The sequence below is a fragment of the Gossypium arboreum genome, chromosome 4 (assembly GCF_025698485.1).
Source record: "Gossypium arboreum isolate Shixiya-1 chromosome 4, ASM2569848v2, whole genome shotgun sequence".
Classification (NCBI taxonomy): Eukaryota; Viridiplantae; Streptophyta; class Magnoliopsida; order Malvales; family Malvaceae; genus Gossypium; species Gossypium arboreum.
The window spans coordinates 3790504-3899945 of record NC_069073.1 but is presented as its reverse complement, the minus strand read 5'-3'; the positions used below and the strand labels follow the sequence as shown (position 1 = coordinate 3899945).

Here is a 109442-nt window from a genome sequence, read left to right as displayed (position 1 = left end):
GTTCTAGACATTATGTCCAAAAGAGTAAATATAATCGATTTTAACTCGAGAAATAATATCTCGTATCTATTTTTTGTATAAAAATTGGTTTTTGTATTAACTATGTTTCTCATATTTTTAAATTTGTAAAATAAATAATATAAAATAAAATAATTTCAATTCTAATTCTAATTATTTTATTTATAATGTTTTCATTATCAACTAAAATTATTATCATTTAAAAATTATTATCATTTAATTAGACTTTGGATCTATATTAAAATAAACTTATTATTTTAAATTAATTATCACTTAATTAGTGTTACAGCTTTTATACCAATTAAAACTAATATTTAGCACTATAAATATATGTATTAGTAAGACATTTTCATTCAAAATAATAAATAAAAATTAATGTAAAAATCACATTTTGCATTATTTTATAGTCTTTTTTTTGTTTCCATCACATTATTTTTTTAATAATATTTACAAAATTGTGAATATTTTTACTATTATGTCGTGAAACATTATATCAAAGGTAATAAAGTATTAAAATAATGGTTCTTTGTAGGTGACATTTTATTTATATTCAAATGACAACTTATTTTATCTAAGAACTTAATATTTTATTATCGGTTGATTCCACTCTTTTATTTCCATTACTTTAAAATGTTATTTTATCCTCTCAATTAATTTTCAAAATTAACAGCCTTTAATTATAAATTCAAGGTCATTTCTCATTTAAGTAGCAAATAATTTTTCTTAAAAATATGAAATTATATATCTTTTTTAATAAGTAGGTGAAGTTTGTAACACCCCTTACCCGGATTAATTCGGTAACTCAAGTAAGTGATTCTACATTTAGACTTCAAATCAATTTAATTCACATTTCATTTTTACACTTTATAATTTATCATTTTAAACTCTATTAAGGTATCTCGGGTCATTTCCGGGCATTCCTTACAATTTGATTGCGATTGAAGGTCGTTCAAGCTCTTTTAAGTCAAATTGAGCAAAAATAGGGTAAAACATGACCCTTTCTAATTAGTTGTTGTTTGTTTGATTTTTAGTTCAAGAGCTCTTCAAGCAACACGATTCTTCTTAAATATTCATCAAGAACGCATAGATTTGATTAGATCTTCATTTTTTCTTCAAGCCGGTTGCTTCAATTGTTTTTGTTGCTTTGTTTTGCTTCATTCTTGAATATTAACCAATCTACTTTCATTGTTTTGTTTTAGCTAATAGGTTCGACCACCCTTGCTGTTCAGGAAGGTTTGTTTGCTTCAAGAAACCCTAGTTCGAGTTGAATCTTCTATCCTCTCTTAAATTGAACCATTCTTCTCTGTTTCTCTTTATTTTTGCTTTTATTTTCCTTATTTTCTAATTCTATTTTGTTTCTTAGTTCTAGGTTATGTTTAAATCCCTTCGTTCTAAACAACTTGAATTCGATCTTGGTCCACTACCCTATTAGTCATAAGGACGGAAACCAATTGGTGGGTTGGGTCTGAGAATGATATTATGGAAGGAATGAATCCAAATATCTTTTAGGTGGGGATGAAATTTAATTTTAAGAAGTTAAAATGTAATTTTGTCCTATATTAATATATGATCTCATCATTTTTAAATGGACTGAATTGAATTATTTTCATTTTAGGGGCCAAAATTAAAAATTACCATACAATAATTTATAATATCATCATTTCTAGAAAGACTAAATAATTTTTTTTCATTTTTATGGGGCCAAAGCTTATGGTTGCCCTTTCTGCAGGTTTGCCCCTGATTATGAACCTAGACTTTAAATGAGAGCAAATAAAATCAACATTTTGGAGCCAGTGGAGGAGAAGATTGTGGATGAGAAGATAGGACCAATCATGAGATGATTGTAATCACATACTTGTTTTATCTTATTTGTTAATATAAGACATTGTCATTGTTATTTCAGTTTCAAATAAATTGGTTAATAATGAAGTCCTGAGAATAATATGATTATTCTTAAAAGGTCTTTAGTCAAATATTATTATGAGCTTGAACAATGATAATGCATTGAGACTAATGTGTAGTTGATTGATAACAATGTGTTGTCATTGACATAGAGATGTCAAAATCGATACATAAGTATGTGTTAGAGAACAACATACTGGACTGACTCGCTATGGGTATGTTTCTTGGATTATTATGTAATAGTCACAACTTTACTTATAGTGATAACTATGTATATGATCCTAAGACTTGAGATCATCATTGTGCCAACATAGTGAATTGTATATTTTGACACAGTCAAATGTTTACCATAACAAGTTATACTATAAAGACTGATATTGGGTATGTCGCAATCTATGTAGAGGGATATTGTTGATTAAGATAAGATTTGTTCCTCCTACATAATGAGAGTAATATCTTAGGCCTATTAATTGAATGATACTAGAAATACATGGTTATGCTCGAATAAGTTGATATGAGATATCACACTTATTTGTTTATATAGTCTACTTAGAATATTAAGAAATATGAGATTGAACTAGACAAGTGTGACTATTCCATAACTTGTGTCCAATCTAGATATTAAGAATAAACAGATATAATACATGAAAAAGATTATCATAGAAAGATTATGTCGAATCACGATTTATTGTAACTTGGGTAGCAATAATGCATCACTAGATACCACTCATCGCTTGTAATATTAGAAATGTTCTAATATTACTACTAATGTTACAAGAGCTTACAGGGTCACACCCTATAGTTGAAGCGAGCAGAATCCAAATACAATTGGTACTGTATTTAGTTGTCACATGAATAAAATTAATTATTGAATTAATTTAATTTGACAGTTAAATATTGAACACATTATATGTACAAGCTTGTTGTACAAAAATAGATAACATAGATAAAATAAATATATGAATTTAACTTGTACAAAATATTAATTGAATATAGTTTATCGAAATTATTAATATAAATAATTATAATAATTTCGGTCAAAATATAAAAGACATGGAAATTTGTATTCTTTTGGAAATAATATAATTTTATTCGACTTTCCATTTGTTTCTCTAAAAATAAGGAAATAATCTCGTTTATTTCTTGATATGTGATATCAAAGAAAAAATAAAAGGACTATGAATCTCGGTTACCAAGAAAAAAAAAATAAAACAAAAGGTCTAACAATCATTTTTACCATACTTTCTAAAAAAGTTCAAGAGTTTGTTACTGTTCATTCTTTGACTAGGTGAATTACTTAGAGGTCGAGATGTTTTTGTTGCGACTTGGATTCAACATCTCCGAAAGGAACCCTATCAACAATGATGTTTATCGCTTATTCAATTTTGAAAAGGTATATTTTCGACCATTATTTCAACTCAATTCGTTCATCGTATATGAATCCATGGTTGATGATCATTGGAATATTTTTTTGCTGCACCATGGAGCGTGCCGATGATCCAACACCTAAAAGGTTTGTTTTAAAATTTTTTATAAACATATTTTTTAATTTATAATATATATAAAAGCATGAGTTTGAAAAAAATTGAACCGATGAAAATGTCCTTCATTTTCTACCATATTACTAAATTAACATTTAAAAATATTTATAATTTAATTTAAAATTATTAGTTATAACTTTATTTAAAAATAAGTTGTGATAATTTTATTGACTCTAATTGAGTTATAACTTGAATAAAAATCTAAGCATACTCACTACATATAAGTCAAAATAATTAATAGTTAAGGTTAAAATATTATTTTAAAAATTCTGAATTATTTTATTTTTATAAGTAAACTTTTTATTTTCATATTTATTTACGTAATAAAATAAAGGTAAGTATTTGGTACATCGACAATTGTATTTTTTTTATTCCACACGTAGTCTTAAAAATTGATATGAGTATTTTTAAAATATTTTACTATATCTTTATAGGACACTTGTCAACTCCCAACCTTACTTGTGGAGTCTAAAACCCCGTGTGTACCAAATAATTTCTCATAAAATAAAATTATAACTTGAATCGAACTCTAAGTATATAAATAGAGTTTGATTTTATCTTTAATTATCACTTAATTAGTGTTAGAGTATATATCAATTAAAATTTAAGTTTAAATGTATAAATGGCACCCATTAATAATATTTAAGAAAAAATTAATAAAAAGAATGAAAATTTTAGGAATAATAAATTAAAAGTATCTAAAAAGAAATATTAGAACCACAATGACACCCAAAATCAGTAAAGAGATATGTAAAATCATTATAAATGATGTTGACATTATATAATATTATGTTGTTTTTAAAAGATTGTAAATTGTTTATTCGATGCAAAACAATTACTCTTTTATGCTTTTTTACATCATTATCATTATTATTATATGAAGTTGTGAATCGATGATAGAGATCGTATTTTGAAATTTTAAAATATTAAATGTAAAAATATGAATTTTTAATAAAAATTATTTTAAAGGATAAAAGAGCTTACTAGTTATTCAAATTTCAAAATTAAATTCAATTTGAACTCAAAATTTGAAAATAAATTGAGTTAATTTAATTCAAATAAAATTTTCTAAAATTGAATTGAATTTTATTTACCCGTATATGACAGGTGAGAAAATAATCTGGTTTTACTTAAAAGGAAAGTTGGGTTTTAGAATTTCTATAATAGATTTTTATGTATCTTTTATTTGATTTTTAAATATTGAACAAAATTTTCTTTATGGTTGTTAGAATTAAAATTAAATAACTTGATATATTGGTAATTCGTTGAGATTAAATTCGATAGTATGACAATATTTGAACTATTTCCCCTTACAAAGAAATTATTAGTCAATTAACCATTTTGCAATCCGATCAAATTAAGCGTGGTTTGACATTGTTTTCTTTTGGGGAGGCAGTAAACTCAATCATTTTGAGAAATCTGAAACAGAAAGTGAAAAATGGCGAGAGAGAAAACAAGCCCTGGTTTGAAGATCCTCTGGGTCTGGACCATCGGCAACGCTGCCAGTTATTTCTCTCTCTCTTTCTCTTAAAATTACTATCTTTATCTCTTCAAATATTTGTAAACTTTGCACGAATGTAACCCCTTTTGTCTTGCAGTTTTGGTTACAAATGTAACGAGGACTAGACTGAGAGACATGGAGAAAGTAATGAGCGATTAAATAATAATTATTTAATTATTTAATTAAATAATAATTCAAAAAATTATAAATTCTTTTTTCAGGTCATTTCCATTTAAAAAAAAACTATATTCATTTTCAAATATTTCTCATTTTTCTAACTTTACCATATTTATCCAAATTTGTTCATTTGATTTAACATGCAATACATTTTTGGTTTCAGCGAGCTAGTCGATTGGAAATATGTGATTAAGGCTCAAATGATTTATAATTAAATTCTAGCTTTTCACTTATTAATTATAAACTCATTTACTCATAAAGTTATTCTACTATAGTATTGTGACTGAGTTCGCCAATGACCTTATTATAAATGTGTTACTCTCATAGAATATCCTTAATCTCTTTGAGATTAATCTCTTTGAGATTAATCTCTTTGAGATAATATTCCTTCTCCAAATATGATCCTATTTTATATCATGGTAATCATTACGTCTTCCTTCATGAAAAGTCAATTACTTTAAAATAGTAATTAAGTCATTCATCACAAAGATGAATGGCTTGTGGTTACGTTTACTTTTGATCAACTATGTAATGTCAATGAGAGGATATCATTTACCCCTGTCTCGGGTTATGAATTCCACTGTTGTGAATGACGCTACATACTACAGAAGTCGTATATTCAACTCATCAGCTTTCTATTCCTTATCTATTTGAACTCAGACTTTTTTTTACATTAAAATATACAAGTTACACATACATAGTCTGTCATCCATTTAGGATTTAGGTATGACATACTATAAATGTCACAAGTGAATAAATCCATAAATGGATTCAAGATCTATTCTGCTTAGGTTTAGTGCTATGTATTGTCAGGCCAGTCAGTCACATCTATGTCTCTATCTTTTGGGAGTCATCCACTCCGATGCTCAAGACAAAGCATCTTCACAATTGGACTTGATAAGCGGCATATTAGTTTTTCAATCAATTTGCTAATTTCTGATTAAAGTAATGACATGTTTAGGTTCGCCTACTAATATAAGTTGTCTTCCCGTATTATGATGCAATGACTTAATACTGTTTAGTATTAGTTTAAACATTAGATAACCATTGAGCTAATATTTGCTTTTATCCTGCTTTACTTGCAAAAACCACATGAGGATATTATACAAAAAATATTAATGTAATTTATGAATTATTTTATTAACTAATCTATTTAGAAAAAAATTACAAGTTCATAAACGAATATACTACACTTAGAGCACCAGATCCAACATCTAAGTACATGTCATATAACTAAAACACATATTATAACATCCAACTCTCGATTCAATCGTCGGATCTAAGATATGGGACATCATATTCACTGCAAAAGCAACTACAAGTTTATTTCAATATCCAATGGGACAATTCATACAAGTTAATCGAGTTTTAATACTTTTAAAAACGTTTATTCAAATCCAGATCATAAGTAGGCATGTGAAAGCTCTCATGGTACTTCAGTAACAATTGAAGGACTAAAAATGTATAAACTATCAAACATAAGGGAGTTGTTGTGACATCAAAGGGTAAGTGTTGTGACATTGTGGGCAATAGCTCTATATTGTGACTTTAATATAGTTGTGTCGCGACCCTAAAAACAATAATTCCATGTCATAACTTCAAAAGGGAAACATCGAGACATTGATGGTAAAGAGTTTAGTGTTGTGACTTCAGCAAGAACAAGTTGCGACATTAAAGGCAGTGGGTTAAGGGTCACAAACGGAGGAATGTTGCGACTATAAAATCAGAGGCTTAATGTCACGACACCAATAGGAGAGTATTGTGATTATGAGGACGAACTCTTTAATTTTTTTTCATATTTATCCTTAAATTGCCAAATACCAACTCAAATGGTCTATGTAACCCAACAACTTTGTAGAGATTATTTCAAATGCCAAATTACCATCTATTCAACTTGTCACCTTATATCAACTTCAAACCATATCAATTAAACCTATGCACAAGAGGATCGTAAGACTTATAATAACAAAAGGACTTGATCAACAATATCTGACAAGGAACTAATCAATTTCTAATTGCCTCATAACAAATTAAACTTAACATTTCTATACATGAGTTTGAGCATTACTTATGAAGGACATCCTATATACATGCCACCACATTTGAATTAAAAATAAGTATACTCTTATTCTCATATGGGTAGTGTGGTATTCGCACAAAACAAGTTTCAAAAATTCGATAGCTGAGGATCTACACATAAGGAAACAATGATAGGTAAGCATTCAATGCTTAGTAAATTCAAAATAGAATTTACTATTTACTATACTTAACTTGGTCTTAGGTGAGCATATTAAATGTCAAGAGAAATAAACACAAGTCTAGTTAAACAATGTGCATAACATCACAAGGCAAGGTGAGTATAGATAAACATATGTATATATATATATATATATATAGGTTCAAGTGTCAAATATCATAGCTACAACCAAAATCATTGAGGGACCATGTCATTTGTTATGTGATTATATAACTCTCAATTCCTTCTAATGTGCTACTCATCCATACCATGACAATTATATTTAAAAGAGATTCATAACATATCATATAAGGTTCATTTTTCACATATTCAATTTGACATTTCACCCAATGCAACCTAAGTAAAAATGGACTTGGACACACAGGTGAACTACATCACACCAAGATAGCTCTAATGAGCATGAACTACACCACACAAAGCACATAAGTTCAAAGCTTGTAATCAACAATTGCATATACATATGCAAATGCATCTTTCCATCGCAGTAAGGTTTCCATAGAAACAATGCATACTCGATGATCCGCAACAATGTTTGATCTCGTAATGACATAACATAGTCTCCACCCTATTATCAATCTAAAAAAGAAATGTGAATACAACATTATTGGCATGTTAACTGTGTCCTAGTTTTTTTGCCAAATTTACATAGTCATATACCACTTGTGAATGTTGTAGGCCAATTTTGGGCCTGTTTACATTACATAAGCCCATTTACAACCTTTAACCCAAAAACAAAATAAAACCTAAACCACCAGCCCAAACTAAACATAACCCATCTAAATTAAACCCACTAACCCAAAACTAAACCTACCCAACAGCCCTTAAACCCAATACCCATTAGCCCAACTAACCCATCAGCCCAATAACCTAAATACCAATTACCCAAACCCAAGTAACCCAATACCAAACCCCAAAACAGAAAAAAATAAAAAAACCCTAGCTCCTAGCTTGCGCCACTTGCTTCTGACACCGGCCAACTACCCACTGACCGCCTGCACCACCGGTCACCTCCACCACCCGTGTCAACACTATAACAGCCTAATTTTCAGTAGTGTCGGAACAGTGATTCAAGATTACTAAATCAGACAAATGAGTAGGAAATATTATTAATTTAGTGAGTATAAGTTAAATGTGAAGTTAGGAAAAATTTTGAAGTAGTGAATAGTGTACTAAAAATAAATATTAAAATAATTAGAATCGAAAACGAGGTATTGAGACCTCGAGAATTTTAAATCGAGCCATAAATATTTTTATAAATATTTATGGAGTGCTAATAAGTCAGTATTAAAGTTTCGTCAAGAAATTTTAAAGTTCTGATAGTTAATTGAACAAAAAGGACTAAATTGTATTAAATGCAAAATTGTGGAAAATGATTAAATAGCTTAAATGATAAAAGAAAGAGGGTTTAAAAGGAAAATAGACCCAAGGTCTCTTTGGGCTGGACGGCAATGGCATGAAATCAACAAGAAAATAAGGAGAATTAAGGGAAAAATTGTAAAATTACAAAATTTACTTAATAAAGCTAGGACTAAAGTGGAATTATCTAGATTTCTCTTTATTTTTCTGCATTCTCATCAGCAAAAACACCATGGAAGAGTTCCCTTAAGCTGGTTTTTCATATTTTTAAGAGTTCCCTTAAGCTGGTTTTTCATATTTTTACTTCAGGTAAGTTCAATTCTTGATTATTTCTTGAATTTTTTGTGTTTTTGTGACTTTTACAGCTAGGTCCACTTGTTAAATTCATTAGTTTTTGATTTTATGAAAGAAATTGAAAGTTGCTATAAATATGTGCTGGAAGTATATGATGATTTGGCATGGAATTAGAGCTTTAAATTGTTTATATACTGATTTTATTGAAAGAATTGAATAGAAAGTGAATGTTTGGGACCTAATTGTAAAAGAGTTTGAATTTAGAGTTTTATGTAGAAATTCTGAATTTCAATAGTTATGAAACAACTTATAATGTCTAGGAAAAGTATTAATTGAAAAAATTATCTTAATTGAGGGGTTAATTGAGCAAGGACTGAATTGTATGAATTGTGAACTTTGGGGCAAAATGGAAATCAACATTTTGCACTAAAACTGTTTTGGACAGCAGCAGTAATCTAACTTTGAAAAATCACCAAAAATTGTAGAAATGGAATTAGAGGATGAATAAAATATGAAATTAAAACTTATTGAGTCTAGTTTCTTATAGAAGAAATGATGTAAGCAATGGAATTGTAAATCATGAGATATGATAAATTTTTTTTGAGACAAGGTCAGAATGATTTCGGGTTCACCTATTGTGACTTTGTAAAATCATCAAAAATTAGATAAAAATAATTATAGGCTTAAATTTATATGTTTAGAATCCTGAATGAGTCTATTTTTAAGAGAAACAAACGGAAACATCATTTGAATCCTGTACGATGAGATAATTAATTTTTAGTGAAGAAGGGTCGGAACTGTCAGACAGCAGAACAGGGGAGACTTCGATGAATAAAGTGTATTAATTGGCCCAACCAAAAATTATGAAATTTTTATTGTAAGAATATATATGAGTCTAGTTTCATGGAAAATTAGCGGATCTTAATTTTGAGTTCCGTAGCTCCAGATATAAATAATTTAGTGACTACGACACGGGTGGATAGTGTGAATATTCACATAAGTAATTAGTGAAAATTATGGATAATGTTACTTACAAGTGTGTTATTTATACCAAGGATGTGGATGGAGAGGAGGAGGAGGAAAAATATATGAATGACTCGTGTATAAATTAAACACATGCCCTATTATAATCGATAAGTGTTGGATTAGAAATGATATAATGTTTTATGTGGAATATTTATTATGAAATTATGATTATCGTTATAATACAAAATTTGTACTTGTGAGTTTATATAGCTAAATTTTAGTGATTATTTGTTAATTTTATGAATTTCATGATGTGTTATTTCATATGTATTGATGATAAAATCGTGAATAATGTAAAAGCATGAAAATTGAATAAATGATCAAATTGAGCATTTCAGTTCAGTGACAAGATGAATTGAAGGATAAGACCATAGTAGGACCATGGCAACAAGTGATAAGTAATAGCTTCGGCTACCCTTATCTGATCAAGGATAAGTGAAAGTGATAAGTAATAGCTTCGGCTACACTTATCTGATCAAGGACAAATGACAAGTGAAAAGTGGTAGCTTCTGCTACCGATCGATGAAAAGTGGTAGTTTCGCCACCGATCGGTGAAAAGTGGTAGCTTCGCTACTTGATCGATGAAAATGGTAGCTCTGACTACCGATCGAGGAAAATGGTAGCTCCACTACCGATCGATGAATAGTGGTAGCTTCACTACAAGTGACAAGTGATTTCAGTATAAGACCATATCCGGGATATGGCATCGATTCGATATATGCTATCAGATAAGACCATATCCGGATATGGCATCGAAGATATGTGATTCGTAAGACCATAGTGGGCTATGGCATCGATATGTGATATGTGATTACGTGTAAGACCATAGCGGGCTATGACATCGATATATGAAGATGTGTAAAACCATAGTTGAACTATGACATCGAGTAAACGAAGTACTCAATTCCGTAAGACGTTCACTAATTTGGCAAAGTTTGGTAAGTGTTACATGGAATTATGTGATACTGAGAAGTACGAGTTGATAAGATATGAGTATAGAACTTGGTTGATAAATGAATTCATTTGTGATTATATAATTGTTCATCTTGAATGTACTTGTCCATATGTATTGATAATTCAAACGTATTAATGAATAAAGTTCCGACATGGAATAAATTGAACACGAGACAAATAATTATGAAATTGAACTCGAATTCATGAAAATGATGTTATTGATATATGGAGACATGAGACATTGGTATATGAATATGGAAAATATTTGATAAATGTGTTTATTCATAATTATGGAAGTATATACCTCATGTGTACTATTTACATAAAGATGATATTTCAAATACTTTGGTTATTTAAGCTTAAATATGAAACAAGATGAAATCAAGATAAGTTGTTATAAAATATATTTAGATTACGAGATACTGGTGATATATGTTGTATGATTACATAACGTGAAATTGTGTATATATATGAGAAGTTTAATGAGAAATGAGCCCATACATGTTTCTTGTTATTTATATGAAGGGTACGACTGACAAGGGTGATGAAGTTATAAATAGAGAGTTACCCGGGTTGAAAACACGGGCGTGTGACTCTCTAAAGTGTGAAAATTTTCTAAGTGTTGCAAAAGTTTCATATGTTTACGGTTTGGTCCCGAACCACACTGAATGTATGTTTTGGGCCCCATAGGTCCATATAAGGGACGTTAAACATATGTATGAAAGTTTTTAATTTAGAAGAAATTTTATGGCTGATTTTTACATGATTGATCATATTAAGTTCGGTAATGCCTCGTACCCTATTCTAGGCTCAGAATACTAGTAGGGGGTGTTACAAACACCCACTCGCCTGCAAAGATCAAAAGAGAGAGGACAGTTAATGATAAAAAAATAATGTACATGGCTATAAAAGCCAAATCGAAAATCAGTGTAACGGGGGCACTTTTTCTTAAATACAAACACGAAATATTCGAAACAAAGATTAAAAAATCAAAAACATAGAGATCCCATACCAAAGAATCAAATCGAAGCACTAAAAGAGGTGACTTTATCATTTATTTTCTCATTTTCAATTTTTTTTATTTTTCTCTTTTCTTTTTCTTCCAAATCTATTATACATATATAATAAATAAAAAGGAAAATAAAAATGAAAATAAAAAAATAAAAAAAAATACCTTTTTTCAATTTTTCGGCCACCGTGTACAGTGGTCGGTGGTGGCCATGCGACGACAGTCGTGACGTTCAATGGATCGACGGTGGATCGACCTTGTGGCGTAAATCACCCACCCTTTCTCTCTCTCTCCTTTTTTTTTTTCTTTTCAAATGCAAGAATGAATTTTTTTTTAAGAAAAAGGGCCTTTTATAGCCCCCAAAACGATGTCATTTTGACTTGGACCGGATCGACCCGACCCGACCCGCCTAGAATCCGCGTGTTTTTTAATGGAAGGGCTAATTGCGCTTTTAGCCCTTCCGCTTTTTTATTACTTTGCAATCAAGTACTTTTTCAGTTTTTAATTTGGCCCCGAAGTTTTAGCGCTTTTCAATTTAGTCCCCACTGATGTGCTGTGTTTTGATGGGAATGAATATTTGCTATTTTGGTCCTCCTAGGTTACGCGCGTGTGGCATTTTGATCCTTTTTCTTTTTTTCTTTTTAAAATTGCGCCAAAACTTTGTTTTTGTTTAAAATTTAGTCATTTTTTTTAGATTTTAGTTTATTTTCGTATTATCTTCGCTATTTTATTTTATTTTAAATATTATTTGATTATCATTATTATTATATATTAATCTATATTTTTATTTACATACGTATATGTATTTATATCTATACATAGTATTATTTTTTAATTACATTATTTTAATATTATTATATTATATTTACTTTTTGTATTTCTATATTATTATTATTATTATTGTTGTTATTATTATTACTATTATTATATAGTAGTGTATATTTTTACTATCCATGTATATGTATATGCATTTATATATAGTATTATTTTAATTACTTTATCATTTTATTATATTATATTGTTCTTTTTTTTTTTTTTGTATTTTGATATTATTACTATTATTATTATCATTGTTGATATAGTAAATGTTTTTGTTATATATGTATACATATATATATTTATATAGTAATATTTTTAATTACCTTATTTTAATATTATTATTATTATACACTTTCCTTTTACGTTTATTATTTACCACTTTATTGTTAATTAATTTAACTTATCGATTATTATTATCATTATCATAATTGTTATTACTTTACTATCGTAATATAATGTATTATGAATATTACTTTTATTTTCATTATTATTATTTTACATAATACTTATATATATATATTATATAGTATTATTAATAGTTTTTAATATTATTGTTTTTGTTAATATATTCGTATGTCATATATGTATTCTTTTAATATACATATATATTATACTTCATATTACATAAATATATATTAACATTATATTATGTATATATTTTTAAAAATATTATGTTTTTATATATTATGTATATATTTTACACCATATTAGTTACGTTTTGTACTATCTTATATGTACATCTTGAATACTATATTATGTATGTATTTTAAACACCATATTTTTATATATATCATATACAAATTTTAATACTTTATTACATATATATTCTTATATATTATGTGTATATATTTTAGTACTATATTTTATATATCTTATGTATATATTTTAAATACCGTATTGTGTATAGATTTTAATGCCATTATGCATATTTCAACACTATTATTATTATTTTAATACTGTTGTTATTATCTACATACATATATATAGATATATTTTAAGTACTTATATTAAACATATTATTTCCTTATTATATTATTATGTATTTTGCTTTCCTTCTTTCTTTTATTTGTAAATATTTTTATTCTCTTTTATTGTAAATATCATCGCTATCATTATTCTAATATTTTATTTAAATATTCTTCGTTATCACATCATTACTTGCATTTTTATTACAATAAATCTTTTCATTTTTTCGTGTTTCCTAGTTAATTTCAATAAATAAGGCAATGTCCTGATTTCAAAATCAAGTCCGTGATTTCATCGCTATGTTGGGTGAATCACGTTGGCTCTTATAATAAACGGGACATCCTTCTAAAAAAAAACCCAAAAAAACTTGAAACTTTTCGTTTTCTTCAATCGGTTCACGATTAAATTTTAGATTGAACTTGTATTTTTAAAAATTAAGACAACACATGTTTAATAAGATGCCAATTTTGGGCGTCACGAGGGTGCTAATACCTTCCTCGTGCATAACTGACTCCCGGACTCTATTTTTCTCTGGATTTTAACGTAGACCTAAATTTGGCCTTCTTTTCATCAAAAATAAAATTTTCTTTTAAAAAAGAGGATTTATTAGGTGTCCGATCACACTTAGGAAAAAGGATCGGTGGCGACCCCCTTTTTTTAATAAAACCGAAAGTCGGTTTTCAAATTTCTAATAAGTCACCTCCATTAGCGACCGAAAAGCAAAATTTTTTACGTCACTACAGTGAACATATTCAAGTTTCGACAGATACATGTTTTACTTAATGATTCATAAATGTAATTCATAAGTAAATCACTAGCCATTTGTTTTGGCTCTTTTTAACAAGGACATCACTTTGCACATAGATATATTTTCTATTTCAACAAATAGATGAGATCATATCACCATTTCATCAACTTACTTCCATCATTAGTATCTCCTTGCCAAGAATATTAAGTTCAATAAATATTAAACATGTTTTATAACTAGTAACATTATAAACTTGATGACACATAAAAGCACACATTAACTAACAAGAAAAGATAGCAAGTTCAATGAGAACTTACCTTTCAAAACATTAAATGAGTCAATCTCTTTCAAAGCTTATTCAACAACTTTATCCTTTCCTTTGCTTACTCCAACACTTTCCAATTCTTTCTCTAAAAATTCATACAAATCCATAATTAAAACTATGAATTTAAAAACAAATGGTCCCATAATGGCAATTCAATACTAATGATAAATGTCTTTGTCAAAAAAAAAAAAACTAATGATAATGTCATGGAATACAAATTCTCTTGATACTCCTTCAGACCCTATTATAATTTTTTTTTGCATCTTTCAATTTTTCTAACAAAATTGAAATCCTACTTCGAATTTTTTTTCTAGGGACCTCACATTATCATTTTTTTACAATGAAATCCCGAAGTTCACTTTTATTACCAATGGGTCTCTAAGAATTCAATAATGGTTATAAAGTTCTAATTCAGTTCAATATACTCCAAGCCAACACATTTCATTAACAACATGATTTTATATGAACTAAACTTAACAACTTCTTTCTTTATATCTCTCATATGCTCAACTATGGAAATCTAAGTCATGCTTTAATAATTCAATATTCTAAGGAATAGATCATGACTATCTAATGTAAAATATTAAGAATCAACAAAAAATTAAAGGAAAATGACCTTCATACCTTGAAATGGTGGACGGTAATGGAGGAATAGTTCTTCCTCTCTTTGCTTTTCCTTAGACAATGGTGAAGAAGAAGATGGGATGAACATCTTTTCTTCTCTCCCACAAATATGCTTATAATTATATGCATTTACCTTAATTTAACTAATTAGAAAATAAACTTAATGGTCATAATTTAATAATACCTAAGTTGGAGATGATTAAGGGTTAAGATTGAATCATGACACTAATAAGTTTTAGCTATAGTCTATTTGCATTTGGGTCCTTGACCTAATTTCACACTAAGAACCTAGTTAAATATTCAACTCAATTTCACTCGGTTTTGGTCATTTACAACTTAGTTCTTGTACTATACTAAGTAATGTATTTAATTAATTGCTAACTACTTATATTCCCTAATTTTTACATGCATATCATAATTTCTCAAATTAGATATTTTCGAAGTAGCTCAACTTGGATTATTTAGCCTTGAAACTAAATTTTCTAACTTAACCGAAAAACAGGCCGTTACAAATATATACATACAAAAGAGGTTTTAATTTGATGATTTTAATAGAATTAAAATTAAGTTGATGAAATAATTTAATTAGGAAATTAAGTAAATTTATTTTCAATAAATAATATTTTGGGAATAGAAAAATAGTTATTGAGTTGATTCAATTACATGAATTGATTTAAAGACCAAATAATATATATAATTAATATCCAATAAGGGAGAGAAGCCTAGGACCTATCTAAGTAGCAACGGGCGACAACTTAGCTCCTATAAGGGATTGTCATTGCCCCATATGTCCCCTAACGGGAATATTTGTATTTTTTCTATTAAAATAATATTATTTATTTAACAATTATTCAACAGAGACTCTTGCATTCTTCTCTATATAGAGAGACTATTAGCTATGTCAAATACACGCCACTTTAAGCAAGGATTTCCCTGTTAAAATCTCGTGTGATTTATTTCCAATAAAATTTCTATAATTTTAGAGAGTTTGTCCTTTTAGTTTCTAGCTTTTGAGATAAATTAATATTCCACAAAATATTAATAAAATTTTTACTTTGTGTAATAAATTCTTAAAATTCGAGCGTACACTCTAAATAGATTAACGTTTGGGATTAATGAAGAAGATCGTTTTGATCAAAAGCTAAGAAACGTTTTAAACTACCCAACTCAAAACATAGGTACTAATTTAGTTAGGATTTATTGTTGTAAATAACACAATTGCTCGATTTAAAAAAAAATATTGTGCAACAAAATCAATTTCTAAAGAGAAATTTTCTAATAGAAAACCCCAAAATCTTATAAATTAGAAAATTAAAAATTCATAATTAATTTTTAATTATAAAAACATTTTAAAACCATAAGTATGCAAATCTTCAAAATATTTAAAATTCTTCATAAAATTAAAAAGAAGAAGTTTGTTTGGAATTTTAAGTTTTCTAAAAAATAGTAGAATTTTATGAAAATTTTAATAAATTTATGGAATTTTTACTAAAAAACTCAAAACCTCTTAGAAAATATAAAAATTTCATAAAATTCTAAGATTTTCTAAAAAACTAAAATTCAAGCTAACCATTTTTAAAATTTTATGAAAATTTTAACTTTTTGAAGTTTCATATACTTAATAATTAATAATTAATATTAGAATATACAAAATTAATGAAAAAGCCCACATGATATAAGAATGAATGATATTTGTTTATTTATTTATTTACTTACGACTATAAAATCTAGACATAAAAACTATCAGAGCGCAGTGCAGCAGTGCACTCCTCTCTCTTTAGTTTCTGTCAGATTTCTTTCTTCTCTCTCAAAAATCTCTCAAATCCAATAGACTCTCCGCTCCTCTGATCTTTTCTTCGATTTGGTTTATGAGGTACTCTCATTCTCGATCCTCACTTTTCCTTCTTCTTTAACTTAGATCTATTCTTTTCTTTCGCCAAAAATCAACCCCATTAGCTATTTCCTGATCCATGTTTCATTATCTAGGGATTTCTTTAAAGTTTTTTTTTTACTTTTTTTTCCTATTTGTTTGGTTTGAAAATTTCTTGATTTGATTCCCGATGATATTTAAATAGGTTAATTAAGTAGGGAAAAAAACATAAATTCTTGGGGTTTCTTTTTTCCTTTTTAGGCTTTTCTTCTTGTGAAGGCAAAAAGGTTATTTTGTAATAATTTTCTTGCCTTGAGCCATACTTTATAATAATTTGTGCTTTCCGGGAAGGTTTTTTTTTTTTTTTAGCCCGCTTCTGCGTGATTGTTTATATAGTTTTTTCTTTGGTTTTTATTTATTTATTTATCTTTATTTCCTTACATTGGGTTTCCTTCAAAAACTGTTTATATTTTTTTTTCCTTTGAGATTTCACCTGTGTAAACTAATATAGAAAAAAAAATAAATTTGGGCTTAAGAAGGCATTTACCTTTTGTGCAATTTTTTATTTATAAGAAACTTCAATTGTTATATATGATTACTGACTAATTGATTTTAATGCTTGCGTCTTTGATCTTGGTCTTGCATATCTGCAGCTCGAAGGAGAAACTCACTCTTGGGTAAGTTAATTTTTTTATCCTGATTTCTTAGTGGAATTGGTGCTGACGTTATAAAAGATAATAAACTGGGCTGTCTCTGATTCTTAGTATTATGAAGCACGCGATGCAAATTACATGCTAGGTTCAATGAACTTTTTAAGTAATAGGCCAAAGTTAATTTTTTCTAGCTGCAAAGTTTTTTCGATCTCCTTGTCTCTGAAACTTTTATGCTTTTTTTTTACATCATTATCATTATTATTATATGAAGTTGTGAACCGATGATAGAGATTGTATTTTGAAATTTTAAAAATATTAAATGTAAAAATATGAATTTTTTAATAAAAGTTATTTTAAAGATAAAATGTGAAATTGATATAAACATAAAATTTTAACATATATATTTTATGGTATCATTAATAATTTAATTTTAACAGAAATTGGTAAAGATTTAACATGATTAAACAATTCAATAATGGGAAAACAGAAGAAATTTTTTTTATGGAGTTTGAAGAAATAAAAGTTTTGAGAAAAAAGTAAAAAGAAAAAAAATATTTGAGAGGAAATAAAAGTTTTGAAGGAGAATGAAAGAAAAAATAAAATTCGGAGCGAGGGGGATAAAAAGGATTTGAGGGGTTGGAGAAAGAGAAATAAAAGAGTTTAATAGTTATTCAAATTTCAAAATTAAATTCAATTTGAACTCAAAATTTGAAAATAAATTGAGTTAATTTAATTCAAATAAAATTTTCTAAAATTGAATTGAATTTTATTTACCCGTATATGACAGGTGAGAAAATAATCTGGTTTTTCTTAGAAGGAAAGATGGGTTTTAGAATTTTATAATAGATTTTTATGTATCTTTTATTTAATTTTTAAATATTGAACAAAATTTTTTTATGGTTGTTAGAATTAAAATGAAATAACGTGATATATTGGTAATTCGTTGAGATTAAATTTGATAGTATGACAATATTTGAACTATTTCCCCTTGCAAAGAAATTATTAGTCAATTAACCATTTTGCAATCCGATCAAATTAAGCGTGGTTTGACATTGTTTTCTTTTGGGGAGGCAGTGAACTCAAGCATTTTGAGAAATCAGAAACAGAAAGTGAAAAATGGCGAGAGAGAAAACAAGCCCTGGTTTAAAGATCCTCTGGGTCTGGACCATCGGCACCGCTGCCAGTTATTTCTCTCTCTTTCTCTTAAAATTACTATCCTTATCTCTTCAAATATTTGTAAACTTTGCATGAATGTAACCCCTTTTGTCTTGCAGTTTTGGTTACAAATGTAATGAGGACTAGACTGAGAGACATGGAGAAAGTAATGAGCGCTCAACAACAGCAACAAGAAGGTGTTACTCCTGATTCAGTCATACTTGACACCTCACCAGAGTCTAATGAGGGAATTGTTAGAGAAGTTAAATGATAGGTTTGATTTTCATTTTCATTTCTATTTCTTCTGTTTTGAATTGATTTTGCGATATAAGTTCTGAGTTGGGAGTGGATTCGTGGGTTCTTTTTTTCTCTTTTAAATTCTGCATTGTTGAACTTTGTGAGGGTGTGCCATGTGTTTGCTGAAATGTCTAACCGAATTATTTTGTTTATTAATTGAGTTACCAGCTACCTATCGGTTTTCCTAGTTTCAAGTTGCTTTGTGGAGATTTTAGGAAATAAATCAACCTAAATTTCGGTGGTATTAGATATTTCTATCACCGAAATGTTTAGTTCAAAATCTCAATATTTGTTAATAAATGACATTGAAGAAATTTATATATGAAATATCATGCTTCACAGATGTTAGAGTATCTGAAATCTACTACAGAAATAAAATTAGCAGTTATGAGGTTACCTGCAATTCCTTGCAACTTTACTCCTTTCTATAGCTTTGTATTTTGTATCATCATTTTTGTATGAGCTTGTAAAATATTAGGAGATAAACAAGAAAAATAAAAACAGACAATATAAGGTAATCATTTGTATCAAATAATCCAAGCTCTATTGATAATTTGGCCACAATATATTGATCGGTCAAAGGCTTATCTTATTGTTCCAAAACAGGTTGATATATGTTTAGGGTAAAAAAAAGTTGATTCTTCTGTTTCATAGAAATGGGTTACTAAGGACTCAAGGAACTTGATTATGGTGCATTCTTATGCTTTTAAGGTCTTAGTGTCAGATGTCAATTAGTATCTTGGCATTGAAGACGTTAATTATTATTTTTTGAATTAAAAGAGCGTTTATTTATCTTATCTTTACAGCAAGATTCATATTATGGAAGATCAATTTTCTTAAGCAAACTTTAAAGTGTCATCTTTCACAAGTTTAGTGATTCTTTCTTAATTAATATGATTAAGTCTCAAACATCAAAGGTAGACATCATTAGAATAAGAAGTTTTAAGTCTTTTATTCAAAATTTTAATTTCAAGCAATGTGTAGATATTTGATTTGATAAAATAGAGATTATTTGACATTTATCCATTATAGATAAGTTTACGATTTTAAATATTGCAATAATATTATTTAAAGTCATGGTTAAGCCGTCTTTAAATAAACATGCAACAGAAATTAAATTTTTTTTAAAAAACTTAGTACATAAAAAAAGGTCTTTTGAAATAATCTTCTTAAAATTACCAAAATAAAGATGTACATATCTCACTGCTTCAGTTGTCACGTTTGTCCCATTTTTTGTTCGTAACAATAGACTTTTACCTCTAAGATCTTTCGTTTTCTCAAACCCCTATAGAGAAAAACACACATTATTAGTGGTTCCAAAATTAATGACCTAATGGTTTATTGAATCTTTCACTAAATAAGTTTTTATCATAAAGAGTACCATACATTTGCCTTTAGTGGTCATTTAATCCTTTCACTCTTTATGACAAAAACTTATTTTCCTTTAGCGGTTTATTGAATCTTTCACTAAATAAGTTTTTTTCTTTTACTTTTTCTCAAAACTTTTATTTCTTCAAACTCCTAAAAATTTTCCTTTTGTTTTCCCCTAAATTTTTACTTTCCTACAATCTTTTTTTTTTTTAATTTATGTTTGTTATTTATTTTATTGAATTGTTTAATCATGTTAAATCTTTACCAATTTCTGTTAAAATTAAATTATTGATGATGCCATAAAATATATATGTTAAAATTTTATATTTATATCAATTTCACATTTTATCTTTAAAATAATTTTTATTAAAAATTCATATTTTTACATTTAATATTTTTAAAATTTCAAAATACAATCTCTATCATCGGTTCACAACTTCATATAATAATAATGATAATGATGTAAAAAAAGCATAAAAGATTAATTGTTTTGCATCGAATAAAAGCACACATTAACTAACAAGAAAAGATAGCAAGTTCAATGAGAACTTACCTTTCAAAACATAAAATGAGTCAATCTCTTTCAAAGCTTATTCAACAACTTTATCCTTTCCTTTGCTTACTCCAACACTTTCCAATTCTTTCTCTAAAAATTCATACAAATCCATAATTAAAATTATGAATTTAGAAACAAATGGTCCCCTAATGGCAATTCAATACTAATGATAAATATCTGTCAAAAAAAAAAAATACTAATGATAAATGTCATGGAATACAAAGTCTCTTGATACTGCTTCGATTTTTTTAGGGACCTCACATTATCATTTTTTTTTACAATGAAATCCCGAAGTTCACTTTTATTACAAATGGGTCTCTAAGAATTCAATAATGGTTATAAAGTTCTAATTCAATTCATTCTACTCCAAGTCAACACATTTCATTAACAACATGATTTTATATGAACTAAACTTAGCAACTTCTTTCTTTATATCTCTCGTATGCTCAACTATGGAAATCTAAGTCATGCTTTAATAATTCAATATTCTAAGGAATAGATCATGACTATCTAATGTAAAATATTAAGAATCAACAAAAAATTAAAGGAAAATGACCTTCATACCTTGAAATGGTGAACGGTAATGGAGGAATAGTTCTTCCTCTCTTTGGTTTTCCTTAGACAATGGTGAAGAAGAAGATGGGATGAACATCTTTTCTTCTCTCCCACAAATATGCTTATAATTATATACATTTACCTTAATTTAACTAATTAGAAAATAAACTTAATGGTCATAATTTAATAATACCTAAGTTGGAGATGATTAAGGGTTAAGATTGAATCATGCTACTAATAAGTTTTAGCTATAGTCTATTTGAATTTGGGTCCTTGACCTAATTTCACACTAAGAACCTAGTTAAATATTCAACTCAATTTCACTCGGTTTTGGTCATTTACAACTTAGTTCTTGTACTATACTAAGTAATGTATTTAATTAATTGCTAACTACTTATATTCCCTAATTTTACATGCATATCATAATTTCTCAAATTAGATATTTTCAAAGTAGCTCAACTTGGATTATTTAGTCTTGAAACCAAATTTTCTAACTTAACCAAAAAACAGGCCATTACAAATATATACATACAAAAGAGATTTTAAGTTGATGATTTTAATAGAATTAAAATTAAGTTGATGAAATAATTTAATTAGGAAATTAAGTAAATTTATTTTAAATAAATAATAATTTTGGGAATAGAAAAATAGTTATTGGGTTGATTCAACTATATGAATTGATTTAAAGACCAAAAACATATATATAATTAATATCCAATATGGGAGAGAAGCTAGCAATGGGCGACAACCTAGCTCCTATAAGGGATTGTCATTGCCCCATATTTTTCCTCTAAAGGGAATATTTGTATTTTCTATTAAAATAATATTATCTATTTAACTATTATTCAATTGAGACTCTTGTATTATTCTGTATATAGAGAGACTGTTAGGTATGTCAAATACACCACTTAAGCAAGGATTTCCCTGTTAAAATCTAGAGTGATTTTTTTCCAATAAAATTTCTATAATTTTAGAGAGTTTGTCCTTTCAGTTTCTAGCTTTTGAGATAAATTAATATTCCACAAAATATTAATAAAGTTTTCACTTTGTGCAATAAATTCTTGAAATTCGAGTGTATAATTTAAATAGATCAACGTTTGATATTAATGAAGAAGATCGTTTTGATCAAAAGTTGAGAAACGTTTTAAACTACCCAACTCAAAATATAAGTACTAATTTAGTTAGGATTTATTATTGTAAATAAATCAAAAGTTGAGAAATGTTTTAAACTATCCGACTCAAAATATATGTACTAATTTAGTTAAGATTTATTGTTGTAAATAACACAATTGCTCGATTTAAAAAAATATATTGTGCAACAAAATCAATTTCTAAAGAGAAATTTTCTAATAGAAAACCCCAAAAATCTTATAAATTAAAAAATTAAAAATTCATAATTAATTTTTAATTATAAAAACATTTTAAAAACACAGGTATGCAAATCTTCAAAATATTTAAAATTTTTAAAAATTAAAAAAAGAAGTTTGTTTGGAATTTTAAGTTTTCTAAAACAAATAGCAGAATTGTATGAAAATTTTAATAAATTTATGGCATTTTTACTAAAAAATCTCAAAACCTCTTAGAAAATATAAAAAATCATAAAAGCATAAAAAATCCTTGAAATCTTCAAAATACCTAAAATTCTTTAAAAATTTCATAAAATTCCAAGATTTTCTAAAAAACCTAAAATTCCAAGCTAACCATTTTTAAAAATTTTATGAAAATTTTTAACTTTTTGAAGTTTCATATACTTATAATTAATTTTTATATAAATTTCAAAAATAGATTAACTTTAGAATTTCTAATTTTAAGACTTTTTGAGGTTTTATGATTTTTTTAATTTTCTAATATATTTAAAATATTTTAAGTATTTCTTTTTTTTTTGTATGCGATAGTGCTATTCGTTACCTTAATTATTTTTAAAAGAAATTTCAGTTTGGGCTATGAGCGTTGTAGAGTGGAAAGGCCAAATTGTGAAAAAATAGTTCGTGCACCAAAGTGATAATTTAGTTATAGTACAAAAACAGAAAGAGGTATTAAGCCGAACATATAATAATGAATAGGCGTAATAATACATTTAGCTCTTAATGATTATATCTTTTGTTAAATTTGATCATTATTTGTTTTTAGTTAAATTTGATCATCGAATTTTTAAAAATAGTAAAATTTGACATCAATCTTTCAAAATGAAACGTCTTATTGTTTTTTAATGGAAATATTGATTAAAACGTTAAATCTTTAAACATGATAACCTATATGACAATTCATGTAACATTCATGCTATTTTTAAATTTTTATGAACTTTTTATAATTTTTAAATCTTGAATTTTTTATAATTATAATTTATTTATTGATGTAGTTTATACAAATGAAGTAGACGTGGACTCCATGAGGTCGCCATTAGAATATTATTATAAAGTTAATATTTTAGTTAGCAATTCTGTTAACAAAATTTAGGATAAAGTCATTTTTTATTTATCTCAGGTTACATTTTGTCATTTATGTTTGAAATTTTATGTTTTAGATATTTATTAACGCTTTGTAACATTTTAGTCACTGAGCCGTTAATTGCCATTAACGGTGTAACGGTAAACTGATATGACACGTTAAATCATCATTTCAAACAAAAATTTTAGGTTAATTTATACAATAGATCCTTATATTTTTTTCGTTTTGAACAATTTATTTATTTATTTTTTCTTTATTTTCCATTCTCTCCTACTTTTCTCTCTGTTTTCCTCCTCCTCCATTTCTTTTAATTTTTTTATATTTTTCATTTGTTAAAACTAGTTCTTATACTTTAATTTTTTTAAACAATTTAATTTTTTCGAGTGAGGTGAGCTTGTGGACAAAAGTAGAAGCAGAAGAGAATCGAAAAAAAATGAAAGTTAAAAGAACATAAAAATTAAATTGTTCAATATGAAAAAATATAGGGACCAATTGTAGAATTTAACCTAAAAATTTTGTTTGAAATGATGATTTAATGTGCCACGTCAGCTTACCATTACACCGTTAGCGAAAATCAACGGCTCAGTGACTAAAATGTTACAATACGATAACGTAAGTGACTGAAACATAACATTTTAAATATAAACGACTAAAATATAACATGAGATAAACCAAAGAGACTACTTTGATACATCTATCCAAAAATTTATTTAAAAAAACTAAATTTAACTTAAAAATAATATTGATAAAATTAGTATATTGAGAATTAAATTTAAATTAATGAAAAAAGCCCACATGATATATGGATGAATGATATTTGTAATGCTTAGGTGATAAAGTACCCGATATATGATATTTTATTTATTTATTTATTTACGACTATAAAATCTTTGTCTAAAAATTATCAGAGCGCAGTGCACTCCTCTCTCTTTATTTTCTGTCAGATTTCTTTCTTCTCTCTCAAAAATCTCTCAAATCCAATAGACTCTCCGCTCCTCTGATCTTTTCTTCGACTTGGTTTATGAGGTACTCTCATTCTCGATCCTCACTTTTCCTTCTTCTTTAACTTAGATCTATTCTTTTCTTTCGCCAAAAATCAACCCCATTAGCTATTTCCTGATCCATGTTTCATTATCTAGGGATTTCTTTAAAGTTTTCTTTTTTTACTTTTTTTTTTTCTATTTGTTTGGTTTGAAAATTTCTTGATTTGATTCCCGATGATGTTTAAATAGGTTAATTAAATAGGGAAAAAGAACATAAATTCTTGGGGTTTCTTTTTACCTTTTTAGGCTTTTCTTCTTGTGAAGGCAAAAAGGTTATTTTGTAATAATTTTCTTGCCTTGAGCCATACTTTATAATAATTTGTGCTTTCCGGGAAGGTTTTGTTTTTTTTTAGCCCGCTTCTGCGTGATTGTTTATATAGTTTTTTCTTTGGTTTTTATTTATTTATTTATCTTTATTTCCTTACATTGGGTTTCCTTCAAAAACTGTTTATATTTTTTTTCCCTTTGAGATTTCACCTTTGTAAACTAATATAGAAAAAAAAAAATTGGGGCTTAAGAAGGCATTTACCTTTTGTGCAATTTTTTATTTATAAGAAACTTCAATTGTTATATATGATTACTGACTAATTGATTTTAATGCTTGCGTCTTTGATCTTGGTCTTGCATATCTGCAGCTCGAAGGAGAAACCCACTCTTGGGTAAGTTAATTTTTTTATCCTGATTTCTTAGTGGAATTGGTGCTGACGTTATAAAAGATAGTAAACTGGGCTGTCTCTAATTCTTAGTATTATGAAGCACGCGATGCTAATTACATGCTAGGTTCAATGAACTTTTTAAGTAATAGGCCAAAGTTAATTTTTTCTAGCTGCAAAGTTTTTTCTATCTCCTTGTCTCTGAAACTTTTATGCTTTAACTTCAAAAAATGGACAATTCTTTGAATTTTATTCTGAAATTAATTATGGTATGACATCCTTGCAGTTTCTCATTTTTTAGAGCTCTTACTTGATTTAAAAGTTGGGAAAGTTTGGACTTTTCTGCTAGACATCTCCATGTATGTTTGATATATATGTATATATATATAAACTGCACCTTTTATTTTTTTCCCTTAATAATTTTGATTTCTTTAGGGTTTTGTTTTATTTATTTTGATAACTACGGAATGTTTATCGAACCTGTAAAATATAAACTTTTTAAATCATTTATTTTTTATTTTGGGTTTGATGCTGAAAATTTTCCGATTTGATTTCTCAGAAATCAAACCATGTGCTAGCTTGTCTTTAGAAAAGTAATATTCTAACATGTGGAAGAACTTTAATAGTGTTCCTGTCTGATTTTTTAGATGCTATTTCTAATCTGTGCATAAGTATCATTTATCTGTTGTGCAGCGGTACGCGGATTAAGACCCGCAAACGGAATATTGCTGCACCCCTGGACCCTTCAGCATTTGCTGATGCAGTAGTCCAGATCTATTTGGATAATGCTGGTGACCTGGTAAATATCACGAAGCACAATATACGTTTTTTTACACTAGGACTTAAGCATAATTCTGGACTTCTTGTGTCTTGCAGGAACTTGTTGCCAGGAGCATTGAATCTTCAGATCTTAACTTCTCAAGATACGGTGACACCTTCTTTGAGGTACACTTCTGTTCATATGGAAATTCATTGTTTTGATATTTTCCATTAAAGGACTGCATTTGGTTATTCTCTGTTATTTCCATTGGATCTTTAGATCATGCAATATGAATGTTGATTTACCGGACAAATAGATATGGGATTTCTCTCACCATTCTGGTGTTATGGATGTTAGGTGGTTACTAGGTAGATATGTTGGGGCTAACACTTGATCTACCTACTATGCTTACCTCATGGTTTGACACCAGCATCAAGTTTCTAAGTAAAACCTGATACTGTTAAAGACCATGTTAAGAATACTTGACAAGTCACTTCTCCCCTGAACTTGATTATGGTGTTCCTCCAAACTTTTAGCTTACATATCTGCTGGAATGTTAGAGATGTCCTTTTTATAGTTTTTGTTTGTTTTCATGCAAATTTAATTTCGTCAGGGTAACAAGTAGGTTTCTTATAGGGTTACTTGTCCTATCTACAATAAGCTTCTCTCTTTTTTTCATGCTTGGAATTAACTAATTTTGTTCAAGGTCGGTCCAAATTTCTTTCAATGAAAATATTAAAACTAGGTATTCCCGATTTTGATTTGGGCTTTGTTAGGGTAACAAGTAATTTTCTTATAGGGTTACTTGGCCTATCTAAAGTAACTTCTCTCTTTCTTTCATGCTTGGAATTAACTAATTTTGCACAAGAAAGGCCCAAAATTCTTTCAATGAAAATATTAAAACGAGATATTCCTGATTTTGATTTAATTTTGAAGTTCTGTAAATCAGTGGAGTTCTAATTGCTTGCTCCCTCCCTTCTCCCATGGTGGATTTTGGTTATACTGCTTTGGAGTGATTTGGATATGGCAATTGCAGGTTGTTTTTGCTGGAGGCCGCACACAACCTGGCACACTTAAACCTGATGAAGGGGAGCGCCACCCTTACTCTATCATAGAGTGTGAGGCTAAACGTGATGCCATTTTACCATCTGTGATTTACATTCAGAAAATCTTGCGCCGAAGACCTTTTCTGATAAAGAATCTTGAAAATGTTATGCGAAGGCTCTTGCAGTCCTTGGAGCTTTTCGAGGAAAATGAGAGGAAGAAGCTTGCAATTTTCACAGCACTTGCTTTCTCCCAGAAATTATCAGGGTTGCCACCTGAGACTGTGTTCCAGCCATTGCTCAAGGATAACCTTGTGGCAAAAGGGCTAGTTCTTTCATTCATAACAGACTTCTTCAAGGACTATCTGGTGGATAATAGCCTTGATGATTTAATTTCTCTTCTGAAGCGAGGGAAAATTGAGGACGATCTCCTGCAGTTTTTCCCCTCCACAAAGCGATCTGCTGAAGGTTTCTCTGAGCATTTTACGTAAGCTTTCTGGTTAGAGAGAGGAATTGTTGTTTATAATTTCCCTGCATATCCTTTTTTCTGATATATTTTTTGTAGGCATCGTCTGGAAATGGAGAACTTTTCAGTCTAGTTAGAACCAAACTAATATGCATTCCTAATTTATGTTGGAGTTAGAGATTGAAGTTTTGGTTAAAAAGAATTACACCTTTATTGGTTTGACATTTCGGTAAATTGTATACTTGACTTTGGTCCTTGTAGTGGAATTAGGGAAAGAATCTAGAGATATAAGAGCAAGATTGCTAATATATAATTAAACCTGGGGCATGGTTTTTATTGGTCAAAACAAGTATCTGCTTGTTTCTGACATTATTAGTGATAAGCAGTACTAATGTTAAATGTGCTATTAACTTAAGATTTATACATAATCGTGATTTAATTGAATCTTTCTTCAGAGTGGGTTTCATGTGATTAAGTATATATGTCGATGTCTAATGCCAAAATTTGATTTGTCTGTTCGAAAATATTGAACTAGGGTGTGTTGTTGTCCAGAAAAATGGCCAGGATGGATAATAATCAAAGTATGAAATAGATCTATAAAAAGGGAGATAGATCAGTGAATAGGATTAAATGATATTATCTTATCCCATGTTTTGTGTATGCGCAAGATTAAGACTAGGATGGTTTTTTATCTATACAAGATAAGGGTAGGATTGGATTTCTTTTCATTGGTCAAAATTACCCTTTCTTAATTTAAATATAAGTAAATATCTTATTTCTGATATGAATATAATATAAATGTGAAGTTTTATGGTTTTAAAAGCTTGAACATATACTTTTCACCGTTAAGAGCTAGATAATTTGTCAGTGGAGAATAAAATCAGGATTAGTTTTAGCTGCAAATACCAATCACCCTATCCTCTGAATCCTCCCGCTTACAACTGATTTTATCCTAAGCTGAAAGGATGATCCATTTTATTTGCAATCCCGTCATTTGAATTGCACTCAGAACCAGGCATAGGATGTTTTTCTCACATCTGTTAATCATCCAGCTCTCTGAATGCACCCTTAGTTTGTTAAATATGATCGGCAATGTTACAGTATGTGGTTTTATTGTATCTTTGTATTTGTAAGCGAACCATGCTCTGTCTTTCTGTATATATTATGTTTCTTGACTCTGTCAAATTTAGTTGTGCTTAATTCTGTTGATTTCAGCAAGGCAGGGCTGGTACCCTTGGTTGAATACAATGAGAAAAAAATATTTGAGGTAAAATTGAAGGAAATGAAGTCTGCTTTGACAACACAGATAGTAGAGGAATCTGATATGTCTGAAGTCATTGAAACTGTCAAACAACGTGTTAAAGATGCTAAATTACCTGATATTGAGGTTATAAGGATTCTGTGGGATGTAATAATGGATGCTGTTCAGTGGTCTGGAAAGAACCAGCAGCAGAATGCCAATTCAGCTTTGCGACAGGTACTACAGTTTACCTCTCGACATTTATTTCTCTTTTAGCCTTCTTGATGGAAGCTCAATGCATTATAGGAGATTATGCCCTTTAGACACACCATGATCTAGTGGCCCAACTCAAACCCCAACAGCAGATGCATGTGTGGTACTTAATGAAAAATCTACCTCTATCAAGCATTACTGGAAATAGGTTCATAATCTCTGGTATCATGCATAAAGGGAAATTTTTATTCCCCATGGAAAATATGGAGGAAAAATTATTAGAAAAAGTTCCATAAAGGAGGTGGTAATTGAAACCTATGTGCAGATGACAGTAAAATGGATTGAATCTTTTGCAACTAATAAAGATTTCATAATATTATGCTACCTACTGATGGTTCAGGAACCTTGGAGGGCTCATACTTCTGATCTTTCTTCTGTTGCTTTGTCCTTCTTCTTTTCCTTGTTTTAACATCTATGTGCATGTGTGGATATGTAGATGTAGCTAGCTTTCTTGTGAGTGGTGCTTATTTTATTCTGTCCTTTTCTTGATTTCACTTATATGGGTTTGGAAGGGTTAATGTAGTCGGTATCAAAAATGGTGGGGAAAGAAAGATATGTTTACAACAAAATAAGGTTTTCTTCACAGGCTTCAGCTTAGAGGCCTGGATGTTGACTTCCTCAGAATCCAGCCTGTTATGGGTGAATCTACGTTTAGGAAGGGCCATTAATTTTTATTCTCTAGTTAAGCTTAGATTGTGATTTTATTTCTTTCCTTCGGTTTCCTATTATGATTTTATTTCAGTTAATTTATTTCCTTTCTAGAACAGGCTTCCTATCTATGCAATAAGACTAGCCCTTATTTAAAGGACTCATGGAATAATAAACCTGAAGCAGAATTTCTATCAAAAACCATTAAAAGTTTTGGGTCTCTCACTACCAAGTCCTACGGTTTTTGTCTCCTTTTGATGAGCTGGAAGGTTTCAGTCTCCCTTTGATGAGCTGAACCATCAGCCACAATAGGCCATAACACAATACTAGGAACAAGGTTTGGGGAAAATTGATGCTTATATTCATGATTTGATCAATTGATTGTGGATGAGATTGTTGAGTATGAATTTTTATTACATGCTAGGTTGGTTGTTACTTGAATAATAGTATGTTTAGTTATATTTTCCAACATCTCATTCTGAAGTTGAGTACTTCAGGTTTGATATATGTTATTGCCTTACGTTATATTCACCACTTTTGTGGTTCATTGCATTTTGCGTTCTGCTATTGTTGGTTATCTCACTTCAGACTAGTCCTTTGGTTATTTGGGATGATGGTGAACAATTGCATGGTTTAGTCCCTTTATTAGGGTGTGTTTCGAACAGGAATTTTAAAATTTTGGATATCTTGAAAATACATTGTTTCTAAATGTTGATATTTGTGATTATTTTGTTTGGATAAATTTTTTTTGGAAAAATTTAGGCTATTGGAATTTCATGAGTTAAAAATAATTAAAAAGAAAAATAGTGATATTGAAAATAAATAATATAAAAATATGCAATACTGAATATCATTAGATTTGTAAAATTATATCAATATTTTTAATAATATAAAATATTTATTAGAATTGGATAAAAAGATATTTTGAAGTTTAAATTTTTATTTTATTGTGGGACCATATTTATTATACGAAATAAGATTAACCTCCTCTTTTTGTGGAATTTGAGTTATTGAAACCCATTCTGGAATTCCGTACAAAATTTGAAATTCTCTATTATTTTTGCTTAAATAAGTAAAATCTAGTTTTGGAATTTTGAAAACTTTGATAGAAATGAAATTCCTATGGCAAATCCCTCATTTAAACACTCTTTAACGTTATCTTGGAAGTATTTGGAAGTTGGATGGCTACCTGGTTTCAAATTGATCAGTGAAATGTAGAAGTAATCATTTTGCAGAGTTTTATGCAGTGCATGTGTTTGCAGTTGTGTAAAGTCTCTAAAGTGAACTTTTCTTTTTGAAATGCATTCTAAAGTAAAATGATGGCTCAAATTGGTTCTTGGACACCTGCCCATACCATGATTATACTTCTTAGTGCTTAAGTATCTGACGTGAGCTTAAGTTTAACAGTTACCATTTCCCACATGTCAAAATTTTTATATGGTACCTTGTCATTGAATTCTCATGTTTGCTTCTACTTTTTTTAAATGCCTGCATGATTTTTATTATGTTCTACATGAATGCATTTGTCTGACTGGAGCATCCAGCTGCTGCCCATTCCCACATCAGTTAATTTTCCACCCTGATCCCATTAATTCTAGTACTTTCCCTGTAGTGGTGCATAAATAAAATTGATGTAATTCTGATAATAATGTCAATTTTATCCTCAATTATTAGTTATCATTTTGAGAATAAACATAGGACCTCTTCTTGTGATAAAGGTCAAAACATGGGCAAAGCTGTTAAATTCTTTCTGCACCAGTGGAAACATTGAGCTGGAACTTATATATAAAGTTCAGATGCAATGCTATGAGGATGCAAAATTGATGAAGCTGTTTCCCGAGATTGTGAGATCTCTCTATGATCAGGATGTCCTTGCAGAAGATACCATTCTTCATTGGTTCCGCAAAGGAACCAACCCGAAGGGCAGGTATGCATTCATTTCATATGTGCTCTAATATCTTTGAGAAGTATGATGTTTCACTAGTAGCTATGTTACTTGAACTAAGTGGTGAGTGTCAAAGAGGGGAATGTATTTGACATGGGTATGCTCAATTATCTTTTATGTTTTCATATGTTGGAAGGATTGTATCCCATATTGGTGTCCTAATGTGTGTCAGATACTTCAAGGGAAATGAAGAATTAGGGTAACATAGATCAGTGGTTCTGCCTAGCACTGGAGTTGTGTTGTTACGGCATGCACTTAGTTGTTGCACCTTAGCACCTTAGCACCAAACAATTAAAGTGCCTGAGATCTTTTCAGTGAAGCTCACACTTGGTATGTCGAGGCATAGGTTTTTTATTTTAGGCAGTTGGTGCAAAAACCGACATCATTGAAATTCTCCTAAAAAATGACAACGCAAAACTCCAGTTTTAAATATTTGAGTATTGACTAACAAAGGAAAAAGAACAATTTGCTTGTGTAGAAAAAGCTTTACCTTTTTGGATTTATTATCAAAATTATTATCTTTTATTTTATATACAAACACAAACACACATACAAAAATGCACACTTTCATGTTGTGCTTTTATTTGGATAAACGTTTTTGCACCTTACACCTTGTGCAATGATCAATGCAAGTCCTTGACAACACTCTGCACAAGTGATTGCCGGAACATAATAATAATAAATCAGAATACTGAATTATCACCGTGTAAGGCAAAGGTTCAGTTTTCTTGTTATGTCATTAGTTTTTATGTGAAAATGAAGGATGGACCAATTTCTATATCATCCAACCCCATTGTTGAGGTCATAAATATTGCTTAGGAGTCTGCTGCATGTGCTTATATCTGTGTGAGTAACCTGCCAAATAACCATTTTTCTTACTGCCTTTTGCTCATTCTTATTCTCTAGTCCAAGCTTTATTGTTGTTTCTTATTCCTGTTGAATTTTATTTTCCTCGTCCATATTATTCCAGTTATTTATATATATTATCTTTTAAAATATACCGTAAATGATGGCAGGCAAACCTTTGTGAAGGCCCTGGAGCCATTTGTGAATTGGCTGGAAGAAGCAGAAGAAGAGGAATAAGCTGGCCAATAATAATAGTATGGTCAGCAATCTATAGAAATGGTGATAAACCTTGTACTTGTTCCTTGTTTTTATTAGCTATCTGGTGGTGAGACAATCAACTCATAGTTACCAGATCCTTAAGACTCATGGTGTGGCTGTTAAAATATGAGATGCTGAAATTGATGGATTAATTAATATTAAAATATGATGGTTCAATAAACAAAAATCTTGCTTTGTACCCTCTCTCTCTGTCTATGTATGTATGGGGTAGATGCATGTGGTTGTGGTTGGATTCAGTTTATTTGTCCTTTGATTTGGGTGGTGATTTTAGAATTTGGATTTTGGTAATGCATGTTTTATGGTTTCAATCTTGTATTATTTCTGATTTCAATTGCTGAATTTGTTAGTTAAGGAAATGGAATGGCCGATTTCGTACTGGGATGATGGTTATTGATTTTTTTCTATTATATGAATGGGAAACGTTCAATTTTGTAAGGAAGATGGTAAGAATTATTAAGTTTAGGAATTTAATTTTCATCGATATTCATGTCTGTCACCAAAAACAGTGGGGGGTTTTCGTTCACAAAGCCTGTGAGGAACGATGAAGTAAGTTGGGTTTACTACTTCACTAAGAAAAAAAAAAGATGTGGATAAGGAATGATGGTCTCTAGAAAGAAAGGAGCAAAAAATAGCTTAATTCAATAAGGTGAAAACCAAGCGACCAAGATGAAATTAACTCAAATCTAAAGGGAAAAAAAAGTATATATCGTCTTTCAGCTTGGTACTTACCGGTGAAAGGCAAAACTATTTTCTATCTAATCTATCTGACCAGTCTTCCAAATGTTTTGCTTTTGAGCTTCAATAAAAGTCTGCGAGTCTATGGATAAAGCCATGCGTAATTGCTGGGGGAAGCATGACATTTCTCTACACGGTATAAGCTTTGTGCTCCTAAATTTGAAGGCGGCCTGGGCTTTCAAGCAATTCAACTAAGCTCTCCTTGCTAGGCAAGCTTCGAGAATTCGCTTCCTTGTTAAATGATACGTTGGTCAAAAAATACTGCAGACAATCGAATTTCCTCGCAGTCAAAAGCAAAGGCTCTGACACACGGGAGGACCTCCGGATTAAAGGGCTGGACTGGTGCTTAGGAAATGGGGAAAAGCTTTCTGATAGTGGATGGTGAGATTTATCATGATCTAGTAAGGATTCTAAAGCAGATTTGGAATGTTGATGGTATGGAGTCTCACTTCTATGAGGATTCTAGAGTGAAGTTACTTAAAGATTTTCTTTTCAGGAGAAATATGACCGTTTAGTTTGGTGGGCAAATGCTTTAGGTATTTACTCTGTTAAACCAGGTTAATCTTATTGCTCACACTCAAAGGATGGGACATAACTTAAGGATGGAGCGAAGATAAATGGCAACAATTATGGAAGTGTTTAAACAGGTCTTATTTCTTTGGAAGATTTGTTCAAATTGTTTACCTTGTAAGGTAGAACTAGTAAAGAGACTGTTGCACTCTTTGGACGTCTTTTTCCCTTGTTGCTATTCCAGCATAGAGGACATTGATCATCTTTTCATCCAATGCAACTTTGCACGTGAGTTGGGTTTACATACGAGTGAAGTGAGCTTTAGAAACCTGAAGGAGCTTATTCTCAAACTAGTGATTGATCCAACCATGGATGCTAACTCCTACTGTTACAGAGTAATAGTAGCACGTTTATGGAGCATTTGGTTGCAGATAAACAATGTTATCTTTGAAAACAAGAGAACTGATCCATTGCAAGCACTATGGTTAGTAAAAGACTGAACAAACAAATCATTGTTCTAGTTTTCTGCAGAAATCAGGCTCTGCACGCAAATTAGGAAGCACAACAGATTCCCCTTAATCTCTCAATAGTGCGGCTAGCTTTGGTCATGGGGGGTTTGTCGCTTGGAAGAAGGGTACTGCCGGATTCAGAGTCTCTTTTGTGATCATCGACAGGTCTTGACGATACTTAGAGCAAATGTATAATACATTTGTTGAAATGGATGGTGTTAATGCAAAGTTGCATATTATCCAAGAAATTCTTCTTGCTGAAAAGAAGAAACTCAATATAAGACTTTGGATGCACATCAAATAAGACAAGTACTTGGTAGTTGAGGTACTCATCATGAGTTAGAGACATTTGCAAACTTCAAGCCTGTTTCAATGATATATTACCATGTGATGGGGTAAATTCTGTTCTAACTTTAGATTTTACCTTCCTTTGTCTTAATATGAAATCGTTGCATGATGTATTACCAAAAAATAAAAAAAAAATAAATAAGATTTGGTACTGTGGAGTGTTTTCGTGAGTCTCTCTTCATGGAGGACATTTTCTCCATTTATAAGGCACGGTTCCTCGATGTGACATACTGAGATTAGATGAGTTCTCATGCATGTCAACATGTATCCTACTCTAAGGCCAACACATGTCTCCTGAGTATGTGTTCACGTGCATGGTGGTACGAACCCATAAGGCTGTATGAGGGGGCGTTCTTAAGGTTCATATGATTCCTTACAATTCTTCAAGCCAATCACCTTTGGCATCATTTACCTTTTTTTTCAAAGTTGCCAAGATTTTCTTGTTCATTGCTCCAATTTGACCATTTGGGGGGTTTCACAAAATTAGAAAGTAAACTGATCTTGTTAGATAACTTTGTAATATTAGGGACTAAATTGAATAAATTGAAATTTTTCATGAAATTATGCTATAAATAAAAAATAAAGGTAATGAAAGTGTGAAATTGGATTTTGATTCGATGTTAGATATTAAAGAATATGTGTATCCCGAGTATAGGGACTAAATTGAATAAATATAAAAAATATTGGCCATGTATTTGGATGAGAATTGGATGTAATATATTTTATTTTCTTGAGAACTTGTTTTTGGTTTAAGTCCATTGAAAGATATTGACATTCAGTGAGAATATCAATTAAAATTTTAATTGTATTCATCAGTTTTTGAGTAGAGCCCACACTCTAGCAAGCCGAGGTCAAGAATAGTGGAGAAACTTGAGTGGTTGAAAACCGAGATTTAGATTAGAAGCCTATTCAAATATCAGATGTATGAATTTGATAAAGAAGTTTATTTCTATAAATATCACAATGTTCGGGTTTTAAAAAAATATTTTTTTTATCGTTTTAAAAAAATATTTTTTTTATCGTGGAACAAAACTATTTTCTAAACTGAATTTTTCAGGCAACTTGACCACTACCTCTGTGTATAATCACCACGGTCTACTTTTGATTTGTTTTCTTAGTTTTAGTTAGATTTGCTAGATTGATAAAATTCCTCTTTTATTTATCATAGTTAATCTTAGATTACTTTATTTAATTTTTAAGTTCCATTAATTATTTAATTATTCAATTTAATACCAACCTTTCTATGAGTTCGATTATTGGAATACTTCTATTCAATAGACTTATTTCGTTGTAATTATTATTTAGTAACGATCTCGTATACTTGCAAGTAAGTGAGAAAGTGATAACAACTCGATCCTTTTTTTGTTTAAAATATCACAAAAAATAATGTTTAAATTCACAAAATCTTAACATTTTCACTATTAACAAAATTAGACAACATGGTAAGCTATTAGTTCTTCTTAAAACCTTAAAGATACAATTTTTTTTTTGTGAAAAGAAGTATAAAATTTGGGGTTTGTTTTTAGAGCGTTAAAGTTTAAAAGTTTAAGAGGATTTTCGATAAAAACAAAAAAAAATGATGTTTGGTATTTATAAGAGAAGAACTCGACATTAGTGTGAATTCCTCATATTAAATGAGCTGATTGGGCCAACAAATATTAAATATATCAGTTAAAATTGATTAGCTTGAACTTGATAATTACATGTGTTGAGATTTATGCTTTATACTTCACAATATTTTTCCCTTAATAATCAAGACACGAGTCAATTTGATAATTTTATATTATATTCAAATAAAAACCAATTAAGCAATATTAGTTAAATTAAAAATATTTAAAATTTTAAATAATAGAATAAAATTAGGATTGTTGAAATGGTAATTAATTTTAGTAGATTTAATTTTTTAAATTAGAAACAAATTCAATTAACTCAAAGAAGGATTATGAGATGATAATATTATTATAAATTTATATTTATGCTTATATTTAAGTTTTAGACTGAATTGATATCAAGAGTCAATCGATATTAATATAATTGAGAAATTATAAAATATCTTATACATACAAATTAAGTTATCTAATTTTTACACTTATATTAAATTTTTGACTGAGTTAATTTTATGAATCAATCGGTATGCTAAATTATTTCAAATATAAAATCTTCAACCTTTCATATGAAATTTAAATAAATATATTTATTACATAATATTTTTACCCACTGTCATAGGTATATCGTAAATCTAATTATATGTTAAAAGGGGTTAATAAAGATGGGCCTCTCATTAATTGAGTACAAACTCAATTATGAATTTACCAAAATACCAATATTTTTATAAAACAATTAAATATTATTTTGAGAATATTTTATTTATTTTTATTTTAAATAAAATCTAGAATAATATAATTTCAACCTAAAATATCCAAATTTGCCATTTTAATCAAATTGGTTTTTTATATTATTTTCTAATTACCTAAATTGTTTTTACAAAGTGTGTCATTATTTCAAAATCTTGCTATAAATAAAAACCACCCATTTCCCATAAGGAGAAAAAATGGCCAGAATATCTAAAAATCTTAGCTCTCCCTGACAAAAAAAAAAAAAAAATGAAGGCGGCGAGTTTGTAGTTGGTGGTTGCGGTTATTTCTCGCTGAGTTGTACATGGTGTTTTCCCCGTTCCGAACTATTTTTCCTCTTTTTCTCTCTCTCTAGAATCTTTCCTTCTTCCTTCACTCTCTCCTTAATCCTCTGTCTACCCATGTTCACTATCCCCTTGTTCTCCCTGAAACTGGCCCTTTCTTTTTCGTTCCCTTTCAGATTCAACAGTTTCCAATTCTCGGCCTAGTTGATCTTGATTGACCTCTGGACTGGCTTTGATCGGCTTTTCTGTTGATCTGCTGAAAAGAAAAATTGCTCTCTTTTGGATAGTTTCCGGTGAGGAATATAATACTCTTGATTGTCTTCAATTTTTTGGATTCCAATTGTTGGCCTTTGTTTATTAAAAAGGGTGTTACCTTTTTAGTGTTATTATTGAATGTACAACTAAAGATTCGATATTTTCTGCTTTCCCTTAGATTTATATATCCATAGATCTCCTTTTTCGATACTTATGCCTTTTGATCTTCCTTTTTTCTTGTTTGCTTTGGGATTAAGAAGAATGGAGTTAAGATTCTTTTTACCATTTGGTTATAAAAATAAAAAAGTTCACTGTTCTTTTCTATCTTAGGAAGCTTTAGAAACCAAAATTTCTTTTTGGCCTTTTTGGTTGATTCTGAGATTTTTTGTTTTTGTTGTAAGCAGCTTATGGGATTGAATTTGTGGATTGATCTGATCAACGGATTGAAAGTGGAGCTATTTTAATACAGATTCATTATTCCAGTGATTTGAAGGGAAACTCAGAGTAGTATATATTTTTGGGTGAGATACCAAAACGGTTGCTTTAAGAGAATATTAGAATTTTAAGGGATTGAAGGAAAAAAAAAATCAAGATATTATCAATCATTGAATAGGATTTTGGCTCTGAGTTCAGAAAGAAATATTGAGATTTGGTGAAAAGAATTGTAAAATTGAAGGTTATTTGGTGGAATAATCTGCACATTAGCTGGAAAGTCTGAACAGGTTTCTTTAAGGATTTTTCCCAACAAGTTCTGACGGATCCGTCTACTGAAAATAGGGGTTGCAACTGTCTGGCTGGTCTGGAGTGCATATTAAGCATCATCAGGGCCCTTAGAATGGGGTCCTGCTTATCTGCTGAAAGCAGGAGCCCTCGCCCTGGTTCACCTTCGTCCCCTCATCTGCCGAATATGAAGAGGAGGAACTCAAGGAAGGTATTAGGGTCTCGGATTTCTTCCTTTGACTACTGGAAGGAAGAACCATTGCATAGAACAGGGCAGTTGTTCTTGAATGGGTCCAATGATGTTGCTTCACTCTTTACTCAACAAGGCAAGAAAGGTACCAACCAGGATGCCATGATTATTTGGGAGGTTAGCTCCTTTTATACCTTTACACGTGTTTGTTTAATTTTTTCATTTATGTATTTGGCTTTATGTGTGATGTTTTCTTGAATAGCTTTGAAAACAAGCAATTTATCTTATAATAGGGGTATAATATTTCTTGGATGAAGGACCTTGCCTTTTTTCTGGTTGCTTGCATTCCCATAGTGTTTAGAATTATTTGTTGGTATCTTTTATTATCTACAATGTTTAATTGATTTAATGTTAATTTCTAATTCTTTCTTTTATTTGTTTATGTATCTTATATGCAAGTTCCTTGCATACATATCTTCATAGCTGTCTAATTAGAGGAAAATCAACACTTTTTATATTAATTGGCTGCACTTTCTCATGTTTCTTTAGGATATTATCCAATCATTTAGTGGCAATATGAAATAACGTTTCCATGGTGGCAAATTAAACTCTTCTTCTTTTTTTCTACTTTGTATTTGCTAAATGTGTCTGTATTTGGGGACTATGTGTTTGGCACACCTTGGAGCTCATTGTTTTAGGATATTATCTTTCTTTCTTGATGGATGAGAATATATGGTGGATTCCAATGTCAAGAGAAGTAGAGGAAGACCTAAAAGGTTATGGTTGGAAACTGTTTAATAAGACATTAAAGTTACTCTGCTTATCTACAATATGGTCACAAATACAGGTGGCAATATAATCCATGTAGCTCCCTAGTAGTGTAAGCAAACATATTTTTTCTTATTTAGAAGCTGCCATAAACATCGATGATGGTAACTTGTATAGATGGAATGATGAAAAAACGTTTCTAACTCTTTTCTACGGTTGACCATTTGTTAGTTAAGAAGGCCAAGGCATTAACCTTTTTATCTTTGGAGTGTATATCCTTGTTTTTGAATCCGTCATGCTAATATATTCTCTATCATCACCAATTTCTCCTTGTTTTAAATGTTTTTAGTAACATTATAAATTTTGTTATTCTGCAACATCATGTTCCACTTCTCACTGTCTGTGGCTGTTGTTCTCAGAATTTTGGTTCAAGAACAGATACTGTTTTCTGTGGTGTTTTTGATGGTCATGGTCCCTATGGTCATATGGTAGCTAAGAGAGTGAGAGACCATCTTCCGTTAAAACTGAATGCTCATTGGGAAGTTAGTAAATCTGGTGAGGATGCTCTCAGAGAGATCAATTTGAACACTGCAGGAAGCATGAACAGTGAGACCTCATTTTTAACAGCTGATGAGGAATCTAGGGCATCTGTAGATCTCGAGGAAACAGAAAAGTTCCCAGAGATCTTTCAGACACTTAAAGAGTCTTTTCTGAAGGCTTTCAAAGTAATGGATAGGGATCTTAGAACGCATGCCAGTATTGATTGCTTCTGCAGTGGGACGACAGCTGTAACTTTGGTGAAGCAGGTATACAGCTGCAAAATTTAAAAGCTCTGAAAACCTATGTTATGATTTTAAACATAATTCCTTTGGCTTTTTTTATAGGGTCCACATATTGTCATTGGAAATGTTGGGGACTCCAGAGCTGTTTTAGGTACAAGGGACAAAGACAATTCACTTATTGCAGTTCAGTTGACTGTTGATCTTAAACCAAATCTTCCAGGTCTGTGTGTCTGTTTTAATCAACCCAAGTTCATTCATATGTGAAAGTCATTCATGCTTTGTATTTAATTGCAGAGTTTCAGGCAAAAAACTGTCTCAGTTAAATAAAAAATACTTCAGTTTTAGGAACTTTGATGTTTTGGACTTTTTATGCCAAGTTTTGTCTTCTCTATCGTTCATTGTCTATTGTATATGCTGCACCGAGTGTACCACCCACTTGGTTTTTTCTTTAAATTCATTGTTTATTGTTGATATAGGAGATAACAAGGTATAATTAAAGGGAATATAAAATGCTATTTGAAATGTTCCTTTTGTGTGTATCAGCTCTTCTAATAAGATTCTTTTTAGCTCTCCATACCATTTCTCATGCCCATTGCATCCATTGTATGCTGATTGGCCCCTAAATTTTGTGTCCTTTTATTTTAAAGCTATAGGCATGCAAAAAAACCCATATGATTCAAGTTCTTTTTAATTTACTTTATTTGATTTTTTTTCATTAGATATAGAGTAGTAAGAAGAGGATAGTATCAAATTCTCTACTTCACAATATTTAAGTAGTCAACAACGGACATCAACCATAAGGAAAGTATGCATATTAGCCAACAAAAAATTTGATAGTTTTGTAGATAAACTAGACCACTCTGTAGACTTTGTTAGATGCCTTAAGCTTATTATTTGCGAACACAAATACATACATAAACACACGTGTATACATATTACGCTTGACTCATTTTAGTTAACATTTTCACATTGTGTACTTGTATGAGCCTCAAACAATTTGGTTCAATTGGTTGGCAATGTGAGGCTGAAATATCTTAAAACTTGGAAGGATATGTTCGATGATTGGTGAGGCAGCTTAAAAGTTAGTTGTATTTGAGGATTTTGTAAATGTTGTTTGAAGTGTTTTTTTAAGGACTAGAATAATGGGGGACAAGAATAGAATGTGGTTAATAAGATGAAATGATTGAGGAAGTATGAGACGCTGGTCGCAATGGTAAGAAGATAGTTGAAAGTTCAAGTGTATATAGAATAGGTGCATTCACTCAAAACTGATTGATTTGTGTATGAGCATCACAGGTTTGATGAAATTATTAAGTCTACAAAATGTTGAAAGGTTTTGTAATTATGATAACCATGTTTGTTCTGAGCAATGTAGTAATTTATGTAAAACCATATGGAAACAATTTCCCAATCGATGGGAAATTATATTGAAATCCAGATTAATGTGGAAACACAAAATTGATTGCAAAAACAGAACCTCTGCAGATTGAAAAACATAAAGGAGTCTCGGGAAGATAAACTGCTGAACTAGGCATTATTGGCATTATTGATTCAAATTGCTTGGTTATATGGCATGCGCTTCCAAAATAGAATGCACTAGAAAATAAATTCTTGTTCTATTTGATTGCTTAATTCTCGTATTCTATCATTATACTTTCAACATCAAACTTATTCTAAATAATCCTTTTTCTTTACAGCGGAGGCAGAGAGAATTCGAAAATATAAAGGTCGTGTCTTTGCTCTTAAAGATGAACCTGAGGTTGCCCGAGTTTGGCTACCAAACAGTAATGCACCTGGCCTTGCCATGGCAAGGGCTTTTGGAGATTTTTGCCTCAAGGATTTTGGTCTCATCTCTGTGCCTGAAATATCTTATTGGCACGTGTCAGAGAAGGATGAATTTATCGTCTTGGCCACTGATGGGGTAATGAAGCCAACATGTTTAATTCTTATTCAAAATCAAAACAAAAATGACATTTGAGCCCTTTTCTCTAGTTGTAATAAGGTTTGCTCCAAAATTTTGCAGATTTGGGATGTGCTTTCAAACAAAGAAGTGGTAGATATTGTAGCATCTTGTCGAGCTCGCACATCTGCCGCACGAGCTTTGGTTGAGACAGCTGTTAGAGCTTGGAGATACAAGTACCCAACTTCAAAAGTTGATGATTGTGCTGTTGTTTGCCTATTCTTTGATTCAATCTCAAACAACCTATCTACTGTTTCCAATGCTAATGCCAAAGTGCAGCCAGTTTCAGTGGACCAAGTTGAGAATGAGAATGAGAAAGACAATAATATCAATGTCTTAACCAATGTGGACCGGTCTGGGACTGTTGGAAGTGTCAAAGTTGTTCCAGGAGGGAATGAAGATTTAGATTTAGATGTAGATGTAGATGTAGACTGCTCTAAGGAGGACGAAATGAATTCAGAAATAGGAACAGATTGGTCAGCCCTTGAAGGAGTATCTCGTGTCAATACCCTTTTGAATCTCCCAAGGTTCGATCCTGGAAAGTAATGTTCTGATGTAGGAGGTTCAAAGCCAGGCTTCGACATGAGAAAGGTTCGGTTACTACTACTATTACTTTGAGATTTGCTGAGATAAATTATTGTAATATTTATATTCATTTTTCTACAGAGTGGAAAAGAGGGGCATTGATTTGGTTTGGTTTGGTTTGATGTTAAAAAATGGAGCAAGCAGACCCGGCTGTATTAGTGTGTCTGGGAAATTGTCCTTTCTATCTATAGCCTGTTGGGTAGAATTGGAATTTTTGTAAATCCAGCTCTCCATCTCATTATTATTGTTATTGTTAATTTGTGTTCCACCTTCAACTGTTCATGTGTGAATTGTTGGCAAGTCATTGTATTATGTTGTTAAATGTTTACTTTGTGACAATGAAATGAAGCCTCATTATCCTTAATAGATTTCAAAGTTGAAGAGCATGCATGCATTCATAACTTGTTTCTTCTTTTGAATATCGGTAGCACTAATGACCTTAGTACTAGGAACTTCCACTTGCTAATCCTCAAAATGCTGCTGTCTTTTATTGAATTTGGCTGTGTGTGTGTGTGATGAACGGTGAAGTGGTGATACTGATAGGCAAGGAAAGCTTCATGTAATGATTTTTTGAAATGATCATATGGAGAATAGGTATCTTTTATTTGTTGGTTAAATTCTGCTATTGGTCCTTGTACTTAGAAAAAGTTCTGGATTTAATATTTGTATTTTATTTGGTCATTTTAGTTTTATATTTTCTAAAATTTAAAATTTCAATTATCATCAAACAATGATTATTAAATTCATTAAGTAAAATTATGCTATTTTTAGAATTTGATGTGATAAGCATATTATTGTATATTACGATGTTAGTTTATTATTTCCACAAATGACTCACTAAAAATTTAGTTAATGAATTAACAATTGTAGTTTGTGTTAAGATTGAAATTTCAAAATTTAAAAAGTATAGGGACTTAGAATGATTCAATTGTACAAAATTGACTAATTTTATAATTGTGTGAATAGTTTAGGACTAGCACTTGAATTTAACTTAATGGATTTAACTGTTATGGTTTGGGTCGATTAAAATTTTAAAATTTAAAAGTATAGGGACTAAATGATCAATTTAAAAGTATAGAGACTAAAATTGATAAAAAAAAGTATGAGAATTAAATTCACAGTTTTTGCAAAGTACAGTATTAATAGCAAAATTTAACCTTATTGTTCAAATATATATTTATAAAAAGAATCTACATTAATATAAAATGATCTATCCTTGCATGGGATGGATATGAATATAACAAACCCTGAGAGTTGATATGGATATAAAATGAATTAGTGGATTCGAAATAGAAATGAGAAAAGAAATAAATATAAAATGGGTCAATGGATTCGAGATAGAAATGTGAAAAGAAATAGACTTAGTGATATGCTATAGTACATATGTAGTTGTGATAGGATGATAATGAGATTATATGTTCATATATGACATGCCAAATGAAATGTGGTATGGGAATATGCACGTGAGACATGAAATGTATACTTGATATTATTTGATAATTAGATCACATATTGATTGTATTTGATATCTTATTTCTATTTGATTATTGATTCAAATCATGATAGCATCACTGAGCCTTATTGATTAGTGTACCATTTGTTTATTTTCATATGCAAGTATCGTAGATCTTGAAGCTTCAAAGTGATTGACAACATTTAGATTCAATACTTGGCTCAACAAGTTTGTATAGTTTTATTTTGTCAGTTGCAAGTGGCATGTGCCTAACTTTTAAGTTGTCTTTGGATTCATGTTGTCATTTTCGTACTTAGGATTGGAATTGTTAACCTTTAATATAATCACATAGGTTGATAATAAATATGTAATGCTATAAAGTGAATTTGGATTGTTGTTCATATGCCAAGTAAATGAGAGAGATGTTTGAATCTTGAATGAAAGTGAATAAATATATGATCATATGCTTTAAGGTGTTGAATGTACCAAAGATGGTAGTCTAGTATTAAAATTAATGCTTAAATTGTATAAAGTAAGTTCTTCTTAATCACCTAGACCATTTGAGTGTTGCACATGACAAATTTGCAATGAATAGTGTAAAATTTTGGAAAAACTGCCTTTATGGTTGCAACACTCCCTTACCAATGTCATGACATAGAGCTGTTATTCCCCTAGTCACGATTATCCCCTGCTGAGGTCGCAACATTGAATCCCCTTGTCCTCAAGGTCGCAACACTCCCTTACCTAAGTCACGAAGTTAGCTTTTTGTCCTCAATGTCACGACTCTTCCCAATTGAATTCGTGACAACATGCTTTTGCCCTTAGTATCGCAACATGCCTCATTCATGGTCGCGACATTACCCCTATATTCTGAAAATTTTACGTTTTAATCCCTTGTATATCATCGGCGTTTTATAAGAGCTTTTGTAAGCTCACTCATGACACAGATTTGATTAAGTAATGTACTTAGAAGATATAATATTTAATTTTTTGTATAATTTGTCTCGTTGAATATTGAAACGACATCATAGTTGCTTCGGCAAAAAACGTGGAACCTTATGTCTCAGATCCGACTATTGGGTCGAGAGTGTGGTGTTACATTTAATGGTATCAGAACTACAAGTTTAGTAGATTTTTGGTTCGAGGTCCATCTTGAGTTTAGAGGTACATGCCAAGGTCAAGTTAAGTCTAAGTCAAGATTTGGATGTTGATTATTCATTATTTTGGGTTATGGCTTGAAAATATCTGATGAACCGAGAAATGTTGTTAAGGAAGAAGTCAATAGTAGTGATCACTCCGTTGAGGGAGAAAACCATGTTGAGATCAAGGCATACAATGTTGATCAAGTTGGTGTTAGATACAAAAATAAAGCTAATAGGCCTCTCCAGGAGGGTCGGGTAGACACTCTGCACAATAGTGGATGTACTCCAAAAAGTAACAGGAGATGCTTCGTAAGCTACATTAATAGCTGCAATCTCCGATAAAAGGGTTACGGAAGTATAAAGCAATTGAGTGTTGACCCTTCATCTACAGAGAAATGGTTAAAGTCAACTAAACGAGTTTTACAATAGCTAGAGTTTTCACCGTCTAAGTATGTCACTTGCGTGGTATCTCTATTGAAAGAATAGACATATCAATGGTGGCTAATTGTCACCTACATGTGTCAGCATATCATGTTACTTGGACATTCTTCCAATTCGAGTTAAAAAAGAAATATGTCGACAAATTGTATCTAAAAGATCGAAAACAAGAGTTCATGAAATTGAATCAAGGGGATATGCTAGTAGTTGACTACAAATGAAAGTTCTTACAACTTAGCAAGTATGCTCTTGAGTTAGTGCCAACGAAATAAGAAAGTTGAAAACGGTTTTCTTCAAGGAATGAGAGATGAACTCCGAGTTTAACTAGTTTTGCACAAACTTAAAATGTTTTCTAGTTTAGCTGAACGAGCAAAGATGATTGAACAAGCCATGAGTCTTGATAAGAAAGCTGAGGGTTCCGAAGCATTCGGGAAAAGAGTTGGAACCACTGGTTCACAACCTTTTCCTAAGCGAGTTACGGAGTATTGAGGTTCTTCGAGATCAACTCCATCGTATGTCAGATGGGAGAAAGGCTGTTGGTAGTACTAGGGGTCCAGTGAAAGATGTAAGTATCTCGAACTGTTAGTATTGTGGTCAAATACATAGAAGTGAATGTTGGAAGAAAACATGAGCATGTTTCCAATGCGGATCTCTAAAGCATTAGCTTAATATTGCCCGATAAATATTAATGATATGTATACACCTACTCAGAGATCTGCTCCTGTAGCTAGAGGTCAGGGTAATACCGATGGTAGTTCAGTTGCAAGAGGTAGTCAAAGGAAAAAACTGATTTAGCAGCACAAGATTCTGAAGCTAAAGCTCCTACTCAAGCCTATTTGGACTGAACCAGAGATGAGGGTGATGCTACTGATGTTTTAGCAAGTATATTTCCTTTATGTTTTACACTCGTTCATGCTTTACTTGACCATGACTATACACATTCATATGTTAATTCTAGTTTTATGAATTCAGGTAAATTGAAATCTAAGTTGTCAAGCATAGCAATAGTTGTTACAAATACCTTAGGACAATGTCAGATCCCAAAAATTGGGTTAGTAGAATTGAGTTAGGAAATCGAGAGTTAGTGAACCAAAATTGTAATTAGTTTAAATAATTTAAATAAATAAGAATAAATAAAATTAAAAATTAAAAATTAAAAAATTAAGTTTAGAAATTAAAATTAGATGTCTGAAAAATAATTTGGTTAAAATGGATTTTTAAAACGAAGTCGGATTTGAAAATAATTTAGAAAATAAGTTTTAATTAGAAAACAAAGACCTATTTGAAAAAAAAGGAAGAAACTGGCAGTGATTAATTGGGCAATAACCCAATTTTTTTAAAATTGGTTGCCTATTTAACATCCCCCACCGTCCCTCTCCTCTCATTTTTTAAACTGTGTTGTTATTTCAATTCGAGTTTTAATTGATTTAATTAAAATTTCAACAGATCAATTGATTTTAAACCAATTTTTAGCTTGAAAATGGTAGGTCTAGTATTACTATGTTAAGCTTTTATTTTAAAGTAATTTTCAACTCATTTTAATCTAATTAAAAGGTATTTGATCTTGATTTAATAAATCTTTTAAGTAATTTAAACCAATTGAACATGTTCCCCTTTCTAATGATCATATAAGCTTATTTTTTCCAAAAAAAAAAATAGATCCGTGTAATTATATAAAATTGATGGTTTAGATCTATAATTAGATGATATTTAGGATATATGAAGGCAAAATCTAATCTTAGAAACGAGATTTGAGTGTTTAAAGACCTATTTCAACAAAATTAGCTAACTTTTCAGTATTGTGAATGAGAGGCTTTGATTTGTGATTGTGGAGTGATTTAATTGTGTTTGTTGTTGTTTGTAATGCCTTTGTATTGTGTTTGATGTGTATGTAAAGTGTCAACTCAATTGGAAGCCTCTACAAGCAAGGAAAAAGGAAAACAAAAGCTTACTTAGCTTTGCTATTGAAACTAAGGTTGCAAAAGGTGAGTGATCTGGTGTGTTGTAATTAATGCACAAAGTAGTGAGTTAAAGTGGGGTTTAGGTGAGCTAATCACCTATCCTAAGTTCTAAGACTAAGTGATCTTATTTATGCCTCGTTACTTTGCAAATAAACCTATGTGTGATGTGATTTGCTTAAGTGTAATGTGATTATATGTGATGAGTACATGTCTGAATATGCTCAAGACCTACCGGTTTTGTGCACGCATCTTATATGAAATGTATATGGCTCAATGGACAAGTGCTTGCACTTGAAGGTGCATGATGAACATGTGAAAAGTGATGTGACAGTGATATGTGTAAGTGTGCATAAACCGAAAAAATATATGTGAAGCATGGAGATGTTGATCTTGTGATCTTTTGAAACTATTGGACATAGTTGGCACGTCATAAGATTTGAGTACTCGTATATGTGTTTTGATATTGAGACATGTTGGAGGGATAAAGGAATGTAGAGCATGGCTTCATTTATTGGGATATGTTGGTATGTTGGAGAGTGTTGGAATAATGCTACACTTATTTGGGACAAGTTAAACTCTGAGTTATTGGTGTGATGGAGATTCGTTTATCCGATATGTTATGTTTTTATGCATATTTCATAATCACAAGATGCCAATGTATCAACATGAATATATGATTGGTGATGATAAGTGTATTTGTGCTTACTAGTTTTGCTTTTAACTCTTGAATTTGTGGTTTGTTGTAGCATCTTGATTACTCACTAAACTTGTTTAAGCTCACACTCTCTTGTGTTTATTTTTGCGGAGAAATATCTTGAATAGAGTGGTGAAGTGATCAAACTTGTGATGATCACATTAATAGCCCCCATATTAGTCATGCACTTCTTGCGCATGTCCCTTGGAACAATTCATAGGTCCATAGCTTCGTTAATTTCCCGCGATATATTGGTACTCTCCTCAAAGTCGCTTCCTAAACTGCGAGCTGTGCCTGCACCACCAATAATCCCAGTATCAATAGGAGCAGTTATCAAATTAATATTAGCATCGCTTTTTTCCTACGATGAGATCACCAGAACCCAGGGAGGAGGCCTTACCCTATAGTAATTGTAAAAGAAACTCTTGGGCTTCTCTTTAAATCCTGTTAGGATTAAAACCAAGTCATCATTGGCATCATTGGTTCATGGGGCAATGTCCATCTATCAAGGTCCACACCTAATGCTTCGGCAACTTCCCTATTGTTACCTCACCTATACCCACTAAGCTAAAGCCCTCTAAGCAATATCGAAACATGTTCCTCACGGTTATAATATCTTCGATAACCAGGGAACTACTAGCGCGAAGCTTTTCCAGATGGCTTGAACCTCTATCTATCCTGATTGATCGCTTGGATGAACACGCCCCTACTCGGTGCGAACCACTCTGTATAAAAATCAAATTCGTTACGCAACCGCGTACCAATCAATAAAATAAGCAACCGCGATCCACTAGAAGAACCCGCAGAGTTGACCATGAGCAATCTGGTAATCTTGAAGAACATAACAGAAGAATGGATGCAAGAGCAAGTGGAACCCCGTTTCCAGAGCATGAAGGGGGGGCAAGAAGCTGCCATCACTGGTATCACTAAGCATGTGAGGCCCCTCAGGGATGGAAAATTCTTAAGCAAAATTGGGGATTTGAATCCCCTGTGCACTCAAAACTCGACTTATTTCTTCTTCTTTTGTAGCGTAGATGAAGAAATTAACTTTTACAAAGACCTTCGAAGCACACTTTCCAGTGGGCAACGAGGAATTATCTAACCACTAGCACCCCTATTTCTCGGCATGTTTTTGATGTAGAAAGAAAAGAAAAGGATAGAAGATGTTACCTTGAATAAAGTCTCGATCAAGCCTGTTTGTAGAAAATGTTAAGATTCTAAGTTTAGAGTTTCCAAAAACCCCTTAGTTTCTCTTCCTCGCGTTTTGACGGTTCAAATCACCCAGGAGATCTAACGGCTAAATACAAACAGACGCGAACCACCCGTACACATAGCAAAATTAATGTCGTGTACCAATGATCATTGCGTATTCAACAAGGCTATATGAATGCGAAGTGATGGCTCCAAAGAACGCCATATTATAACCCTCTTTAGAACCAATATGAGGGACTAAATTGTTATGTACTTATGATCACCAATGAAAAACTACTCAACAGTTAATATATTGTTATATATTCAAATTGGTGTTTGAATGCTTTTCAATTTACTAGTTCAAATCGCAATTATCCGAACAAAATTTAATTATTTTTATTTAATTTATTTTTATTTTTATGATGTAAAAAAAACATTTTATATTTAGGTTAGTAAAAATAGCTTACAAGTACTATATAAAATTAATTTTTTTAAAATAAATATGTGAAAAAATTCAAACTATGTAAAAAGAAAAACATAAAACAAAGCCATTTTATGAAAATAAAATCCAAAATCTCAACCCAAAATTAGTATTGAAAAAAACAAAAACTGAAAAGAACATGTAGATTACATATATATGCCTCAAAAGACTTTCATATTGCAGCAAATATATAAATGATATTGGCAAATTTATATTCAGTCATTTGTACATTGCACTGCTGCAAACCACTGAAAATATTTGAAGTATGGGTATAAATTAATGAGTGGTGGATACGAGTTGCATTAAATTAACAAAATATGATTAAAAAAAGAAAACCCGCGCAATTTCACTGTAAAAAAAAAATGAATTATGGTACAACAGAATCAAAGAATGTTTTATCGCTGCTTCCAACAATCTATGCTATAGAACTGTGGAGTAAAGCAATTATTATAGACAATAATGTTAGAATTCCTCCAATTCTCAAACTGGAAGCTGAACCAATATCATGGGCACCAACCGAATACACCGCCCCCGAACTTTCATCCTTCACTTTGACGCTCGAAGAGCCTAAATGTAACCATAATCACATATCAGAGCCAACTACAATCAGCTTTCTTTTTATTTTATTTTCAATTTTCAGGAAGGGAGATAATATAGAGCAATCCTAATTAATTAGGAAGAGAGAGTACATAATTTTCTGTTGTATTTCTTTCTCAAAGAAAAACCGATGCAATTAGCACGAAACTAACTAGCATGCTTACATTCTACACACTTTAGACATCTGGAGAAACGAAATACGATTAGGCTTTGAAAGTTCTCAAAACTGAAAGGTCGACATTAAGTTTCGAACAAAAAGAATATTGTTACTAGTTAGCGATCACTAAACTGCAAAAATCAAAAGCAGAACCTAAAGGTCGAAAGACCCTAAAGGAGATACAATCCTAGCGCACAAACTATAGTCCTGAAACTAGCACATTAGGAAGTCAGGACGTGTGGACATAGAAAATGCAGCAATAACAAGCAGAAAAATAAAAACTAATTAAAGGATTCAACCTAAACACAGGTAAGGTTGTTCAAGAGGGTACTCACAATTGTATTCAGTCCATCCAATGTTCTGATTTTCTATATCATATATAACCAACTTATTTGAAAGCACCAAATCTGCATTGTAAAGAAATTAAATAAATGAGAGTTGCATCCAAACCTTTCACATTATTTTATTACTGTTCTCATCTTTACGACATAGTAGATTAACATAAAAACAGATCAGCTAAAGCGAATCACTGAGATGATTGTTGAACTGAACTTGTACTTTTTAGAAGATCAATACCACAGATCAGTGACATAGAAGCAGTAGGAGGAAAAACTAACTTCACATTCATAGGCTTTTGATTTAAGTAGATATGTTACTACTGCAGAAGGATGACTGATGAGGAGAACAAGGGATAATAGAAGATTGCTGGAAGCAGAAATTATGTGGGTTTAGATCAGACTGTCTAAGGTTAATTCATCAAAGGTATGGGTCAGGTTAAGGTCATTTTGTGTTTGGATTTCTTGATATAGGGTAATTTCAGTTTTTGGTTTCTTTTAGTCAAGCCACCTAAGATTTTTTGTAACTTGAGACCACTTCTGTATGATTTTGTGTTCAGAGCCATCTGGATTCAGGTTATGTTCATAACATTTCAGATTCGAGTTAATTAGCATTCAGATATTCGATTTTTGTTCAGCTTGAACTGATTTGTGTCCAATTCGGGCTTTTTCAGGCAGGTTTTATGTTCAGATTTATTTTGCCTTTAAAAATTGCCAATTGCAAGGTGAGCTTCTGCTACACTGACACAGAGTAAATGTTGAAACTCCTTTTAATGTTGCACAATTTAGATGCATAAAACCCATAAAAGTAAAAGATATTGTACATCTTATATTTTGCAAGCAAAATGACAAATGAGTTCAAAACAAGGAGTTTAAAGATATACCTCCCAAAAGAATCATATCTTTGCCATCTTTAGATTGCACTCCACTGTTCTGCCAACCAAAACACCAAATATCTTCCTGCAAAAAGCCATAAATTGACATCTTAACGTATAACTCACAACAAAAAGAAAAGTTGACACTACACATATAATGAAATAAATTATCTAAACACGGATGCCCAGCTAGTAATTAAATGACAATGATGACGATAATGGTGATCACAATTACAAAATGAACATGCATACTGACCTTGCTAATTAGTTTGAATCTAGAAGAAACGAAAATGATGGAACTGTCATATTTATCAAATAAAACTCCGTGAAACAAAGCTTCACAGTTTGACTACAAGAGCATCATGGAACATAAGGCTACATTGTCCAGTCAGCTTATGACAAATAGAGGGCTCTTCTAGTATGCTTATAAAAGTTACTTTACCTAATACTTGAGAATTCTCACCATACCCACCTGTTAGCAGAGATACCCATGGACCAAGGCCAACCTGATCAACACTTGAAAACTTTTGCCTAAGGCCTGGCCTCTGAAGTCCAGAATGCCCAAAAGTAATAAAAATAATATTATAGAACTACTTTTACATTCATCTTAATAGTTTTAACTATAATCTAGAGTTAAAATTAAATTAAAAAAGCTTCTATTAACTAAAATAATGCCCGGGTCTTAGGCTGGGTTAGAAAAGCTTTATCCAGGATCCAGCTCAGGCAAGCAGCTCAGCTTATTGAAAGAACAAGTTGTTAGGGACGAAGGGAAATTACTTTGGGCAGAGAGAAGAAGAAGATATTTCTCATGTTTCTCATTTCTCATTATACTTTCAACTATTTTTTGTAGACAAAACCAGAGAGAAAGGATGAAACTTTCAAGCAGCTAATCTGCCAAAAACCAGGAGCATCATCCTTAAACAAACCACTGTTCTATCCCTCTATTGGTGTCTCACTCCCTCAAGTCACTTCCCCAACCCTCCCTTCTGCCAAGTCCTATCTCTTTCCCAGGTAAATTTGTAGTTTAATGGGTTCTTTTGAAGGTGCTGTCAACAAATAACAGGCCGACAGAGTAGGCATTGTAAGTTGAAAGCTTCATTCCTGGAAGTGCCAGTGCTTGTACAAATGACAAGGCCTTACATTGGCCGTTCCGCAACTTCCAAGTTTGAAGCATCGTCTTTAAAGGACTTCATCAAGTTTTATTTAGTGCTTCTTAAAAGAGAAACAGGAATGAAGTAATTGGAATACTCAAAAGAGAAACTTGGACGAAGTAATTGGAATTTATTTATCCATGATGTATTATTCGAATTAAAGGCATGTACAGTGGATAATTTATAGATATGTAGGAAAGTAATAACAACAAAAGGAAAAGGGAATATCACTATTTTAAAATTTCCAAAATTAATTCCCAATCAAAATTCAATTTCAGTAGAAGTAGGTCAAATTAAGTTTTAGTATGCAAAATAAAAATGTGCTAAGGAAAAATAGGCGTAGAAATCTTAAAGGTTGATAGAATGATTAAAAACAATGTCAAAAGTTTACCTACAAAATAAGTGAACGTATATTAAAAGATGGAAGTACCAAACTAAAACAATAGGTTTAGCAGTGAGCAAAAAATACACCCTTATGGGCCCTTATATTTAAAAAAAAAAAAAAAAAGAAAAAAAAGCAGTGAGCAAAAAACTGATTAACTGATTGAACTGAACTGAACTAAATTAACTGAAAAAAAAAATGGTTAAGTTGGATTTTCAGTTTAAGTATCAGTCAAGGCAGTTCATTTAGTCAGTAATCGGTTTTGAATTTGCAAACTGAATAAATTGAACACACTGAATATTTTTTAATTAATAAACCCTAAATTTATATCCATAACCAAGCCCTAATAAATAAATACCGATTACCCATATGAAACCAACCCAACAATTCCAAATCTAAATCAAATTACCCTAATACAAAACGTACAATTAATTTAATTAATCTAAAAAACCCTACCAAGGGTAAATGAGTAAAACACTAAAACATAAAACAGAGGCTTAACAAATCAAACATCTGCTCTAAGCCTCTTCTTCCTTCCAGTCCCCATTCACTGTAAGTTGAGATCTTTTGTTAAATTTAGTTATACAAATTCCATGTTTTTCTTTTGTCATAACAGCTCTTTCGTTATATTTACCAAATCAAACGCTATGTTTCTCTTAACAAATATATTTAATTTTATTGGTTCAAATATGTTTGTTTTTTTTTTAAATCGGATCTGTCTCTGTTTGTCAAATTCAATAGATAGAAGCTAATCTAAAGTTGAAACAAGGATGGAACTTTTAAGGGTATATAAAGAAATACACTTTAAAAAGCAAAAGAAAAAGAAATCAAAACTGAAAAAACCCACCTAACTGAAGTTCGGTTCAGTTATTTTGGTTGTGGCCGTAGGATAGGTCGATTCAGTTTTAATAGATTTGTCCATTTATTCGGTTATTGATACATAAAAACCAAACCAACCAAATGCATACCTCTAAATAGGCCCAGCTAAATTCTGCAAGTTAACATGTTTGCATCTATTATGATAATAGACAAGACCCAATTTGCATAAATTACATAATAAGATGAAAACTTGGGTGAGAAACAAAGTTCAAAGCAAGATACTTTACCATAGTATGAAGCTTTATGGACTAATAGTTAGCATTCTACAATAAAAACAAATGTTTCCCTCGTAAACGCCTAAGGTGATTAGCAATATAAGACTTCCAAATATCAACATCAATGCAAGAAACATGTCTGCAGATCATAAAATGAATTAAAAGAAATATATTGTACTTACACGAATTTGGAATGTATACTCATGGGGAAAAACTGTTAAAACAAGGGAATCTTCAAAATGGAACTTTACGACTGGAAATCCACTATCAACACTGCAAGAGCACATAACAAAAGGAAGCAGCAAGTCTCAAACAAAGTAATTCACAGGAATTAATGAAAGAAAAAGCCAATGATCAGTCCAACAAAAGTATTGACCTTGAGGCAAAGAAATGAAAGAATCAAGGCAAACAAAATATAAATTAAGAATTTTCCTTTTTTTTTTTTTTTGGCTAGACCATCAATAAAAAATTATGTTTAAGCGCAAGAAGGCAGCAATTTATTATAAATCTGTCCTAAGATTTCTGAAAAGCACGAGAGAGCAACAGTTAAAAAGAAAACAAGAAACAAAAGTGAAGTAAAAACATGTTCTTGAAAAGTCACAATCACATTGTACATCTTTTTGACAAGAGTGGGATGAAAAATCTATTTATCACTGACTACAATTTTGCCATATTTCTCCAAGTCCTAAGAGATTCCAAGTTACAGTAAAACTTTCTAGTCATTCTGGTTCAAAATAAAGAAAAATATGCAATAAACATATGTGTTCTTATCTCACAATTTCTTTTACGTAAATCAGTATTGCATGACTGCATTTGACTGTTTAATTTTTTTTCCTTATAACTGCATCCTCGATCAAATGCACATTTTTTATTGTTAGTGTTAGGGAATATAAGGAATAACACCTCAATTTGGAATTGTATATAAAATGAGATATAATATTAAAGCATGAAATGTTCAAATTAAAGTAAACCTTGGGAAATGTAACATTCGGAACATCAGAAATTGCAAACATTGCAGATAAAGCTATTATCCATATCATGAACAAATAAATGATGTGTATTACCGACATATTTACCAGAGACTACAATTGCAGTATCTTACCTTCCCGCAAACTGAAAACATGTAAATTGGTCTTCTACAGTATGCAAGTTCAACGCAGGTTGCTGGGAGAGAATCTATTGACAGAAGAGACGATGTAATTAGTAATGGATAATGTCAAAATCAAAGTAAGATAAGTGGTAATGTTTACCTTTGTCATTAGTGGTTCATAAATTGATGATGGGAGATATGCTAAGGTTGTACCACTATCCACTATTGTTCCCTTTTGATCTCCACTATCAAAAATATCACTTGGAAGTCGCAGTAGATCACCACCGACCTCAATATCCTTCATTACAATATTGTAATGTGCCCTAAGAGTGTCGATAAAAATATATTTATGAATTTATAAACCAAAAGACCTGATTGATGAAAAAGAGTAAGACCTTAAACAAAAAGTTGAAAACCACAAGGCAATCCATGAACAAACACAAGTAAATAGCAAAATGGTTTAATTTGTCAATCATGATCATCTAGAAAAATTTTATTCCTGCGTTATGAAAGAAACACAGCATTTATATTGTTTCCCAATGATGAGATGCACCAGAAACTTGAAAACATTTTAGCTATGAATTAAATCTATACTGCTCTCTTCCTAAATTCCATAAGCCTCATTTGGGACACAAGAAATTGATAGGATTGATTTGCATTCACTTTGATATGCATAAATAAGAATGAATGCAGACAATAAAAGAAGACACTTTGTAAACTGTTTATCAGAGGGAGTACGACAGATTGAGTTTAACATAGGTGTTTCAGATTAACAATGTAATAGAGATCTATCAAATCCTAGATTTGAATGTAATCATGGTCATCATCCAATATAATAGTCAATGTAAAGAATTACTATAGCCAACAACTTGAAGCGCAATTTGCCATTTACAAATGCTAGTTTGGGGAAGTAAAATACAATTTAGACATTAAACTATGAGATAAAGAAACCACAATATATGCTTATTCCATTCTAAAAAATTGAGCTTGACCTAAAGCAGGCAACATTTATGCTTTACAACCAAGCATGCAACAGTGAAACAATCTTGCACCTAAATCCCCCCCCCAAAAAAAAAAAAAGCAAAATTAGGAAGCCCCAACTAGAATTTCTTGGTCATTATCACCCTCAATGAGAAAAAAGTTTAAGCTACAAACCATCAATCATAAAACATAGATATAAAAAAAGAAGCTTTTAAGATAGACCACTTACTGGTTTTGAACCATAGGTGTCCTTTTGACTTTCGGAGATACCACTTCACCAATCGCAAAGATTCCACCTCCCTCTATATTATCCAAACAGTGTGCAAACGATTTTTTTACTTTCCCAGATGCAGCCAGTTGTGAAATTATAGAAGAATTTGCTTGTCCAAATCCTAGTATCCCATCTAGTGCTTCACTTGATGATCCTAATTCCCCAGATTGTCTAGCACCGCACCTAACCACAAAAGGAAATTCTAAACATAAGTAACCAAAAATACACATTAGCAGCAGTTGCAGCAGAACATGTTTCCCTTGACATTGTAAGTTCCGCCCCTACAACAAATACACATCAACAGACTCCACCCATCTCAAATCACTTTTAAAGAACATAAGCTATTTCCCTTTTTATTTTCTTTTGGTTTGGTGGGGGTAGGGGAGTGATTCAATATGTTGAACAACTAGTAGAGAAAGAAAAGGGTAGGCACCAAAAACACATGAAAAACTTGAACAGAATTTTAAGATAATAAACAAGATTGCCCCAGTCATGACTAAATCCAGTAACCAGTAAGGAACAGAAGAAAGAGGTAGGAGGAAGATCCGCTGAAGAAAAAAGAAGACTCGATTAGTATGTCTTGCAATCCAGGTACCACAAACACAAAGGAATTATGCACATCGCATATTAGTTAATCGATAATTAAATGTGCAAGTGCACAAAAAAAAGTCCTGTTCAAAGAAATTAGAGGCTAAATGAATTAACCCCACATTTTCTGCCTTGTCTGGTAAGATCTTAACCTAAGAGCAGAACTAATATTTCAGCGTAGCAAGACACAATGGTATCTTACATTAGAGCCAAACACTTAGAGAGAACCATAAAACCGTCTTTGTCAGCTATAGCCTCTGACAAGAGTGCCCAACAAATCTATGAATATTTGATTAAGACTTCAAGCCCCAAAATGAAACTACCCATCTATTTGTGCACAATATACATATGTAGGACAAATAATAGTTACAAACTGTTCCTAGGTCAAGACTGAATGAAAACTAGCCTCAAAGCCAAGGCCATGCTCAAGTGAATTATAAACATTTAGCTTCCTAGTAGACCAACCTATAAGGACCATTTTCATGAACAAGGAGAATAAGCAAGTAAGCAACAATAGCAGAAAACTAAGCTGTGTCCTGAAAAATCAGAAACCATCAGAATTCCAACTCACCCGAATACAACAGTCCCATTTGTAGATCTACTTTGAAGGTTACCAGTCACCTGCTCCAGTTTCATATTGTCCTTTACAAAGTATCCAGCTGTTGAGCTTCCATCACCATAAACGACATTATATTGGCACTGAAGATTGGGCTTGCAACCGGGGAGTGGACCATCATATGTTGAAGTACAAAAATCTTGATCACAATAAACCAGGCTTGAAGTGGAGGACTTCTTTGGATCATATAATGTTAATCCTAGCTGCAATAGAGTAACCAAGCAATAAATGTTTTCACTACAAAACTTTATCATAATAAAAAAGAACACAATAGCCACAACTTTAAACTAGACATAGTACTCTACAGAGATTAAGATCAAGTTAAAAAAGGAACATACACCAAGATCACTTTTTGTGGGGCACTTGTCACATCCAGCACAATTCACCCATAGAATGTCACTTCCAGTATCAACTTGCACATAATAGTCCTTTGATGGATTTCCTAATCCAATTTTAGCAAAATAAAGCCTGAAAAAGATTAAGAAAATGAGAGATAAACTAGCACCCCAAAACAAAATTAATGCAAAGAAAATTAACCCCTATTTCTGATATATCCAATAGAGCAAATCAGCTGAATATTAAGCTACCATTAGCTTTAAAAATAATTATTAAGTATATGCATTTGGTGGAATTAGAGGGCAATTAAGCATTTAATCAAAGGCACCATGGACTTTAACCAGCTGAAATTTTCAACTAAATAAGATAAAACTCAAAAGCAATTGAAAATAATAATAAATTCAATCATACCTGACCCTCTGAATAAGAAATTTAAAATAAAATAAAAAATCCTTTCTTGCAGCAATCGGACCTCATGCAATAAGTGAACTCTACTATAATTAACCATCATCATAGAGAAACATCAAAATTCAGCCAAACTAAAATTCTCCCGGAAAGGAAAAATAACAATTCCCTTCACCTGATTCGGTTTTACTCCAAAAAGGATTCCTTCAAACATAACATATAAAGGAACACAAATATTTATATATAGAACCAAAAGTAATTCAGGGAAAGAAAGAAAACTAACCCAGTTTCAGAAGGATGACCATTGCCACCTAAAGGGAGATCCACACCGATAGTAGAGAGAAGCCTACCATGACGACGGATATCATGAGCTCTCAATGCACTTAAATTCTTTCCGTGGCCTGCAAATTTACGTAATACATTTAAAGTCAACACGTTCCCAAAACAACCACAACCGAATTCACCCACCACCGTCACCGCAACAGTCACAACCACCAACGCTAATCTCCTTAGATCCATCATCTCTAACAATTACAAACAATCACCTCTCTCTCTCTCTCTCTCTCTCTCTCTGGCTCTACGAATTTCAAACTTAATTTCGTTATTGGTTTTTTTCGTTTTGCCTAGGGTTTTTGTTAAAATTTAAAAATCCAAAGAAGATTCAAAGAAGGTAGGAGAGAAAGACAACGAGGGAGAAGTGGGAGAGACGGAGACCAAAATTCATTAAGAAGAAGAAGAAGAAGAAGAAGGAGGAGGAGGAGGAGGAGGATAGAAATGTGCGTTTTCAACGCCAAATGATGTGTCTTATTTGTAAAGCTGAAGCACGAGGAGTCTAAGGTATTTTTCTTGTATACTATGAAAACGTCGGTCGCTCATCTTCGTGTTTGCCTCTTCCTTTTTTCTTTTAATTGTTTTTTATTAATGTTATAAGAACCAGAATTGCTCACATTCTCGATTAATAACTGTATAAAAGTAAAAACACGAAATTCATAAGCGATTCCATTTATTCATCAGTCAATTTTTTATTTTATTTTTATTTTTTATTATGTATAAATTATAATTATTTGTTAAATTTATAATTTCTAAGTGTAATATAAGCGAAAAAAATTATTATTTGAATAGAAAATTATTTTTCAAAAATAAATAAAATTTATTTTCGGTTAATCGACTTCTTCACAAAAATATTTTTGGTATGAATATTTTGGACTAATTGGTAAGAGATTTCTCTTATTTTTTTTTGTGTTAAAAGGAAATAAACAAAGAGGGTTTGCAAAAGAATTAACCTTATTTAAGGTTTGTGATTTTTCAAAATTCAATTTAAAGAGAAATTTACATATCAGGCCCCTAAATATTATAATTGATCATATTTTAGTCTAATGTGGCCAATATATCAAGCGGTACCTGTCGAACACTGTAACAGTGTTGAACTTTTATTAAATATTTGTTCTTAAATTTTAACTAATTATCAATATTTTCTTTTATATTTTAATCCATTATTTTAGATTTATTTTCATTATAAATTTGAAAAGGGTTTGACTTTCATTTAAATAATTTTTGGATATTTTAGATAATTAATTAATAAAGCAATAAATATCAAAACTATATATGAACTATAGTTTAATGTGTAATTGCATACATAAATTTTAATTTTGTGCTATTTTAGACATAATTTTTTATTTGATCTAATTTTTATAAATTATTAACACAATTATGGATATAATATCATTTTATATATATATTACATATATAAATGATTATATTTATCTAATATAAAAATAAATTAATATATTTATTTTTTTAGAAAATATAAACTCGAAAATGCATTTATTTTCATTTAGAAATTTTAATTTCACGAAAATCATGAAGGAAGTTAAAATTAACCAAATAACGGGGAAAGTATATTATAATAATTGTAAAATGCGTTTTTTTATTTTGGCTCTTCCCAGCTCTACAAGACTTCTTTGCTTCCCGTTTTCTTTACTTTTATTTCCTTTTGATTCCTTTCCTTTACATATGTGCTTTGCCAAGAACTACTTTTCAAGTCATCTCTTTAGGGTGCCTACCCTTTTGGAGGATCAATTTTAAAATATTGATATTTATATTATTTGAATTTTTTAATAAGATATTTTTAATAATGGTTTAAATCTCTCAAATTTCTCTATACTCTTCTCAAATTTAAATTTAAATTTTATTCTTTAATTTTGAAATATTGAATTCCGTATTTTTTATTTAAAATTTTTTATTTGTCATTTAAGTTAATGATGTTAAAAGTAAAATAACATTTTAGCCTTCAATATTCATATTTTTTTTGTCAATGTGGTCATTATCCTTTAGTAGTACATATATATTTTTAAAATAATTTAAAATTACTTTTTCACATTTTAAATAAACCATAAAATTAAAAGTTATATTTTTAAAAATAAAAATAATTTTAAAAAATTAAAAAATTTAAAATTTATTGTTTTCTAAATCAAACCAAATCGATCAATTGGATCGAGAATCGATCGATATCAATCCAATGAGAAGTAAAAATACTAATTAACCTGTAAACCAATACAAACTAGTTGAACTAAGTTAAAAGATCGATTTCACCAATAATTGAACCTATTTCAACTGGATTGATCAATTGGCTCCCTGAATGATCGATTCGACCTATTCAAATCAATTAAATTATTAAAATATTAAAAATAAAAAAATTATAAAAATTGATTCAACTAATTTTTTTAGCTCAATTCAATCACACAGTCAACCCATTTTTTAAGTTCTTAAACTTTTCCGGCCCTCAATATTTATAATTTTTTGTTAATCTACTTCATACCCTTTAAAAATATGTAAACTTTTTAAAAGAATTTAAAAATTTCATATTCAAACAAAAAATAAAATTTTAAAATTATATTTTAAAAAACTAAAAATATGAAAAAATTAAAACTCTTTAAAATTCAAAAATAAAAGTATTTTTAAAACATGAAAAATTCTAAAATTCAATGTTATCTAAATCAGATCAATCGGATCAAGAACTGGGTTAGATGTTGATCTGGTAAGAGGTAAAACACAAGTTCACCCATGAATTGGTATGAACTGGTTAAACTGAGGTAAAAAAAAAAATCAATTGAACTGGTTTTTATAATTTTTTAATATGTTTATTTTTTAAATAACTTATTTGCTTTGAACTGGTCTAATCGATCACTTTGGGAATTAATTGGTCAAACCTATTCAAAATTGGTTCAACTGTCAGTTCAATTCGGTTTTTAGCTCAGTTCAGCCAATCCATACCAACTTGTGGGTCAACTAGTTTTTTACCTCTCATCGAACCGATACCCCAGCCAATTCCCAGTCTAACTGGTCCGACTAGTTGGTCTGGTGTAATTTAAGTACATTTATAATGCACTTTTTAATTTAAAAAATAGAGTGTTTTTACTATATCCTAACTCGACTTGTGGAGTTTTTTTTTTTTTTTTTAGCATTAATCTCATTATAGGTTCTTATTATATTTAGTCATTTTGATTCAATACATAGAACTACCCATAACCCCTCCTCAACTCTTAAATAGAAGGATAACTTACTTCAGCGCACTTAAACCTACTCCTACATTAGCAACAATATCAGTACCAATTAAGTTAAAACTCAATCAATTTACTTGTGGAGTCTTTAAACTCTATTAAGACTGTAACAAATATTTTTCCTTTATCAATTATTATTCACTAAATTGCTTATGTTCAATCTGGAAACGGGGATTTGAGAAAACAAAAAGTGAATTTAGATTTTAAATCCAAATCATTTGTTTGGATATCCAATAGAAATTTTAAATTTATAAAAAAAGATAAATCTCAAAATTATACATGAACTATAAATTAATATGCAATTATATATATAAACTTTAATTTTATATAATTTTATACATTAAATTTTGATTTAATTAAATTTTTATAAATTAAACAATTTTATAATGTTAGTAAAATGGATGACAAAACCTGAAATTCAAGAGGGTTGCTTTAAAATATTGTACCTGCCATTTATTCATTCTCTTATACAGAAAGCAACTTTTCAGCTTTGATTGATTTTTCACCAAAATGATTCAATAATTTCTCCTATCAACCTTGGACCACTCTCCACAATCCTATATGAAATGCAACAAATCAAGTAAAGGGAACCTTTGACTTTATTTTATTACAATATCCTCTGTCAATCTACTAAAATATTAATAAAATAGTAATATATGATAAATTACATGATATTAAAAGATTTACAAATAGAATCAATATTAATAGTAGCTAGTAAAATCGTATAATTTTTAGGGTAAATCTTAAGACCATACATGATTATGGTTTAATGTATAATTCTACACACGAACTTTATTTTTGATCAAGTTTTCATAAATTATTAACACAATTATTGATATAACATTATTTTATATTTATTGTATAAACATATAATTATATTTATCTAATATAAAATAAATTGATTATTTATTTCTTTAAATGTGTACGATTAAATTAAAATTAAAATTCTATGTATGCAATTGAGCCACAATCAAAGTTACATGTATATAATTACACCAAATCAAAGTTCATACATCATTAAATTTTGAAGATAACAAAGTACTATTATACACTCATCGATATCTAATATATTCTCCAACTCAATTTAACTTTAATTAAATTATTTAAAATAATTATTTTAAATTATGAACAAACATATTTTATTCTTTTACAAATTTTAATTATTTTATATTTTTATCACAAGTTAATATTTTTATTTTTGTGCAACCAATTTATAAAAATTAGTAATTTTGTGCATTTTTTATATCATTGACACATTATTTTGATAATTATTTTATCTTGAACCCTAAACCTTGAACTCGAACCATGAATCTTGAACCCCGAACCCTAAATCTGGAGGTTCAAAGTTTGGGTTTGAAATTTAAGGTTCAAGGTTTAAGTTTAGGTTTAGGTTTGGAATTTGGGTTCAAGATTTGAGAGTACATGTTTGGGTTCAATGTTTAAGGGTTTAAGGTTACATATTACGAGTTTGAGGTTTAGTGTTCAAGTTTATGGTGCAAGGGTTTGAGGTTATGGTTTGGAGTTTTAAGTTTTTGGTTAAGGGTTTAAAATTCTAGATTCAGGGTAAAAAAATTATCAAAAGTATGTGTTAATAATATAGAAAAAATTGTAAAAATATTATTAAATAATTAAAAATAGACCATAAATAATGTCATGAAAATAGTCCATAAAATAATTTTTCTATGAATGAATGTATAATAATAATTTCATATATTTAAAAATTGATAATATAGCATGTGGTTGTCTCATTTCTAGAAGCAGAGGGATTGGTTAGGAAGACTTTCCAAGCAGGCGACTACGAAAGAAGAAGGTTGGTACTTCTTTAGCTACGACGGATGACCGAATAGGTTGTAACTCCGAGTAGAGTCAAAAAGAAGATCAAAGTCATAAATTCTACTAACATGTGTATATATCAAGGAGGCGTTTAACAGTAAACCCAAGTCAAAGGGTAAGTTACAAAGTGGTCTTCTATGAGACACTCTTTTCATCAAATGTCTTGGGAGGGCAAAAAGTTACTTTCACCGAGAAAGATGAAGGGCTGTCCTATTTCTTCTAAAAGGTTTACCATAAATGCAAAGTTGGATTTAATTGTGTCTAGAGAGTACTAACAATGATAACGACATCTGGCACGGTGTACGTGGTCGAATGTCATTGTTCATGGCCTTTGAGCTTAAAACAGTACGTTTGTAATAAGGGCCTTTAAGGAAAATTTTATAAATGTTGTTCTTGGTTATCTGTGAAGCCATTTTTTATCCCTTTGGTTTTCAAGATTATTCTGTGTCTTCTTGTTCATCTGAAGTTCTTCTTTAGTTGTCAAAGTTAGGGGGTTTCCTGTTTTCTTTATTAGAATTTTTATAGACACGTTTCTCCTTTCTACGTTGTCGCTATCGGAAAAATAAACAATGGCTAGAAATCAGAGATTGTGGACACCAAAGGTAGGGAAACTTGCTAGGGATTAGTCGTCAGGGGAGGTCCGTCGCCGTAAGGGATAAACCCACTGCCATGACGTTAATTTCAAAAGGGGGATATCTAAAAGATGAAAGAGTGGTAGATGAAGTGGTTGTTAGCGGTGTGTACAAATGTACTACCATGGCGCAGAAAACATGGAGGGTACTAAGGTGCAGGTGTTTCCTTCAGAACCACCCTAAATATGAATTTAGTGTTCCAAGCGGGACACACCATCTAAGTGTTGTGTGTGGGCCGGATAATAGTGGCGGCAGGCATGGGTTTTATTTCCCAATGTATGTGCTGGAAGCGAGCTTTCATCTTCCTGTGCATCTTTTCATCCGGGAGATCCTAAATACTTACGGCATGGCACTTGGGTATCTGATTGGCATTTCTTGATGGCTAATCATAGGGCTTATCATATTGTGCGGACACCGGGGCATATGGCCTAACGTATCTTTGTTTCAATACATGTATTATTTAAAAGATAAGGACGATCCCATCTGTCTAGGACTCTTTTATGCTGCCTAGAAGGACGGGGTATCGAAAATAGAACAAGTCATTTCCAGAGGGTTGGGTAAATTGTCCTTGAATTGAAAGAAGTATATTTTCGTGAAATTAAAATTCGGCTAATCCTTCGAATTCCTTGTTGAGTGGAAGAGACATGTTCCCCTTTGCTATACCTGTTGGGTGAGATGTTGCTGGTCTTTCAGCTTCAGCATATAGTTTCCTATCATCAAGGTCTTCCTCTATTCCTGGTGTTGCTCCTAGGTCCCCTAGTGCACCCACTCTTCCTAGTGTTCCTGTTGAGGAACCATAAACCAGTTCCCTATGTTTGCCTCTACGCTCCAATATTCACCCTATGCAGACTCGTTCCAAGAGTGGCATTTACAAGCCTAAGATCTTTTCAACTAAACTTGATAAACACAAGCCCTTGACTATTGAAGAAGCCTTCATTATTGTTGAGTGGACCAAGGTTTCTCAACAAGAGTATGATGCCTTTATTAGAAATAAGACATGGGAACTGGTACCCTTACCTGCTAATAAGAGAGATGTGGGCTGTAAGTGGATTTTCAAGCTTAAATGATATGTTGATGGCTCTGTAGCACGTTACAAGTGTCATTTGGTAGTCAAAGGTTACCTGCAATATGCTAGTATTAACTTTTAAGAAACTTTTAGTCTAATGGTTAAGCCAACAACAATTCAAGTAGTTTTGACATTAGTTGTGAGTTTTGGCTGGCAGTTGAGGCATGTTGACATCAACAATGTTTTCATGAATGGTTATCTCTTAGAAGAGATCTCTATAATTCAACCACTTGGTTTTGAGCAACAACGGGGAGCAACCACTGGTGTGCAAGTTAAAAAATGCAATTTATGGCCTCAAACAGGCTCCTCGAGCTTGGTTCCACAAGTTAAAAGAATATTTGGTTGCTCCAGGATTTGTTTTGTCTAAATCAAATGCTTCTCTCTTCATCAAGAGGTCAGGAGACATGGTGTTGTATGTTATAGTCTATGTAGATGACATAATTATCACTGGTAATAAGCAATCAAGCGTAGATGCATTTGTTTAGTCTTTGCACTCCTAGTTTTCTCTGAAGGATCTAGGGAAGTTGAGCTATTTTTTAGGGTTAAAAGTGTCCTATACATCTACTGGCTTGTTTCTCAATCAAAGAGAGTATATCACAAACTTGCTAAGAAGGAGTCATATGGATCAAGCCAAGGGCACTCCCACTCTCATGGTTACCTCGTGTAATTTGTTTGCACATATTGAGAGTTCTATGAAAGTAAGTCAGAATACAAGAGTATAGTGGGAGCCCTCCAAAACATAGTGATCATTAGGCCTGAGATTGCAATTGTTGTTAATAAGGTGTGCCAATTTATGCACAAGCCTCTTGATCAACACTTTAAAGCAATCAAATGCATTCTGAGATATTTTCAAGCCACTTTGGATTATGGGATCTCTTTCACTGTTGCATCTCGTTTATCTCTTGTTGGCTATTCAAACGCTAATTGTGATACAATTATAGCCAATGACTCAACCAAAACAGCCGTGTGTCTAAGCCGTGGTGAAATAGGGCATACATACTGACTTGTCCACACGGCCACAAGACACGCCCGTGTGCCAGGCCGTGTGAAAATTTGGGAGCCTACTGACTTGGCCCACGCTCGTGTGCCATACACGACCAATAGACATACCCGTGTGTCTAGGCCGTGTCAAAACTGGAGGGTATACTGACTTTAATTCGTAGGGTACCTCAGGGGACATACGGCCGTGTAACGTAATCGTGTGTCGCACGCGGCTGAGACACACGCCCGTGTCTCTGCCCGTGTGGGCAAAAATAGGCCATTTGAATAGCCAAATTTTCCACCCCAATTGGGTTAAACCTACAATCAATGAAACAAGCATATTTGCAAACCAATTTCAGCCAATCTCAATACCAAAACATACATTATGTAACACCCCCTACCCGTATCCATTGCCGGAATAGGGTACGAGGCATTACTGGAGTTTACTGAACATTTTCAGATAATTCTGAGTCATTTATTATTCAGATTTTGAAAATAATCATAACGTCTCTCTATTGGGCCCTCGAAGCCCCAAACATACACTAGAAACCAATTGGAATTAAATCGGGATTATAAAAAAAAATTTCGCAAAATCTTAAATTTTATTTTCATCTAAGTACTTACCATTTCAATGCTCCTTATAATTAAATATGTTACCATTCAATCAATAGCTTGGTACTTGTCTAAGCGTCAAACAACATCATTGTTAGTATACTTGCACATATTTCATATAAATTCAACATTGATATACTTATTTTCTCGACATGTCGCACTTAAGTTTAATAATTGTCTTTACTTACATAATTTCCTTGTATCAACATATCAAAGACAATCATATATGTACATGTCATGAAACATATCATTCTCTTACCCTTTTTTTTTTCATAAGTATATATATTAATCATTTCATTATATCAAAATTTCATACTCCATCATTTCCATATATTTTATGTATATTTATTCCGGTAAAGTTTATGTCAAACTTAACATAAATTATATTCCATGTACTTATTCTTATTTCGTTTATCTATCTTCATAATTATTTCATACAACTATTTTGTACATATATTTCCATATGACCAGTTCTTGTAAGCATTTCACACAACCATTTCATATAACCATTCGTCATCCGGTACATATTACCTGAATATCAATTGTTCAATAGATGTCATAGCGTCTCCCATCCACGGTCTTATTTATCTTTGACATGATGCCATAGTGTCTTTCAACTATGGTCTTACTCATTTTCTGTCATGTTGCCATGGTATCTTTCAACCATGTTCTTATTCATTTTCCCGTCTTGTTGCCATGGTATCTTTCAACCATGGTTTTATTCATTTCATGTCACGCTTCCATGGTATCTTTCAACCATGGTCTTATTCATTTTCTATCATGTTGCCATGGTATCTTTCAACCATGGTCCTACACATTTCATATCATGTTGCCATGGTATCTTTCAACCATGGTCTTACACATTTCATATTAGGTTGCCATGGTATCTTTCAATCGTGGTCTTGCACATTTCATATCAGGTTGCCATGGTATCTTTCAACCATGGTCTTACACATTTCATATCAGGTTGTCATGGTATCTTTCAACCATGGTCTTACACATTTCATATCAGAGAGCACACTCCCACGAACCTCATCCTTACAGTGGGATTACCAGTCCAAGCTAAATCCCCTGCAACGACAATTACTCTAATGAGCTTGGATCTGAATTACCAGTCCAGGCTAAATTCAGATCCTAATTCGGATTACCCGTCCGGGCTAAATCCATTTTCCACATATTCTTTGGGAGGGCTATATCAGGATAGGATCACCCGTCCGGGCTAGATCCTTTTTACCGTCAATTCCTTTTCAGAGATCCATCGAATTTTCCTTTCATTCAACCGGGATTTCTTCCCCCTTTCTTTATCAAATATATCAATGTTTTATCAATTTTCATATAATAAACATTCAAATCATATTCATATCAAAAACATACATTTCAAGCATTTAAGAATATAATTCAAGTTACACGAATTTACCTAGCGAAATTGCAGAAATATCAAGATTCAGGGGTATTTTGGTAATTTACCATTTTCCCGATTTTCACTTGATCTTAAATTGAAAATTTTATTCAATTTATTAATTTGGATAATAAAACAATTCATTCCCTTCAATTTGGTCATTTTTGACATTTTTACAAAATTGCCCCTGAAGTTTTACTTTTATTCAATTTAGTCCTTAAGCCTAAAACATGCAAATTAGCCATGCTAGCTGGATATTCATATATATTTTCCTCCCCTTTTCCTCTCCATTCCACATCCTTAATGTATATAACACACTTGTAAGTAACATCATCTATAATTTTTATTATTTACTTTTATGAATATTTAAGCTGTCCATCTGTGTTATAGTCACCAAATTATCTATATCTAGAGCTATAGAACTCCAAATTAAGATCTGAAAATTTTATATGAAACTAGACTCATATATATTTTTACCATAAAATTTTCAGAATATTTGGTTTAGCCAATAAGTACAGTTTATTCTTTAAAGTTACCCATGTTCTCATTGTCTACGCTTTTGACCCTTCTTCACTAAAAACTAATTATCTCCTTGTACAGAATTCGAATGATATTCCTGTTTATTTCTATCGAAAATAGACTCATTAAGGATTATAAATATATAAATTTAAGCCCATAATATTTCTATCCAATTTTTTATGATTTTCCAAAGTCAGAATAGGGGAACCCAAATTCATTCTGAATTTGTCTCTCAAAATTCATTATATCTCATGATTTACAAATCCATTGCTTACACCTAGGGGTGAGTATTCGATCGAGTCGAGTCGAATCGAGTCAAAAATTTTCGAGTTAGTCGAGTTGACAAATCCTATTTTAGCAACCGAACTCAATTTGAAATTTTTTCGAATCGAATCGAATCGAGTCAAAAAATTTCGAGTCAAATCGAGTCGAGTTAACGAATCCTATCATTTATACTTAATGTTGTGTTTAGACGGACCAATTATTTAACTAGTAGATGAAATACAAGATTATTTAACTACATGAACAATATAATGATTTAGTCTTTTAACTTAATGAGTAAACATTTATCAAAACGACGTAGTTTTACCTTTTAACTTAATTATGAATTTTAACTTTTAATAAAGTAAACATTTATCAAAACTACGTAGTTTTACCTTTTCTTATTCGGATTTTCGGATAACTCGAATTGTGTAATTCATATTCGAGTTAAACCGAAAAACTTAATTTTTTATTCGAGTTGATCCGAATAACTTGATTAACTCAAATAACTCGAACTATTTAATTCAAAATTTGAATTTTTTATCGATTTTTTCGAATCGAATCGGATTCTGCTCACCCATACTTACACCGTTTCTTCTATGAGAAACTAGACTCAATAATATTTAATTACATATTTTTTTAATATTCTAATTCGATTTATACAATTTATGGTTATTTTTCAAAGTTACTCTACTACTGCTGTCCAATATTGTTTTAGTGCAAGTTGTTTATTACCATTTTTTTCCCTTAAGCTTTAATAAATAACAATTTCGTCCCTACTCAATTAGCCTCTCAATTGAGCTGATTTTTCTCAATTAACACTTTATTATATCACTTTAAACTACTTTAAAACTTTTGTAAATCATAATTTCAGCACTAGACTTTAATTTCAAACATTTTCACAATTAGGTCCTAAAATCAATTTCCATTAATTTCACTTGATAAAATTATCATATATCAAAATTAAAGCTTCAATTCTATGTTTATTCATCATATGCTTCCAGCACTTATCCATAATAACTTTAAAATTATCCCTTCAACATAAAACTTATGAATTACTTTACAATTCAATCCTTATTTCATTTCTAACTTGAATTTCTATCAATTAAACCCTTATTTCATCATTTTACTCAACATGAACATTATCTAGAAATCTATTAACTTTCAAAATATCAACTTAATTTTATCAAAATCTTGTTCCAAAGCTTCTAAAACATCAAAATTAAGTAAAAAGGGCTAAATTGACTCAACTATTAAACTTCCAAGCATCACACCTTTAATTTTCCCCTTTTCTTGTTTCTTTTCTCTTTTTTCTTTCTTTCCTTCCCCTGCTCTCTGTTTCGTTTGCTTTGTTTTCTTCATTTCTATCTTTTTTTTTTCTTTCTTTTTCATATATATATATATACACATATGTATTTATACTTAAATAATAAGTATTATTTGTTTATTCATGTGTATATTATTAGTACATTTGTATTCATTTATAACCATACATTTGTCATTATTTAATATATTTATCATATAAAATCTTATAATATAATTATTTAATTAATAAATATATTTTATAATATAATAAATATCTATTTAATATCTAATACATGTTTTACAAATGTATGTATTTTCATCCATACACTTGTATATTTTATTTACTATACATTTGTCTTTGTACTAATTTATGTATCATATAAATATCTTATAATATAATTATAATAAATTAATTTAATATCATTTATTACTAATAAATATATATATATATATATTATAATTTGAAATCTAAGTAAAAATCTAAGATTTTTACTTTATATGTTACCTCACTTATGCTAAATAGCATAATTTCCATTTTGGTCCTTTTTATTTTTTTTAATCTATAATTAAACTTTCACACTTTATTCAATTTAATTCTTTTATCAATTATCCTTAATTAAGCTAAATTCACTTAATTAAACTCTAATTAACCACTCAATTAACTTTTTTAAAAAAATTATAATTATTTACTGGATCTATTTTTTATTAACGGAGATTCGAAAATACACTTTTTCCGATAACCGTAAAATTTGAGTTATTACACATTATTCATGACTTAACATTATTAACAAATTCCAATCTCAATTCATACCAAAACTTCTCAACATTTACCATTCCTTTTGGCCTACCAAAGACATACCACAATTGCACATTAGCATCACATATCATATACCATTATCAAACTATAAGTTCAAATACAAACTAGCCATATCACATGGCTAAATATATACATCGCAAAACATAATCCAACCACTTCTAGCCTATACTTTAATATATACATTTTCAAAAGTACCAAAATAAGGTTCGATAGTGTGGTGACGATCCTCGAGCTCACAGTAGCTTCGATATCTATAAAACAATGCAAACACACACAAAGTAAGCTTTCAAAAGCTTAGTAAGCCATATACAAATAAACATATCATTCAAAGCAAATAAGCATCATCAAATCATTTATACTTTGTAGACAAATGCCAATACAAATCTCATATTCATATACTTACCTTTCATTCTCAAATAGGCTATACAAAGCAAACATACCTGAATCGGATATAATTTCACAAAGTCATCCATTTTCTCGGAATGCCTGTTTGAACCATTCGAAAACGTAAGGATACGCGGATAGATCGGAAAGCATATACAATGCCAACGTCCCAGATGTGGTCTTATATGTAATCAAACATCGATGCCACTGTCCCAGGCAGGGTCTTACATGAAATTAGATACGATGCCAACGTCTCAGACATGGTCTTACACGTAAATCATAAGTCGATGCCAACTTCCCAGACGTGGTCTTACACGATAACACATATCGGATCCTATGTCATGACATATGTATCCTAACTATTCCCAAGGTTCGTACGGGGCTTTTCGGATGTCGGAACTTTGTCGATACTTTCTCGGATATCTCATTCTCAACACATATATTCATTCAACATTGTTCAAAATCATATAATCAATAATAATTCAATTCAAAATACATTTATTTGTATATCGACTTACCTCGTACAGATTCTGATGAATGAAATCGGTTACTCGACAACTTTCGACTTTTCTCAATCTAACTCTGTTTTCTTTAATTCTTGATCTATAAAAGTTAAAATTTAACTTATTCAATCACACATTCATTCAAAACAATCCTTAGACACATATTTAGGGCAATTTGAACACTAGCCCTCACATTTTCATATTTTGACACTTTAGTCCCTAATTCACAAAATCACAAAATACACATAATTTGCATATACTCATGCTTGGACGAATATTCATAGTTCTCATACAAGTCCACACATTTCATTTATTTCACATTTTAGTCCTTCAAATTACAAATTTTACAATTTAGCCCATTTTACTCAAAATCATCAAAAATCCAAAGACGAAACATATAAACCCAACATCAAACTTTCATATTTCATCATATAACAACATTAAGCTCATGAATTCATTCATGACACATTTCAAAATCATCAACAAAATCAGAAATTGAGACATGGGCTTGATAGTATTCGAAGCAACGGTTATAAAACTGTAAAAATTATTAAAAATCGAAAAAAATCCATACCTTAATCAAGAAATTCAATGGCCGAACCCTAGGAAGCTTTATTCATTTATTTTCTTTGTATTTTCGGCAATAATACTAAATTTTATGCATTTGTTTTATTAATTAAACATAATTTATCAAATACCATTTTTAACCTTAATGAAATAATAATAAAAGCTTATAATGGTTGTCCATAAAAGTCCATTAACCATGTTAATGGTCCAATTGCCACATAAGGACCTCTCATAAACAAAGACAAATCAAATAGGCACTTTTAACATATAGCAGACAACTTTTACATTTTACGCTATTAAGTCATTTTTCAAAATTAAGCACACAAACATTCAAATCTTCATACAAGACTTTCACACGTGCTCATTCATATATAACATGAAAAATAATGTTTAAATATTTTTCTGACGCGAATATGTAGTTCCGAAACCACTGTTCTGACTAGGGTCTAAACCAGATTGTTACAGTTATGGTGTGGTGTGGTGTGATAATTCAAGTGCTGTGGCAGTTGCAGCAAATCTAGTTTGCACTCTAAGTTCAAGCATGTAGAGCTTGATTTGTTTTTTTGTTCAAGAAAAGGTAACAGCTGGTGTTTTAACAATTGGTCACAGGACCAAATAGCTGATGTGCTCACTAAGCCTCTATTTGCTGGATTTTTCAACAAGTTTAGAACCAGGCTCAAAGTTTTTAGAAGGGGTGAGCAGTTGCAAACCAGGACCTGACAAATGCAACTAGTTGGGTGAATGTTAAGGATTAAGCTCAGTTAAGCTGGTATGCAGCTGAAAGCAGTTGAGAGTAGCTGATAGTAGCTGTTAGGTAGTTAGCAGTTAGTTAGTTACCTTCTAGTTAGTTAATTTTGTTAGTGATTGCAACAAAATTGTAACAATGTTTCTTCTGTTATTGAATCAGTTGATGATTGGCTTAGGCTCAATCGTTAGTACTGAAAGCTTGATAGTTCATTAACAATTTTGTGTATAAATATCAAAGACTCGGTCCTATAGGATTATTAGAGTCTACGAAATAAAATGAGTAGACCATTTTCCTCTTCTTACTAATTCTTTGTTTTTATCTTTATGATATTCTTTGCATTTCTAACAAAGTCAAAAAAAGAAAATTAAAGCTATTTGATTTGCTAACACATGTATAGATTGGGAGAGATATAACAATTATATTAGTATATTTACATCCTAATTTATATTTTAAATTTACCTTTAACTTTTCTTAAATTATTTTTATATTTTGAATTCAACTTGAAGATTTCTTTGACTTCTTCTCATCCACTTCACAAATATTGCTCGTATGTTATTATTTCAATTTTCTAAATGGTCTAAGGATTTAAAGGATTGGAATCGAGAAATGCATGTTAAATGCACTTATAATGGTGTTCAATTATCCAGAACAAAATTTTCAAAAAATTGGTTAACAGACGGTATTCAAATAAAGATCCTATTTCTTTTTTGCCTAAAACCTTGGCACTGATTTAAACTACAACCATCTCGTAAAGATCCAACGAAGAAAAAGAAAGGTCTAAAGAATGATTTTTTCTTTTTAACAGTTTGGGGAATGGTCTTCTATCTTTTCAGTTTGCAGATACATCTTGTGGTTATCTTTGTTATCTTCACAAGTTGTGATAGACAAATGACAATGCTTGTCGTTTGCTAAAACTCTATTGGCCACCAGTAATTTTGTTTGGAAAGTGGATGGTTCTTCGTCAGCTTCTTAATATGTTTCTGTTTTGAGAGTATTTCTGAATAATAAATGATTTCACAAGTCGATTTGAACTCGTGTTGTCTTAAGTTTTATATTTTTTTTGTTTATTTTTCCATTATTTAATAAGTTTTCAGTTTTAAAAGGTTTTGTATGCTCTTGTAGCATGTTTTTAGTATTGCTTATGCATGTAACCTTAGTTTTACAAGTGATATTAGGGATGGTTTTGTAGTTGTCCTATCTAATTTGGTGAATGCTCGATTCTTTTTTCGATTTTTGATCGCTATTTTTGACCATTTGGGGTTGATTTCCTTATGTATTAAATGCTTGTAATTACTCTAGATATGTTGTGCTTGAGTTGTGATAAAGCTAATTGTTAACATGTCATGACATTCTATTAATGTTAAAACTTAAGCCTTTGTTGTATTGATGGAGCTTATCATTTATCACTTAAGATGACTATCTGTTATTTTTTTCTCTGAATTATATAGTTCCATCCATTAAATAAATTACTGAATTTATTTTCTTTATTAATACTTGTGTGTAAATAATAAATTAATTTATTATATTAAATTGAAACCGTAAAAATGCAAAACAACCGAATGATGGGTAAATTTTATATAAAGAATTGACAAGTCTACAAGTGTCAAAACTCAGAGAGCACTCAAAATAAAAGAAAAAAGGAAAACAGAAGGGCAAACGGTGGCTTGTTCACATTGCGCAGCCCACATGGTTGATTGTAGTAGCTGCCTGTCTCTGAGGGGGCACGTACTTGACGGGGTTAGGCCCCACGCTCACCGCCTTCTCGCATCGACAGCTCAACAACCCCCCATTCCCTGATTTCTTCTTCCCCCCTTTGCCAACCGCTGTGATGTTCTCCTCCGCTTCACCACACCCTTCTGCCGTCGTCACGCTCCACTCTATGCTTGCCTCGCTCGGCTCGTAACACTCCGACATCATCGGCGAAGCTGCTGCTGCTAATACCATCGATCTTCTTATATTAAAGCTGGAGGCCTCATCCATCGAATCTCGACGATGGTACAGTGGATTTGACGTGGTCTGGCCCTGGGTGGTCGTGGAAAAGCTCTCGATTTCGAACAAGTCTGAGCTGGTATCACTGCCAACATCATCGTCAGTTATGGACACCAGTTTCTTTGGAACAGATATAGATGATGATTGGTCAGAAGGTCGGAACACCTCCAACGAGTCTCGAGGTGGATCCTCACCACCATCATTAAGGGAGTTATGATTTCTATTCAGCGGCACTGCCGTTTTAAGATGGGATGATGTTGGTTGTTGATTAAGTATTGGAAAGGTGAAACCAGCTACAGCTGTCCCGGAGTAGCCATCACTTATCATCAGGGGCCTTGGTCTTGCTGATGCTGAAACCGAAGCTACCACACGCTGTCGCCCTAAGCTGGAATCAAATTGATTCTCTGCTGACATCCTGTGAGGATTAGAGGCTAATAATCTCTCTTCCCGTTTATTATCTCCGTCGGCAACGCTTGAACTTTTCTGATTCATGCCCAAGGGTGTTTTGGGCTCAACTTGAACGGATTTGTTGCCGGAGCAGGGACAGCTTCGGCCCCAAAGCCATTTCAATTTACCACACCCTTTTCTCTTGTGATCAGTGGAAGGATTTTTCATGGTCATAGACACCGCAATGGCGCCAGGAGGATTCGACAAAAGACCAGTCTGGCTATTCCAGCTAGCCTCCGATGAAGCCGTTGGAGTTGCATGGAAAGAACGAACTCGATAGGTCATGCCATAGCCATAGCCATAGCCGTCGGCACAAGACGTGGAGGAAACATCACGCTGGGGCGCTGATGAAATAGGATCTAATTCCAGGTTGGGCATGTTAAGCGGGGAAACCCTCTTGCACACTCTGATATCGCTGGTGGTTTCGTTGAAGTATCTCTGGGCATCGAAAATGCTAATCTCAGTGTCCTCATCTGCTCTGAGTTTGGCTTTGTGTTGGACGGAGGAACTGCAAGAAAAGGAAGGTTCAAGTCCCTGTTCCAGGGAGCGTTCTTCAAAGCTTCCTACACCATTCATAGTTTGCATTAGTTTTGGTATAATTAATCACTAGGAAAGAAAGGCAATAATAGATATATGGTTGTAGTATTGCCTCTGAAATTCCATATTTACAGGTATATGTAGAGGTTTGATACGAAGTTTGTCCAAAACATCAATCATACGCCTAGCTAGGAGGCATACTCACACCACCTGCAGTGAAAATTATCTACCAAATAATTAAACCAACATTCCCTGTTCTTTTTCATACATACATATATGGGATTTAAGCTTTAATCCAAAGCCGCAAGATCCAAGAAATTGAACAGTCGGCAGCTCATTTACGTCCATTAGAATTTATAATTTGTTTATATGATTACTCATCCTATCATTCTAAATTGTAGTTTTTACTCACCTAAACTTTTTTTATTTGTGTTTGAGAATTTACATTATTTCATTTACAGAACTTTTTTTTATATGGTTAATATTCCATCAAATATGATAATATATATATCCTTGAGACATTTTGGGAGACGTAATCTTTATTTTTCTTGTATGGTTAGATGTGATAAATAAATTGATTTGATGAGTGATGTATTAGTTTGGTGCAAGAGTGGAACCCAATTTCCGCAACTGACAAAAAACATAACAGGCGAGGCTAGGAATGTGCAAAGACAAGTTGGTCGCTTTATCCAATCTTAATTTGAGAAGCATGATTGATTTAGGGATCTGTGCTCTCTTTTGTTTTTTAATCTACTTTTTCGGGTTGCGCTTTCCCTATCCATCCATAATTTCGTGGTGTTTAGTGTATTTATTATTCATACAAGAATAAATTAAGACGCAACTGCAATGAGAGGTTGCAATCGGGCTGATTCGAATGGACTCTGTCATCATCATCAATTCGATAACTATATAAGGTTTGGGTTGTTTATTCACGATTTGGTTAAATCTTATCGGATAGATATATGTAAGTGTTATAATAAGAAGGTAATAACGGGAGTTCGTTGTCTCAGCTTGCACATACTATGAGGTGTTCATAACAAGAGTTCACGGTTTCAGTTTGCACATGTCACGGGGTGCTCGCAAGGGGAGCTCGTGGTCTCAGCTCACATATACTCAAGGAGTTTACATATAGGGGTCAAGAAGTCCAGCAGATAGCCTAGAGCAGTACACGTATCCTATATGTATAAAGTCTACTAAGAACGTCAATTCTATGAATAGTAACAATGTATATAAATATTCAATTGTCCCATTTAATGAGACAACGAAAAATTACTCAACTGACCTCGACTAAGACTTTTGGATTCAAATAAATTAGGATTCAAATTTTTTAGGATTGGAATTAGTTTGTGTTTCGATTTTTTTCAGATTTTTTCGGTTCAAAGCCTTTCAAATGTAATTTTTTTTATTTGGATGGTTTTAATTAACTTGATGGATTCAAATAATTTTAACATTTTAAGTTATATATAATTTAATTTTCAACGTAATTAATAATTATAAAACTTATATTTATATATAAATATATTTACATTGATGTAATTTATTAAGAGACTAAGAATTAATAATTGAGATATATTTGTTTGTATATATTATATAAAATTTATGAAGAAACCAAAAGTTAGACTATAAATATATACATATATGTGAAAATAAAAAACATCGAGAAACTCGCAATAGTATATTAAAACACACAAATATCATTAGATAGTAGTATGAGGACAAAAACGATACATTCGTCAATATAGTACTAACTATCTTGATAGAGATATTTAATACCAAAAAAAAAAAAGTACTTCTTATATGTAAAATGGATGATTATATAATATGTGTTATACTATATGTTGATAATGACAGTAGGAATGATAGCAAAGCAATAAGAAAAAAAAATAAAGACAAGTAAATTTTACGTGGAAAACCCTTAATGGGAAAAACCATAAGCAGAGGAGGAGAAATTCACTAATGTTGAAAAACAACAATACAAAAGCTTTGCGGCTATGCGCAATTTTAAAAGGGTTAAACAACCCTTTTATAATCAACGTCTAATAGAAGAAGTAGAGTCCTATACATATTCAACTTGTGTGGCAAGGTTCATACCGTTGTGGCTCCGCCCCCCTCAAACTTTATGAGATTCAGGTTACACAACTCTAACAATATGAAAATGAATTTTATAAACATAATTAATTTTATTATATGATATGCATAAATGTTGTATATTAAAATATTAAAATATAATATATTTAAGTACGAGTTTGAAAAAAGTTTTAAATTGTTTAAAAATATTTTTTATTGTTTATTATCTTACTATATTGAAAATTGAATAACTTTGTCACACCCGATTTCTGTTAAGTTCGGAAATTTAGAAATAATTGAGGGATTAAATTGAAACAAGGCATAATTTGGTGACCTCTATTGGAAAGTCGGGAGGAGAAAATAACCAATTTAGGATTTGGTGGAAATCCAAGATCGTTTGGTTGGATTTAAACCACTTGACTCTTTAGTGGGGAACATAAAGATCGTCAAAGGATGGATTTTATACAGTTGGAGGCTATACGGGAAGGGCTATAAATAGCAAAAAAAAAATGACTTCCTGAGGGGGCTTCTTCTCAATTTTGTTTAATTTTCTCCTCTCATTCATCTTTTTCCCTGGTTGCTTTGAGGAAGCAATGGTTATAAGAAGTTCTACATGGAGTGATGATCATGAAGAATTGGTTGGAAAAGTAGAAAACACGAGAGACTGGTAAGGTCCTTAGTCCTTCTGTATATGTAAGATTAAGAAAGTAAAGTCAAGGATTCCTAGAAACCTTTCTAAGGGTTCTGTAACACCCCTCACTAGAATAAGGTTACAGGATGTCACCCAACAAAATAGGACAGTACACGTTATAACAAAATAAAACGTTCCATATTTTATTAATGATGTTATACATAACTAAAAGCATGCTGTGCATATTTTAGAGAAGTTAAAACGAGCTTTAAACCTCTTAAAATTTAGATAGAGTTTGAAGTTATGGACTAAATTATAAAACTTTAAAGCTTTGGATAAGTATCGATACCAAGTAAATAGGTATCGATATTTTATAATGAGTATCGATACGAAAATATTTATCGATATCATTTCGGTATTCTGCCAATTCAAAGTATCAATATTATTTCAAGGTATTGATATAAATTAGAAAATACCGATACTAAAAGAACTTATCAATACCAAATATGTATTCTTGAAATTGTTCAATTGGTTTGGTATTGATACTTTGGTCCATTTTATCGATACTTATATCAAAAAGGTCAAAAATCACAAGTTGAAAAGTCCATTTTATGCACAAACCTAACTTATTTCATATACACATATAGGTAGCATTTATCATGTATAAAAACTAATTCAATTCACTACAATATGCCAAAAACAACAACTAAAACCGTCTATCTTAAATGTCTAACCAATGTGACACAATTGGCACTCCAAATCAAACATTCACAAGTATCAAACAATACTATTTAAGCACCATTCAATATCCATATCCATATAGAATACAATCAACTAACCTTAACAAGCTTATACAAAATGAATCATTTCAATCAAAACATCATTCATCATTTTACAAACTTATACCAATCTTTAAAGTCATTTTATCTTATCCCACATTATAAATATTAGCCTAGTCTATCCAGTTGGTTCCTAATAAGTTACTTTACAACCTAACTAGCACATTACTTTAGACAAACAAGGTGTACTATACCTTTGGCGATAATTCATATTATACTTTCCCGTTTTTGCTTAACACTATCTTTTCTTTTAAATAGCAGAATATCCTAAAATAAAATCTTCACTCACTTACATGGTAGCTACAATACTCCCACACCTATGCACCAAAAGAAACATATGGGTGGATTACACTTCATCAAACAAACTATTTTGCCACTATACGCCAAAATCTTAGGTTCGCTAGGCTTAGGGTGTGATAAGATAGGATTAGGAATAAATCAGATGCCACTACAATGGGTTTAAGAAACTTTACTTGCACAAGCATGGAGTTACTTGTATTATAGTTTTTTTTTTCTATTTAACCCTTGGAAGATGGGGTCTACTTTCGAGTAATGTAAAGACTCACTAAGTTCATCCAAACTTATCAGAGTGTGACCTGTGTTTTGTAGGATTTTTGGAACGAAGGACTTGAGGAGGGATCAAGCCAGACAGTGTTGGTTCAAGGAGCTCAGTTAGTAAAGTGTCATGCACATAATAAGGGGTACCTTTAGGAATTTCGTCAAAAATGGCGACTTTATTGAATTTAGGTAGCCCGGAGAAGGGACAATGGATCCTATATAAAGTTTTATCTTTGTTGTAAGCTTTTATAAATATGTAATACAATATGTTTTTAACTTAATGAGATCTTAGTATGAACAATAACCTGATTCAGCTGTGACACCACACCCGGATTTGACAAACGGGTAGGGTAAGGATGTTACAAACTTTTATCTTTTTATTAAATTTATAAGCCTAACACTTATATTTTAAAATATTTATTTCAAAACTCGAATATATTATTCTAAGCCCAAACTCAAATGACATACACATTATTATTTAAACCCAAAATAAACTAATTATATAACATATAACAAGTTCAAAATAAAAATAAATAAATCCAATACCCAAATACAATTTTAAAGTTAAAACCAATTTGGAATCTAATATAATAAAAGTAATATTTTTAATATATTAAACTTTTAATAATATTTTATGTATTAATAGTTACATACATTTATTGTAATATACTAAGTTACACGTAACTATTGATTTTTTTAAATATAACTATTGATACTATAATGTGTAATATTATATTGTGTATACTGTAATATATCAAATTAATAAAATATATTTTGTTACAATAATTTCATAGAATAATATATATTAACATTATGAAAATAATTAACAATTTAACTGAGTTTAAGTAAAAATTTAATACTATATTATATTGTTAGCTTTGACTTTCAAATGTTTTAATATACCAAATTTAATTCTAAATTCCATTAATAAAATTTTCCCAAATTACTTTGATCACATTCAAATATATTTTTAAGTGTTACAAACTCAAAAATAAAATTTCTAAATGACTTATATATTCTGTAAAATTTTTTGAGACCCCCAAATCCTTTAAAATATTTTTAAACCTTATTTTCAAGTTTCCCTAGCAGTGTCTCAAGACACAAGGCCATATGTTTTGAGACACACGAACTTTGAATGTAAAATTGTTCAAGGAGAGCATTGTCTTGAGATAATTTGAGTTTTGTCTCGAGACATAGACCATGTCTCAAAACATAAGCCTATAATTTGTCTTGTGACACACTGACATCGAAGCTAAGGGTATGCTATAGGGGAATCCTGTCTTGAGAAAAAGCCTATTTGTCTCAAGACAAGAAAATATTGAAGCTAAAGTTTACTTCAAGGGTGCCTTGTCTTGAGACAATCGTGTAATTGTCTTAAGACATACCTGATGTGTCTCAAGACAATATAAAAAGTAAAAGGTAATCTACCTTTCCATTTATACTTAGTTCTGAGAATCTGAACCTAAAGTTGATCGGATTTGTTTATAAGATTAAACCCAATCTTCATGGGGAAAGCATTATTAGTACTGTTAAACTTCTTAAAAACCAAGGCCTCCATTCTTCATACCTTTGCACAGATTGTCCCCTTTGACCAGATGTATCCCTTTTTCTCCTCTGTAGTCCCCCATACAAAATTACGTATAATCTTCTCCATCTCATAACACACTCCTTTCGGAACCACCGTCGACTACATAACATATAGGAATGGCGGCCAAAACCGACTTAGCTAGTGTGATTCTACCAACAAAAGATTCCATCCTGCTAAATTTTTCCTTATATTCTCAACTATATATTGAAAGGTATCCCTTGTGACTCTTTGATGCAAGAGTGGAACTCCAAGGTATTTCCCCAGATTATCCACATGAGAAAAGCCAACTCCACAACTAATATTTACCTTCAATTCATGGGTGACATTTTTCGAGAAAAAGATTTGAATTTTCTGTGCATTAAATCGATACCTAGGACTGCACAAAATCTCCCAAGCACCCTATTTATTGTCTCCATCTGGTCGACATATGCCTCACTAAACAGCACCAAGTCATCTGCAAAAAATAGGTGAGAAATACTAAGACCATCCTTAGAGAGTTTAAAAGGCTCCCACCCCCTGCTAAGAACTTCCAAATTGATAATCTAAGCCAATTGCTCCGTACAGAGAACAAAGATATAAGGTGAAATTGGGTCACCTTGTCTTATACCTTTGGATGGAGTAAATACTTCAGAAAGATTCCCATTCCACAAAACCTGCATTGTCGAAGAACTAATACAATGCATAATGAGGTGTTGGAGATTACCTAGAATACCAATATCATTTAATGTTTCTGTAATAAAAATCCAATCCATACTGTCATATGCTTTTTCCAGATCGATCTTCACTGCCATCTACCCTTTCTTTCCAACTTTACAACGCATTAAGTGAATAATCTTTTGAGCAACAATAATATTGCATGTTATACTTCGTCCAGGTATAAAGCTTGACTGGTTCAAAAGCACCCACTTCTGCATCAACGATTTCAATCTATTAACAATGGCCTTTGTCACAATCTTGTACAAAACTATACAAAGGTTGATAGGCCATAATTGGGAGAATCTCTCAGGATTCTCCACCTTAGGAATCAACAAGAGCAAAGTACGATTGAGCCAGCCTTCGAGATTTTCCCCACTCTAGATATTCTTCATAAAGTCACAAATATTCTGACCAACCACATCCCATTTCTTTTGATAAAAGATTGTGTGTATCCCATCAAATCTAGGAGCTTTCAAAAGGTCCATGTCAAATACAACCTTCTTAATTTCCTCTTACGTGATACTAGCCTATAAAGAGTTGAACTCAGCCTCAATTATCTTGTAAAATAAACCTTGCTCTATCGATGTCATGTCCTGTTGCCTTTCCTTAGAGAAGAGGACTTTGTAGAATTCAATAGCCATTTTTTGAAACACCTCCGGGTTATCACACTAGCTGCCATTGCTAAGCTTTAGCACGATAATTAAATTAGTCATCCTTTTTAGAATAGTGCTAGCATGAAAAAAATTGTATTACGGTCTCCCTTGCAATCTTATTTACACTAGGATCATTATTGCCAAAGACACATTTCTTGGGAAAGGATATCCTTTAGCTCGATTTTAAGTTCCCTCTCTAGGTTTCTAAGGAAATTAGATGAGTGTCTATCAAGCTTCTCCCCAATCCCCTTCAACCTGGCCAAAAGCACCCTCTTCTTATTCTGAATGTGGCCAAAAGAGTTATGTTCCACTCATTGACTTTAGAATAGAAATTCTCAAAATTAGTCACCACACCATCTCCCAAAGACTAAGATCCATTTAGAATCGAGTTGAACTGTGCGTGATCAAGTCATGCCACAAGGAACCAAAAAGGCTTAGTCGACGTGGGAACTGCCTGAAGCTTAGTATATACAAATCGGCCTGTGATCCGACGCTATCCATTGTGAATGGGCCACCAAAGATTCAAGAAAGGATACCAAGCAATCTTTATTACAAAAAAATCGATCCAGATGGTAAAAAAAATGAACCCCTATTCCAGGTGAAAGATGGCCTTTTATACCCTATATCAACAAAATTGTGGTTAAACATGAAATCCCGAAATGAGAGATCAACACCTAAACGCGACCCTGCGCCACATTTCCTTTCTTCGCTGGACACAATAACATTGAATTCACCCTCCATAAGCCATGGTTCACCTCGTTGGGGGGTCAAGGGTGCTAATTGATTCCACAAACATTTACATTTTGATACGCAAGGACTAGCATACACAACCATAAACAAAAAAATAAAAATAAAAAAATCACACCTTGCCTTAGATATCGACAATGAATGAACTTAGCATTAATTTCCACAACATTAACCATCATTATATCCTTCCATAAGATTCAAATGCCACCCGAAAACCCCTTTGTTTCTAATTTGTATGAAAAGCCATAATTAGTTTTCTAGATAAACGCATCGGCTTTATTCCCACTAACTCTTGTTTTCAGTAAAATAAGAATATCTGATTTCTATATCTGCAACATATATGTTTTTTTAAAATAACACCGAATTTGGAGCTAGCAACTCCTAAACAATTCCAACAGATAATCTTAATACCATAAAAAGAAATAATTACAGGGAACCGCTCACTGCCTAGCCAATAACCCACCAACTCCGGGGACATCCACACCACCATGTTCGACTATTACTATTTGGTTCAATGGTTCCTCCCCAACCGGTCTTCCACTCATTGAATCTATGCCCGCATCACCATTCTCCATTTCCGTCACTTCCATATGGACCTCAAAATTATTTTCTGATCCAGGACCTCTACTCGCATTTGAGAGAGATTCCACCCATTCAGCCAAAACGGGTTTAGAAGGCCATTTATGCTCCACCCTTCTCAATTTCGATAGCTGTGTGACAATTATTTGAAAGACTTGATTTTTTCTCAATTATAATAGAAGCAATATCTTCTTGGCCCACCAGCTTTGAACCATTCGGCCCATTTATGGAGCCCTACATACAACCATCCAACTTCTCAATCCTATGCGCACCACTTGGCCCAGCTTCCGTTTGACCCACATTTTTGGAATTATTAAAATCCCTCACCCCATCAATTTTTGCAGCCCCTTTGTTTCGCACGACACTTCCCCCTTTTTCCTTGCTTTAATTCTCCTTTACTGCCAACTTTCCATTTCCATCATATTTAAATGCCTCAATCTCCTCCCGTAAAATCTCACCAGATTCGTCCAATCTTGGCTCCTCAAGATCCATCAAGGCATCAAAATGAGTATTTCACGTTCCTAATTTTTTGCCTAAAAGGTTCTTGCCAAGTTTATTTGTTGTCGCTTGTTTAGCTAGTCGTTGTTTCTGACCAGGAGCCTGCATCCAAGGGCCAAAACAATTTTGGTCAGCTGCCAATTTCTCACCCAACGACGGAGTCAACTGGGAATCACTCACAGTATGCTGTTCTTCCACCCTATCCTCTACTATTGACGAGCATTCATCTTACCCGTGGCCATAGCATCTACACTTGTAGCAAATCGAAGGAAGCCTCTCATACTCAACACAAAATGAGGTACCATCAATTCCACAAATACTTTCAATGGTTTCATCAAATCCACCACCACGGCAAACCTCGCAAATTTCCCTCGTTTCCCAACTGTTGTATTATAATTAACCTTCACCACTTTCCCTAGTGTCCCTACTATGAGACGCAACAACTTCTTATTGTAGAACTTGTAACACGACGATTTTTGAAGGGTGTTTCTCCTTCGTAAAGAAGTCACGGCTCCAAGGCTAAACCGTAAGATAGTTACCATAGACTACCCAAGGTCCCTTTGTTAGAGCTTTGGTGTAATCTTGATACACAACAAACTTCACAAGGTAGTAGTCACTATCGATATCAATAACTTGGGACGAACCCATAGGCTTCCAAAGAATTTGAATTATGTTAAATAGTGCTTTATAACCGATCGACTCCATGTTCCTATCCAGTATTTCCTGTACTCGATCGGAGAACATCTCTGGATAATGGCCATCCAAAGAGACTTTGACATCCCCTTCCAAAATCTCATAACCGTCATTCTCTAACCCTTCATCTACACCAATGCCCCCAACATTCGCCATTAGCTTCTATTTGAATGGCACTTTCCCAGTGTCCTCCACAGACAACTCTTTTGGAGGGAACTCCTTCCAATTCTTGTTTCGCACTTTCTTGGTTGCCCGTTCAATCCCTGACGGGATCGGCGAGCTAGGACGTTCAAGGGTCAATGAAATTGCAGCAGCTGAATTCACCGTTGACATGTGGAAATTTTTTTTTGATTAATTAATCTTATTACTAATACTATGCTCAGCTTTCCTTTGGGTGCTTTTGCTATTATTTCTGCCCTATCTCCAATGCCTCCAACCTGACCAAATCAATTAATTTAACATTATCTGATTCTCTTGTTATTATGCCTTTAACGGACTAAATTATTACTAAGGTTATCGAAATTCTATTAACTATTGAATAATTAATAGGTAAATTTTGTAAATAAAATATTAATAATTGTAAATTATATACTTGATTAGTAAACTATTCATCAGGTTTGATTTGATAATCTAATTACCATAATGATATTTAAAACCATAATTAAGGACATTAAAATTTTTGATCAAATTGTCAGTAGTCAATGAGATGACAATATAACATATATAAGATTTTACATGACATTTTATATGGATATAATATAATGATGGTTATCTTAAACATATTTTTATAAAAATATTAAATAAATTTAATACATTATGAATTGATAAGATCACATGCATGGTATATGTAATACTTTTCCACCTAAAGTCAAAATCAAGAAACTAACACTTTATATTTTTCAATCGCAAATTGAAAAGAAAAGAACTTTAATTTTGACATTAAATTTTGATATGAATCCATAAAAGGTTTTGATGTAGAAACTAATCGTCAGATGCAATGTGGACTAAAGCTACATTCTTCGGTGTAAAAGGGATCCTTTGGATATTACCATTGCTTAAAGAGTAGAGTGTAGTAGTTTAAGTTTTGGTTTTTTAAGCCCTTAAAAGTTCAGAAGAAAGAAGACGAATTACAAAGCAAGCGTTAAGACAACCCGGTCATTGTGTCAATATTTTGGGATTTTATGTCTCAGTTTTTATTTTCACGTGTAAAAGCTAGTAGTGGGATTATCCATTAGCTTGTTTTAGCTCATGTAAAATGTCACCTGTAATAGTGACCATTTCGTCTTTTAACTACTAAGATTGCCTACGTAAAGGACACCATATCTACTTGGTGGAACTCAACTTCTTTCAAGAAAGAATTAAAAGAACTTTTCACTTACAAAAAATATGTATGAGAAAAACTTCCTTGGTTGCTCACTCCCATCAGTTTTTAGCTATTCATTCCTGGTAAGCAATGACATGATACGAGTCATATGCTCTGCAACTCAACATAATAAAATTGATTGCCATTGCTCCACAAAGTCATGACAACATTGCATCACAAAACTCAGGCTTTGAGTAAACCATGTCATCAAAAGAACATTGGATAACATAAAGGCATTGTAAATTAATTAAATGCATACAAAAATTGATAATAAAAAAATTTCAGTTAGATTTATGAACTACAAGTGGATTTGATATCTTTATCATTTAAAAAGAAAATTTTATTGAAAAAAGGTATAAAGGTAAATATATATATATATTTACACAGCAAGTGAATCCCTCAAATGTAGTAGAACCATAAATTTAACATATCTTAATCATTCACCAAACTTTACTCTTAAAAGCAAAGCTAATAATTACCTTGTCCAACTGCCGGCACTTGAGTAGTAATCAAAACTCCCCTCAAACACCTAGATGACATAGATTCAAATATTATTATTATTATTCCCATCCTTGCCTCCAATATTGTATTGATTAAAAAAGGAAAAAAGAAAGTCCACACTGATTCTGCGAGATACTAGCAAACTGAGTTTGAGAAAATTACTATCTCAAGTAACCTGCTTTATCATTGGCTTAAAGAACGCATTAATATAGATGTCGACACCTGTGAATCAAACATTCTCCCCGCTGTTATTGGCTTTATTTAACAAGATTGAACTCAAGAAAAGGACCAAGAATTAATAAAATGGCTGTATTTCTGGTTTGAGCCATTTCATCAAACATTATGTCATATAGTCCCAAAATTTTTAGTATGAATGTCTTTCCAGGAACTGAAAGCATAAATGATAAAACCATCATTACTTTTAATTCAGAAATACGTAATTAATTCATCTTGAAAATAATTTGAAAAAGGAAAAATAAGAGGCAAAAGAATGTGTACTGTGTCACCCTCCAATAATTTACAGAGGTGCGTGATTGAAGTTCATCAGTAAGCATTCTTCACTGTGTGGTCACGCTTTTTGCAAGATTCCGAGGCTGGTCAACATTGTATCCCCTTAACACAGTGAGATGATACGCAAGTAACTGCACCAAAATATGCAAAGTTTATGGTTGATCAACATATTAAGACTAAAAAATTTGCCTTAACAACGAGAGCTTTGCAATGGGTACCCTAAACACATATACCTTGCAATAGCCAACTACTATATTTATTTTAATATATTTTTATTCATAAACATTTTATTATTAATGTAATAATTAACTATACATATGTAAGAACATAAAGGAATGAAGTTGTCTTGTCACTTACAGAATGCATAACGCCCATGATTCAAGTATAGTTAACTAACATACATTATACAGTAAACTGCAAACTTCATGATAAGCAAACAAGCTAAAATAATTATGAGAATGATACCTGACATGGAACTATATTAACCACAGGTTGAAGACAGTCCTCAACCTGAGGAACTTCAATTACTCGACAGCCGCCTCCAGGACACACTGATGCAGCATCTCCTTTTGAACACATTACTATCAAGCGTCCTTTCCGGGCACGTAGCTGCTGAATAACTGACTGCTGCTTACTATTGGCAATCATGAGATGTCAGTGCCAAACAATTTGATGGACTAAGATAATATAATTTCTCCCAAATAATAACCAAACAAACCTGAAGCAAGCATCACGGGTAGCAATCACAACAATAGGAAGATTTTCATCAACTAATGCCAAGGGACCATGCTTCATTTCACCAGCAAGTATCCCCTCACTATGCATAAGTGCAACTTCCTTCACTTTTAGAGCACCTTCCAAAGCAGTTGCATAATTGTATCCTCTCCCGAAGACAAGAAGCGACTGTTCAGCAATCAATAGCTTTGCAAGATCCTTCATTTCCTGGTCAAGCTTCAGTACCTCTCTGATTTTATCTGTAAAATCAGAATATAACACAAAATTAGACAGCCACAAAAGGGAAGTGAAAAGGGGGACATCATAATAAAAGAAATAAAACAAAAGCATAGTAAAAGGGGCAAGATTTTAGACTAACTTGGCAGGTCAAATAAACCATCTATTATAGCCTCCCTCCTCTCTTGCTTAGAAATTGTGTCACCTCCAATTGCCAAAGCTAACATGGCCATCACAACTATTTGACTTGTATATGCCTATCAAAAACAGCATGAGTTTTTTTGACTAATATACAAACGGACAAAGATTCCTTGATCCTGTATTTACCTTGGTACTTGCAACACCAATCTCACAACCAGCATTTATATGAACCCCGCAGTGTGTATTCCGAGCTATTACACTCCCAACAGTATTTGTGATGCCAACACATAGTGCACCATTTTCCAGCGTATACTCTAGAGCAAGCAATGTATCAGCCGTTTCACCAGATTGACTGACAAAAACTGCCGTATCCTCTCTGTATATAGGACCTTGCCGATCTAATAGATCACTAGCAATTTCCATTGTAACAGGCACCCCTAATCTTCCACATAAATCAAACAAGAAGTTGAAAATGAACATAAGAAATTTTAAGGTGTGCAGAATTATAATTCCCAGACAAATAGCAGTTACCTGAGAGTTCTTCCAAGATGGGTCTAGCAGCTAGAGCAGCATTGTAACTCGTACCACAACCAATAAATACAATCCTTCGGCTCCGCCTAATTGTTTTAAGGTGATCCTTCAGTCCACCCAAAAGAACAGTCTTAGCCTTGCAGGAACCTCCACGTAGAAGCCTCCCTCTCATGGTAGTTGTCAGAGATTCTGGCTGTTCATGAATTTCTTTCTGCATATAATGCTTGTATTTTCCCTTATTTATTTGCTCAACCTCCATTTCAAGAATAGATAATGCACGTTGCACTGATGCAGGCCTATCAGAAAGACTATCACCATTTCTTCCTTTGTCATTATTAAATTTTAGGATTGATACACCTCCTTCCTGAAGAACCCAAGTATCATGAGGGGAAAAATGATTTAACAGACCGCCACTTTCGAAATTAATCAATGCGAAAGAAAAGAAAAGAAAAGAAAAGAAAAAGTAGTATATCACAAGTTAACTATGATTCTGTGAAGAAAAGATGATGAACTCAAGAGCTGCATAGTTTTACACCTCAGGGCAGAACTTAGCAAAATAAAACAGAAAAAGGAGCTGTAAAGGCCTGTTTACTCCGAAATAAAATGTTAATGAGCATACTTGAATATTCCCATTCAAGACGATAGAATGGGATCAAAGTAAAATGTCATTCACTGATCAAATTCAATGTTATATATGTTAATGGGACATCCTAGAGCAGAAGACTTGAATTATTTTTTTAATATTTTATTATTTCAATTTTATTTATTTATTAAGTATTAGATATATTATGGATGGCTACAATTATTAGTTATTTGTAGAGTTTAAAACTAAGGGCAGGAATAGAGCTTTTTTGCAAGAAAGCCTAGTAACTTTGTTTGCAAGAAAGCCTCGTATAAATAAGTTATAAACTTTACAGCCAGCATTATTGTTCTTATTATTTTTCTCCGAAATAATATAAAGAAACTAGAGATTTTCTATAACCCTACGTTTTCTACATAGTTCCAACTTCTTTCTACTAATTTTTCAACCATACTTCTCCTTTTTTAGTGCTGATTTTCACCTAAACCACACCAGAAAGAAAATTGGTCAGGACATCACTTGCACCCTATTGACAGCTAGGTTAATCATCTGCAAGACAATGATAATTGGCAGTGGATCTAAAGTGCTTAATGCTAAATTTCATTTACTCACCACGGGAAGCCTCCTAGTGATTTGGTTGGAAATTTCATAAATTTGAAGCCATGTACGGATGTGCATTGAACCAACATGTGTATAACTTGTATGATTTTAAATTAAATCAACAATTTATTTAGAGTCGATTTATAGAAAGCACCTTATTCAATTGGAAACTCTGGTGTGCGTTAATTAAAAGGGGGAATGCCTACCAAAATAGGCTCACAACCATAAGCCGTGTATCTCAAACATTCCAATAAAAATCAGACCAACCCTGCATAGCATTTATTATTGGAAACCTTATATGTTATAGAAAAGGTGTAGGGTAGAAAGAGATGGTACATTTGGGATCAAATTGAAAAGAAGAAGAAGAAGAAGAAGAAGAAGAAGAAGAGATGCATATTGAAAATAATTGCAGAGTAGAACATGAAAGAGTTGCAAGATATACCAAGTATAAAAAGACAAAAAGGATAAAAGGAATACTTGCAACTTATCCAAAAGATGAAATGTACCTTAAGATGAACTACTTCACCATCCTCGATGACCAGAACTTTCTTTGTGTGTTCAATGATTGCATTTGCATCACTTGATAAGAAAAGTTCCTTAGGATTGCCATTTTTTGAGAGAAATTTAGCATCATGAAATGCTGATCCATTGCAGACGTCATCATTTAATTCCTGAGAGAAAGCAATTTCTTAAATAAAAACAATCTGGAAGACAAAGGAATAGGCAACCAAAAGTAACTAGAAAGTTTATGCACTGAATTTGTAACCTTGTATAATTTATACATAAAACCATAACCCGTTAAAACTACAAACAGTAAATGGTCAAAAAAGCAAGCAAAAACTTTATAAATGCTTGCACTATAGCAAGAAATTTTATACTTCAGTAGAGAAGGGTGGAGAGAAGAAATTACACTGCATAATGCAGGCACCTCTTGAAAATTAATCTCCATATGAAGATATGGAATCCAACTTTATAATCACAATAATTAGCTTTTATATTCATGTATTTGACAGAGAAAAAGTCAAAGACAGTCATTCCTCCCTATACTTCCCTATGTTACTCACTTCTACCAATTTGTTAGGCAATGACACATAAAATTTGTTCCTACAGTCAGTAAGGTTGGATCAAAAGACTATCAACAGCAAAAGCATAAAATCCAATCCTTCAAACTTCTTTACAGATGGACCTTTCAATTGCTCTGGCCCAAAGATAAAAATACTTGTTGCCTTAAATACTAAGTCAGTAAGGGGCATAACAAAGTAATAATCCAGCAATGTCTACTAAGTTTTCCCCCCCTTTATCATACTTGATCAAAATTCATATCTCCATAATACTTGCTTAGAAATTTTTATAGGATTTTAAAATATTAAGAAGACAAAATCATTTACCCTGATGTAGCACAAAAGGAATCCAAAATACTTGTCACCCATAAATTAACTTTAATACTAAAGCAAAGCTTCTAGATATGTTCTATATCCTAAGTGCAGTAATTAATCCTCAAAAAGCATTACAATCGATGATACTTGAAGTAAAATGATTTTCAATAAGTCGATAATACTAGTGAAGGAACATTACAACTAAATCAGAGAGCAAATAGAAGACAAATTATCTACTAAAAGTTTGGTAAATAGAACACTACAAAACAAGCAAAAGCAAATGGACAAATAAACTGAATATGAAGATTTCAGTAGAGTAGTGGTTAATCAAAAGCACAAAATGCCACCTACCAAGAAACTTTATACGCAAAAAGTTATATATTTATAATGTATTCTTTGGAGCAGAAATCAATGATATAAGAGGCTTGAATCATGATCATACTTACTTTGACACCTAAGAGCAATGGACTACCACGCTTGCAAGCAATAAGCTCATTTGGATAATGCCGACTTTTGAAAATGAGGGCATAAGCTCCCTCAAGATGCCTCATAACTTCAAGTACTACTTGACTGAATGTGACAGTCTGGTCACCTGCAGAACAGATATAAACACTATAAGTGCATTTGATTTGAAATTTCTCTTCAAACATGAGAACAAAAAGCATTTTCTGTAAGAAAATAGACTAGTTGCAATAATGTACTTGGAAAACAATGAAGGCAAAAGGCAACAATACACAATAAATGCCCTGATTAATATAATGTGCAGTGATGGTAATAGAAAACCAGGCCATTGATCTGACATCAAGTCAGTGTTTCAATCTCATTATTTAAACTAGATATTATGAAAAGTTTCAGTGGCTTTTCATGATTAAATGAAATATCATGAAAGATTTGGAACTGAATATTGTTATTCTTGAGATGGTGGCATGATGGTCATGCAAATAGTTATCAAACATTGAGAATCAGTAAGGAGGAAAGAAACCTTATGCAGACCACATAACAGTAACTCAAACAACCCTTAAAGTAGTGGTGAAAGAGTTACAGATTGGAAAAAGGATAACCCTCAAGTTGTACTAACTCAATATAAAAGCAAAAGGCCATTTAAGTCCCCTTAAATGGGTACTCATTCTCAAGAAAGCGTTTAGGTGAAAAATTGTTTATTCAGAATAAAACAAGCCACTCAAAGAAGCTTTGGTAGTATGGAAAATCAGAAGAAGAGGATAAAAGAATGGCAACAAAACATAGATTTTGTTCCTTTCATGAATTGTTGTTTCAATGTTGTGTTGTCCTTTCTGCTGTTCTATGACTGCTGTATGCTAACTGCTGTATATGAATGCGTAACATGACCCATGTCCCGCTTATGCTCAATTTCTTTGACTATGCTTTTTCCAACAACCTCTTCCAAGCCATTTTCAGAATTTGATGCATCCTAGCCTACCTATGTGCCGCAAGAGACAAAAAGTCTAGTTTAACATTGAAGTTTGCAGAACTCCTAGGCTGAAATATATTAGTACTTAGATTGTACAGGTATATTATTAAGTCCATGGCCAGCAGTTTCAAAAAGAATCATCCAGTGAGAATTAGATTTTCTAGCCTTCTTATACTACATCTCTCATGCTTGAGCTCACCAATGACATTTGCAATTAGAGGAGATCAAGCTACTATAATACTATTATAGTCATGGTCTACCAAACCATTATAATTATTAATTTACACGCTAGCATAGCAGCAGAAACTAGGCAAAGACCAATGCACTTGTTATTGCATATCACATGCATAAGGATTAAGGGAAACTCTTATGTGCTAGACACTTCCAATGCCTAAGGTACAAGGCAGAAAAGAAGTGCAATGTAACCAGGTACTGGGACTAAATATAAGTGAAAAAACAAGGTGTTAGGAATTTGCACAAATTGCAAGATTGCAAAGCGATAATCATTATTGAAAAATATATTACCTTCTTCATTTGCTTTGTCAAAGACAAATTTGGCAAGCTTTGGTATTACTTCTGTGTCTGTTTCAGATTCAAAAGTGAATCCATGTCGAACAAGGGTCTCTTTCAAAACCTGAAAATACAAATAGATCTCAAAATTAGCATACATTCAAAAATATTAAAGTGTGGTTTTAGGGCAAAAAGTTGAGAACAAAATTAAGGTTTTAGAAATAGGAACTTAGGACAGAAAACTAAGAGAAAGCTTAGGGCAAAGGGCTTCAATTTTCTGCATATAATAACATCCTGAAAAATTCAACACAAGTTATAGGGAAAGCATACCACCAAATATGGTTTAATTGATAGGATTCTTGATTAAAGAGATCTCTTTATTAAAACTTAACAAAACAAAATCAAATTCCCTAACCTAGCTCCAAATCACTAATTGACAGCTCTAAGTTCCTTACTGTCGGGATTGTGTTTATTATCCAGGTCAATGATGTTTTATCCCATAATACAATCCCTCTCGAGTTGGTGCATCGATATCCATCAGGCCCAACTTGCTAATGGGAAACTCAAAGTTCGGTTTGATCAAACCCTTTGTAAGAATATCTGCCACTTGTTGTGATGTAGGGACAAACGGCATACAACCTGTTCAAGCTTTCAACTTTTTCCTTTATGAAATGCTTATCAATCTCAACACGTTTCTTCTGTCATGTTGGACTGAATAGTGGGAAATACCGGTGGCTACCTTATTGTCCTAGTACAACTTCCACACACAAACTTTTTTAGTTTAAATACCCTTCCGTATTTTCTTTCAGAACATGGGGTGGATCCATGTAAACTTCTTCCAAGTCATCATTGAGGAATGCATTCTTCACATCTACTTATTGAAGCTACCAATCAAGGTTGGCTGCAATTGATAGCACTCTTATTGTATCCAGTTTTGCTATGTGGAATGCCCTATGTTTTAGTAAACCTTTTAACTACTTAGTGTGCTTTGTATCTTTCAAGGGACCCATATGATCTGTACTTTGTCACGTACAACCATTTGTAGCCAACCGTCTTCTTTTCTCCATTACCTCCCATGTCCCATTTTTCTCAAGAGTGTTCATTTCCTCAAGAATAGCTTTTGGAATCTCCACATTAGACAATTGGCTACAAATGGGTGTTTCCTATAAATTATCCGGTACGTTGGCGATAGCTTTTTATAAGATATTGAGTTTTGAATCTCCACACTAGACAAATGTGAAGAGACCATAGAGACCGTTGATGATAACTTTTTATAGGATACAGAGTTTGACACAAGATACTTGACACAAATTCTGGTAGCTTTCTGTTTTACAATGGGAATATCAAGATCAGAAATGCTAGGCTCAGGATGAACTGACTTAAAATTAGGTAAACTCGTAAACAGTCTGAAGTAAGGACTCTTGATAGTTTTGAGATGTTTCTGTCTCATTCTTCTTTGACCCAGGTTCCTCCTACAACAAAGATCAAGTTCTTTTGTACTTTTTTCTCCACTTCTCATTTCTAGAGATGTCATCACATGGCGCTATAGAATTGGAATCCAAATTTTCCTTAGTTAAATCACTTACTTCAATATTTATTAAAAAACTTGGGTGATTAGTCATGGTAGTGTTTTTAGTTTGAACAATATTAAAAAAAAAAAAAAAACTTAAATCTTCATCTTTTGTCTCCTTAAATGGTGTAGACTCAAAAAGTGATATCCGTTGTGACAAATATCTTTTTTCAACCTGGATCATAACATTTGTATATTTTTTTATATAGAGCATAGCCTACAGAAACACATTTCCTAGCACGGGCATCTAACTTCACATGGTTTTGATCCTTTATATGAACAAAGGCAGTATAGCCAAACACTTTGAACGATAGATCTGAGGTCAACCTAGAAGTAGGAAAATAATCTTTTAGAACACTTAGAGGCGTATGAAAATTCAAGATTTCAGTAGGCATACGGTTTATCAAGTATGTAGCAATCAAAAGAGCTTCTCTCCTAAGATATTTAGGAACTCTATTAGTAAAGAAAATGACCTAATGACCTTCAAAAGGTGTTTATTTTTTCTTTGAACTATGCCATTTGCTGGGGTTTTCAGTGCATGAGCTTTGATCTACCATACCTTTCTCCGAGAAGAAATCCCATAATACCTGAATAAAATAATCTCTACCATTATCACTTTTAGAATTTTTTATATTTTCCTAAAGTTGTATCTCTATCATTGTGAAAAAATGATTAAAGACACCTTTTACTTCAGATTTATCCCTAAGTATGCCCAACTAAGTTGAGTATGATCATAAATAAAAGTAACAAACCATTTTTTCCCAGACATGGTCAAAACCCTAGGTGGTTCCTAAACATAACTAATTAGCATAATTGAACAGTGATATTTAGCCAATTCACAAATCTCACACTAAAATGAAGAGACTTTTTAAAAAAAAAATTAGGAAGAAAATGTTTTAAATGATAAAAACTTGGATGTCCTAATCTATAATGCCAATGCATAATGTCGGATAAGGTAATAATATGTGAGTGTTTGAATTTTGGTAAAATGTTGAAAATAAGTGTTTAGTTGTTGTGAGTAGTAAATTAGATATATATTTTTTAATTCTTAATTTTTAAATAGTTAGTTACTGATAAGATTACTTAATTTGATAAGGTTTAAGGTGTGTATATATGAGAGATTGTAAAAGCATTTTTTTCAGTACTGAATGAAGAATTTCTATAGATAAATTTTCTACACAATATCAGATATCATTGGTTCTTTCCTGAGTAAATTCTTTTCCCTTCTAATTTCTTTTTTCTACTGGTAGAATTCCTATCCCTTTGTTCCTCTTCTTCCAAAGCCCTCTCTTTCCCTTTGCTATTACTATTCTAAGAAATTATGTTAAGTTCCACTGAAACTAGCCATGCCACGGGCACTACCATGATCCAACCCACTATAGCTTCAATCACTGAAGAGTTGCAAAACATTCGACCTGCTTATTGATTGAATGGTGAGAATCATATGAAATGGTCACAATTGGTTCGTACATTCTTGAAGAGTTGAGGGAAATTGAGTCACATGTTGGGCAAAGGCCACCCAAAAGATCCTAAATTCCAAGCATAGTATGAACAAGACTCCATGGTGATGTCCTGTTATAGAATTCGATGCTTCTAGAGATTAGTGATTCATGTATGTTTCTTCCTTTTGCCAAAGGAAATTTGGGATGCTATTAAGCAGACCTATTCCAAGATCAATGACGTTGCACAAATATATGAAATTAAGACAAACATTTCAGCAACCAAATAAAGGAATTGATCTGTTATAGGATATTTGAGTCTCTTGCAAGGTTTATTGTAGGAACTAGACCACTATCAAAGCATAAAGATGAGTTGTGGTGAGGATGTTGCAAGAACAGAGGGAGAAGATTAAGGTAGAGAAAATGAGCGCTAGTGGTACATTCAAACATAACTGGACAGATATCTATCAATCCATCTATCAGTTGCTTACCTTATACACATGTAATATTTTATCCTCTAAAATAAAATGTTAAATAATCAACAATTGCAGTATAGAAGCCTAGGTTGCAAATTCATCAAGAATGCATAAGAGAGTTTAGGTAAGAAAATGAGAAACATCGTCACTAAAAATTTAAGCAAACCTCATAATTAGTGATAACACCATTGTGAACAACCAAGAAGTCATTCCCAGAGCCAGAAGTCTGAGGATGACTATTCCTTGGAGCAGGCACCCCATGGGTAGCCCATCTGGTGTGTGCTATACCAGCATGGGTAGTAAAGGATTCCTCCAAGTTCAACTCTGTTGCAGCTACCTCTGAAAGTACCAAAACCACCATTAATTCAACCACTAAGCCTATGGAAACACAATTAAATAAATAAAAGTGGCCATTGGAGGCAAACAAGTCTTTTTCTTTTTCTTCTTCTTCTTCGTCTTCTTTCTAATATTAACATACTACAGATAAAGAACATAAGAGAACTACAGCTTTTTCACTCAAAATGAATTCTTCTCATAAAAAGTGATAATTAAATTGTGAGAAACAATTAAAATAACATTTTGATTCACTGATAAACAAGTCATATACTTCCATTATAAGATATGCTGCTGCAATGAATGTATAATATGTTCCAAGAATTATTAAAATAAAAATACAAGTAAAAATAAATTGAACTATTTAATTAATTAACTTACATTTCAGCTTCAGCTAACCCCGTGGAAATTAAAGTAATAATAATTAACGATATGTATATGAAGGATCAACTTACACATTTACACATTTTCATAACTTTGTATATAATTAACAATTTTAACAATCCAACTGTTATACTTAATAGTCTATTCATGTAGATGAATTGAGCTTTGAGTAAATTACAAATTTATAACTATTTTTGAATTGTAAAACATTCAACCCTTAAATATATACAAATAAAAGATAATATTTTCAATCAATGATACGGGAGAGATATATCAAATCCATTTTTAGAGTAGAATTATAATGATCGAATAGGTAAAATATAATTCATAAAAAGTGATGTATGTATATAAACTAATTACAATAAGAGCCTCCCTTCCTGCTCTTTACTTTTCCTTTAAGTTGCTACCACTACTGGACCCACCAAACCTGGTCTTGTAAGCCTAACTTGACCCGACTCGGCACTGAGAAAAGGACGAATTTAATATAACCGATTAAGAAGCAAGTAGAACAAGGTTGTCTGCACAAGCCGACAGGCCGACACGGTTAAGAACTCAGGCTGAGTCCTTTTTTCTTAGAACCGAGAAAATCCGAAAAATCAGAACTCTGAAAGAGAAATCGAAGAGTTAATAGGTTACCTTGGTAAACGGATTTGACGAGGGACTCGATGTTGCCTTCCTGGCGGAAAACGAGAGGGGAAGAAGAGAGAGAATTGATGGAGGATGGTTGAGGGGTGTTTGGATTGCGAGAAACTGAGAAGTAGTCATCGATGGAAATTCCAGCGGAATCGTAGCCTCGATACTCGAGACGACGAAGGCCATTGAAGAGAACTTGAAGAATATACCTTCTTTCTCTGTTAACGTTGTAATTCAAATACGCAAATATTCCACACATTTCCTTTACTCAAATTTTCCAATTGGAGAAATAAATCAAAATTCTGAGGAAAGAAGGACAAAAATGTTCTGGGTTCTGATTCGATCTTTGTTCCCCTCAGTTTTTCTGGGAGAGATCAGATGCATATAATTTTGACTTTTGACTTTTGACTTTTGACTTTTGACTTTTGACTTTTGCTCTTTTGATTTTTTCTAAACTATCAAAACAGTTAACATTTTATCAAGTTATATTTTAATCATTTATTTTTAAAATATTACATTTTAATCACTTATATTATTACACTGAGTTGTTAATTGCCGTTAATGGTACAAGATAAATTAACCAGACACGTTAAATAATTATTTAGAACAAAATTTTAAGTTAATTTGTATAAATGGTCCCTTATTTGTTCATTTTAAGTAATTTAATTTTTTTCTTTTATGTTTTTTAACTTTACTTTTTTTTATTTTCCATTATCTTTTGTTTTTCCTTCTGTTTTCTTACCTTTTTTGTTTTTTTAACGTAATTTTTCTATATTTTTCATTTGCTAAATCTAGTTCTTGTACTTTTATTTTTTTAAACAATTTAATTTTTTTTTAGTGAGGCGAGTTTGTAGACTAGTTTCAACAAATGAAAAACATAAAAAAAAAACTACATTAAAGGAAATGAAGAAGGGAGGAAAACAGAGGGAGAAGCAGAAGAGAATAAAAAAAATGAAAGTTAAAAAGAACATAAAAGAAAAATTAAATTACTCAAAATAAAAAAATATAGGAACGAATTATAGAATTTAACATAAAATTTTTGTTCTAAATAATTATTTAACGTCATGTTAACTTATCTTGTACCATTAACGGCAGTTAACGACTCAGTGCAATAATGTAAGTGACTAAAATGTAACATTTTAAAAATAAATGACTAAAATATAACTTGATAAAACATGCCACATTAGCTTACCATTACACTGTTAATGGCAATTAACGGCTTAGTGACTAAAACGTAACATTTCAAATATAAGTGACTAAAATGTAATTTGAGATAAATAAAAGTAATTATTTTGGGAGTTTACCCAAAAATAATTTGGGATTATTTGATTAGCAGAAACGGCATAGTTGTTATTTTGTTCAGAAGTCAGGGTTAATTTTTTTCTTAAGCTAGTAACCATTTTCGTTTTATCTATTTTTGGCAAATTGCCTCTGACGGTTCTGTGACGAGGGCTAAACTCTAGTCGACTTTTGGCAAACCGTTTTATATTAAACGCGCTCTTCTCCCATCTTTGTTTTTTTTTTTTTGGATCTATTAAAATAGTCACTTTTATTTACTTCAGATTATATTTTAGTCATTTATGTTTAAAATATTACGTTTTAGTCACTAACGTTATCGTATTGTAACATTTTAGTCACTAAGCTGTTAATTGTCGTTAACGGTGTAATGACAAGCTAATGTAGCACGCTAAATCATCATTTCAAACAAAAATTTTAAGTTAATTTATACATCCGATCCTCATATTTTTTTGTTTTGAGCAATTTAAAATTTTCTTTTATATTCTTTTAACTTTCCTTTTTTTTCTTTATTTTTCATTCTCTTCTACTTCTCCCTCTGTTTTTCTCCCTTCTCTATTTCTTTTAATGTAGTTTTTCTATGTTTGTCATTTGTTAAAACTAGTCCCTATACCTTCATTTTTTTGAACAATTTAATTTTTTTCGAGTGAGGCAAGCTTGTAGACTAATTTTAACAAATGAAAAATATAGAAAAACTACATTAAAAGAAATGAAGAAGGTAGGAAAACAAAGGGAGGAGCAGAAGAGAATGGAAAATAAAGAAAAAAGTTAAAAGAACATAAAAGAAAAAAAATTAAATTGCTCAAAATGAAAAAAATATAAAGACTAATTGTAAAATTTAACCTAAAATATTCGTTTAAAATTATGATTTAACGTGTCATATCAGCTTACCGTTACACCGTTAACGGTAATAAATGGTTCAGTGACTAAAATGTTACAACACGATAACGTAATTGACTAAAACGTAACATTTCAAATATAAGTGATAAAAATGTAACATGAGGCAAACAAAAGTGACTATTTTAATAGTTTATCCTTCTTTTTAATGCATATTGTTTCAAGTGTTATTAATAAACAGATTATTTTCAAGTTTTTAAGTTTTATATTTTATTTTTTTCCTGTTTTTAATTAATAATTTCTTTATTTATATAGACAAAATAATAAATATAAATATGTAGTTGTATAATGAAAAATATTTTATATATATCATTACCGTTAAATGTATTTTATTTTTAAACACATCAACTAATTTTTTTGTATATCGCTTTTATATGTCAAATATTTATTTTGTCCATTATAAGTATGGCAAATTCTAATATTATAAAATTAAACCTATATTGTGGGTACGTAAATTCTAATATAAAATTAATTAATTATTTTCAATATCATTATTTTCAATAAATATAATTTTTATATGTGAAATATTTATTTTTTCACCTACATTGTGGGTATGGTAAATTTTAATATTATAAAATTTGAATTAATTATTTCAAATATAATTATTTTTATAAATATAATTTTATATGTCAAATATTTATTTTTTCCCATTACATTGTGGGTATAGTAAATTTTAATATTATAAAATCAAATAATTATTTTGAATGCCATTATTATTTTTATATGTAAAATAATTCAAAATTTATTTCAAATATCATTATTTAATTTTATAATATTAGAATCTACTATATCCACAATGGAATATTAAATATTTCACTTACAAAAATTATATTTACTAAAAGAATAATATTTGAAATAATTATTTGATTTTCTAATATTAGAATTTATCATACCCACGATGTACGTGAAAAAAAATACTCCACATATAAAAATGACATATAAAGAAAATAGATATAACACCCCTTACGCGTATCTGTCGCCGGAATAGAGTACGAGGCATTACCGAGAAGCACGAAACACTTACAGATAATTTAAATACATTTTCATAACAATTTGTTTCGATTTCATACTATTTCATATTTAAGCTTTATTCACTAAAGTATTTGAAATATCATCTTTATGCAAATAGCACACATGAGGTACATAATTCTATAATTATGAATGAACACCTTTATCAAACATATTTCATGTTTTTATATATATCATAGTTTCATATTTCCATGTATCAATTACCATCACTTCCTCGTATTTCAGACAAATACGTGTAACAATTCATAAATATGCAATTCATTAACTCTTCCTACCAATTACGATTTAAATTGCCAAATCACTTATTGAGCCCAATTTCAATGTTCATGTAGCACCCCAAACCCAGCCCAGAAGTTATGGTCGGATCCGGCATGCCACATCAAAACGTTAAAAAAATTTCCATTCTAAGTCCGTAAAATCGTACTTGATGTTCAAAAGATTAATTCATTAAGGGTTAAAGTGAATGGAAGTCGGCACCGTAGGAAACCGGAAAAGATGTGGTGAGTCCATCGGATCGCTTAAGTACCAAGCTCCCTTCGGATCCAATCCTAGACATGCATACCGCCATTGCCACACCTTAACGTCATGGATATTTCTAGGAAACCGATTCGATTAAGTCATTTTTAGGAAAAGTGATTAATTTTGGAAAATACTTTCATTATGGAAGCTTTGCTTGTTGTCGTGTTATTTTGAAATCAATCTGTTGTTTTTGAAAACGCGCCTAAAGCTATCCAATTTCAACAGTTAAAATAAGTATTACCTATCTTAGTAATACATATTAAAACCATCAAAAATAAATAAGCGGCCTTATTACATTTAAAACCCCAAAACCTCAAACATAATTAAAAGGATGTCCAGTTCACGTAAGAAAATCAAACTTTCGAACGGTGGCCACTCCGAATTCCTCACGACTCCAAGCCCACTATGGTTGGGGATTTCTGCGTGGATGAAAATAAAAGGGTGAGTTTGGGGAAACTCAGTGTGTAAGGAAAACCCATTCAAAGCCCAAGTCACTCAAGCCTATTGGGCCAAAGCCCATTCAGTAATATGATGATATCGGGCGAGCCCTTTTCTCGACATAATAAACCGGGCCTTAGCCCTTATTCAGATAATGATGGCCCATAGGCCCATTTCAAAATACATGCAACATCAAGAAACATATGCAAGCCCATTTGGGAGACTACTCAACCCACCAACCACTACACTCCACCCGCACCAGCCATACACTCCATGTGGGAATAGCTCAACCCACCCAAATTTAACACTCCACACTTGCCTTTTTTGCGCTCGCTTATCAATAATTGAGGCAAAGCCTCCAAAGACGTGGACAAGCCACTTTTAGTACTTCCTCCGTCAATATCCCATCCCATGCATCGAGATAATAACAACATGGCATGCAGAAATAACAACAATCAAACATGCATTTAGGTCAATTTAACCCTAGGGGTATTTCGGTAATTTATCTCCTAGGGGTAAACTGTAAATTTTCCACTTTTAAAGGTATTTCAGAATTTATCTATTTTAGGTTTTTCATGCATATTCCTACTTTTCACGTACTAACAGAATCACGCATCGAGGGTTCTTACCGAATTGGGCCGTTGGCCCATCATTCCAATTTTGGCCCATTAAGCCCAAAAATATCGAGGGCACGTAAATCATGCACTTTGCAGTCCAAACATTGCAGCTTACTAAAAACATTAATCGATTTACCTCACGAGCATACGCACACTCAAAATCTACAAAATACCGGTTTTCGGCATTTCGACTTTTCGCTTTTGCCGATTTAGACTAAGAAAGAGGGTGTTAGTTACACACTGCTTGCGACGATATGTCGACGAGATCCACACACGAACCGCCTACAATTGGATTACTAACACGTTAATCTAACTATTCAAATACAAACTACGATTAACCCCTTACAATATTCGCCAACCACACCTACAGATCATAGTAAGCTTATAAGAAATCAATAAGCAACTCATTAACAAATTTTTGTCAATGTTTACCACATAATCATAATTTCACTGCAAGCTGTCTTCCTGAACAACAGTCACTAAATCATTTATAACTGAGCTACGAAACTCCAAATCAAGTTCCGTTAATTTTCCTGAAAATAGACTCATATATCTTCTATCCATAAAATTTTCAGAATTTTGGTTTATCCAATCAATACCAGATTTTTCTCAAAGTTTCCCATGTTTCACTGTTTGACTAATCTGACCACTCTTCATTACGAATCAAATTTCTCATTGTACAGAATTCAAAATATGTTCTTGTTTATTCCATTTGAAACTAGACTCATTAAGCTTTAATTAAATAATTTATGCAGCTTCTAACTCATCTCCCACAATTTATGGTGATTTTCCAAAGTCACGTTACTGCTGCTGTCCCAAGCAGATTTATTACCAAATCACTCTTTCAAACACCTATCTTGCATGCATGTTATTTAAACATGTATATCACCAATCAATCATCACATATCTATGATTTTTACTTAAGCATAATCTCCATTTCATCATTTTAAAGCACAACATGTTAGCCGATTTTTCCCTTTAGCATCTAAGGCACATGCATGCTCATTTGTTTAGCTCAACTTCACATATCTTCCATTTTTCATCAAAAGAACATGAAACAACAACCATTTCCTTCATTTTAATTCATGACCAAATGCTCACAACACAACCAAAAATCAAAATATACTTCAAGAGTTAAGGTAGAATCAAGAAGAACTCATGAACCTCAAAATAGAAGCAAGGTACCAAGAACTTACCTTCAATTTTCCTCCTCCTAATGACCGAATACTCAAGAGCTTTCTCCTCTCCTTTCTCTTCTCTAACTTCAGCTATGATGAACAAAGATGGACAAAACTTTGTTCTTTTCACCTCTTTTTCTTTTAATAAAACTTCATATTTCATCCATTTAATTATTTAATACAAAAGACATGAAATTCTTATCATGAAACATTTACCTAACCCATTATCATGAAACATTTACCTAACCCATTATCATGGAACATTTACCTAACCTATTATCATGGAACATTTACCTAACCTATTATCATGAAACATTTACCTAACCTATTATCAATTTGTATCAATTTGTACCATAAATTATGTATATCAAGTGTACATTTTGTCTACAACAACATGATGGCTGGCCACTTCATGTAAAATGGGAGGTTTGTCATGCAAATCCTCCTATTTTGCACTCCTATTTATTTGGCCACTTCAATTTAGCCTATAGCATTTTCAAACATTTCCACATAGGTCCTATTTCATAATTTCACTCCCTTTTTCTTATGGAACAAAAATTAACTAAAATTACCAGGTTCTATCTTAAGCTTGGGCCTTCTAGAGGCCCACTAACATAATTAAACCTATGCCAACATTCACAGGATTCCCGAAAATTGGGGCGTTACAGTTCACTAAAATTTATCATATAAATTTTGATGTACGTATTCATCAATAAATTCCATGTACAAATATCATCATCTTATATTTCCACATACATTTGCTTTCCACATTTATGAATTCAAATAGCATATACAATACATACCAATGTATTTCAAGTACGTTTTCATGATATTTCATTTCGAACTCAGATTATTTCATACTAGAAGTTTTCTCATTAACTCATTTGGAGTACCAATTCATACGGATAATACAATCAAGGCGAGAAATATATAATCACAAATGAATTCATCCATCAACCAAGTTTTATGCTCATATCTCATCAACTCGTATTTCCTTATGTCACATAATTCCATGTAATACTTACCAAACTTCTTCAAATTAGTGAATATCTTACGAATTGAGTACTTCGTTTTTTTTTCGATGCTATAGTTCAACTATGGTCTTACACATCTTTACATAATGATGCCATAGCCCGCCTATGGTCTTACACGTAATCACATATCTCATCGATGTCATATCCCAGATATGGTCTTATACAGTAGCATATATCACACCGATGCCATATCCCAGATATGGTCTTATACAGAAATCACTTGTCACTTGTAGCGAAAGCTACCACTATTCACTGATCAGGTAGTTGGTGCTACCATTTTTCACCGATCGTAGCCGAGTTACCACTTTTCATCGATCGTAGCGTAAGCTACCACTTTTCATCGATTAGGTAGCGGCTACCACTTTTCATTGATCGTAGTTGAAACTACCACTTTTCATCGATCGTAGTGAAGCTACCACTTTTCAGTTGTCATTTGCCATTGATCAGATAAGTGTAGCCGAAGCTATCACTTATCACTTTCACTTGTCCTTAATCAGATAAGTGTAGCCGAAGTTATTACTTATCACTTTCATTTGTCCTTGATCAGATAAGTGTAGCCGAAGCTATCACTTATCACTTTCATTTGTCCTTGATCAGATAAGTGTAGCCGAAGCTATCACTTATCACTTGTTTCCATGGTCCAACCATGGTCTTTTCCTTCAATTCATCTTATCACCGAATGAAATGCTCAATTTGATCATTTATTCAATTTTCATGCTTTTACATTATTCACGATTTTATCATCAATACATATGAAATAACTCATCATAAAATTCATAAAATTAACAAATAATCACTAAAATTTAGCCATATAAACTCACAAGTTCAATTTTTGTATAATAACGATAATCATAATTTCATAATAAATATTCCAAATAAAACATTATATCATTTCTAATCCAACACTCATCGATTATAACCGCCATGTGATCAATTTATACACGAGTCATTCATATATATGTATATTTTTCCTCCTCCTCCTCTCCATCCACATCCTTAGTATAAACAACACACTTGTAAGTAACATTATCCATAATTTTCATTATCTACTTATGTGAATATTCAAGCTATCTATCTGTGTCATAGTCACTAAATTATTTTTATCTTGAGCTATAGAACTCCAAATTAAGATCCGCTAATTTTCTCTGAAACTAGACTCATATACCTTCTTACCATAAAAATTTCATAATTTTTGGTTGGGCCAATTAATACAGTTTATTCATTGAAGTCTCACCTGTTCTGCTGTCTAACAGTTCCGACCCTTCTTCACTAAAAATTAATTATCTTCTTGTACAGGATTCGAATAATGTCCTCGTTTGTTTCTATTGAAAATAGACTCATTCAGTATTCTAAAAATATAAATTTAAGCCCCTAATTATTTTTATCCAATTTTTTATGATTTTCCAAAGTCAGAACAGGGGAACTCAAAATCATTCTGACCTTGTCTCACAAAAGTTATTGTATCTGATGATTTACAATTCCATTGCTTACATAATTTCTTTTATAAGAAACTAGACTCAATAAGCTTTAATTTTATATTTT

At 31.6% G+C, this 109442-nt stretch overlaps 5 protein-coding genes and 3 long non-coding RNA genes across 18 annotated transcripts; 4 read left to right on the top strand and 4 right to left on the bottom strand.

Moving 5' to 3' along the window:
- Positions 1–17218: 17218 nt before the first annotated feature.
- Positions 17219–19391, top strand: LOC108460183 (uncharacterized). The gene is made up of 3 exons (XR_008281704.1): positions 17219–17390; positions 18041–18064; positions 19315–19391. It is a non-coding gene; the product is annotated as an uncharacterized LOC108460183 (long non-coding RNA).
- A 5838-nt stretch (positions 19392–25229) lies between these two features.
- LOC108460181 (uncharacterized) lies at positions 25230–33784 on the top strand. Its single transcript, XM_017759557.2, has 8 exons — positions 25230–25448; positions 26101–26124; positions 26812–26917; positions 26995–27063; positions 27915–28408; positions 29603–29864; positions 32267–32475; positions 33510–33784. Exons 1-8 carry the CDS (start codon positions 25444–25446, stop codon positions 33574–33576), a joined length of 1236 nt encoding a protein of 411 aa, XP_017615046.1. The 5' UTR covers positions 25230–25443; the 3' UTR covers positions 33577–33784.
- Positions 33785–38250: 4466 nt separating this feature from the next.
- On the top strand, positions 38251–43982 carry LOC108460622 (probable protein phosphatase 2C 33). Of its 2 annotated transcripts, none has more exons than XM_017760184.2 (7): positions 38251–38651; positions 39018–39700; positions 40711–41097; positions 41176–41293; positions 42771–42994; positions 43097–43624; positions 43700–43982. In XM_017760184.2, exons 2-6 carry the CDS (start codon positions 39449–39451, stop codon positions 43577–43579), a joined length of 1464 nt encoding a protein of 487 aa, XP_017615673.1. In that variant the 5' UTR covers positions 38251–38651; positions 39018–39448; the 3' UTR covers positions 43580–43624; positions 43700–43982. The 2 variants fall into 2 exon arrangements, with proteins under 2 accessions (XP_017615673.1, XP_017615674.1); XM_017760185.2 differs by having other exon boundaries at positions 39015–39700.
- Positions 43983–49270: 5288 nt separating this feature from the next.
- Positions 49271–50799, bottom strand: LOC128291801 (uncharacterized). The gene is made up of 3 exons (XR_008281709.1): positions 50477–50799; positions 49707–50031; positions 49271–49600 (listed from the first exon to the last, which is right to left on the bottom strand). It is a non-coding gene; the product is annotated as an uncharacterized LOC128291801 (long non-coding RNA).
- A 500-nt stretch (positions 50800–51299) lies between these two features.
- On the bottom strand, positions 51300–60819 carry LOC108460605 (aspartic proteinase 36-like). Its single transcript, XM_017760165.2, has 10 exons — positions 60140–60819; positions 59454–59583; positions 59071–59318; positions 57870–58094; positions 56820–56982; positions 56672–56745; positions 55752–55842; positions 52952–53027; positions 52068–52139; positions 51300–51545 (listed from the first exon to the last, which is right to left on the bottom strand). Exons 1-10 carry the CDS (start codon positions 60376–60378, stop codon positions 51394–51396), a joined length of 1470 nt encoding a protein of 489 aa, XP_017615654.1. The 5' UTR covers positions 60379–60819; the 3' UTR covers positions 51300–51393.
- A 15718-nt stretch (positions 60820–76537) lies between these two features.
- Positions 76538–78496, bottom strand: LOC108459401 (protein PHYTOCHROME KINASE SUBSTRATE 4-like). Of its 2 annotated transcripts, XM_053027370.1 has the most exons (2): positions 78429–78496; positions 76538–78042 (listed from the first exon to the last, which is right to left on the bottom strand). In XM_053027370.1, the coding sequence occupies exon 2, from the start codon at positions 77855–77857 to the stop codon at positions 76712–76714; it is 1146 nt and encodes a 381-aa protein (XP_052883330.1). In that variant the 5' UTR covers positions 77858–78042; positions 78429–78496; the 3' UTR covers positions 76538–76711. The 2 variants fall into 2 exon arrangements, with proteins under 2 accessions (XP_052883330.1, XP_017614252.1); XM_017758763.2 differs by lacking the exon at positions 78429–78496 and having other exon boundaries at positions 76538–78396.
- Positions 78497–86705: 8209 nt separating this feature from the next.
- On the top strand, positions 86706–87985 carry LOC128291758 (uncharacterized). The gene is made up of 2 exons (XR_008281607.1): positions 86706–86882; positions 86971–87985. It is a non-coding gene; the product is annotated as an uncharacterized LOC128291758 (long non-coding RNA).
- A 738-nt stretch (positions 87986–88723) lies between these two features.
- Positions 88724–101270, bottom strand: LOC108457703 (glutamine--fructose-6-phosphate aminotransferase [isomerizing] 1-like). 9 transcript variants are annotated; one of them, XR_008281605.1, is made up of 14 exons: positions 100896–101270; positions 99709–99881; positions 96073–96181; positions 94565–94710; positions 93249–93413; positions 91563–91926; positions 91218–91468; positions 91033–91147; positions 90658–90913; positions 90405–90573; positions 89928–90070; positions 89592–89651; positions 89408–89457; positions 88724–89008 (listed from the first exon to the last, which is right to left on the bottom strand). XR_008281605.1 is itself a non-coding variant. In XM_017756785.2 (11 exons), the coding sequence occupies exons 1-11, from the start codon at positions 101149–101151 to the stop codon at positions 89987–89989; spliced, it is 2088 nt and encodes a 695-aa protein (XP_017612274.1). In that variant the 5' UTR covers positions 101152–101270; the 3' UTR covers positions 89238–89986. The 9 variants fall into 9 exon arrangements, 1 of the variants encoding a protein (XP_017612274.1); XR_008281606.1 differs by having other exon boundaries at positions 89605–89651; XR_001867141.2 differs by having other exon boundaries at positions 89592–90070.
- Between the last annotated feature and the right edge of the window lie 8172 nt (positions 101271–109442).

Coding starts and splice junctions, on each gene's coding strand:
- LOC108460181 (XM_017759557.2), top strand. Junction 26,125..26,811: donor AAGGAGAAACCCACTCTTGG/GTAAGTTAATTT, acceptor TCTGTTGTGCAG/CGGTACGCGGATTAAGACCC. Junction 29,865..32,266: donor CCAATTCAGCTTTGCGACAG/GTACTACAGTTT, acceptor CTTGTGATAAAG/GTCAAAACATGGGCAAAGCT.
- LOC108460622 (XM_017760184.2), top strand. CDS start 39,449: ATGGGGTCCTGCTTATCTGCTGAAAGCAGGAGCCCTCGCCCTGGTTCA. Junction 41,294..42,770: donor TCTTAAACCAAATCTTCCAG/GTCTGTGTGTCT, acceptor TTTTCTTTACAG/CGGAGGCAGAGAGAATTCGA. Junction 42,995..43,096: donor TCGTCTTGGCCACTGATGGG/GTAATGAAGCCA, acceptor AAAATTTTGCAG/ATTTGGGATGTGCTTTCAAA.
- LOC108460605 (XM_017760165.2), bottom strand. CDS start 60,378: ATGATGGATCTAAGGAGATTAGCGTTGGTGGTTGTGACTGTTGCGGTG. Junction 56,746..56,819: donor ATGAACCACTAATGACAAAG/GTAAACATTACC, acceptor TTCTGTCAATAG/ATTCTCTCCCAGCAACCTGC. Junction 55,843..56,671: donor TGTTTTCAGTTTGCGGGAAG/GTAAGATACTGC, acceptor GTGCTCTTGCAG/TGTTGATAGTGGATTTCCAG.
- LOC108459401 (XM_017758763.2), bottom strand. CDS start 78,064: ATGCAAACTATGAATGGTGTAGGAAGCTTTGAAGAACGCTCCCTGGAA.
- LOC108457703 (XM_017756785.2), bottom strand. CDS start 101,151: ATGTGTGGAATATTTGCGTATTTGAATTACAACGTTAACAGAGAAAGA. Junction 94,711..96,072: donor TGACAAAGCAAATGAAGAAG/GTAATATATTTT, acceptor TCTGTTCTGCAG/GTGACCAGACTGTCACATTC. Junction 91,469..91,562: donor CATCTTGGAAGAACTCTCAG/GTAACTGCTATT, acceptor GTGGAAGATTAG/GGGTGCCTGTTACAATGGAA.